This window comes from Antechinus flavipes, chromosome 4 (genome assembly GCF_016432865.1).
Source record: "Antechinus flavipes isolate AdamAnt ecotype Samford, QLD, Australia chromosome 4, AdamAnt_v2, whole genome shotgun sequence".
NCBI classification, from domain to species: domain Eukaryota; kingdom Metazoa; phylum Chordata; class Mammalia; order Dasyuromorphia; family Dasyuridae; genus Antechinus; species Antechinus flavipes.
The window spans coordinates 288,184,220-288,328,398 of record NC_067401.1 but is presented as its reverse complement, the minus strand read 5'-3'; the positions used below and the strand labels follow the sequence as shown (position 1 = coordinate 288,328,398).

General features: G+C 34.8%; 1 protein-coding gene across 1 annotated transcript; it reads left to right on the top strand.

Moving 5' to 3' along the window:
- Nucleotides 1-73,114: 73,114 nt before the first annotated feature.
- SLC22A16 (solute carrier family 22 member 16) lies at nt 73,115-142,121 on the top strand. The gene is made up of 8 exons (XM_051997539.1): nt 73,115-73,245; nt 108,654-109,130; nt 112,651-112,768; nt 118,051-118,600; nt 123,579-123,706; nt 128,668-128,777; nt 131,194-131,293; nt 141,757-142,121. Exons 1-8 carry the CDS (start codon nt 73,193-73,195, stop codon nt 141,967-141,969), a joined length of 1,749 nt encoding a protein of 582 aa, XP_051853499.1. The 5' UTR covers nt 73,115-73,192; the 3' UTR covers nt 141,970-142,121.
- Nucleotides 142,122-144,179: the final 2,058 nt, after the last annotated feature.

Here is a 144,179-nt window from a genome sequence, read left to right as displayed (position 1 = left end):
AAAAATATGCTAGTGATGTGTGAAATGTTATGCTGTGCAAAAAGTGTGCAAAATGTTTAGAAGTATATGCAGGTCCATTATCTGTCTTTACTGCTTGTGTCACACCCATAATTGCAAAATCTTGTCAGCTGTCACAGCTGACAGAATATTCCTGGATTCTGTTGTTTGGAGTCAGAATCTGGGCAACTATCACCAGATTGCCTATTAGGAGTCTGTATCAGTAAACCTGATGCTACTACTTCTCCTGGGTGATAATTCTTGTATTAGTGACTGGGATATTATCTACACATTCCCCAGTTTCCCACATCAGTGTATGGATGGGCACTGTTTTGTATGTACTCTTAGGAGGTGAAATGGTTAAGCCTATTGTGCCTGAAGGCAAGGGATCCATAGGCTCCAGAGGAACAGATTTCATCTCTCCAGGAGATATCTCAGTAGTCCCAGCTGCATACAACTCTATTCTCCCCAATTGTAATCCCTTTCCCCCATCAGATTACTTCTCAGCTGATCATGCCCCAAGTGTTTTTTGCCTGGGGCCCTGGAGCTGAGCCCCGCTCTCCATTTCCCTGAATCAATCTACATTCTGAGGCCCAATGGAAGCCTCTGTTGCATTTTGGACGGGGTTTGGGTCTTGTTCTCCCATCCTGTTTTCTCACTCTGTCTTTATGCCAACATTGAGCTTTCAGATGCCCTACTTTACCACATTAAAAGCTGTGGTGTTCTTTTCTTTTATATAATATGATGGTTCTCTGTGGAGCAGGTTTCTCGGGGGAGTTTTTCTGGAGGCAGCTTTAGTTTCAGTTCAAGGTAATAATCACTCCAAATGCAGCCAGGTGTTAAAGTAATTCTTTATTGTTTCTTCCAAAATAGCCCATTTAGCTTTCTTTGGTTCTGAGAGTTCTTGTTGCTAGCTTCAGTCTCTCTCTGAATCTTGGTTCTGCCCAACTGTGGATTAGTTTCTCAATTTCCCAATCTGAACTCTCACTCTGTCAATCTTCCGAAGTGACTTCTGGCTCTAGCTCAACTCCGACTCGTGGCTTCTTCTGAACTGACTGTGACTGACTGACTGAAGCTCTTTTTATGCTCAGTGTAAAAGGTTGACTCTTCTTCCGAGAGTGGGATTATGGGAGGTGTGAATTCACAAAGTTACAAAGTTAACTTTGTGTATCTCCCCTACTTGTGAACTCCAATGTGTGAGCTGTAATGTGTGATCTCTAATGTGTAAACTCTTAAAGGTGCAAACCCAAGCCCATAAGCATTGCTTCCATCAATTCCTTGTTTCAAGTTCTGGCTCATAACAGAAAGCATTGACAAATCTCTCTGGAAGTCCCTTGCTAAAAAGGACCCTGTCTTCCCATGTTCGGATCTTGGAAAGTCTGCATCATAGCCTGGGTATAAAAGGTATTTGTGTCCACTGTGGCACAATGTCTTATGATCTCCTCTAAAGGAGCATCCTTGTGTAGTCCTGGTATAATTCTTCTACAAACCTCATTAGCATTTTCTTTAGCAAGTTGCCTTATCATAATTTTTGTTGCTGCATTTTCACCAATAGTTCGTATGACAGCTTTCTGCAGATGTTCCATGAAATCAGCAAAAGGTTCATTTGGATTTTGTGCTATTTTCGTGAAGGCTTCCCCTCTATCTTGTCTTCCTGGAAGGGTGCCCCATGCTTTGATAGCAGCAGAAGCAATTTGCTCATATGCTATCAAAGGGTAATTAATCTGTGTTAAAGTGTCTGCATAAGGACCTAAACCTGTTAGTTGATCAAAGGTGACTGGTATATTAAATCCAGGTTGCCTATTTTGTTGGGATTGTATCCTACAGAGTTCACTATATTCAGAAAGACACAAATTTTGTCCAGGTTCTAAACATGCACTTGCTATAGATTTCCAGTCATTAGGGGTTAAAACCAAAAGCCAAATTCTCTAATAACATCTTAACATAAGACAATGTGCAAGTCTTTTTCAGAGCTTTGATAATTTCCAGATTAAAAGGAATATTTCTTCTTCTTTCTTGACCTGAAGAGTCAAACTCTTCAATCACAGGGTATGCTTCTATTCTCAAACCAGATGTATCCTGTCCTTCCTCCTTAGCTTTAATTAATGCTTGTTGTAATGGTGACATGAGGGAGGGCAAAACTGCTGCATGGATGGTGCTGATGGTGTCACTGCCCTTCCCATTCCTCCTCCTCCCTCCACTAAAGAAGGCAAAATTGTGAGAGGATGATTAGGAGATGGAGAAGCCCTAAAGGAGCCTGCTCAGATGTAATTGAGCTGTGAAAGTGAGAAGCACCACACTTTTTAAGCTTATCAGCATTGTACTTAACTCCTTTCTTGTCCAATTCTCCATACTTTTCAGCTGCTTTATCAGTACCATCCCCCTCCTCTTCCTCTTTCTCCTCAACACTTCCTTGTCTGGCTGTCTACATTAAAACTTTTCCTTTTTTTTTTTTTTTTTTTTTTTTAAGAACATGTGGGATTCTTTAAAGCCAATTATATTATATTGTATATAGGGAATGTTTCCTCAGGAATTGAATCAGGATCCTTGGCTTCGTAATATTCAATTAGTTGCTCTCCCACTATTTCCCACATATCTGGCTCTAATTTTTCTTCCTTTGATAGCCCATGAGACGGGCACTCTAATGTATTTAAGAGTCCAGTGATCTGCCTTTCTTGGTAACTCAGGCAAATCTTGCTTCTTTATTAACCTAATTATACATGCTGCATACTCTCTTTGGGGTAGGGGAGACTTTTTTTTTTAGTATTTGCTCCACTTCAACTGAAAAATGAAAGTGACTAGTTTAGCCCTTACCAAAGTTTCCTGCTTGTCTATTTTTATACTCACCCTATTTCCGGGTCACAGGGACTTCTCCACTGAGCTTAGGATCACATCAGTCAAGCTGATTTGTGCCCTGCTTTGCAAGGCTCTGCATTTCTAGGGCCCCACTTTTGGATGCCAAAATATAATGTCCAAAATAGCTCTCTGGAGGACCTCAGGATCAGCCTGATTCCTTGGTCTTTCTGGAGGAGTGAAGGAGGCAGGAGGGCCACAGAAAAGCTGGTTAAAGATGGAGTTTGGAATGTAGAGTCTGGAGCCTGCAGTATTCTCTGTGTCTGTAGCTAAGAGGCTTCATCTGTGTTTGAGACTTCCTTAAAATTTGTAGGTCTAAGCTTACAAATTCCTTTCAGACACCTTGAGAAACCTTCTAAAATCCCCATATATATTTTGGGGTTCAACCTTCACTCCCCAGCAGGAATGCAAAGAAAGGCCTTTGAGGAATTCAAAAATCTGGGGAAAACAATAAGCAAGAAAGTATGTACAAACAAGTTACAGAAGGGATAAATTGGAAATAGTCAACAGAAAGAAGGCATTAGAATTAAGAGATTGGGAAAAGCTTCTTAAAAAAGGTAGGGTTTTAGGTGGGATGATTTCCTTTGTCTTATTTATATAAGTCTAGAACTTGGCATATAGTAGGTAATTCCTGTTAAGTCTGGTGTCCAACTTTTTGTGACCCCATTTGAGGTTTCTTGGTAAAGATATTGGGGTAGTTTGTCATTTTCTTCTAGTGATCATTTTACTGATGAGGAAACTGAGGGTTAAATGATTTGTGCAGGGTTACATAGCTAGTAAGTGTCTATATGGGTCAGCAGTGACCACAAAAAAACAATCAGACTCTCTAGGTAAGAAAAAGCAAAAGGGGATTTATTATGATCTTGAGAAAAAGGGCAATTCCTAACAGACAGGGTATCAGTTGAGGAGTGCAAAGCACAAACTGTAAAACATAATATTAAATAGACCTTGAATGCAGAAGCCCTCCCACCTTTTCTCCCATTGTCTGGGGGAGTCCAGACTTACATTCTAAACACAGAAGCCTATTCCAGAAACAAAAGAATATTAGTAAATAATAAACTCTTAATTTAAATTTCCCCAGAGATATTCTTGGATGAGAGATTTTTGTTACCTGAATTCCCAAAGCCATCATCAACTTTAAAAGAAGTACTTAAATGCCAATTAAAAGGTGGGGAGAGGGAAGGGGAGAGAAAGGGAAATGTTCTAAGACAATGGAACATCTGCCGCTTTTTAGCTGTAGCTCAACCTATTATTGCAAAATCTCAAAGCCATATTCCCATATAAGATCTTCCCTCAGTTTATCCCATACAGTGTCTGAGGCCAGATTTAAACTCATGAAGATGATTTTTCCTTATTCCAAGTCCAGTGCTCTATCCACTGTATCACAAAGTAGGTCCTCAGTAAAGTTTGTTGACAATTCACTTGAAGAAAGTCAGGCAATCTAGAAGATAGAATGAAGAAGGATTGCATTCTTAGCTTTAGAGTCAGCCACTGAAAATGACTGCAGCCAAGGAGAATGTCTTGTTTAAGGAAAAACAAAGAGACTGGTGCCATTGAATCAAAGAATGTGTGTGAGGAGGAAGGTTGTAAGAAGACTGGAAAGGGAATGATGACAGATTATGAATACTAAAGAGTTTATATTTTATACTATGAATAATGGGGAGCTATCAAAGGTTTGTGAGGAGAGTACTGACATGGTCAGATCTAAGCTTTAGAAAAATATTTTTGAAGCTTTGTGGAGAATGGATTAGTGAGGAAAGAATTTTTTAAAAATAGGGAGAACTAGTAGGGAAATAGTTATAATAGTCCAGGCCAGAGTTGATAAGAGCCTGAACCAGGTTAGTGACTGAATGGGAAGAGACAGATGCGATAAATGTATTCAATGAACCAATTAACAAACATTTATTAAGTATATAACTAATTAAAAATACTATGCTAGGTGCTGAAGATATAAATAAATAAGATGTGTAACTGATATGATGTAGTAGAAAAGTCTTGGATTTTGGAATTATTTTGCTTCAGATCTCCACTGTTATTTTCTGTTCTATTTGGAGGTCAGAAATTGCCTGGGGTTGTTGAAGATTCATCAACTACACCTAGCAATTAATTTACTCTAGCCCAGAGGCAAACCAGCCCTCAGGTCCACTAGGATTCCTTCTGTTTGTGGGGGGGAATTTTGAAGATAATGAAAAATCTTATCTTTTTGGACAAAGTTGCAGCCCCAGAGTTTTGATTAACATTCACACTAGTCATTGTTCACCTCCCCAATCCCTTTTACTTTTTCAATGTTGTAATTAAAGAAAAAAAATTAGGATTGATTTTATTTTATTTTATCAAGGGAGAGCCAAATCCCTTTGGTACTCATTAAAACAGAAAGTATAAACTTGACTTTATTGACTAGAAAACATTTTCAAAAGAAATCTACTTTAGAAGAAGGACAGAGAAAAAAGGGTGGGGAAGATAAGTAGAGGGAAAGGATGGGGAAAGGTCACTATTGTCCATTTTTGCAGAATCATGCAGCCATTTTGTCTTTCTGAAATTCATCCAAAGTTTAGCTATTTAAAGCCTTGAATGACTGTCTAATTCTGCCAGTCTAGAGAGGTTGCACCTTTTAAAATTGTCAGAGAAAAAGTGTTTACACCTCATAAAAGGATTGCTAGGTGACTAGAATTTCACAGTTTTAACACCTTGTTACCATATTAAACCTCCATAAACTGTGATTAAATCTTGTGACTACTGAGCTGGGCTAGGGGGAAGAGGAGGAGAATCCAAAATTTCCCCTTCCTTTCTTGCTTATATTTAACTTAGCATAAAACACAAAGTATTCACTTATACTCAAGTCCATAAACAATAAAAACATTTCTTATCCAACCAAATCTTCCAAAGACTTTGATGGCTCACATAGCTCCCTACACCAGCCAAGTGGAAAACCTTCCTCTAGTCTAGACCTTGGTATCTTCTTTTAAGGGATGAATGCACATGATTCCTGCCTCTCCCCTCCCCATCCAATTTATATTGCAAAAATATAACTTGATTTTTTTGTACCTAGGCAAACAGAAAACACTCTCTCAATCAGTCAACAACAAACTAAGCATTTTATTAAGTTGCTGTTTGTCCTTTGTTTTTCAAGAGGTCCCATACATCAGGGAGGTGATGTGTAACATGAAGGTGAATGGTTTTAAGTGAGGGCTGACAAGATCACCAGCCTCATTTTCTCCTCTGGACCCCGTCTGGGTCCAATGGCAAGATATAGATCAGAATGATTGGAGCTAACTCTGGATGCTGAAAGAGAGTAAATATTTACTATGGACTGGAGACATAACTACAAAAGTGACCCAGTCCCTTTTTTCAAGGAGATACCTTCTACTAGGACTTGATTTAGTTGGAACAGAACTGTTATTAGGGAGTCTCTGGTGGACTGGGCCAGGAATGGGTCCAGGGCATGGAGAAGCAATCTTGGGGAACCTCTCTTCCCTCCCAGACGCAGGAAGAGAGAGAGCACTGACCATTTGATAACTTACTATTTTAACTATGTTGTTCAGTTGTATCCAACTCATGGAGACTCCATTTGGGGTTTACTTGGCAAAGACAGTAGGGCAGTTTGCATTTCCTTCTCCAGCTCATTTTACAGAAGAGGAAACTCTGGCAAAGAGGACTAAGTGACTTGCTTAGGTCACACAGCTGGTAATTATCTGAGGCCATATTTGAGCTCAGGAAAATGAATCTTCCTGATTCCAGACCTGGTATTTTGTCTACTGTGCCAATTGGCCAACTATACTTGTTAATTAATAAGTTCATTTGTTTCGTCCTATGTTCAAGTGCTGTCAATACTCATCAATTTTGACTACCCAGGGGAAAATCTCTAGTTGTGTTATCCTAGTTATATCTCTGCTTTCCTTGTGCTTATTCTGTCTGTGACTTTGTGTTTTCTATTCCGTCCACTGTCTTCTACTGGTTGGAATGGGGAAAGGGTATTGTACTCTTTGGCCTATATTGCTGCTTGAAGTGAATACTACTAGTCTCCAAGTTAATTTGATGACCCTCAAAGCAGCCTGTCATTGTCCAGGAAAAATATTTTTCTTGGCCTACCAGGGGTCCTCAAACTTTTTAAATAGGAGGCCAGTTCACTGTCCCTCAGACTGTTGGAGGGTCGGACTATAGTAAAAACAAAAATTTTATTTTGTGGGCCTTTAAATAAAGAAACTTCATAGCCCTGGGTAAGGGGGATAATCATCCTCAGCTGCTGCATCTGGCTCGCAGCTGTAGTTTGAGGACCCCCTGGTCTAGACATTTCTTGTAATAAGTTGTCTCTTCTCTTGAGACAATCTCTTTTAGTCTCATGTCTTTTCCTTGCCCCTTTCCTGAAACCCTCAATAACTGGAATCTTTGTTACTGGAAACTTCCAGCTAATTGGTACTGATATCAGAGGTGGGAAACTAATAGGGATGTACCTGTATAATATCCCACCTGGCCCTTTTCAGTGTCGAGGTTCTAGTTCAGGATGTTTATGGAACTTGGAGTTAACACTCCCTACTTCTACAATATCAGTAGGCAAGCAAGACAGTTGTGGTACTTTCTTGTTTAACTTTGCTAGGAGATGATTAATTTGAAACCCAGCAAGGTAATCCTTTTATTCCTTCATAACTGATTAGTTATCCAACTCCCCACACAAGTTATTCTTTTTTTAAAAAAAAAATTCAATCACATTTTATTTTTCTAAATACATGTAAAGATACTTTTCAACATTTATTCTTGTAAGACTGTGTTCCAATTTTTTCTCCTTCTCTCCTTTACCTCTCCCCTCTCTAAGACAGCAGGCAATCTGATACAGGTCAAGTTCTTTTAAAAAATATTTCTATATTTGTCATGTTGTGCAAGAAAAATCAGATCAAAAGGGAAAAAAAAAACACGAGAAAGAAAAAAACCCCAACAACATGAAAAAGATGAAAATACTTCATCCACATTTAGTGGATTTAGTCTCTATAGTTCTCTCTCTCTGGATGCAATTGATATTTTCCATCCCAAGTCTATTGGAATTACCTTGAATCACCTCATTGTTGAAAAGAATCATATCCATCACACTTGATCATCACATAATCTTGCTGTTACAATATACAATGTTCTCTTAATTCTGCTCATTTCATTCAGCATAAGTTCATGTAAGTCTTTCCAGGTTTTTCTGAAATCTGCTTGCTTATCATTTCTTATAGAATAATAATATTCCATAACATTCATATACCATAACTTATTCAACTATTCCCCAATTGATGGGCATCCACTCAATTTCCCTTGCCACTACAAAAAGGGCTGCTACAAATATTTTTGCACACACCACACAAACTATTCCAATTTTCTCTTCCTTTCTCAAAACTTCCCTCTCTTAACTGACCTTCTCTACTGACCAAATGAGAACCTTGCCTCTTATTTTGCATAAAAAATTGAGGTCATTCACACATGAATTTCCTCTTCTCCTTCCCTTTCTCTTCATCTCAAAAACTTCTTGAGACCATCTCTGTTATTCCTTCTTCCTTTTTTTCAGTCTGACAAAAAGATGCTTCTTTGTCTTGCTAAGGCCAATCTCCTCTACATGTTCACTTGATAAAATCTCATTTCTCCTCATTTTTCTCTCAAGTCTTTACCCTCTCCTTATATACTAGTTTCTTCTGTATTGCCTTCAAACATGCTCAAGTCTGCCCTATTCTTAAAAATAGAACCTTTACTAGACCTTTCCATCCCCTCATATTTCATTCTATATACTTTCCCTATTTCATAGTCAAATTCCTTGAAAAAATTCTCTACAGTTTCTTGCTTACTCCTCAATCCCTTGCAACCCTTTTTCCCTTACCACTTTACTGACACTGTTCTTTCCAAAGTTACCAGTGACTTCTTAACTGCCACATCTGATGCTCTTTTCTCAATCTCTTTCTGCCTTTGACAGCTGGCACTTTCTCCTCCTACGTATTCTCTCTTTTAGGTTTTTGTGATGCTACTCTCTCCTGGTTCTCCATCTACCTGAATGCCCACTTCTCCATCTCATTTGCTTCTTCATGATATATGTCATATCCCTGAATTATGGGTAGACTTCAAGGATCTATCTCAAATCCTCCTTTTTTTTTCTCTCTAGTAATAATCTTACTACATCCCATGGGTTTAATTATCATCTCTATGTAGATGCCTCAGATCTAGATATCTATCTTTAGTTGGGATTGCTAGGTCTGCCCCTACCTTTGGGCTAGCTCTAGCATTTCAGAGTTTCTGATCCTCTTCACCGTTACTCCTTAATATTATTTATTATTACAGGACATAATCATTTCTAAAATCTAATAGACTCTAATCACTTTTCTCTTCCATTCATTTTTGATTCTTGTTTCCATATTTTTATCCTGAAGTCTTTTCTTCCTTTTTGCTTGATCTAAGAGTCTTATAAATTCCTTTTCCAAAGATGACAATGGGTAGAGCAAGTTTGAAAGTCAAATTCTAACTCCTCTCAAAGAAATGATGTACTCGTGAATGTTTTACAACTGACTCCCTGAAACAAATGTCCAACACACTTTTAATTTTAATTTATATTATTAACATTTTCTCAATCACTTTCTTACATCAAGACAATCCACCATATAATAAATTAAGTCCTAATTTGTAGCAACTGAAGTTTTAATAAAAAAATTCTCTTGAACTGCTACAAGTAGGCTCTAACAAACCCTTGTTTCCAAGTTTCTCTGTTCTGAAGGCCTGTTACTGTCATTTAATCTCCCACAACCAAATAATTCATCACTAAGTGGCCAGACCATTTAGCTAAATTGGTACTTAACAAGTAGACATAGGTTGATGCTGGGATTATATTTGAAGACCTTTCAATATCAGACTTTACCTGACATTGTCCTCTGTGGGTAATCTTTTGAGAACACAGGTCACTTCTATTCAGTGATGAGGTATGAAAGATAGACTTTGTGAATGTAAAAACAAAGGGAGGAAAAAACCCTTTAGTAGGCTAAGGTAATTCCTTCGGGTTAAGGTAATTCAAATAGCTTGCTAAAGTCCTACAACTTGTCACTGTCTTAACCCCTTCATTGATTTCATAGATTTCCTAAAATTTAGCACTAAAAAGGTTTTCAGGTATTTGTCTAATCCAAGTTGCTAATTAATAGATAACTAAACTGATGCTTGGAGATTTTGTGATTTACTCTCAATTACATAAATCCAAAGAGTAGAGCCACGATTGAATTTAGGGCTGGTCTTTTGATTCCAAATTCAATGCTTTTCTTTCTGCACATTCATTCATTAAAACTCATTCTTTTATAGATCTTTTTCCCCCCCGTGTAAAAATAAGTTCACAATTTTATAATTGAAATTTATTGGTGAAGGAACCAAACCTTCATTTCATAACTACATTTTCTGAAACAAATCTATCCCATATGCAAGGACCCCACTCTTTTTAGATAGCCCTCTGTCCATATTGATTCTCCTTCCCACATAACTTCCAATTCATTTTTGCTGAGACAATAGTGCCATCTTATGGACAATTCCTGATATTCCATCTGTAAACTACCCACTACTTGATCTTCAATTATTTTAGTCCTGTTCCACTCCTAGTAACCCCATTTAAAGTTTTCTTAGCTAAGATGCTGGATTCATCTGCCATTTCCTTCCCCAGATCATTTTCCAGATGAAGAATTGAGTCACTTGATAATCATAAAGTTACAAAAGTGGAGCTAAAAAGATCGTTAAAGAATTTATCTGAAAAAAATGTTCTTTACTGATAAGCAAAACCCATCTACCACAGTACCAGTATTAACTGCTTCTGGGGAGTCCCTTTCCTTGAGATTTCAACATGTTTTGAAAATAGCAATTATGATTCCCTAGATGCATTTGATTTGTTTAATAAAATTGGGCAATCAGACTTCATCATTTGGGCTCTCTAAGTTAACTTAAGTTTTCAGACATGTACATTTATCGTTGGAAGAGACTGAAAAGACATATACCCCAGATATTATGTCATTTGATAAGGATGATGATAGCTAACATTTATACAATGCTTATTGGGTGCTAGACTTTGTTTCTAAGTGCTTTGAGATTATCTCATTTGATGCATATAGCAATAGTGGAAGGTAAATGCTATTATTAAACCCATTTTATAGATGAAGAAACTGAGGTAGCCAGAGGAGAAGTGATTTTCTTGGAATCATAGAGTAATAAGTGTCAAAAGGCTACATTTGAACTCGTCCTCCTTGTACTTAAAAAAAGACTATTGGATGTTTTTATTTTCAATTTGTTTTTCTTTATATCCATCTATAACTAGGAAATGATTATTATGTAAAGATGACGATCATTTCTAAAGCATGCTAAATATATGTATATATAAATAATTTGAATTTTAGGGCTCAAGAGTTGGAATTTAGAAAGTAAATTTTGAAATGTGACTCCTTGCCCTTTTCCAACTCCTGTATTAAAAAATACAAGTTGACTTAGTATTCAAGAAAGTTTTGTTCCTTAGACTTTCTGTAACAGAAACGTGAATAAAAATGCTTTTAGAGAAAGTACATTGTATATGTAATAGAGGATTGGCCAGTGATATCCCAGACCTTATGAGTAGGTGTGTTATACCATCTGGTACAATGCCTCATCTGTATGTTTAGTAATCCTGCTGCTGAACATGAATTTTGGTTGCTCAGGTGTAGAAGAGGCTCCAGAGAGAAATTCTTTTTCCTTTTCCCTTCTTTATTAATTATGAGTTATAGGGATGATTATCTGAACTCTGGAGGAAGGGAAGAGATCCTATGAACACAACTTCCTGTTTGTATCTTGGTGCAGGTCTTTGTGAGAGCTTGAAAATCTGGGAATGGGAATGCATGCCATAATTTGCCAGTAGCACTAGGAATGATTCTGTCCTATAATGTATTGACCTGACAGCCAGGGTCCTGTAGTAGAGAAAAAATTAGGACACGGTGGAGTGAATGTTTTGTAGCAAAGACTTTAAGTTTGAATCCACTCTCTCCATGATCATATACCTAGTGTGGGAGGATATACTTAATAATTTCTATTCTTGTTTTGTTAAAAAAATTTAGTTGACATTAATTAGGTTGGATGATGAAGATCCAGCTGCAGATGCTAGTTGCAGATCAAGTCACTTACTCTTTCTAGGCTCATTTTTCTTATCTATCTACAGAGGAAAATGACAATTTCCTTCTGAAGTTGTGAAGATCAAATGAAATAATATTTTTAAGGCTTTGCAAAGCTCAAAGTGCCATATAAATGCTAACTATTGTGCTTAATAAATGATGTTGTTTGGTTGTTTTGGTTCTTTGTGACTTCCTTTGGAGTTTTCTTGGCAAAGATACTGAAGTAGTTTGCCATTTCCTTCTCCAGCTTATTTTTACAAATGAAGAAATTGAGGCAAACAGGGCTAATGTGACTTGTCCAGGGTTATACAGTTAGTAAGTGTATGAGACTGGATTTGAACTCAGGTCCACCTGACTCCAGGGTCAGCACTCTACTGTGCCATCTAGCTGCCCCTTAACAAATTATAGTAGAGTATAATTACAGCGTTGAGCAACAATATAGAAGAGATATTAACTGGACATGATTATATGATATTGAAGACACAATTGGCAATTGCTATTGGAGAGAACATAATGGCATGGGATTTAGAGCCAATAACATCAGAACAACCACCATGGAGTTACCTCTGGGATCCAAAAAGGAAAAATATAACTAGGAGCTCTTTACTACATTTCCTTCCTACAACCATTTCAGTGAATGTTACCAGAGCAGAGACCTCCTCCACTGGTGAAAACTACATCTCAGCAGTGCTTCTCATCCTTTGTGTATTGACCTAAATCAATAGACAATTTAATTCTTTTTAAATCAGCAATATAATGTGAGAGCATTAATTCATTATTACAAGAATATGGCAAGCAACTATCACCTAGTAGAATTTCAAGTTGTAGTTAAATTTACAGAGCATAGCCAGAAAGTATGCAATATATACATATCTATCTATCTATGTACACATATCCCTATATATATATATATATTTATAATATATATGTTAGCAATATAGATTAGCATATTAGCATCCACAGCAAAAAAAAAAAAATACAGCAAGAATGCAGATATAACATGGTATGTTTGATGTTAACAAAACCAGTATTCCAATTTGTGCTGGCTAAATTGGTATTAGCTAATCAGATTGATAAGAAAATTCATGCAGTAGTTGAACCTGCATCTTCTGAGCTCTCCTGGAGAACTTGGAGATCAGTGTGAACTTGAGGGGAGTAAGAATATCAGTGGATCTTTGTCAAGATATAGTCTAGGTGATATGTTTCTACCAGCTTTCATGCACAAGCTATAGGTGATAAAGTAGGGATCTGATATAACTAAAAGAATGCTGCAGGATTTGAAGCTAGGCATTGAACTCCTGATATTACTAGCTATGTGAGCTTGGCAGGCTCACAAACTTGACCTCTCTCAGATGGTTTCTTCATCTTTAAAATAGGAATAATAATTCGCATTTACTTCACAGGGTTGTTGTGAGATTCAGTATTTGTAAAGCAAGTGCTATATAAATGTTAACTATTATTAGCATTCTACTAAGTTCTAGCATGGATGTATTCATACATTCAAGGAGCATTTATTTATTTATTCATTCATTTATATATATATATTTATTTTTTAATAATTTTTTATTGATAGAACGCATGCCAGGGTAATTTTTTACAGCATTATCCCTTGCATTCATTTCTGTTCCAATTTTTCCCCTCCCTCCCTCCACCCCTTCCCCCAGATGGCAAGAGTCCTTTACATGTTGAATGGGTTGCAGTATATCCTAGATACAATATATGTGTGCAGAACCAAACAGTTTTCTTGTTGCACAGGGAGAATTGAATTCAGAAGGTATAAATAACCCGGGAGGAAAAACATAAATGCAAGCAGTTTATATTCATTTCCAGTGTTCTTTCTCTGGGTGTAGTTGAAGGAGCATTTATTTTTAAATAATATTTTATTTCCTAGTTATAAGTAAAGATAATTTTTGGAATTTGGTTTTAGAAAATTTTGAATTTCATATTTTCTTTCTCCTTCTTTCACCTTTTTCCCCTCCCTGAGACAGTAAGCAATTTGATGAAGGTTATGTATGTGTAATCATGCAAAACATATTGACATATTAGTCATATTGTGAAAGACAACATAGACCCACAGGGAAAAAAAGCAACAACCACGAAACAAATTATAGAAGGTAAAAAAATAGAATTCTTCAACCTGCATTTAGACTTCATCAGTTCTTTATCTAGAAGTAAATAGTATTTTTCATTATGAGTCCTTTGGAATTGTCTTGGATTATTGTATTGCTGAGAATAATTGATTTACAGTTAATTATTGTACAATATTGCTATTATCCTGTACAATGTTCTCCTGGTTATATTTACTTTATTTGTGTTAATTCATATGTCTTTCCAGATTTTTCTGAAATAAACCTTCTCTTCATTTCTTTACAACACAGTAATATTTCATTACAATCACATACTACTACTTGTTCAGCCATTCCCCAATTGATGGGCATCCCCTCAATTTCCAAATTTTTGCCACTACAAAAAAAGCTGCAACATTATTTTTGTGCAAATAGGTTTTTTCTCTCCCTTCCTCCTTTTAAATATTTTTGGGATACAATATGATAGTGGTATTGTTAGATCAAAAAGTATGCACAGTTTTATAGTCCTTTGGGTTTCATTCTAAATTATTCTCCAGAATAGTTAGATCAACTTACAATTATACCACGAGTGCATTATTGTCCCAATTTGTGCACATCTCTTCCTATACTTATCCTTATTTTTTCTGTAATATTAGCCAGTCTGCTAGGTATAAGGTAGTTCTTTTAATTTGTATTTCTCTAATCAATAATGGTTTAGAACATTTTTTTCCATATAAATAACTTTGATTTCTTTATCTGCAAATTTCCTGTTCATATCTTTTGATCATTTATCAATTAGGGAATGATATATATTCTTATAAATTTGAATCAATTCTCTATATAGTTGAGAAATAAAGCCTTTGTCAGAAACACTTAAGGTAAAAATTGTTTCCCAACTTTCTGCTTTCTTTCTGATTTTGGTTGCATTGGTTTTGTTTGTATAAAACCTCTTAATCAAATTAGCCAATGGCTTATCTTTCTTATTGGTTTCTTCTCATAAAACCAGCTCTTTTTTTTTAAAATAACATTAAAATTCTTTATTTTTATTTTTTTCTGGTTATACATGTACATTCATAAAAAAAAACATTTCCTTATGAATCATGTTAGGAGAGAAAAATCAGAACAAAAGAGAAAAATCATTAGAGGAAAAAAAAAACAGAAGAGAAAGAAAAAAAATGAACGTAGTATGAGTTGATTTACATTCAATCTCCATAGTTCTCTCTCTGGATTTAGATGGTGTTTTTCATCCAAAATTTATTAGGATTGCCTTGGGTCACCCAACCACTGAAAAGAACCGAGTCTTTCATAGTTGGTCAAAGCACAATCATGCTGTTACTGTGTACAATATATTCCTGATTCTCCTTGTTTTGCTCAGCATTAATATGTGTAAATCCTTCCAGGCTTTACTAAAATCAGCTTGTTCATCATTTTTTATCAAACAATAATATTCCATTCCATTTCATATACAATAACTTATTCAGCCATTCCCTAATTGATGGGCATCTATTCATTTCCCCCTTTTTTTTTTTTTTTAACCACCACAAAAAGAGCTGCCACAAACTTTTTTGCACTTGTGGGGCCTTTCTTTCTTTATTAGCACAATTATTTTCTTACTTTCAATTTTTATTAATCTCATTTTTGTTTTTAAGAATGTCCACTTTGGTGCTTAATTGGTGCTTTAATTTGTTCTATTTCTAGATTTATGTAGTTGCATGTCCAATTTATTGATCTGTTCTTTATTTTATTGCTCTAAGAGTTTTGAGAAATAAAATTTCCCCTCACTACTGCTTTGGGTGTCTTCCATAAATTTTGCAATGTTGTCTTATTGTTGTCATACTCTTTAATGAAATTATTGATTCTTTCTATGGTTTGTTTTTTTTTTTTGACACACTCATTCTTTAGAATTAAGGTTATTTAGTTTACAATTAATTTTTAATCTATATTTTCCCATGACTTTATTAAATGTAGTTTTTGTTGCATCATCCTCTGAAAAGAATGCATTTAATATTTCTGCCTTTCTGCATTTGACTGTGAGATTTTTTGGCCCTAATACATGGTCATTTTTTAGTGTAGATGCCATATATTACTGAGAAACAGGTATATTACTTTCTATTCCCATTCAAATTTCTCCATAGGTCTATCATATCTAACTTTTCTAAAATTTTATTCACCTCAACTTCTTTCTTGTTTATTTTATGATTAGAATTTATATAACTCTGAGAGGGGAAAGTTGAGGTCCTCCACTAATATAGTTTTACTATTTCCTTCTGTAACTCATTTAAGTTCTCCTTTAGAAATCTGGATGCTATACCATGTGGAGCATATATATTTAGCGCAGACAGTACTTCATTGTCTATTGTACCTCTTAGCAAAATGTATTAGACTTATTTTTGTTTTTGCATTATCTGACATCAGATTGCTATCCCTGTTTGTTTGTTTTCTACAACTGAAATAAGATAGATTTTGCTCCACTCTTTTACTTTTACTCTATATGTGTCCTTCTGCTTCAAATGTGTTTCTTAAAAACAACATAATTGTAGGATTCTGGTTTTTAATTCTGCTTTACTATTTACTTCTTTCTTATGGATGAGTTTATTTGATTCATATGCACAGTTATGATGAGAGTAACTCGCCATCCTTTTTCCCCCTGTTTATGCTTCTCTCTCTCTTTCTTTCTCTCTCTCCCCATTTTCTTCCTTTCCTTTTTCCCTCCCTCCCTCTTTCCTTCTCTCTCTTTTCATCCTGTTCTTCCTCACAATATTTTGCTTCTGATCTCCACCGCCTCAATCTTCTCTCTCTTTTATCAGCCCTTTTTCTTTGTTTTGTACCCCTCCCCTCCTACTTCTCTATAGGATAAAATGGATTCTTATGCCTGAGTATGTATGTTTTTCTCTCTGTGAGAAAAATCCAATGAGAGTAAGTTTCAAACAATACTCATTCCCCTCCCTTTTTCTTTCAACTTTCATGCTTCTTCATGCAATGTAGTTTTTCCTATTCTATTTCTCCCCTCTCTTTTGCATTTCTCCTTATTATACTTTAATTTTTTAATGTTCTTCCATCAAAATTAACATATATCCACACACTCTATGTATATTCCTTCTGCCATAATAGTGATAAAATCCTTAAGAGTTACAAATATCATCTTCCTACATATGGATGTGAACAGTTTAACCTCATTGAATAACTTATGTTTTCGCTTTCCTGTTTATTTTTTATGCTTCTCTTGAGCATTATACTTGAAAATCATTTTTTTTGTTTAGTTCTGTTTTATTTTTTCATCAGGGATATTTGAAACTCCTCTATTTTTTTTTAAATATCCATTTCCTCCCCTAGAGGATTATGTTTAGTTTCACTGAGTAAGTGATTCTTGGTGATAATCCAAGATTCTTTGCATTATCATATTCCAAGCCTTCCAATCCTTTATTGTGGAAGCTATTAAATCCTGTATAAGCCTGACTGTAGCTCTTCAATATTAGAATAGTTTCTTTTTGACTGCTTGGAGCACTTTTTTCCTTGACTGAATGTTTTGGAATTTAGCTTTAATTTTCATGGGAGTTTTAATTTTGGGATCACTTTCAAGAGGTGGTTAGTGGATTCTTTCAATGACAGGTTCTAACATATCAGGACAATTCATTTCTTGAAAGATGCTATCCAGGGCAGCTAGGTATTGCAGTGGATAGAGCACCAGCTCTGAAGTCAAAGAGGACCTGAGTTCAATATGGCCTCAGACACTTAACACTTCCTAGCTACATTTTCTTCTATTTTTTCATTCTTTTGATTTTGTTTATTCTTGATATCATTAGCTTCCATTTGTCCAGTTCCAGTTTTTAAGGAATTATTTTCTTTAGTTGGCTTTTGTACCTCCTTTTCCATTTGGTCAATTCTACTTTTTTCAAGGAGGTGTCTTCTTCAGTGAATTTATATATATCTTTCCCCATTTTTGTGCTTCCTTTACTTGACCAATTCTATAATGGTTCAATCAATTCACTACTTCACCAACATTTTACTAATGTGCCTAATTTCTCATATCATTTCCAATATTGACTATTCCTATCTTTTTTTCATCTCAGCCAATTAGATGGATGGATGGATGGATGATAGAACCTCAGAGATGCTTTAATTTTTACTTCTCTTATTACCAGTTATTTTAAGTCTTTCATTTGATTTTTGATAGTTTTAATCCTTCAAAAATAGATTTTATTGATTTAAAAAATTTTATATTGCCTAAATTTTCCCCATGTTTCTTCTTGACTCTCTCCCAGAGAGCTGTCATATATAATAAATAATTTTTTTAAAGTAAGAAAAGAAAAAGAAGAGAGAAAACAGCCAGTAAAATTGATCAATACACTGAAAAATCTGAAAAAAGAAAAAAGAGGAAGAGAGAAAACAATCAGTAAAGTTGATCAATACATTGAAAAATTTGAAAATATACGCATCATTTCACACCTGCTCATCTCCCTTCTGAAAAAGAACTAGAAAATATGTCTTTTCATTTCTCCTCTTTCAGGCCATGCTTGTTGTTTGTAATTTTGCAATATTTATTTTTAGATAGTTTTGTGGCAGTTGTTCTTTCCATTTAAATTATGTATTTTGTTTTCTTGGTTCCATTTACTTCATTTTATATCAGTTCATGTAAGCCTTTCTATGCTTCTCTGTATTCATCATGTTCACCATTTCTTAAAGCATAATAATAGTCTATTACATTCATGTACCAGAATATTTTTGGCCATTTCTCCAATGGGTGGACATCTCCTTTCCATGTTTTTATTACCACAAAAAAGTTAGTAGAAGTAAAGATGGTGATGCAAGTCTTGATAGTAAAACAGTGATAGAGAAAACAAATAAAAGGCAATGTGAATTGTGCAGGGGTGGAGAAATAGAATGAAAAAGCCTTATAGACTTGCATGACCAAAAAAACACAAAACACATAGTAGCCCATTATGCTGCCTTAGAAGATAAAGCTATTTCATATAAATTCGGAGTACAGATTGGAACATATTATTTTTACTTTCTTTTTTTAATATCAACCAATTATATTTTATTTTCTTTTACAATGTAACTAATATGAAAATATATTTTGCATGACTTCAACATGTAGTTAATATCATAATTGATTATCATGTTACTTTCCTTCTTAAGGGGAGGGGCAGGGATGAGAAGGGGATTGGAGGGAGAGAATTTGGAACTCAATTTTTTTTTTTTTTTGAGGCAATCAGGGTTAAGTGTTCCCAAAGCCCCCTAGTTAGTAGGAACTCAATTTTTTTTAAAGGGAATGTTAAATTTTTTACATGCAAATGGGAAATATTTAGTGAAATAAGTAAAACTATATTAAAAGATATAAATATTTTACATTGAACAAATATTCCTCCTTTACTGAACTTAGACCTGAACCATTTCATAGATATCTTAGTCCATTATGATATTGTTTTAGTCTTATGACTTTAGGCTATAGATGGTCCTGTACTCTTCTGATTATTTAAGAAAATCTCCCTTTTAAAGGACAATGCCCAACTTCTGAGCTCTGGAACTCTCAAACACAGTATCCTCTTAAGTAACCTCAGGCTCACTGCATCCAATTTCTTATCAGATATGAAAATAGAAAACAGAAGAAGGAAGCTATGACCTTGAGATCCAGGATCTCCCTTCTCAGAGTGCATGCTATAAGTACCTGCCTTTTAAGTCCATATCCTTCTGCTTTAAGCCACCTCTGCTATTCCTTTGGTGATGGTAGGAGACTATAAAAGGAGGAGGAAGGATACATCCTTTTCTTCCCATTTTTCATACTCCAGGCTGAAAATTCAAAGGAGAACAAAGAGAAAAAGGTCCAAGTGATGATCAGGTCCACAGTTCAATTTTAAAGTTCATAGAGAATATAGTTCCTCTGTATGCCTGAGCCTTTATCAACCAATTGTCAGAAGGCAGCCCAAATAGCTTAAGATCAATCAGAGTAGTTCCTTGTGTCTTCTTAGCAAGAGGATATAGTATATGTCTAGCTCCATGGAATATTTCTGACAAAAATCTGTGGTCTATAATTTTAATTAGATTGTCTACAAGAGGGAATTTATCAGATTGATTGGAAGTTCTACTGATCGATTTCATTACACTAATAATAGCTGTTTCAGGGTGTAAAGGGTATCTTTCTAAGAGTATTTTAACTTGGATACTCTCAAAGAGTCCAAAGATAAAATTCAGAGGATCTGGATTTAGGGAAAATGACATTTTTATTTCAACATGATGAGTTTCTCTGTGATTCTATTTTTTAAATAATTAATTTACATTTTAATTGAATTTAATTTCACAAATCTTAAGTACCTTTTATGTACAAGGCATAGGGTTACAGTATCAAGTTACAAAGACAAAGTACTAAGAAATTAATATCCTCAATAACTGATAGAATTCTATTGGGTTTAATATGCAAAGAAGTTGTTTACATCCTCATAATTTTTGTTCTTTTTTTTTTTTTGTTGTTGTTGTTGCTTTTCTTTTTTTTTATTTTCAAACATATGCATGGATAATTTTTCAACATTAACCCTTGCAAAACCTTGTGTTCCAATTTCTCCTCACTTTCTTCTATCCCTTCCCCTAGATGGCATGTAATCCAATATATGTTAAACATGGTAGAAATATATGTTAAATCCAATATCTGCATACACGTTTATATGATTATCTTGCTGCACAAGAAAAATCAAATCAAATAGGAAAAAAATGAAAAAGAAAATAAAATGCAAGCAAACAATAACAAAAAGAGTGAAAAATGCTATGTTGTGAACCATACTTAGTTCCCACTGTAATCTTTTTGGGTGTAGATGGCTCTCTTTCATCACAAGATCAATGGAACTGGTCTGTGTGATTCTATTTGTTTTAATTTATGCATATAAAATATAATTCTGAGGAGGCTCCATAGGATTTACCAGATTGCCAGTGATCTATCACAAGAAAGTCTTAGAATGCTTGATCTAGTGGAAAGAAGACTGGGGTTGGTGTCAAAAGGACCTGAATTTGAGCTCAGACCTTACAATTTGTGTTATCCTGAGGAAATCACTCAGTGTCCTCTGAGTTTCCCCAGTTTCTTCATCTAAAAATATGGGAACAGCAATATTTGTATCTACTTCATAGGGGTTGTTAGATAAATCAAAAGTTATAATGTATGTAAAACACTTGTCATAATTATAAATATGAGCTATTAGCATAAGCATTTGTGGAAATTTTGTGCCACTGTTGTCTTGCTTGATTTGAAGAGCAAATAACTTCATTTTCCTGCTCCTTATTTTCCTCATATCAAAACTTTAGACTAGAGGAATTGTAGGGTTCCTTCCTGCTTTAGTCACCTTTAACAATTCCAATTTCAAAAGTCACACTAAAACATAACACGTGTATTTGGCAGACTCTGCTTCAATGTTGGCAACGACAAAGCAATGAATCACAGAAGGATTGTGCTCCAGATCCTAGTCTGTGGTTATTGTTCTGGCTGGGGTTGGGCTTTGTTCTGTTCCAAGCAGAGCAGTATTAGGCTAAGACACTTGGGAAATGTGTACACGTTTGCACATATGGTGGGGGAGTGGCACACAGCTTTTCAATATTAACTACTCTATAAAGTTTCTCTCTGACTCATTTATGTCCCAGTGCCAATTTCCCAAGATGTATGAATTTTTATTGTTTTTATTGCCAGTTTTCAAATTATTTTACTAATGGTTTTTCAGATCATATACCATTTTAAAGTCAACTAGAGCTAAACTAAACTGGCAGTTAGGTAGTACAGTGAATAAAATACAAAATCTATACTTTACTCAAGTAAAGTTAAAACTGGAGCCTAGAGTTAAAGTCAAAGGTAAACCACTTCAGTATCTTTGCCAAGAACACCCCACCAGAGTCTCGAAGAGTAAGACATGACTGAAAATAATAACTAAACTAAAAGTTTTGGGTGTATGATAGAAGTGGAGAGGGTGAAAAGAGTAGGAGAGCTAATTTTGCATTTATAGATTTAAAATGGATTGGTATTTAAAGGTTCCCTACTCAAAGCAATTCTCAATAAGAAAGCTAAAGGGATATTTGAACAACTTCTCACATTAACTAATTACTAAATGTTTTGACACAACCAATAGTTAAATTTTATTTTCTTGCTCTAATGTGCAACTGTTTTCAGAGTTGGAAGAAAACTTAGAACTTATCTAGTCCGATTTCCTTCTAATGTAGAAGAAGAAATTACAGTCTAGAAAAGTTAAATGATCCTCCCCAGGTCATGTAATAAATTGTGACTAGGTCCTCTGATTCCAAATCCAATATTATTTTGGGTGCTTTTCTGTGTATTTTTCAATGAATGGTTTACTCTTTTAGACTTAAATTTCTAAGTTACATTTCTACATTTTCACATGGAGTTTTAGAAATTAATTGACGCATTGTGATGGACTTGGATCTTTTCCACAATGAGGTGATTCAAAGCAATTCAAATTGACTTGGTCTAGAAAGAGCCATCTGCATCCAGAGAGAAGACTATAGAGACTGAATGTAGATCAAAGCATAGAATTTTCACCTTTGTATGTATGTGGTAGTGGTGTTTGTTTGCTTGCTTGTTTTTTCTTTCTGGTGTTTTTTTTTTTTTCCTCGTGATCTGATTTTTCTTTCACAGTATGATAAATATGAAAATATGTTTAGAAGAAAAAAAAATAATGCTAAGAGGATTCCATCATGCTATTGGCAAGGGTAAGGGAAGGTGAATTGCCACCTTGGTCCAAACCAACCACTAATTTGCATGTTTATTTCAATCTCTTATTTTCTAGAATGTTGCTTTCAGGAGCTAAAATGCCATCATTCCTTAAAGGTAGTTGTATATTTCTAAGCTTGGCAGCTAGGTGGTGCATCAGTATGACTCATCTTTTTGATGTTCTGAGTTTGAATGTAATATATACTAGCTGTGTGTTTTTAAGATATTTCAAGCCTTGGAGAGACTTACATGAACTGATGCTGAGTGAAGTGAGCAGAACCAGGAGAAAGACAAAGAGAAGATCCAATTCAGTTTCCAATTGATCAATGATGGACAAAATCAACTACACCCAGAGAAGGAACACTGGGAAATGAATGTGGATTACTTGCATTTTTGTTTTTCTTCCCAGGTTATTTTTACCTTCTGAATCCAATTTTTCTTGTGCAACAAGAGAACTGTATGGATCTGCACACATATATTGTTTCTAAGATATACTTTAATATGTTTAACATGTATGAGACTGCCTGCTATCTAGGGGAGGGGCTGGAGTGAGGGAAGGGAAAAGTTGGAACAGAAGTTTTTGCAAGGGACAATGTTGTAGAAATTACCCATGCATATGTACTATCAATAAAAACTATAATTAAAAAAAAGATATTTCAAGCCTGTCTTGTTATTCTTCCTTTGCTTTACTTACTTACTTACTTACCCTTAGACATGTAGAAAAATAATTTATGATGATGTTGAAACATGAAGAACTTTAAAAGAGTATTGTAAGGATTATGATAACTAACCAGCTGTTCTCCATCTTCTCTAAAGTTTCCAGAACTGAGCAAGAAAGTGAACCATTTTCTTTTTATAATAATGATTTTTTTATTTTTTAAAATACATGCAAAGACAGTTTTCAACATTCACACTTGCAAAACCTTGTGTAAGGGACCCTAATCTTAAAGCTCTCTACCAATGTCAGTTAATACTTTTGCTTCTATAATACCATCAGGAGGAATAAACTTCCCTCCTCCTCTGTAAAGTTCTGCAGCAATTTGTCCACCAAGAATATTCCTTTCTTTGCCTATTACTTTTTAGTTTGATCCTTTTTGATGGACTATGGAAGTTTATGAATTTGATGAACTATGGAGGATAATAATTTGGTGTAATTTCCCTGCCAGAAACTGGAAACTGAGTAGATGCCCATCAATTGGAGAATGGCTGAATAAATTGTGGTATATGAATATTATGGAATATTATTGTTCGGTAAGAAATGAGCAACAGGATGATTTCAGCAAGGCCTGGAGAGACTTACACGAACTGATGCTGAGTGAAACGAGCAGGGCCAGGAGATCATTATAGACTTCAATAACAATACTATATGAGGATCAATTCTGATGGACCTGGCCATCTTCAGCAATGAGATGGACCAAATCAGTTCCAATGGAGCAGTAATGAACTGAACCAGTTACGCTCAGCGAAACAACTCTGGGAGATGATTAAGAACCATTACATTGAATTTCCAATCCCTATATTTTTGCCTGCCTGCATTTTGGATTTCCTTCACGGGCTAATTGTACAATATTTCAGAGTCCGATTCTTTTTGTATAGCAAAATAATGGTTTGGTCATGTATACTTATTTTGTATTTAATTTATACTTTAATATATTTAACATGTATTGGTCATCCTTCCATCTAGGGGAGGGGGTGGGGGGAAGGAAGGAAAAAATTGGAACAAAAAGTTTGGTAATTGTCAATGCTGTAAAATTACACATGCATATAACTTGTAAATAAAAAGCTATTAAAAAAAAAAAGAAAAGAAATTTCCCTGCCATCTCAAAGGTTACCTCTAATATAATCAAATGGGAAGATGATGACCTGAAGGAGAAAACCTCAAATCCAATTTGCATTCTCTATTCTGTTATTATCGTATAGTTCTTCAGTCATGTTCAATTCTTCATGACCCAATGGACCATAGCATACCAGAATATCTGTCTTCCACTATCTCTCAAAATCTATTCAAGCTCATGTTAACTGCTTCCATGACACTATCTATTCATCTCATCCTCTGTGAGTCCCTTTCTCCTTTTGTCTTCAGTCTTTCTCAATATCAAAGTTTTCCCAATTAGTCTGATTTTCTCATTATGTGACCAGAGTCATCAGGTTTCAACTTTAGTATTTATCCTTCCACTGAATAGTTTGAATTAATTTCTTTAACTATACTCTGGCATTTGTCAAAGTATTTGATTAGCAGTAGCCTCAAAGATATAAGTCTCTCTATAAACCCATATAAAAATAAGTGGGGCTGACTGGCACAATTGTTTAATCTTTACTGCTCAGATAAGCAACACAGAATGTACATTTTAGATATACCTCTAGTGTGAACTCTTTATTCATTCATTCATTTATTTATTTATTTTTTTGCTGAGGTAATTGAGGTTAAGTGACTTGCCCAGGATCACATAGCTGGCAAATGTTAAATGTCTGAGGCCAGATTTGAACTCAGGTCTTCCTGACTTGAGGGCTGGTGCTCTATCCACCTAGCTGCCTCTTAGTGTGAATTCTTTAACATAATTCTATATGCCTTTCATATTCTGTTCCCACTAATGGTTTTAATTCCTTCATGCCTTGGCCAAAATTAATGTCATCAATCTTACTTATTCTCATTTCACACCCTGTTGTAAACTAGAATCTGTCTCCATTGATTTATTACTCTTTCTTCAGTTCCTGGTCTACATTTCAGATGTCTCTTTGGGAGACTCAGTTTATCTACCTGGTTTTATAACCATCTTGTTCTGATAGTTAGGATAGGTACTTACTGTTCCGGTTTGGGATCAGAGAGCCATATCCTGTCTAAGAATAATAGAGACTTATTAGGTTTTTATCTGTCTAACATTAAGGGAAAAAAAAAGGCCAATCAGTGAATAACTATTAAGTGCCTATTATAATCACTGGGGATATAAAAGAAGCAAAATGCAGTCCCTGTCTTCAAGGAACTCACAATCTAATGGGGACCATAGACATATATATACAAACATGCTATATATATATATAGAAAAAATAAGATATAATTAAAAAAAACTGGATACACTGAAATTAAGATAGAACATAGGATTTTAACAGGGACTTAAAGAAAGTCAGAAAGATCAGTAGTTAGCTCAGAGAAGGGAAAGTGTTCCAGGCAGAAAGACAGGCAAGGAGAAGGCCCAGAGCTGCGTGATGGAATGTCTAGTTTTTGGGACCCAGTGTACAAAATCAGTATCAAAAGAGGTTGCAAAACATGTGTAATTTGGAAATGTTTTGCAAAACTAATACTTGTAATGATCTCTATCAAAATGCTTGTTTTCTTAGGAAGGGGGAGTAAGGAAAGAGGGAGGGAGAGAATTTGGAACTCAAAATTAAAAAAAAATGAATGTTAAAAGTTTTTTGTTGACATGTGATTGAAAAAAATAAACAAACATGAAAAAAGATACTGCAAAAATGAAATTGAGAAGTCTTGGCCTTATCTGGACAGAGTTGTCAGACTTCCATTACCCTCAAAAACATTTTCCTCTACATCTAAATTTTGATCTGATCCTCTCATCTAAAAATGACTCTTCAGCGGCAGTTTGTTGGTGGGTCCTTCTTGGAGCTCTTTTCCTCGCCTTTCCACTGTTCTTGTCCTCCAGATTGTAAGTAGTTTGATTTAACAGCCCTAAGTGGCAAGTGATACATTTTTTCTCTCTTGCCTCTGAAACGGTTTTGTAGACTGGCACTTTGCCCAGCCTTTCATTTATTTAGTAAGGGGTGGTTCTCCATCAGTTTGCTAAACTGTGTTTTCCTTAGATACCAAGATTTCAGAGCTGGAACCTTTCCCTTGACTGATGTTACAGACAAATAACGTAAATGTTACACTGTTGCTTGTTCCTCTTTTTTGAGCTGAGGAAATTGCAAGACAGGAGACCTTTTCCAACTGATCTCTAAGAGAGTGACCATGAGTCACCACTTCTCTATCTAGCTCTATGTTTCAGAGTTGCTGAAGAATGGAACAATAGGCAAATGTGGCTTTTCTTCAAACATCAGCAGGAATTGGTTTGCAATAAGGCCTGTGACATTGTTCTCAGAGGCTCTATATGCATGTTACAAGAAAGACCAAGTAACGACCCCAATGGACCTTTTGTGTTGGCCTTGGGATCCCCAACATATTCAGTGAAGCATGATTAAAATGTCCTACATACTCTCTGATCCAGCAGTGTCATTATTGGGTTTGTACCCCAAAGAGATCATAAAAGAAAGGGACCCACATGTGCAGAAATTTTTGTAATATCTCTTTTTGTAGTGGTAAGGAACTGGGCATTGAGGGGATATCCATCAATTGAGGAAATGGATGAATAAGTTATGGTGTATGAATGGAATGGATTATTATTGTCCTATAAGAAATGATGAGCAGGCTGAAAAAAAAGCCTTTAGAAAAGTCAAGAAAGACCTTTATGAACTGATGCTGAGTGAAGTGAGCAGAACTAGGAAGACACTGTACATAGTAACTAACAGCAAAATTATGTGATGATCAATTACTATAGATTTAGCTCTTCTCAGCAATGTAAAACAATTCCAATATATTTTGAATAAAAAATTCCATCTGTACCCAGAGAGAGAACTATAGAGATTAAATGTGGATTGAAGTATAGTATTTTTGTTTTTTCTTTCTTATGTTTTTTTCCCTTTCTGATTTTTTCCTTTTCTGATTTTTCTTTTACAATATGATAAATATGGGAAATATATTTAAAAGTATTGTATAACCTGTTTCAATTGCTTACTGTCTTGGGGAGGACGAAAGTAAGGAAGGGATGGAGAAAAATTTTGGAACATAAAATTTTACAAAGATGAAATGTGATAAACTGCACTAGCACCCTGGATACCTTAGAATCAGCCACAGTCAGGATAAGCAAAAGTCCTTAGTCTTTATTCTTGGTCTTTAGGGGTAGAAGTGAACAGGATGGAAGTAGAATCTCCGTGACCTCCTTCTTCCTCATCTACTGCCAAAGTGACTCTGGCTAGTCTTACTCCACCCCCTAGTCTCTCCTACAATTCTTTATATACACCAATTATTGATCCAGCAAAGGATAGTGGGAAGCCATTCCCCAAGCACATGCCCATAGAGTATTGTCCAATTGGTAATTAGCCCTAAGTGCTTGAACCAACCTCAGTGCAATGACTCAAGAGCTTCAGCCCTCTACAATGTTCAGCCCTTTTTTAATGTTGAAAACTATCTTTATATGTGTTTGAAAAAATAAAATTCTATTGAGGAAAAAAAAAGAGAATTTCTGAAAGTGGATTTTTTTTTAGTCCAAGATAAGGCAACAAGTAGGGAAGTTATAGAGTTCCTGTAGAAGCCTACGGCAGAAGCAGGCATGTGAAATCACCCTCAGCCCCAAGAGAGTTAATAGACAATATTCATGAATTCCAGCCTTTTGTGGGGAAGAGAAGAGCTTTTGATTTCAAGCCCGAGAAGGGAGATTTCTTAGATAACACCAGCCTTGTTTGGATTCCAAATTTCAGAATTGAAGCATTAGCTCTAGAGAGAGGAAGAGATTTCTTAATCCTAGAGCTGGAAGTATAAAGGATTATAAGCCATACTATCTATGGCATAGGAGTGGTACAAGAGATCGGGATCTTGCCACCTCCTACTGTTAGAATTATTTAGACAGTGCAAATCTGATGGCAAGAAAGTTGCTTACCTAGAAACTCTAAAGGATATTCATTGAGTTGGGGAGGGACTTGGTAAAACTGTGTAAAAGACCTGGCGATTCTTTGGAATGTTGAGGTGCTATCTCACCAAAAATGTCAAGTTCATTTCCTTCTGAAGCTAACAATCCCAAATAATTTATGTGACTTTCTGCATCTATAGCCTTCTATGAGTAGTAGGATTATTGGAATCTTTTGAATTTTCTGCCTTGTATTGCCAATATAGTTTTCAGGCTTCTTTCTCTCTACTATCCTAAATAAACCTCAAGATCCTGCCAAATGAGACAACATGTTGTCCAGTCATTTCAATTTATCTGAATTTTTGTGGTCCCATTTAGGATTTTCTTGGCAAAGATACTGGAGTGATTTGCAATTTCCTTTTCCAGCTCATTTCACAGATGAGGAAACTAAGGCAAACAGGGTAAAGTGACTTACCCAAGGTCAGATAGCAAGTAAGTATCTGAAGCTGGATTTGAACTCAGGATTTCCTGACCCCAGACCCAATACTCTATCCATTGCATTGCCTAGCTGTCCCTGCCTCTCTATTCTAAATAAATTTCAAAATATAGTCAAATGGGACTATGTGATATTCCCTAAGTAAACATTGTATCTTTCTGTCTGTTTGTCCTATTCATGCCAGTCTCAGGCTATCTTCAATGCCTTCTTCTTTCTTGTTACTCTTTATCTAGACAATTAGGAACAATATCATCTCATAAAGCAAAAGGAAGGTAAGTGGCAAAATAGCTTAGTTCCTCAAGTGCTTATTGAGTCCACTATTCAGTCAACTAGCATTTTTGTTGATCAAATAACATTTATTAAGGGCCAGATTGTCAGGCAGTGTGCTAAGTGAGGGAAATGAAGAAAAGTGAAAGACAATCCTCTGATCTTTAAGAGCACATAATGTAAGAGGAAAATGCTTCAATTCTTCCAACAGTTCTAATAGCACTGGGCTCTATCTACTGAGCTACTCATTGCCTCCTAATGCCATATAGGGGTCTCTAATTATTAATAAAGTTTGAGATTTGTTTTTTTTTTTTTTTACATTTATGCTATCATCCCTTCTTCCAGATATGTTGTTTATTAGTTCCTTAATGCTTTCACAGTCGTATCATTTCTAGCATGGATTTCTTCTTTGTATATCTGGTCCAATCTAGTCCTTCTCTTCTTTGTTCTATTTAGTGCAATTATCTCCACATTTCAGCAGTTAGATGGTGCATGGTTAGAGTTGGATTTAGGAAAAATTGAATTCAAAATCTACCTCAGACACTTAGCAGGCATGAGATCCTGGAAAAAATTACTTAACCACCTCAGCCTCATTTTCCTCATCTATAAAATGAAGATAATAATAATCCTTAACTCACAGTGTGATATTTTACTAGTGTTACTTTATGGTAGCAAAACACAAGACACAAATGTATAGAGGGCTGAAACTCTTGAGTCGATGCACTGAGATCAAGACAGCTGAGCACTTGAGCCTAACTACCAATTGGACAATACTTTATGGGCATATGCTTGGAAAGTGGCCCTTCCCACTATCCTGTGCTGGCTCAATGATTGGTGTATACAGAGGATTGTAGGAGGGACTAGGGGGTGGAGTAAGACTAGCAGAGTTACCTGTGGACAAGGAAGAAGGCGGTTGGGGAGATCCAACTTCCATCCCCTTCACTTCTACCCCTAAAGACCAAGAATAGAGATTAAGGACTTTTGCTTATTTTGACTCTGGCTGATTCTAAGGTATCCTGGGTGCTAGCGTGGTCGTCACACAAATGCCTTTGAGGAGCAAAGGATGAGTGCCATATAGAAAAGTCACATGGAAGCAGAGAGCTGGTGGTAACATGTAACCAATGATAAACTTCAAAGAGAAACAGAAGTAAAGGATATCATCAAAGAATGATATGACAAGAAGAGAAAATGGGCTTACTACATTTCAAGAATGAGGAATGGCAGCCAGTGGATACCCAGGATGTTCCAGTAAAACTCTTGAAGTGTCAGGAAAAACTAAATAAGCCTTTAAGCACATTGGGTAATTTGCTTGTGGCAAACTTTTATTTTTATTTTTTTAAAATAACTTTTTATTAACAGAACCCATGCTAGGGTAATTTTTTACAGCATTATCCCTTGCACTAACTTCTGTTCCGATTTTTCCCCTCCCTTCCTCCCCCCTCCCCCAGATGACAAGCAGTTGTGGCAAACTTTTAGAAGAACAGTTGGTCAACTAGCATTTGTGTAGCCAAGCAGACATGGTGAAGAAGAGAAGAGTCACCTAGGATGGGCAAACATGCATGGCTTACAACCTGCATCACTGGCAGAAACTCTTGCATTGATGAGATCATATCCACTTGAACATCTTGTTTAGTTTCAAATTCTGATTGGCAGTGCAATTAGGTGGCATAGACTATAACGCTATACCTGGAGATAGGAAGAGCTGAAGCCAAATCCTGCCTTACACATTTACTAGTTGTGTGACTTTTAGTAGGTCACTTAACCTTTGTTTGCCTCAGTTTCTTCATCTGTAAAATAGGGATAATAAAAGAATCTGCCTTTCAGAGTCATTGTGAGGATAAAATGAGAAAATACTTATAGAATGCTTTGCAAACCTTAAAATTATATGTAAAATGCTGACTATTAAGACTATAATGATGATTATTATTCCACAATCTTTCAGATAACCAATCTGGCCCTTAAATTTTGCTGCTCTTGTGTTGTCTCATTACTGCCAATCTGAAAAATTATAATTGTAGCCTCACAGATCTTTATGTTTCTATCATTCTCTTTCCCTCCCTGCCCTACTCTCAATCCATTTTTCATTCCAATGCCAGATAAATCTTCTTTCTTCATAAATTGGCCATGGTACTCCCTTACTCAATAATTTGCAGTGATTTCCTATTGCCCACTGAATAAAGTTCAAACTCCTTGGCTTGGCATTCAAGTTCCCCTATAATCTGATATCATTCTACTTTCCCAGAATCATCTTAAACCATTCCTCTCCATGTACTCTGTGTCTATTCAAACTAGACAGATGTCTGTATTTTGAAATCCCCCACTATTTTGCTATACTAAGTCTTTGCTTGTGATGTTCCTTATCCTTGGTTCTCTTATTATAAGTCATCATACAGAGATGGATAACTATTTGGCAGGCATGTTGCCATGAAATTTCTTCTTTGGGTACAGGGAATAGTAGAAAGCTGCTGAGGTTTCTTTCAACTCTAAAGTCCAGTGATTCTGTGAATGTTCTCTTCCTCTCTCTTTGCCTCTAGATTGCTTATTTGTTTTGTCTCAAAGCCCAGCACAGATACCCCCTTCCTCGTGAAACCTTCTGTTTCTGTAACAATCTTCTGTTCCGTAAATCATACTTGCAATGGTTTTTACTTTTGATGCAATTGTTGTGTTTTCTTTTTACCTATGTTACCATATCCTTCTTAATTAGGTCATCATCTCCATGATGCTAAGGGGCTTGTCTTATTAAAAATTTATATTGTCTTTAGTACTTAAGCACATTGCTTGGCACATAGTTGGTTCTTAATAAATGTAAGGGCTTATTGAATTGGATTAAATTTGAGATTTAACAACAACTGAAGCATGTGTCAACCCCAATATTAGCAGTGATAGTACATTTACCCTTGTATCTCCCTACGCAGGCTTTCTAGTGAAAGAACAGCAAATCCCATTAGAACCAGGTATTTATTCTCTTTAAAGATAGAGCCAAATTACCAGGGACCTACTTCATTCATTCATTTGCTGAATAAGCAGGTATCAATGCTATGCACTGGAAATAAAGAATAAGCTCCTGCCTTCAAGGAGTTTATTCTTTTGAGACCCTGTCTCAAGATAAAATATTCCATTGTCTTGGGAGCCTCCTTAAAAGAGATAGAGAAGGGACAAAGGGAATGTTCTTATCTGAAATTTTGCTGTAGCTAGTATGAATATAATTGTTTATGTATGTCTCCACATACATATACATGTATGTTCATAATCTTATGAAATTTTTTATTGTTTACATAATGTATGCTTATATACCACCTATATATATTCAAATGTACCTATATTTATTTATATATATGTATATATACAAATTGTTTACATATGCATATGTATATATGCATAGTTATAGAGATAAACAATAAATATATTTCATAGGATTTAAAGCTGGAAGGGTTTTTAGAGATCATTTATTTGATCCCCCATTTTATAGATGAGAAAAATGACATCCATGGAAGATAAATGATTTGCTCAAAGTCACATGGTGAATAACTAAGTCAGTACTCACCAATAAGCCTTCTATCTCTGTATCTATTGTTCTTTTTATTACTCTCTCCTGCCTCCCTCCCTTCCTTCCTTCTTTTCTCTTCCTTCCTTCCTTCCTTCCTTCCTTCCTTCCTTCCTTCCTTCCTTCCTTCCTTCCTTCCTTCCTTCCTTCCTTCCTTCCCTCCTTCCTTCCTTCCCTCCTTCCTTCCTACTTTCTTTCCTCCCTCCCTTCTTTGGATACAGATCAGCAAGGCAATTGGGAGGAAGCATGGATGGTATGTGGGATCTGCTAAATCAGATGTACTTTTGTTTCCTCTTTCCCCTCAACTCTTTAGGATGAGAATTCTAAAGCTATCTTGGTTCTGTAGCTTGTCAAAGTCTTTGGAGTTTTGGTTTAGAGGATTTAATAGTAGCAGGATGGCATGGTAAGAATATAGCTAGAATGAAGCATGATGAAGATGAAGATGAAGATAATGATGATAAAGAGGGAGTGGAGAAGAGTGCAAAACACCTTGGTAAAATGTCACATCCAACATGGCTCTGTGACCATGACCTAGTAACTTAGCTTCTTTGAGCCTCAGTTTCCCTGTCTATAAAATGGGACTGATGATACTTGTATCACATATTTCATAGGGTGATTGTGAAAACAGCATTTTGTAAAAATGTGTTTTTATTACAGTAATTGTCTCTAAAGCTGGAAAGCTAGCTGATTAGAACTGAACTTCCCTGAAATTTTGGCCTTTGGAGAAAGAAGGGGCAGATTTCTTTTGGGGTCCATCTTGTGACAGTGAGCTCCCACTAACAAACTTGTGATTGCTATGGTATCCATAAAGCATCTTTGAAGCTTTCCTTCAAGGGCTCCCAGATATGATCAACCCCAAGGCTTGGAAAGCAAAGTGCAGGGTCATAAATCTGAAAACTGATGATAGAGCTGTTTTGGGATTGCAGATTCTCACAAAAATTCAAGTGTCATCCTGAAAAATAGCATAACTATAATAGCAAATGTTGTACCTATTAATGCAATATACAAACATACACATAAAAATATGATCTTGACCCAACAAAAACAGGCTCTATTGGTTTGGGCTAGAATTATTGAATATCAGAATTCCAAGTAATCTAAAGAATCATTTCATAAACATGCACACAAATATTTACATCCTTCTAATTTTATAGAAAAGGAAACTATAAAATCTAATTTTATAGATGCTAGTCACATAAAGGGGGAAAAGCTTGTCTAAGGTCATACAATCAGCTAGTAAGTCAAGACTTGAATCAGGTTTCATGAATATCAGACAAGAACTCTCTCCATCATATTATGCTGCCTTTCTAGGCTTGTTGGAGTTGAATTTCTTGAAAGTCCAAGAAGAAAGCCAGCATATAGGCTAACTGGGAACAAATTTGACATATTAGGTATTACTCCTCCTCCCCCTTTCTTTCCATAAAACACCTGCTAGCTGATGAATCAGAGCTTGTTATCTCGTTAGTAACAAGTTTCTCACAAAGTCCACCCTGATCTATATATAGTGATATTCATACATTCCCACGGTTTCACCCCAGATGAGTCAGGTATTAGGGCCATCTGAAATAGCAGCCTGAGAACACTATACACAAGCTAATAGCTTGTAGGGATTTAAATAGGGAGTTGTTCAATTACCAATTTAGAAATGAAGTAGGGCAGTTGGGTGGCACGCTGACTAGAGCACAGGGCCTGGACTCAGGAAGATGTGAGGTCAACGATGACCATAGATACTTAGAAATGTTCAACTCTGGGTCACTTAACCCTGTTTGCTTCAGTTTCTCATCTAAAAAATTAGCTGGAGAAGGAAATGGCCAACCCTTCCAATGTCTTTGCCAAGAAAACCTCAAATGGGGTCATGAAAAGTCAGACATGACTGAACAACAGCAAAAATAGAAATGAAAAAAGTATTAAAGTATTGCGAAATAAATGCAAAAAGCATTTATTAAGCATTTGCCATGTGTCTAACATTGTGAAGTGGAATCATAAGTCAGTTCTTGATCTCAAGGAATTCACATTGTAATTAGGGGAGATGACAAATAAAAAGGTTTTACTTGGAAGTCAGATGGAAAGATCTAGTGGGATTTAGGATTCTAGGGGCAAACAGGTAGAAAGGCATCTTCTTAGGGTCATTTTTATTAATAAGACAATATAGCAATATTAATTTATATCTGCTTATATCTGAGGAGAGTGTCAGGGTAGTTTGCACACTTGGTTTAAGCTGTTTTCTGTCTCTCTCTCAGGATACCTTTGTCTAGATTGGTTTACCTCAAAAATCAATACTCCCAAATTTCAGAAGGACCCCTTGGGTTAACGTATATTTGATCAAAATAAGAATCCCTGCTACCTATTAGGTGGTCATTAGCTTTTAATCGAAAACTTCCAGTGAGAGTGATCACATCACTTGCTAAAGCAATTCATTCTATTTTTGGAAGTTCTCAGAAAGTTTGTTCTGAGTAACAAGCCTAAATATGCCTCTCTGCAGCTTGGACTTATTTCTCCTAGTTCTACCCTGTGAGATCAAGCAGAATGTCTAACCCATTTAAAATAAATTCTTAATAATAAAAGCTAACTTTTACATAGTGTTTTAAGGTTAACAAAATAATGTACATCTATTGCCTCATTTGATCCTCATAACAATCCTGTGAAATATGAGTGATTTTTTTTTTACCCATTTTATAGATGGGGAAAATGAAATTGAGCTATGTTAAGTGACTTGCTCATGGTTACACTACTAGAAAGTATGTGACATAAGATTTGAATTCAGATCTTACTATCTTCAAGTTCAACACATTAAATACACTTCTCACTTAGCTATCTTATAGGATCCTAAGGTAATAGACTCCAAAAGAGAACTTTTCACCTATATTTATCATTTCTACACCTCAGGGGTAGGGGTGTTGGTTGCCTCCATGATCTGTAAAATCCATGTAAAATTTTTTTGGTCTTCCCTTCATGGCAGAAAAGAAGTCTTAATTATTATGGCATTAAAAAATAAAATATGTTGATGTTATGTAGTGATATACACATATTTTATGCATTTCTGAGTTTTTTAATTTTTTGTGTCATCTACTAGCCTTTGATTATTATCTATGATATTTGCAAAACTCCCTCCAAATTCCCATTAATTTCTTATGCCAACTCTCCATATAGCAAAAGCACAATAGGCAGAGTCCTGAAATGAAAGGGAAAACTATAATTTAATCCTGATGACTGCCCCACCTGAACTGCTAACTGCTTTTCCTCTAACCAAAATGAAAACAAAAAATCCACTTTTCCATATAGACACTTTGAAATGTATATGCTGTCACAATTCAGGAGGACTCATATTCAAATATTCCCCATATCCTGACAGAATGGATTTGTGATGGTCTCAGAATATAGATCAAGACATAGATTTTGGGACTTGGCCAACGTGGGAATTTGTTTTGCTGAACTTGAACAGGGTTTGTAACAGGGTTTTTGTTGTTTTTGTGTTTATAGTTATTTTTATTTTCTTTCCCCTTTCCTCCAAGGAGGGAGGGAAGGAGAGAAGATATATATTTGTTGATGTATTCCCTGATAGAACACAAGTTCCAACCTTTGAACACAGTAAGTACTTTGTAAATGTTTATTGAGTACCTAATATTATGGGAGATTTGATAGGAGAAAGCCCTTGCCTTCTAGCAGTTGTTGGTTCAGATTCTGAGGAACTCATGATTTTTCTCTTATTCCTCTCTGGCACATAAACCTAATGCCTTTCTGATTCTGGTTCTGTTATTATCCAATGAATTTGTGTTTTCCAACAACCTCTTGGCAATGAAAGAGAAAGAAGCTCTTTGTCTGAACAGTCCTTCTTAGCATTTAAGGGCTCATTAAACTACAAAAATGAATACTAAGGAAGGAGCTTGGTTTTTTAGCTGTTAAGAATCATCTTTCATTCTATCTTTGTTCAATAATGAGACAGCCCTTTTGCATTCAGACATTAAGGTACTTGTTTTATCACAGAGATTCCTTGAAAACAGAAAAAAGCAAAGCATAATTCATTAAATTCAACAAGCATTTATTATGTCAACAGGTATTTATTAAATACCTGCTAGGAGCATTAAAATGTAGGTGATACAAAGACAAAAATGAAATAATCCCTTCCCTCAAGGAGTTTATTTTCTTCTGGGGCCAAGAAAGTAGTATGGAGCTGTGTCAGGGATCAGGCCTATTCTGACAAAACAATAATGGCACTTTTTTTCTTGAACATTTTAAAAAGAACATTTTTTTAAACTTTTTAAAAATTCATTGGATAATGTTTTAAAAGAACATTTAAAAATCTCCTTTACGTAGCACTATTTGATTTTTTAAAAAAGAATTTTTCTCACCATACAAGGTAGGTAGTATAAACATAGAGTACCATTGACCCCCTTTCTTACTCTCAACTTGGGATACAATCAGCTATCAAATACAGGGAAGCTTTGGGTAGGTTTCCATCCAGGCATGTGTAGTGCAATGGATATTTTTTTATTATTATAATTTTTTATTGACAGAACATATGCATGGGTAAGTTTTCAACATTGACCCTTGCAATCACTTTTGTTCCAACTTTCCCCTTCTTTCTCTCCACCCCCTCCTCTAGATGGCAGGTAGTCTCATACGTGTTCAACCTGTTAAAGTATATTTTAAATACAATATATGTGTACATATTTATACAGTTCTCTTGTTAGTGCAATGCATATTACAGTTGCAGTGAGACTGAGGTTGAATCCTCCCTCAGAAATTACTGCATGAATTTAGGAAAGTCACTTAATCTCATTGAGCTTCAGTTTCCTCATCTGTAAATTGGGAATAATAATAGTGACTATAGGGTTGTAGTGAGGATCAAATGAGATGATGTGTATAGAGTTTACAAACCTTAAAGTGATTGTTGTTAATAGTTGTTAATAATAATAGTAATAGCACTTAATCCAAACCAGGTATTATGTTAAATATTTTACTATTACTGCTGTTATTATGGCTAATATCATTAATTCTGCTACATTTCTTGGTGTTTCTGTTTTTGAATAATATTTTATTTTTTCTCAATTGTGTGTAAAATAATTTTTAACATTCATCTTTAAAAAATTGAGTTCCAAATTCTATCCCCTTTTCCCTCCCCTTTCTCTCCCTCAGATGGTAAGCAATTTGATATAGGTTATACATGTATAATCATGCACATTTATATATTAGTCATGGTGTAAAAGAAAACACAGACCACACCCTCCCAAATATACAAAGTAGAAAATTGTATGCTTTGATCTGTATTTAGATCCATTCAGTTTTATGGGGTTTGGGGTGCGGAAGTGCTGAACCTCCAACTATATTGAGTTCCAAAAGTCTTCCTATACAGTTCACTAAATATTAGAGCAGGGTTGAACCCCAAAATATATTGGGGTTTTGGGTTGGTGCCATGAAGTATCTTAAAAAATGTTGTAGGCTTAAATCATGGCCAAATCAAGAGGCACAGATTTTATTACACTGCTGACAGTGGGCTAATTTCTCAAAAGGATGTTCCCTAGTGGAACACATTGTTAATAAAAAAGAAGACATCATAAAACAGGGCTAAGTTCCTTGAGAACATATAAGAAACATATAAGAAATTTCCTATCTGTGTTCATTTCAACACATGAGACTTCATGCATCTTTTCTTGGCATGAGTGACTGAGGGATTAGTACTATGGAGTGTTCAATCATCTTTTACCTGGCTAAAGAGTTGGAAGGACTGATGATAGGAAAGGGGCTAAGAAGGAACTGAATAATGAATGTGCATAGGGAAGATCTCAATCACTCTTTCTTTTTAGATTGAGAAAGATTGCTGTGAACTAATAGCTCAGGACAAGGCAACAGCAATGTACACTTCCCCTGATGTGGCCCTCCATGCATCCTTGAACTCCTATCATTTCTGTAACTATTGTGTTTATTCATTCTGTTCTTAGGATAATGGGAATGAGAGACAGATAAATCCCATTTCTGGTATTTGAAAAGTTGGAAAGGCCATCAGAGGTTTCCTCAGCAAGAAGAAGGCATAGCAGAGACTATTGGAGGCAGTTGTAGAAGCAGCTGAATCCACTGAGGAATCACCATAGCAGTCAACTTGATGTAGTTCCCAAAGTAGATCAGCTCATTAGCTAAAACAGAGCATCCTGGAAAATCACTTCAACTGAGCATGGGAACAACTCATACATCAGGATACTACCTTGAAGGTAACTTGATGGGAATTCTGAGTAGAGAGAAAAAGAGTTCTAGGGCTAGGAACTGTAGGGTCCTTGACCCTTCCATGTGTTCCCTCTATGTGTGTCTCATTATTTTTATATTTTAAGTTTGAGTCTATTCTCCTCAAGAACCTCATATATGGAAGAATAGAATTTCCTTATTTTCTGGTCTACCAATATGAGTGGGAATAGAAACTTAAAGTGGAGTTCTACAAGAATAATTATTCTTATTTTATAATGAGGCTCATAAAAGTTAAGTGACTTATGATAGATCACACAATACCAGAGCTGAGATTTTCTGTTTTCAAATCCAATGCTCCTACTACTTTGTCATCATCATTGTTGTCACTGTCATAAATGTCATCATCATCATCATCATCATCATCATCATCATCATCATCTTTGTCTTCAATAATCAATATTTGTTTATCTTTCTTGACCCCTCTGCAGTATTTGGCCATCTTCTTCTTTGGAATATAATATTTTCTTTGGGTTTTTATGATTATTCTTTCTTAGTTCCTCTCACCAGTCTGCTCCTATTTTAGTCTCCTTTGCTGGATCATTAAATATGTCACATCTTCTAATTTTGGGTGCCCTCTTCTTCTCTTTTCTTTCTATATGCTCTCTTTTTTTTTATTTCATCGACTCTTCTATGAGTTCAATTAGCTCTATGCTAATACTTATATATCCAGCCCTTCTCTTCTCTTTCTGTTTTAAAACATAGTATTTTATTTTTTTCATTTACATGTAAAGATAATTTAAAAAATTTATTCAAAAAGTTTTTGAGTTCCAAATTCTCTCCCCCTTTCTTCTGCTCACTCTCTAAGATGATAAGCAATTTGATATAGGTTATATATATGCAATCATATAAAACATATTTCCTTAGTCATGTTGTAAAAAAACCCTCACAAAAATACAAAAGACTCTTTCTTGAGTTCCAGTTCTATACCATTAATTGCCTATTGGACATTTCCAACTAGAAGTCCAATAGTACTTTAAACTTACTATATCTGTATAGATATCTTGCTATGGAATTTCTAAAGTTTATGATACTATAAGCTAGTGGTTCTCAATTTTTTAGTGTAAGGATCCATTTACACTTTTAAAAATTATTGAATACTCCCCAAAGCTTTTGTTTAAATGGTTTATTTCTCTTGATATTTATTGTATTAGAAATGTAAACTGAAAAATTAAAAAAATTTTCAAGTAACAAACCTATTACTTGTTAACATAAATAAAATCTTTTTATGAAAATAACTTTTTCAAATAAAAAACTCAATTGAGAAAATTGGCATTGTTTTACATATTTTTGCAAAGCTTTTTAATTTCTGGCTTAACAGAATTTAGCTGGATTCTCCTATCTGCTTCTGCCTTCAATCTCTTGCAATCTGTTGTTTTGGTTGAAGTATATGAAGAAAATCTGGCCTCACACAGTATAGTTGGAAAAGAGAGAAATATTTTAATAGTCAAATAATGTCTCAAATTATTATAAAAATAGTTTTGATTTCAAAATTCTACTGAAATGGTCTCAAGAGTCCCGAAGGAACTGAGGACCACATTTTGAGAATTGCTGCTACAAGGTAATGGTTCAAAAATGATTCAAGTTTCCATATGTCTATTTGTTGTACTCTAAATTTTTCTATCTTATGCTTTTATATTTTGATTATTTTTGTATTGTCTTAAATACTAGTTCACAAGGTACTGCATATTCCAACCTTCCATAATAAGTATAAATCAAGTTTGGAAAGAATTTTACAAATGATTTCTTCAAGCAAGGTTCTCTCCTTTCCTTGTGCACCAAAGAACTTTTAGAGAAATGTATTAGATAGCACTGAAAGATGAGGTCAAATTCTGGTTCTGAAGGTGAAGAAACAATGCAAAATGCAGTGGAGATGAGAGAGAGGGAATGACAGACTGTACTAATGACTTTTTCAGATGTCCATATAGGACTTACGTAGCTAAGTAAATGAATAGCTATTAGGTTCCTCTCTTTGATATGTCAGCCCACGAAAAATTTCCAAAGTTCTTCTCTCAGCAGATGAAACAGTGAATCTTTAAAAGTCATTGGTTATCCAGGTCAGACTTCAAGGAACACATTATCTTGTATTTCTTTTAGACTATACCTGCACACATACTCACATCTCCTTCCCTCATCTACATATAGATACTATGTATCTGTTGTATAGATATATACTATAGATATTTGCGATATAGCTATGCGATTGCGTAGACATACAATACTCTATATTATTGTGGATTCAACGAAAATTGAAGCCTCTGCTGATGTCACCCAATGATTATTTGCATTGATGTTTTATCCTTTTAGTACACTATAAGCTCCTTGAGGGCAAAGACTATCTTATCTAAATTTTGTATCTAGGATCTAGGTACTGACTACTAGATAACAAGAGTCACTTAATAAGTATGTACTGGATTGGAGTGGATTGATAGCAAAACCCACCAACCAACCAATCAATCAATTAACCCACCCCTAAGCATATCTGACTTGAATCTTATCATTTTCATTTGATTTGAGTAATTGATGGGTTAAATCTAAATGTGAGCTGTGAATCTCTTCTCCTAGCTCAGTTTCTTTTAAAATTTAGGACATAATGGCTGGGTAAATTGTGGTATATGAATGTTATGGAATATTATTGTTCTAAGAAATGACCAGCAGGATGAATAGAGGATTGGCGAGACTTACATGAATTGATGCTAAGTGAAATGAGCAGAACCAGGAGATCATTATATACTTCAACGATATTGTATGAGGATGTATTCTGATGGAAGTGGATTTTTTTGACAAAGAGACCTAACTGAATTTCAATTGATAAATGATGGACAGAAGCAGCCACACCCAAAGAAAGAACACTGGGAAACGAATGTGAACTATCTGCATCTTTGTTTTTCTTCCCGGGTTATTTTTACCTTCTGAATCCAATTCTCCCTGTGCAACAAGAGAACTGTTCGGTTCTGCAAACATATATTGTATCTAGGATATACTGCAATATATTTAACATATATAGGACTGCTTGCCATCTAGGGGAGGGGATGGAGGGAGGGAGGGGAAAAATCAGAACAGAAACGAGTGCAAGGGATAATGTTGTAAAAAAATTACCCTGGCATGGATTCTGTCAATATAAAGTTATTATTAAATAAAATAAAATAAAATATTAAAAAAAATTTAGGACATCATTTTCTGAATGAATTTTTACATTATCATCCTTTTCCTTTCTTTTTCTTCTCTAATTATATTTCTTTTATGATCACATAACTTCTTTTCTCCTGGTTTTGAATACATGTAGACACATGTAATACAGAGAATCCTATATCAGAAATAGTGAAGAGAAAGGATGCTGAGATGCCTTTTGGCCATGATTTTTCAAATTTTTTTTTTTAACATTAGATCTCAGCTTCTCTTTGTATGTATAAAATTGCAAAGGTTTTTTAAAGTTGGAATTAATGATTTTTTAAAAACATATTTTGATTACAATGAGCCATGAGAATTCCAAAGAATTCATGATGAAAAATGCTCTTTTTTCATCTCTAGAGAGAGAGCTGATGAATTCCGAGAGTATACTGAAATGTATTGGTTTTCATTTTCTCTATTTTTTTCTTGTCTTTTTTCTTTCAGTATGACTAATATGGAAATATATTTTCTATGATTTCACATATACAATGTGTATCATGTTGCTGCCTTCCCAATGGATTAGGAAGGGCTGGTGGAAGGGAGAGAATTTGGAACTCACAATTTAAAAAATAAATGTTGATGCTTCAGTCTGGATGGGAACCATCTCTGGTCTGTTCACTCAGAGCTGTCCATGAAGATTAGCTGAGAGAGGACCCAGCCCTCCATCCTTAACCAAAAATAGAGCTTTTGGTTGTGTAAAGGTAGGGGCATAGGCTATGAAAATTTGCTTGGATTTCTGTGTCTCAGTTCGAACCGACTCTATTTTTATTTTTTAAAATTAAAGTAAATTTTTTATTTTCCCAAAAGCTGAAAGATGAAGATGAATTTGGCAATTTTTGGTCTTCCCTTCCTCCAGCTCCTCTACTCCCTACAACTGCTTAGATTCCTACCCTACACAATTTTAGTAACATTAGTTGTCCAGGTTTAATTTAGGAAAATGATTCTCAAGAACAAAACATTAGCATGTCAACTTTAATTATGGATCAAGCAGCACCAAAAACTTTATTTTTTTAAAGTGGCTTTTGTGTGTGATAAGTTTAGGAATTTTCTTTCTTTTTTTTTTAAGTTTAGGTATTTTCAAACTACCATGTTTTTAATAAGCCTTCCCTGCCAAGTTCTCTGTGTTGGTGTCCATACACACACATTCATATCTTCTAACCTTTCTCATTTCTTTTTTATTTTAAAAATAATGTAAAATTTTATTTATTAATGGTATAAAATTCTGAAACTACCATTACAAATTTTTTTAGTGAGAGCAATGTGATTTCATTATTTTAGAAAATATCTTTATATTTTATAATAGCTTTTTATTTTTCCAAATATATACAAAGATAGTTTTCAACATTCATCTTTGCAAAATACTTGTGTCCCAAAATTTTCTCCCGCCTTTCTCTCTTCTCTCCTTTGTTAGGGATGCAATCTGCTAGTGGCTGCTGGGTGTAATGGGAGTCACCTGCTGGTGGCTGCTGGGGATCTGATTCTGACCAGCAGAATAGATCCCTTCATGTGAGAGGATGATAATGATACAAGGAGACTGAGAGGCAATTATATTCTCTGACCTCTCTCCTCTTCCTCTTGCCTCCAATTTATTTCATTCCCAATTCACAAGCAACATCTGCATTAGTAAAGGCTGCTTTGCAATTCCTTCAAGTATGTTATGATTCCTAGGTGTGGGAACTTTCCGGAGAATTGACCTGTCCTTTCACACTTAGGCATGGTCCTTAACACTCCTCCCCTAGACAGCAAATAATCCAATATAAGTTAAACATTTGCAATTCTAAAAATATTTCCATATTTAGCATACTGCACAAGAAAAATCAAATCAAGAGGGAAAAAAGAAAACATGAAAAAGGAAAAAAAAAACCCAAGCAAGCAAACAAAAACAACAACAAAAAAGGTGAAAATACTATATGTTGATCCACATTCAGTCCCTATAGTTCTCTTCTGGAAGCAAATGGCTCTTTCCATCCCAAGTGTATTGGAATAGCCTTGAATCACTCCATTGTTGAATAGAGCTGAGTCCATTACAGATCATCATATAATCTTGTTTCTGTGTACAATATTTTCTTGGTTCTATTCACTTCACTTAGCATCAGTTCATGTAAGTCTTTCCAGGCTTTTCTGAAATCAGCCTGCTCATCACTTCTTATAGAACAATAGTATTCCATTACATTCATGTACCATAACAATTCAGCTATTCCCCAACTCATGGATATCCATTCAATTTCCAGTTCCTTCCCACCACAAAAAGGGCTGCTATGAACATTTTTACATATGTGGATTTCCCCCCCCCCCTTTTTATGGTCTCTTTGTGATACAGATCCAGTAAAGATACTGCTAGATCAAAGGGTATGCAGAGTTTTATAGCCCTTTGGGCATAGTTCCCAAATTGCTCTACAGAATTAACCTTTCTCATTTCTTGGGGACTTCCCTCTTCCATGCCCTAAGATGTTTCTCAGTTGTACTTATGTTCTCAGCAACTGAGATGTGAAGGGCAGTTTCTGGTATGTTTTCTTTAAAAAAAAAAATCTGGATTCTAGCTTTAAAAATTATAAAATGAGATTTTTTTCAATATTTTTACTAATCTTTTTGTAAAATGAAAAGTGTGATGACAGAAGGTTGGTTATGTGGTTGCTCATTCCTCCTCCTCCTCCTCCTCCTCCTCCTTCTCTTCCTTCTTCTCTCTCTCTCTTTCTCTTTCTCTCCCTTCCTCCCTCTTTTCCTCTTTCCTTCCCTCCTTCCCTTCTTCTCCCTTCCCTCTGGTTCTCCTTTTTCTTCCCCTCCTCTCTCTGTCCTTCTCCCTCTTATTTTCTCTTTCTTTCTCTCCCTCAACTGCAACCTGTCACATTCCACAAGTCTCCTGTATATATAGCTGTAACTGACTGATGAGAGTAGATTGAGGGGATTATTAATATTCTTAGTATATATATTTATACTTGAAATCAGTAATTACTAAAAATTAGTACTTGATTTATGGTTTTTTATTTTTAGGTTTAAGAAAGTATTAACAATATAGATTAAACTTGTGTGATTGTGCATTCTCTCACTCCAGCCTTGGTTGTTAAATATTTTCCAGCACACTCCTGTTGCTTTTTAGTCATTTTAATTATGTCCAACTTGTGACCCAATTTGGGGTTTTCTTGGCAGAGATACTGTAGTGATTTGCTGTTCCCTTCACCAGCTCATTTTACAGTTGAGGAAAACTGAGGCAAACAGGGTTAAGTGATTTGCCCAGGATCACACAGCTAGTAAGTGTCTGAGGCCAGATTTTAAACTCAGGAAGATGAGTCACTTTGATTCCTGGCCTGGCTTTCTGGGCATTTTGGCACTCTCTAGCTGTCCATGCTATAGTTAGGATTACAACAGATTTTAGCTTCTTGATGTTGGATTTAGACATACATTTACCTGCATGTCATGTCTTGGCTTTAAGCAGATCTTCTCTTTTTGTTTTTGGCTAGCAGGTTAAAGTACCTTTCATTGCAGTTTTACAAAGGTGACTTGTCATTGATCAATGTACCACTTTCAGTGATTTTTTTTCCCCATTTATTTCATCTTCATTTTCCAAAGAAGTTTCTCTTTGTGGCCAATTCAGAGTCGGGGATTTATATTCCAAGAACTTATACAAATAATTACACAAATAGCATTAAACTAATGTTACATGTAATTTCTAAGTAAAACACAGGAAGCACTAAAATAACTATCTTCACATGCACATGCAGCTTTTATCACCAACAAGCATATTTTGTGATTACAATCAAGTCATTTAAACTTTGTGTCCTTCAGTTTCCTCATGTATACAGTGAGATTGGCTTAGGTGAATTTTAAAATCTCTCCTTTATATAAATAAATATGTGCTCCTATGAAGATTTTTTTTTAAGGTTAGAGAGATTAGTTATATTAAAAATGCTTTAATAAGAATAAATAGTAAAAAACTAAAATGCAGTTGCTACTTATACATTTGTAACTAAATTTACAATCGACACTAATATTGAACAAAAGTTCTATTAATTTTCAAAATAGAAACCGAAAATGAATTGTATTCTGAGTGATGCAGAGGATAGGCTGCTGGACCCGGAGGTAGAAGACCTGAGTTCTTCTCACTCAGGTGAGACACTAGCTATGTAAGTTTGGGAATGTCACTTAATCTCTTTCTGGTTCAGTATTTTCATCTGTAAAATGAGAATAATAATAACACCTATCTTCTAAGGTTGTTATGATGAAAAAAGCATTGTATTTTTCAAATTATAGAACACTATATCTATGCTAGCTCTTACTGTTATCATCACTATTGATGGGAATTACATCTATAAAGTTATTGTTTAAAGAAGCATCATGACATAGTAGAAATAATTTATGACTTACTAGACAGGCAGCTTAAATTCCAATCCTATCCCTGCTGCTAATTTAGATGTGTGACTGCCCAAATTGCTTAACCTCTCTGAGACTCAATTTACTTTTTTGTAAAATGAAAGAATTAGACAAAGTCATCTTTAAGATTCCTCCCAGCTCCAAAATCCTATAATTTATATATGGGGCTGAAAGCCAGAGGAAATTTTTAGTAGCTAATTTACAAATTTCTAATATTTATCCTGTAGTTTTTTTATCTTCAGATTATTCCATTTTTGTTACCAATTATCTATGAAAGGAATTACTAGCAGATCAGAAACAAAGAATCCTTTTGACTTTAATATATTATGATAGATGAAGGAAACACAATTAGTTCCTTATGTTTTTTGTAGAATTTAAGAATGAAAAAATTCTCTGAGGTATATGGCCCAAAATAGTACCCTAGAATTTGTTTATGTTTCATTTGGAATGAATTTAAATTTGTAGGCAGCAAAGTAGAAAAGTGGAAAGAGTGTTTCACCTGCAGTCAGAAGGATCTGAATTTGAATCTTGTCTCAGACATTTATTAGTCATGTAATTCTAGACAAGGCATTTAATCTCTAGCAGCCTCAATTCCATTATCTGTAAAATGAGGATAATATTACCTACAAATAGGACTATTATGAGATAGCATATGTAAAATACTTTGCAAACATTAAAGCCAATATATGACTTAGACATAAGGGATGATGTCTGTCATATATAAACATCTAGTGTATGGAAGAAAGTATCTGCCAGATCTGAGGGAAAGAGTTCATGACCAAACAAGAGATAAACAAGTTCATAGGAGGTAAAATGGATAATTTTGATAATATAAATTTAAAAGTTTTTTTGTAAACAAAGCCAATGCAGCCAAAATTAGAAGGAAAGTAGGCAACTAGGAAGAAAATGTTTGCAGTGTTTTTTTCAAATAGAAGTCTCTCTTCTCAAATATATAGTAAACTCAGTCAGATTTATAAGTATGAGAGCCAATTAATAAATTATTCAGGGATATGAACAAGAATTTGAAGAAGTTAAAGCTATCAATAGTCATATAAAATGCTTTAAATCACTTTAAAGAAATATCTACTAAAACAACACTGAGGTACTACTTCATATCTATTAGATTAGCTAAGATGACAGAAAAGAAAAATGAAAAATGCTAAAAGGGATATAGAATAATAGGAAAAGATATGTTTGGTGGAGGTATGCACTAGTAAACCATTCCGGAAAGTAATTTGTAACTATGTCCCCAAAGCTATGAAACAATGCATACCTCTTGACCCAGTAATGCTGCTACTAGTTCTATAGCCCAAAGATATCAAAGAAAAAGGGAAAGGACCCATATGTCATACAACAGTTCTTTTTCTAGGGGCAAAGAATTAGAAACTTAGAGGGAAGTCCATCAGTTGGGGAATGGATGAACAAAGTATGGTCTTTGAATGTGATAGAATATTATTATGCTGTAAAAAATGATGAAGGGGATGATTTCAGAAAAAATTTGGCAAGAATTATATAAACTTATACAAAGTGAAATTAGCAGAATCATGAGAGCAATTTATATAGTAACAGCAATGCTGTAAAGATAATCAACTATAAAAGCTTTACTAATTGTAACTAAGTAACTAATTGATATAATGATCTACCACAACCCCAAAGTACTCATGATGTAAAATATGCTATCCATCTTCAAATAGAGAACTGATGAACTCAGAGTACACAGTGAAGTAATTTTAAATTTCTTTTTCTTTTGAATATGACTAATATGGACATTCATTTTACATGACTTCAAATTTGTAATTTTGCATTTCATATTTTATATTTCTAGACTTTTCAATGGGTAGGGGAATGAGTGGAAAGAAAGAATTTATATAAAATGAAAATAAAATTCAACAAAAAATTAAAAATAGAAAAATATCCAAAAGAAGGAGAAAGAGAAGCAGCAAAAGCAACATGGCAATAAAGGATTTGGACTTTAACTCCTGGCTGCATTTGGGGTGATAACTGAATTGAAACTAAGGCTGTCTCCAGAAGCCCCTCAAGAAACCTGCTCCCAGAGAAGATTATATTTTTTAGAAAGAATATTACAATGAACTTAGTGCTGCCCCAGACTTTAAGATCCCTAATTAAGCCGCTGCTATGAAGTAGATGTTGTCTATGAGTTTGTTTTACTCTATAACATTATTTGGGGATTCTTGGCATAGGTAATTAAGTAATTGACATTTTCTTCTCCAACTCATATTACAGATGAGGAACTAAGGCAAACAAGGTTAAGTTAATTGACCAGAGTCACACACTTAGCAAGTGTTGGGGGCTGAATTTGAACTCGGGATGATGAATCTTTCTGATTCCAAACTCTGATTCTATTTACAGCACCATCTAATTGTCCCTTTAGAAGTTGAAAGTGAGAATATTATTCTTCCCAGTTCAAAACTAGAGAAACAAACTCATTCATGATTTGTTCACAGTCACAGAGTTAATAGGTTTTGAAGCTAGATATATCAGGCTATGGATGCTAGGTCCAACACTTTTCACCATATCCAGCTGTCCTCTCAAGAATAAATGAGACCAATCATTCAGTTCATGTTTATGAAAACTGTACAAAGCGCTAAGCACTTCACTTGTTACTGTAGAGTGTACTTCAACCTGTTGAAGACATGTACAAATGTCAAAAAAGGCAGGTGTCAAATAGACAAAATAATTCAATAGAACATGAGACAAAGCCCTGAGATAAATGTTGGATATATAATTCGATGTACTTAGTACTTTTAATATCTAAAACAAACAGTTGTTTTAAAGCAACATATGCTCATTTTTTATTTTGCCCATGTATCTTATCATATTTCATTGTAACTTAATCCTTGTGAACTCTAACTTGTTTATACATGGGATTTATTTAAGCACCCATAGCAGCTTAGACCAATACCCTGTCCTCTTTCTTTCACATATATCAAGAATACAGTATCAGGTATTCTTATTTTGAGGGGGGAATCCATTTTGAGGGGGGAAGAGGTTCCCTCCTCAAAGGCAGGTGTTTTTTCTCAATATTATTGTGGTGTAAAAAACATAAACTTATTTATTTAAAAAAGCCCCACAAGATTAACAAAATTATCTAATACAATATAATTATATATTATATTATTTATTATACATAATATAATGTAATAATAATATAATAGTTATTGTTTTTCCACAAGCCACCAAGAAGAAAATATTTTATAAAGCAGATAAATCAGGAAATCAGTGCTAACACTTAAAAAAAATCTCTTCATGATTGGATGATGATAATCTTGTTCTGCTTTTTTTTTCTTTACAAAGGATTCAATTTGTTATATTTTGATTTACATACAATTTTTTTCTGGCATGCATTGCACAAAATGAGATACATTTGTAAAAGTTTAAATATTGTCCTCTATGGAACTTATACTTGGAATCTATTAAGTAGCTCAAATGACCAAATCTGATATCCTTTTAAAATTCTGAATGAAAATTTACTTTCTTGAAGTGCTAAAACATGCCTTGATATTTACAAATGGCTGGAAAAAAGCAAAACTTGAAGTGGCAAAATGAAAGAAATTATATGTAACTCACAATAGTATAGCAATATAACAAACAATAAAAGTTATGATTTAAATAATGCCATATTATATATTATCATGTTAGGCACTGTGCTAATCATTTTAAAATTATCTTATTCAAATAAGACAATAACCTTGGGGAGTTGGTACTATTATTACCCCCATTTTACAGAAAAGGAAACTGAAACAAAAAGGGCTTAAGTAAAATCACTCTGCTAATAAGTGCCTAAGCTAAATTTGAATTCGGGTCTTTCTGACTCCAGAACTGGCATTTTATCCATTGTGCTACAGTCCAGGATTTAAGAGAATATTTTGATTTGGTCCACTAGAAAAATCCCTAGCAATTATCTTGTACTATGAGGTTTGATAAAAAGAAGTTACTGAAAGGGAAGCTTTTCTGTTGCAGTCATGAAATTGATTGGATTCTAATGCCTTTATGAAGATTTTTAAAAATAGCTATTATATGAGATGGAGCAGTTAAGTGGCATAGCAGATAGAGAGCTGATACTGGAGTCAAAAGGTCTTGAATTTAAATCCGGGTTCAGACACTTACTAGCTGTGTCACCCTGAGGAAGTTACTTAACATTGTTTGTTTCAGTTTCCTTATCTGTAAAATGAGCTAGAGAAGGAAATAGCAAACCACTCTAGTATCTTTGCCAAGAAAACTTCAAATGTGATCATAAAGAGTTAGACACGACTGAGAAGTGACTGTACAACAATAACAACAATTATTATCTGAGACATTTAATTCTTCAAAAGACAGGAGTGAACCTGCTAAGGTCCTCTCCTGCTCTGAAATTCCAGGATATTGTGCAGTAATTTCCTTCTAATCTTAATTTACGATCTTGGAATCAAGAAAAAACTTTCAATATGCTTCTAGATAAAGCAATTCTCTGTCTCTGAAGTACAATTATTGTCAATAGAATTTTATTTCCCCAATACATTTAAAGATAGTTTTCAACATTAATTTTGGTAAAACACTTGTGTTCTAAGTTTTTCTCCTTCCCTCTCTTAGCTCCCCTTTCCTCAAGATAGCAAGCAATCTGATATAGGTTAAATGTGTGCAATCCTTTAAAACATATTTCCATATTTGTTGTACAAGAAAAATCATACCAAAAGGAGAAAAAAACACAAGAAAGAAAAAAAACCCAAAAAGATGAAAATAATCTGCTTCAATTTAAATTCAGTTTCCATAGTTCTCTCTCTGGATGCCGATAGCATTTTCTACCCCAAATCTATTGGAATTGCCTTGAATCACCATATTGACGAGAAGAACCAAGTCCTTCATTATTACAAAATCTTGTTGTTACTGTTCTCCTGGTTCTGCTTATGAAGTATAACCATCGTTTCAAAGCTGGCTAAAAATATGCCAGATTGGATACCTCAACAAGCATTTATGAAGTGCCTAATATATGCAAAGTACTAAGCTAGACCCAGGCTAAAACTAAATACTCCATTCAAGGAGCTTAAATTCTAATGGAGTGGAGTGGAGAGAGACAACTGTATAATGTACAGGTAACTCAATACAAATACATACTAAGTCAACACAGACTAATTTCAGCAAAGAGATACCAATAACTTGGTGATAAGAGTCATCAGGAAAGGTAGAACAGTAGATAGGCCAGTTTAACTGGAATACAAAAAGTTCCTGAAAAGGAGTGCTGTGAAATCAGCCTGGTTGAAGAGAGCTTTAAATACCAAATGTAGAAATTTGTATTTTATCTCAGAGGCAATGTATTACATCTTGATATTAAGACATAGATTTAAGAGAGGTAAAGGGAATTTTGTGTGTGTGTCCATTTTATGTATCTCTTGTTAATGTTTCCTGCCATCACTGAGGAGACTACTAATTAGAACTAAGGGGAAAAACCCATCTCTTTTAAAATTAATAGTTCACAAACTTTTTGGGTCAAAAGTTCCTCTTGGTTCATGGAAGACATTTAAGACCTTTCACCCGAATACTTATCCCCATTTTCTTTTTCATGGTGACCCTTGGAGAAGCTGTTAAGTAAAGGAAACTCTACTTACTCAGGTAAGTGAAGTTTTGATTGTGGTTACCTTACACCTGGGTTTCTTATCTTAAAATCAAGAGCCCACTCTTTTCCTTCTAGCAAACTCTTGCACTTGACTGACTGGTTCCCTCTTCTGGTTTCTTACCATCACGACCTCTTTACCATACAGCCCGTGGAAAACTTTGGAGTATTCTTCCTCTGCTTTTATTTAGCTTTGCATATAACTAATTTTAGGTCTTTTCTTCATAAAAGGCATTTACAGCTAAATACTAAGCATTAATTCCTTTCATTAGCAATGCTTTACACAATTTAATGAGAGATTTTGTGGATGGCTTTAAAAATACATTGGGAAGACTTGTGAGGGAGGGTGCCATCCACACCCAGAGAACTATGGAGATTGTATGTGGATCAAAGCATAGTGTTTTCATCTTTGTTGTCATTATTGTGGTTGTTGCTTGTTTGCTTGTTTTGTTTTCTTTCTCATGTTTTTTTCTTTTGATTTGATTTTTCTTGTGTAGCATGACAAATGTGGAAATGTTTAGAAGAATTGCACATGTTTAATCTACATTGGATTGCTTGTCTTGAGGAGAGAAGAAGAGAGTGAAAGAAAAATTTGGAACACAAGGTCATGCAAAGATGAGTATTGAAAACTATCTTTGGATGTATTTGGAAAAATAAAATACTATTAAAAATAAAAATTCATTGAGAGAGGATTCTGAAAAGATGGCAGAGTAGGCTGGAAAATTACAGGCTCTTCAAATGCCCCACCCCCACCTCCGCCAAAAGATAGAATATCACCTCAAAGTGAAGATAGAATAGCAGAAATAAATAAAAGTTGGAGTAAAACAGTTGTCCTCCTAAGAGGTCATGAAATAACCTCTGGAAAGGGAGATCCAGGAGTGGATGGGTTATGTGCAAATACTTTCAGGCAGACTCCTCTGCATCAATAAACAAACCCTGAGACCAGATGGGTCAGGAAGGCATCATCACCTCCCAGACTGTGTGTGGATGTGACAGTTGAGGCAGTAAGGACAAGCTGTGTTGACCAGTTGTAATTTTGACTGTGTCTAAGGACAAGAAGGAGGAGTACATATATTCATTAAGTATGGTGAGATGGGAACCTGCCATTTATAGTAACTTGCAGGAGAGCTGAGGTCCTAGTTTTGGCCAGAAAGAGCTGAAATTTGCAGCCACATTTGGAGGCATCATAGGGAGCAAGAACATTTGTAGGACAGGGTGGGCTGCGGGCCCAAGCCATGGATTGGGGGATATCGAAGAAACAAGTTGGGATGAAGGATTGATAGTGCTGCAATCTTACTCTCATGAGACATGGGTATAATATATGCATCTACAAGGTATAAAAGTTTTCTAAATTTATAAAGAAATAAAAGGGAGAGAAGATAAGATAAGGGAAGTATTTTTACAAAGGTATGTAGATTAAGAATTAGTAGGATGCAGGGAGAGGATAAAGGTGGGACTTTTAGGAGGATGGGTAGATTAAGGAATAGGAGGATAATGTAAGGGTTAGAATTAAATTAAATATATCAGGAGGAATAGGGCAAAAAGGATGAGAAGGGCAAATAGTCTCTGTGTAGAGGGGGAAATAGGAGGGAATAGGAACCAGTAATTATAATTTTAAATTATAAATGGGATGGATTTTCCCATAAAGCAGAAAAGAATAACAGAATGGATTAAAAATCAGAACTCAACAGTATCTTGTTTACAAGAAACACAATTAAAAATGAGACACTCAAAATTAAAGGGTTGGAGTATCTATTATGCTTCAGCCCATCTAAAAAAAATTACAGGTAGCAATCTTGATCTCAGATAAAGCTAAAGCTAAATATATTTAATTAAAGAAAGAAATAGGAAAATTATACTTTGTCATCAATATCATTCAATGTTGTTTTAGAAATGCTAGCAATAGAAATAAGAGAAGAAAACAAAATGAAAGGAAATGAATCAAAAGGAGAAATGAAATAATAAACTTTTTTTTTTTGCAAATGATATAATGATATATTTTGAAAATCATAATGATCCAACTAAAAACTCATTGATAACAATTAGTAATTTTAGCAAAGTGGTAGTATGTAAAATAAATCCATGTAAATCATAAGAATTCCTTTTTTATTTTATTTTATTTATTTTTTATTTTTTAAAATATAAATTTTTTTTTTATTGAACTAAATACAAAATAAGAAAAAACAAAATAGAAAAAGACAGAAAAAGACAAGAAAATATTGTCATGTGCCCAGTAGACCATCAGGGAGGATTCAAAATATATAACATAAATTTCCATTTCAAAAAAGCATATATAATAATAGAAGAGCTTATATTTATATTCATGACTATCCATCTTTCTTTTGCTCCCTTGTATTCTTTTGTTCTCTGCTGCGTACTTTTAACTATCCTTTTTCTCCCCTTTCACCTTCCCCTCATGTAGAGGGCTGAAACTCTTGAGTCAATGCACTGAGGTCAGGACAGCCGAGCACTTGAGCCTGACTACCGATTGGATAATACTCTATGGGCATATGCTTGGAAAATGGCCCTTCCCAATACCCTGTGCTGGCTCGATGATTGGTGCATACAGAGGATTGTAGGAGGGACTAGGGGGTGGAGTAAGACTAGAAGAGTCACTTTGGCCATGAAAGAGGAAGAAGGTGGTTGTGGAGATCCTGCTTTCATTCCCTTCACTTCTATCCCTAAAGACCAAGAATAAAGACTAAGGACTTTTGCTTATCCTGACTCTGGTTGATTCTAAGGTATCCTGGGTGCTAGGGTGGTCGTCACACCCTCATTCCCTCCAAGCAGGTTACAGTTAAACACAGATACACACACACACACACACACATATATGTATTTCACACTTACCACCCATCTACATATATCTACATATACACATACATATATTTAACATGCCCACTTTTGCTCAGCCACATATACACACACACACACACGCACACATATGCATCTACCCATATGTAAACATGCATCTAAAACAATATTATGATAGCTGACATATAACGTAGATGTCTTTCTTGATTGAATATTTAAATTTGACTTAAGATCAATGATTACTAGCCTTACTTTTTTTTCTAATAAATTCTACTCCTGATTCTTGTGTATATCTTATTTTCTATATCTGCTAACTCTTTTACTTTAATTCTGCTCCTTAACTAGCCTTGCTATTGGTTAACTTCTCCTCCCCCATACATCTCTCCCTTATCTTCTTCCCACCTTTTAATTCCCTCTTTATTCCATTCTCATTAATCTATACACTTTTTCCTACTCCTGTTAATCTAAACACCATTCTGTATCCCACTATACCACCCTCACCTACCCCATCCTTTATCCCTTTCCCATCAATTTATATACTTTACCCCATTACCATAATTCCACACACTCTTCTATTACTCCACTTTATCCTTTATCCCTTGTCCATTAATCTATATACCTTGTCTCACTGCCATAGATCTATACATCCTTCTATATCCTACTTTATCCTATTCCCTTCCATCTTATTTTTTAATAGATTTTAGAGGGCATTAGCATTTTTACATATTATCAACAAAACCGTGCAAGAAGAGATGGTAAGAGATATTTCATTTAAAATACCTATAGATAGTATGAAATATCTGCCAAAACAGACACAGGAACTACCTTTATAATAATTATACATAGGGGCATCTAGGTGACATTGGAGTCAAGAGGAAGTGAATTCAAATCTCTCCTCAGATACTTACTAGCTGTGTGACCTTGGGCAAGTTAATTTATCCTAATTGCTTTGTCAAGAAAAAAAATTAAAAAATACATGGTGGGGCAGCTAGGTGGTACAATGGATAGAGCACCAGCCCTGAAGTCAGGAGGACCTGAGTTCAAACCTGCCTTCAGTCACTTAACTCTTCCTAGCTGTGTGACCCTGGGCAAGTCACTTAACCCCAATTGTCTCAGCAAAACAACAGAAAACCATAGTTAAGCAAAACAAATAGCTACATTGATCATATCTAAAAAAATGTATGCCTCGCTGTGCACTCTGAACCTATCACTTCTCTATTAGGTACATTTTATAATTGGAATAGTAGTTAGTGATTGTGTTGATCAGAATTCTTAAGCATTTCAGAACTGTTTGTCTTTATTGTTGTTATTACTGTAAATTGTTCTCCTGTTTCTTCTACTTTTCATTAGTTCATACAAATCTTTCCAAGTTTCTCCAAAATCATCTCTTTTATAATTTTTCAAAGCACAATGATATTACATTATATTAATATGCGGTAATTGTTTAGCTATTATGTAATTAATGAACACGTCCCCTTAGATTTTGTTTTTTTTGCCACCACACAGAAAAGCTGCTATAATTATTTTTGTGTATATGAATCATTTTCTTCTTTATTTGAATTCTTTGGGATAAAGGCACACCTGTGGTATTGTGGAGTCCAAGAACATGTTCGATTAAGTACCTTTTTGGAGAATAGTTCAAATTGCTTTGAAGAATGACTGGACCATTTTGAAACTCTACCAGTAGTGCATCAATGTACCTTTTCCCCCCATGATCTATCAAGGACTTCTGCCAGAAATAAAGTTTCATCTTTTTAATACCTATACTTTTTTTGGTGATATTCTGAGTGTAAAATCTCCCTCTTCCCTCTGCCCTTCACTTGGAGAGCAATGGTTTACTCACAAGATCACAGTTTTGGAGATAATTTAGTTTAAACCCTTCATTTTACAGATGAGGAAACTAAGACTCAAAGACTTAAAGTGATTTCTCTAAGATTAAACAAGTAGGTAAGTGGTTGAGATAGGATTTGATCCTGCACCCTCTGACTTCAAATCCAGAAGATGATCCATTGCATAACGTAGCTTTTGAGTGGCATACACTACTTTCTCCAAAGAATTGGAGTTAAAGACAACCCAACGGGCCATGAAGAAGTATGTGATACATGTGGATAAAATGCAACACTAAAAAACCCAAAGATTTATAGGAGCAGTAGGGTCATCAGAGAAATGAAATGAAAAAAGACAATGGGTTGGTCAAATACTGTGAGTGAGGAATAACAGATATTAATGTGTGTGCTCCATTAGTATTCTCATAACTTCAGGAAAAACTGAGGAAGATTGTAAGCATTTTGGATTGATTTTCTATGGAATTCTTATGGAAGGACATGGATGATGCAATGAGTGGGCAGTCATGGATAGGTTATGATGTGTATCATCAGAAGGAATATACACATAGAGAACACAGGTCCATTAAAGTATGTGCAAAGTATTATTGTCAGGGCAGAAGATGCTCTGGTGACTTTGTGATCTCACTGATGCAGGTTCCAACTCTGGGATAATTTCAGTTACCTCTAGGTTCCCTTACAATTCTTTGATTCTATTATTTTTTAACTCAATCTTCTGTCAGGTCCCTAAAGGACACCTATAGGAGAAAAAAAGGAAAACTTCTTTTATCTCTCTCCCCTCAACTCCCCCAAGCAGGCTGCAGCTAAGCATGGAGACACACACACATACACACACACACAAGTTAGCATACCCCCCCACACATATGTACATATTTACACATATGTAAATATAGATCTAAAACAATAATAATATGGCTTACACATAACATAGATTTCTTTCTTGATTGAATTTTAAAGTTTGACTTTGAGATCAATGATTACTAGCTCTACATTTTTTCCTAATAAATTCTACTTCTGATTCTTATTATAGTATTTGTGTATATCTATTTCCTATCCCTGCTAAGTCTTCTACTTTAATTCTACCACTTAACTTGCGTTGCTATTATTTAACCTCCTTCCACTCATGGATCTCTCCCTTATTTTCTCCTCCAACACTTTCCTTCTCTCTTTATGCCATTCCCATTAATGTACAGACCTTATCCCACTCCTGTTAAACTAAACATTCCTTCTGTTCCCCACTCTATTTTATCTCCCTCTTTATCTCCTTCCCATTAATCTACACACCTTGTCTCTCTGCAATAAATCTATACCCTACCGTAGCCTATTCCTTCCTCTCTTATTTCTTTATAGATTTTGAAGAGTGCTATACTCTTCATGGTATGTATTGTTCCCTATTTAACCATTTCCAATGTGACTGGGTTTTCAGAACTACCACTTCTCTTTCCCCCATCTAATGTCTCTGTGTTAGCTCTTCCTCTACATCTCATTTGTACATCTCTACATCTCAATCTCATAATTACTATTTTTATCTTTTTCTAGATAGTTTTGATTTTTAGAGTCAGATCATATTCAACTCTGCTCCAGTCTTGCTTTTGAACTACCAATTACTGATATCAATCTTACACATATGATGTACATTTTATTATAAAAAATATAAACAATTTATCTTGTTGAGGTCTTTGAAGTTAATATTTTATATGTTAAATTTTCTATTGAGTTTACATTTGGTTCTGACAAAGTTCTGAAAATCTGCAAGGATGCTGAATGTCCATCTTTTTTCATTCAATGTTATGGTTAGTTTTATTGAATATGACATTTTTGGCCCCTGGTTCTTTTGATTGTTGATATATCTTATTCCAGGACCTGTGATCTTTTATTGTAGTTGCTCATAAATCCTGTACAATTCTAATTATACCTCCAGCATATTTGAATTGGTTTTTGTTGTTGTTTCTTATGAAATTTTCTTTTTGATATTTTTTTTTTGAAATTTGGCAATAACATTCCTATGTGTTTTCCATAGAGTTCTCTTTGAAGTGATGATTGGTGGATTTATTGTGTCAAGGTTCTTTTTTTGGTCACAGCTTTTTGGTAGTACAATTATTTTTATTTTCTCTTCTTAATCTGTTCTCCAAATCTGTTTTTGTAAATAAGATGTTTCACATTCTGTTCTATTTTTTCATTCTTTATATTTTTTTTATAGCTTCACTGGCTTCCCCTTGACCAATTCTAATTTTCAAAGAGTTATTTTCATCTGTAAAAACTCTATATCTCTTTTTCCAGTTGGTTAACTTTTCCCTCATAATCTTCTTGTTTTTCTTGGATGGTCCATATTTACTGTTTAGTTTTTTTCTCAATCTTTCATCTGATTTTTGAAATCTTTTTTGAGTTCTACAAATTCTTACTAGGCAGGTAGCAATTTAACACTCTTTGGGATAGGAGAGGCTTTAAAAAAAAACCTTCACTGTCCTTCTCTGAAGACAAACCCCTGACTTCCCTATTTCTATAGTAAGTTTCTATGGTTGGGTTCTTTTTTCTTTGCCTGATTTTTTTTTTAATGAGAACTATTACTGAAGCATCTTTAATCCTGGAGGGGTGAGCATGGTGCCTTTACATCAGTTCTCTCCTCTGACCTAGAACCCCAAACCAAAAGTGCCTGCAGCCAGGTATGTCCCTACTCCACTGCTTCTGCACTCACCAAGTGTGCTAGTTCCATTTCACCCAGGGTCCTATTTCTGTAGTATAGCTGGGCCTGGAATTCCTACTCAAAAGAGGTTCCCTCAGTCTTCTTGGATTTGGACCCCTGTCTCCTCACCTGGAAATTTGGGCTGAGACTTACTCCAAACTAGTTAGTCCCAGAGCTCCCTATTTGCCCTTTCAGTGGAGTGTTATACTTAGACTCCAGGACCAGAGTTTAATTGGTTCATTCTTCCAGTTTTCTTAGGTTGTCTCAGGAGGACCTCTGTTCTGCCTCAAGTCTTTTTTCTTTTTTAAGCAGTCTTTTTCATACTGAGGTGCATGCAGCTTTGCTCTATTTGTGGGGGAAATCTGTAGAACTTGAAATTTTCTGATCTACTCTGCCATCTCCCCCAAATCCTGGAAATATAACTGGCTTATTAATAAATTCTACTGATGGAAAAGCTGAATGTTATGTTTCCTTAATTGTACCTTGACTTAGTTCCTTCTTTCAGATCTTATCCTTTTTTTTTTTTTTTTAATAGCATTTTACTTCTAGGTTGTGTCCTTCATTAGGGACTAAAATAAATACCCCTTCCTTGTTCCATTCCCCAGCCCTCAGACCTATAAAGAACAGTTCAGACTTCTGGATGAAACAATAGGACTTTGACCTCTTTCTAGAAGATTTCTGACAATCCCACCCCATTTCAGGGAGGAACTCGAGAATGCCTTTTAAACTTCTTCATATAGTGCTTGCCTTTCTCCACTTTCAGAGATATCCTCAAGGAACTCAGAATCCCTGTACTTCTCCAAAGCTCTCCAGTGGATGGAGGAAACCACCTATAAACTATTTCACACTACCACGTTTAGTTAAATTTGTTACTCCTATTTGAACATCTATATTTTAAAATATGATGCCTTTTAAGAAGGCTATGAAATAAATCTTTTGAGCATAGAATTTCAGAGATATGACTTAGGTAGATATCTAAGGATATGAAGGGGAACAGTGTCTTTTTTCATAGTATCATATGGAAAAAACCCAGATCTTCAAATGGGAAAAGATTTTGAGTTCCAATCCTACTCATTCATTTTACATGTAGGAAAACCTAGTTTCAGAGGGTTTAAAAGATTACAGAGAAGCAAGGAAAGTGTGAATTTAAACCCAGATCCTCTAACTCTAAATCTAGTGCTTTCCCCCATGTTACATCTTCTGTTGGAGACCACAAACTAGTTTATCAAATTGAAGTTCTGCTCTCTTCATCATTAAGGGGCATGGAATCAGAAGATTGGTATCAAAGCCCTAACTATGGCCCTGAAGCTTTACATAATTCACTTGCTTTCTCTAAGAAGGCAATATCTAAAATGGAGGGATGGTATAAATTATCTCTAAAGTCCTTTCCAGCTCTAAAATTCCATAATTTACTTCACTTCTGTATCTTATTAAAGTTTGGATTAGTAGCCAAGAAATCTGTGTGCTTAGTGTTTTGAAACAAGCTAGGTCTGAATTTAAATAATTTCTTTGGCCTCACTATTCTCATCTGTAAAATAATAATATTGGTAGTCACTCACATTTGATAGCCATTTACAGATGCCAACACTCTTTACTCACAACAAGAGTGAAATTTGTAATACAGATATTATGCTTATATTATAGATGACAAAACAGAACCAATAAACTTGCACTTTCCAAGGTTAGAACCAGGTCTCCTAACTCCAAATTTTGGTCTAGAAAGTTTGCCTTAGGCACGTCTTTCAGCTCTATTTTTTTGAGATTTCATAATCTAACTAAGTGGCACAATGGATAGAGTTCTAGTCCTGAAGTCAGGAAGACATAAATTCAAACTCAACCTCAGAGTTTGAGAGGGTGACCCTGAGCAAGTCATTTAATCTCTGCCTCCCTAGATTTCTTCATTTGTAAATTGAGTATAATAATAGGATCTAGTTCCTAAGGTTGTAGTAGGTACTTAATAAATATTTGTTTCCTTCTTCCACTAACTTTATCTTGTATTTCCTTATGTTTATATTGAAATTTCTTCTAGTATCTTTGCTTCAGGCTGATGTTTACCCAAAATAGTAATGTTTCCAGACCCTTTTTATTTCTTGTTTCTCTTTTTCCCTTTCCATTAAGGAGCTGACTATACTTTGCCTTTGGGAAAAACCAATTGAACAAACATATTATATAATTGGCACTGTGCCGGCACTGGGATACAAAAATGAAACAAAAATATATCTTGTCCTTAAATTATTGAAAATTTAGTAGGTATAATAAGATTTATACTCTGCTATTATCATAATACAAATATGTATTATAAACAAACTTACAGTAGGTATGTACAGGGTGCTATGAGATTATATTAACAACAATACTTCTGGCAAGGAGTTTATTTTTTTTTTAATTTTATTTTTCTAATTTTATTTTATTTTTATTTTATAATAACTTTTTATTGACAGAACCCATGCCAGGGTAATTTTTTTTTACAACATTATCCCTTGCACTCGCTTCTGTTCCGATTTTTCCCTTCCCTCCCTCCATCCCCTCCCCTAGATGGCAAGCAGTCCTATATATGTTAAATATGTTGCGGTATATCCTAGATACAATATATGTGTGCAGAACCAAACAGTTCTCTTGTTGCACAGGGAGAATTGGATTCAGAAGGTAAAGATAACCCGGGAAGAAAAACAAAAATGCAAATAGTTTACATTCATTTCCCAGTGTTCTTTCTTTGGGTGTAGCTGCTTCTGTTCATCATTTATCAATTGAAACGGAGTTAGGTCTCTTTGTCAAAGAAATCCACTTCCATCAGAATACATCCTCATACTGTATCGTTGTTGAAGTGTATAATGATCTCCTGGTTCTGCTCATTTCACTTATCATCAGTTCATGTAAGTCTCTCCAAGCCTCGCTGTATTCATCCTGGCAAGGAGTTTAAAAAGATCATTTATCTCTCTCTATCCTTTGTCTTCCAGTGAACTCATCTTTTTTCATGTTGGGTTCAGTTATCATCACTACGCACACTCCTAAATCTATATATCTATCCCTAATTTACCTCCTGAACTCCACTTCAATATTATCAATTGTCTACTAGATTTCTCCATTTGGATGTCAGTAGGCATATCAAATTCAACTTGTCCAAAAAAGGATGATATATTTTCCCCCAAATACATTTTTTCCTTAAATTTCCCTATTTCTGTTTCTGGCACCACCATCTCTTCTTCTGCTCCCGTAGGTTCATAACCCTAAAGTTGTTCTCTTCCTCATTCTTCAAGCCCAATTTGTTGCCAGTCCTGTCAATCTTACCTTCACATTTTTCCCCCTGGAATCTGTTCCCTCTTTTCTTTTCAAATAGCATCTACTCTAATTCAAGTCATTATCATCTTTCTCTTGGACACTGCAATGGTCTCCAAATTAGCTTTTCATTTCTAAAATATATAGAGAATTGACATAAATTTATAAGAATATAAAACATTCTCCAATTAGCAAATGGTCAAAGGATATGAACATACAATTTTCAGATGAAGAAATTAAAGCCATTTCTAGTTATATGAAATAATGCTCTAAATCACTATTGATTAGAGAAATGCAAATTCAAACAACTCTTAGGTACTACTTCATATCTCAAAGTTTGGCTAGGATGACAGGAAAAGATAATGATAGGTATTCGAGGGAATGTGGGAAAATCAGGACACTAAAGCATTGTTGGTGGAGTTGTGAAATGATCCAACCATTCTGGAGAGAAATTTGGAACTATTCACAAAGGGTTATCTCAAAGTGTGTACACTCTTTGATCCAGCAGTCTCATTACTGGGTGTCTATCCCAAAGAAATCATAAAAGAGGGAAAGGAATTCATATTTGCACAAATGTTTGTAGTAGCCCTTATTATAGTGTCAAGGAACTGGAAATTGAATGGACGCTATTCTTTAGAGAAATGGCTGATTAAGCTATGATGTATGAATGTAATGGAATATTATTCACATAAAGAAATGATAAACAGGCTGATTTCAGAAAAGCCTGGGAAAATGTGAACTGATTTTGAGTGAAGTGAGCAAAACCAAAAGAATATTGTACACAGCAACAAGAAGATTATGTGATAACCAACTGTGATAGACATATCTTTTCAGCAATGAGGTGATTCAAGGCAGTTTCAGTAGACTTGAGAAGGAAAGGGCCATTCACAACCAGACAGAGAGCTATAAAGACTGAATATGCATCAAAGCTTTGTATTTTCACCTTTTTTGGAGGAATTATTATTTGTTTGCTTGTTTTTTCTTTCTTGTTTTTTTTCTCTTTTGATCTGATTTTTCTTATGTGCCATAATAAATATGTAAATATGTTTACCAGAATTGCACAGGTTTAATCTATGTTGAATTGCTTGTTGTCTTGGGGAAGAAGGTAGGGGGAAAAGGGAGAAAAATGTGTTACACAAGGTGAATGTTGCAAAGGTGACTGTTGAAAACTATCTTTTCATGTATTTGGAAAAATCAAATACTATTAATAATAAAAAAATAGATTAAACTATGTGCATATATGATGTGCTCTGAGTTTTGGAAAAAAACCCCCAACATAACAAATTGGTCTTGCAGTCTCCAGGCTCTCCCATCTTCAATCTTTCCTTTACATGGCTGTTAAATCCATATTTCTAAACACAGCTACCCAAACATGTTGCATTCTCCTTCCATGTGTATTCAATAATTTCTCTACCTTTAGAATGGAGAACAAATTCCTCACCCCAGCAGTTAAAGTCCTTCATAATCTAGAATACATCTACTTTTCATTATTATTTCATATTATTCACCTTTAAAGACTGCCCTGCTCCAGGTGAACTGGTTGCTATTATTTTCCCTCAGGAAACACTCAATCTCTGGCTTCAATACTTCCATAAACTCTAACTCCCCCATGCCCAAATATGAAATATGTATCCTCTTACTTCTGTTTTCTAGAACTTCTAATTTCCTTTAATTCTTTGGTATCAGCTTCTATATCAGGGCCATTCTTATCTTCTAGTAGTTAGCGAATTCTCACTCTTAAAATTATTTTGTATTTCTTTATACAATATATATTTCGTACTTATTTATTTATGTACATATAATTTTATTATAGTCTGCCTCTGCTTTCCACCACCACATTTCCTTGTATATTATAAGCTCCTAATAACGGTTTGTTTAATTGAAGGGAGGGAAGATTAGGAAAAATTCATGGAGAAGATGACATTTGGGCTTTGAAGAAAAGGTGGGTTGCCAATAGATGAAGATTCAGTTCAAGGAGAAAGTTTTGTTGCCCTGTGGTGATTTGGAGTCACAGAATCACAGAATTTGAAAGATGAAAGGGACCTCAGTGGTCATCTAACGTGACCCATATGTGAAAGGAATCATCACTATAACATATCCAACAAGTAGTTTTTCAGTCTACTTGAAGACCTCTAAGGAGAAGGAGCCCAATACCTCTTGCAGCAAGTCATCTCATTTTTGCACAGCTTTGATTGTTGGAACATTTTTCTTGATATCAAGCTTGAATTTACCTGCAACTTCTCTTCATTATTCCTGGATCTGCCTTTTAGAGCCAAAAAGAATGAGTCTCATACCTTTGAATTATAAGCCTTTAAATATTTGAATACAGCTCTCATGCTTCTTATAGATCTTTTTCCCTGCCTCCAGGCTACACCTTCTCAATTCCTTCAACCAAGTTTGTTCTTGGTTCTGAAATCAAGGCCTTTCAGTAACTTGTTTGCATCTCTCCGGACACTCTATAACTTATTAATGTCCTTAAATCAGGTTGTTCATGAACTGAATACAATAGCATAGATGAAATCTGAGTTCAGTAAAACTAATTGCCTCTTTATTTATGGAAGCTATTCCCCTCTTAAAGCAGCCTAAGATGACATTTGCTTTTGTAGGTACCACATTACATTGCCAATTCATATTAAACTTGTACTTTACTAAAGCCCCCAATTTTTCAGAATACTTGCTACCTATACCTCTTTGATTTTATATTTGTGGGTTTTTTTGGGGCATCCAAGTGAAAGACTTTAAATTTATACCTATTGAGTTTCACCTTTTAAGATTTAGTTTAACACTCTAGTCTGTCAAATCCTTTTGGATTCTCACTACCATTCATTTCCAACTTTGTGTCATCTGCAAATATGACATATCATTTATATCTCTCCAAGTCATTAATAAAAGTATTAGCACAATGCCAAAAATGTATGCCTGTTATATTCTGTTAGAGACCTCTTGCCATGATGACAATGAACCATTAACATTTATTTGAGTTTGGTCATCCAATGGTTCATGTGATTGTATTATTGTCTAATTTATGTTTTTCTATATTCTTCACAAGAGTAATATAAGGTTTAAATAAAAAGCTTTGCTAAAATCTATGTAAATTATATTTTTAGCATTAAATTTTAGCATATAAATTATATGCTTAGCATATGTTTTCTTCTACTCATTTAATAATCTTGTAAATCTTGTAAATGAGGTTAGCTTGACATGATCTTTTATTGATAGCAATAATATGATATTGACTCTTTGTAATCACTGATTTCCTATCTAGGTATTTGCCAACCATCTCTTTAGTGATCCAAACTAGATTTTTTTTATAAGAATCCATGAGAAATTACTGGCTTACAGAAACTCTATTTTCTTCCATTTTTTGGAATTTGAAGGCATTTCCCCTTCTTGAATCTTGTGGTACCTTCCTTCATTTTCTATAATGTGAATATCCTGAGTGAGTGGTTCAGCTATCAAATCTGCCAATTCTTTTCAGATCTGGGATGCAGTTCATCTTGGCCAGCTCACTTAAATTTATCAAGGATAGCCAGGTGCTCCTTGTTAGTCATTTTTGTTCTATCATTTTCAATGTAAAGAACATTCACCTTTGAACAAAATAAATATTGAGCTACTCTACTTTCTCTCTCTTGTTACGGATCTTTGCATCACCCATCCTAAGTGGATGTCTTCATTAATCATCCATTTCCTTCCAATATAAGTAAAAAGATCCTTTTTTAATGGTTATCTTTAGGTTCTTTCATCAGTCTCAGCACATTTTCAACTTTATTATTTCTCATATTCTTTTTATAGGACCATACCACAATTTTATTCATTCTTTACTACCTGGCCTTGCTTCCAACTTTCTTAGATTTCTTTCTTAAATCTGAATTGGTTGGTCAGTATCCTGTGAATCTACATCTATCTCTTCAGATGAATCCCATTTTTTTCTCTTCCTTGGAACTAGTTATCTTAGTCACATTTGAATTTTTTTCTTAAGCATCTCCCATGCTTTTTGAACTGATTCCTCTTAAAACATAATAGTCTTTGTCATCATATCTACCTTTCCCCTGAACCCACTGAAATTTCCCTCCTCTAGATCTAGATTACATATCAGATTGTGTTCATTTCTCCTGTCAGGATATATGGGTTACTTCTTCACAAGGTTCTCTTCATTTCAGTGCCAGCTCCATTTGTGACAATAAGATGCAGAATGGAATTTCTCCTTGTTGATTTCTTCACCTTTTGAAAGATAGAATTATCAATAAGACTGATAAAGAAATCATTAACTGCTTTGCTTTTGGCAGAGGAGAAAGAGCTTCAGCAAATATGAAGTTCTCCATAACTGCCATATCATGCTTCTGTTCCAGATTTGTGATATTTCCCAAATTCTTCATTTATTTCTTCTTTTTATCTAGGGTCTCTGTGACAGACAGATTCCTTCTATTTTGTCTACTTTAGCCAGATACCATCCATTCATGTGCCCCTCCTCTGACTCCTGGATTTCCTCACTTAAGTATAACTTCTTAATAACAATCTTAATAACTCTTTCCTCCTTTCCCTCCCTGAATCTAATTTTTCTTTTAAATAAGGCAAATCCCTCCAGAGATATGATCAAGTTATGGCATTCACCTCAGCAAGTCTCAGCAATACCCATGATATCAAATTCGCCTTGAGAATGTTTGTTCCTCTTGGTTGTTGCCTAAACTTTGAGTAAAGAGTCTTGATGCTATGAATTGTATGTAACATTGATTCTCTTCTTAGGTTTTACCTCCTGTGGGTATTCCATTTGCTAATCTTCTTTCTTTGACATTATAGTATCTGTCAAAATATTTTAGAGATACACTGTTTCCCAGAGGTAAAGCCCAGCAAGCAGGCTGTGTCCTAAGCTTGGTATAACAATATCCTTTGCTCTTAGGATTTTACCCACTGTCAAAAATTATTGCTTGAACTAGCAATACCAGGATCAGATGTTCACTGAGGGATTTAGCTTCCCTTATTTCCCAAGGACATTCATCACATGTTTACAATTCCTGTTTCTTGTCATTGACAGGTACTGCTCTACTGTTCCCATCACAGACCTTCACAGGGTGGCCACAACCCTGCAAACAAGAGAATGGCTGTTCCCACGGAACCTAAGAACACCTGTATTGTTCCAAGAAATGCTAACCATGAGAACTATCTAAAGATCTATGAATGATTGTATTGTAGATAGGCCCTTTTAAAACATATAAGTGACTCCAGTATCCAGAAGGACTTAAGTCCTTCTTAAAAGGGCCACCTATAGGTGTCACTTTCCTTAGGCTGAAGTTAATTAAACTTTTATTTGAGTCCTGACTCTCTGTCTCCAGACTGTTCTGTTTTGGCTGTAGTCACCCACAAGTTAGAGGCTGGTACCAGTCTGGTTGATGTATCTGACTCTAGGAATATAAACAAGCAGTCCTCTCCTTTAACCACCCTTTTTAAGTTCAAATCCCTTTTAGTTAAACTTTCAAGACACAGTAAATACATTTTTAAAAACTTAAAAAATATTATCAAGGACTTATTTTTTAAATAGTTTAAAAAAATTTTTCCAAATACATTCAAAGACAGTTTTCAATATTTGCCTTTGCAAAACCTTGTGTTTTTTTCCCTCCTTCTCCCCCTTCTCTCCTTCCCAAGACACCAAGCAATCCAATATAGGTTAAACATGTGCAGTTCTTCTAACCATATTTCCATATTCGTCATGCTATGCAAGAAAAATCAGATCAAAAGAAGAAAAAAACACAAGAAAGAAAAAAAAACCCAAGCAAACAAACAATAAAAAGGTGAAAATATTATGCTTTGATCCACATTCAGTTTCCATAATGATGACACTTTAAATCACATCTATTGGAATTGCCTTGAATCACCTCATTACTGAAAAGAGTCACATCCATCACAGTTGATCATCACATAATCTTTTTGATACTGTGTACAATGTTCTCTTGGGTCTGCTCACTTAGCATCAGTTCGTGTTAAGTCTTTTCAGGCTTTTCTGAAATCAGCCTGCTCATCATTTCTTATAGAACAATATTTCATTACATTCATATGTCATAACTTATTCAGCTGTTCCCCAACTAATGAGCATCCACTCAGTTTCTAGTTCCTTGACTTTGCAAAAAGGGCTGTTACAAATATTTTTGCACATGTAAGTCTTTTCCCCTTTTTAATGATCTCTTTGGGATACGGACCCAAGAGAGACACTGCTGGATCAAAGAGTAAGTATAGTTTTATAGCCCTTTGGTTATAATTCCAAATTGCTGTCCAGAATGGTTGGATCATTTTACAACTCTATCAACAATGCATGGGTATACCAGTTTTCCTACATCCTCTGACATTAATCATTATCTTTTCATTAAGGAGTTATTTTTTCCTCCCTCCCAACTGCTCTTCTCCCTCACTCAACCACTGGAAAAGAAAAAAGGAAATGAATATTTTATAACAAATATACATGGTCAAGTGAAATAATTCCCAACATTGTTTGACTTATTCTGCATTTTAAGTCCATCGCTTCTCTGTCAGGAGGAAGGTAGCATACTTTATCATGCGTCTTAATTGGTCACTGCAGTGAACAGAATTAAGTCTTTTAAAACTGTCTTCATGTTTATGGTTATTGTATAAATTGTTCTCCTGGGTTTGCTTACTTTACTGTACTTCAGTTCATGCACATCTTCCTAGGTTTCTCGGAAACAATATCTTTCATATTACACAATTATTATTGTATAATAAACACAATAATATTACATTATATTAATATCCTGTCATTTGTTCAGCAAGTCTCCCATTTTTTTGTGTGAGGTAGTTGGGGTTAAGTAACTTGCCCAGGGTCACATAGCTAGTAAGTGTTAAATATTTGAGGTTGTATGTGAACTCAGGTCTTCCTGATTTCAGGGTTGGTGCTCTATACACTGTGCCCCATTGATGGACATATTTTTAGTTTCTCTTTTTTTGTTACCACAAAAAGAGCAGCTATAAATGTTTTTATATATAAGGGTACTTTTATCCTTTTTTTGATCTCTTTGGAGTTTAAGCATAGTAGTAGTATTTTTAAAATTTAATTTTTTCAGTTAATAAAAAATTATTTTCTCTACCTTTTACTTTCTTCACCTTTTTGGGAAAAGGAAAAGAATAATAACCTTTGTGACAAATATGAATAGTTAGACAAAATTTGTGGTCATACCCATATAACAGATGCATTTACCTACACTTTAAATCTTCTTATCATCTCTTTGTCAGAAGTGTGTAACATGTTTTAACAGGGATCTTCTGAAATTGCAATTGGTCATTTTGTTGATCTGAATTCTTAAGTGTTTCAAAGTTGTTATGTCTTTACAATGCTGTTGTTATTCTACACATTGTTCCTTTGGTTCTGCTTATTTCACCCTGCATCACTTCATACAAGTCTTTCTAGATTTGTCTGAAAATATCCCTTCCATCATTTCTTATGGTACAATAATATTCTTTTATATTCTTAAGACCCTTTAATTTCCACTTCTTTGTCACCACAAAAAAGGTGCTATGAATATTTTTGTGTATACAAGTTGTTTTCCTCCTTTCATTTTTTTAGGAATATAGACTTAATAGCAGTGTTGCTGGTTCAAAGGGAATGCACAATTTAGTGCCTTTTGAGTCCTGGTTGATGGCTGAACCATTTTTCACAGATACAATAACAATGCATTAATGCATTTGTTTTCCCTTATTTCCTTAATCATTTGCCAGTTTCCTTTTTTGGGTCATCTTTGCCAAACTGATGAATAGCTTTAAAATGCATTTCTTTGATGATGATGGTGATGATGATGATGCAATTGGTGTTAAATGACTTCCTCAGATCACATAGGTTACAAACATAGTGTTACAAACCCTTATGTTCAAATTTTCCCCTTCCTTTTCTCTACCCCCTCCTCTAGATGGCAAGTAATCCAATATATGTTAAACATGGTAAAAAATATATGTTAAATCCAATATATGCATACATATTTATACAATTATCTTGCTGCACAAAAAAGTCAGATCAAAAAGGGAAAAAAATAAGAGAGAAAATAAAATGTAAGAAAAGAATGAAAATGCTATTTTGTGATCTACATTCAGTTCCCACAGTCCTTTCTCTAGGTGCAGATGGATCTCTTCATTGCAAGATCATTGGAACTGGCCTGGATCATCTCATTGTTGAAAAGAATCACGTCCATCAGAATTGACCATCATATAATCTTCTTGTCATGTGCAATGATCTCCCATTTCTGCTCATTTCACTTAGCATCTGTTCATGCAAATCTCTCTAGGCCTCTCTGAAATCATCCTCATGATCATTTCTTATAGAATAATAATATTCCATAACATTCATAAACCATAACTTATTCAGCTGTTTTCCAACTGACGGGCATCCATTCAGCCTTCAGCTTCTTGCCACTATAAAAAGGGCTGCCACAAACATTTTTGTGTATGTGGGCCCTTTTCCCTCCTTTAAGATCTCTTTAGTATATAAGCCCAGTAGAAACACTGCTGGATCAAAGGGTATGCACATTTTAATAGCACTTTGGACACTATTCCAAATTGCTCTCCAGAATAGTTGGATCACTATACAACTCCACCAACAACGTATTAGGGTCCCAGTTTTCCCACATCCCCTCCAACATTCATCATTATCTTTTCCTGTCATCTTAGCCAGTCTGAGAGGTGTGTAGTGGTACTTCAGAGTTGTCTTAATTCTCATCTCTCTGATCAATAGTGATTTAGAGCATCTTTTCATATGATTAGAAATGGCTTCAATTTCTTCATCTGAAAATTGCCTGTTCATATCCTTTGACCATTTATCAGTTGGAGAATGGCTTGAATTCTTATATCAATTCGCTATATATTTTAGAAGTGAGGCCTTTTTAAATTTCTTTCTTTCTTGGAAGGCAATTGGGGTTAAGTGACTTGCCCAGGTTTACATGGCTAGTAAATGTCTGAGGTTGAATTTGAATCTGGGTCTTGACTCCAGTGCCTATCCATCCCTGCTATCTAGTGTCCTACCCATTGTACCATTTAGCTGCCCCTGCTTAGATTACTTACTGGGGATTGGATTTTATTCTTATAAATTTGAATCACTACCTTATGTAACTTGGAATTATAACATTTACCAGAGAAACTTGTTGCAAAATTTTATTCCAGTTAACTTTTCCCCTTCTAATTTAACTTCATTGATTTCATTTGTATAATTTTTTTTTCAGTTTTATGTAATCAAAACCGTCCAGCAAATACATTCCTAGGTGTCCTCCATTTCTGTCTACGGTTCTGTCAGCACTATATTTTAAGTCACAATCCAGAAATCCAAAGCATCATTCTCAGGTACCATCTTCTTAGCCAGCTGTTCACATCCCAAATTAATTTTTTTCTTTGGCATCCCTGGCTTCCAGTAATCAACAGAAAGGACACAATCTTTCCCTTGTAGTCTTCCTTTTTTTGCCCAATGCTTTTTAAATCATTGACAATATGTTTTAGGTTTCACATTTATATCCTTATGGATCATTTAAAATGGGTAGTTGTCATCTATTTTGCTAAGAATTGGGATGTTTTCTGCTATGTCTTGGATTTGTACTTTGGGAAGAAAACAAACATCTTTTATCAAGTCGACAAATAGCTTCCTCAGTTCCCCAGAGAAGTAAATCATTACTATTCTCTTCTTGCTCTGCACCTTACTGGAAGTTTGCAAACACTTTATATAATTATCTCATTTGATGCTCCTGACAACCCGTTTTATTGATGAGTTTAATGGGAAGCCGGGAAAGGTTAATGACTTGCCCCAGGATCACTTAGCTAATATATGTCTGAGGCTGAATTTGAACTCAGATCATGCTCTACATCCGGCAGTAAATTTATTGCCCCACCTAGCAGCTAGGCAGCGTGGTGGGATGCGGGAGGGTGCATGGAGGTGCAACTGAGGGAGACAGGGAGGCGCTGGAAAGGCACAGTAGGGAGACCACAGAAAATAGCCACCACAGAGCAAGAGGGAAACAAAAAATAGTTGGGTAGATGGAGGCGGCAGCCAGAAATACTAGAGGGGAGAATCCTTGCCTTAAGCCAGTTTACCCAACCCTAGTTTCCCAGGTGCAAAAGGATGATAGTCACTCCCCATGCTCTCCTCACAACACACACACACACACACACACACACACACACACACACACACACACGTGTCACGCAGCTGGCCTCACAACTTGGGAAGAGGCGGGCACTCAGATCAAGCGCCCGGGTCACTAGGGAGAGGGGGAAGGGTATAATCCTAGGGCATGACGAGCGGACTAGGGTGCCAGTTTGTCAATATGTCTGCATGCCCAAAGGCTTATCCTCGGAGCTGGGCGGGAGGTTTGGGGGTGGTCTCTAAGGGCTACGCCCTAGGCTGGGCTGGGCTGGGTTGGATAAGGAGGGAAGGCTGCGGACCAGTGCTCGTCTAGCTGTTTGTCTTTGGGGCATTCAATCTCTGGGAGCCGGCAACCGGGCGAGATGAGTTCCGGCAACTTCGAGCTGATCTTCGACCAAGTCGGACACTTTGGCAGGTACAGGGATGGTGCGATAGTTCCTGCCTTGTCACCAAGATCCTCTTCCTCGCAGTGGCTTCCTCTCCTTTTCTATAACTTCTTTCCTCTCTTAGGAAAGGGGGAGAGAAAAAAGAAGAAAGGGACCTGCGCTCCATCCCCTTTGATCTTTTATCTTCTTCCCCTCCCCCTTCTCTCTTTCCCTCCTCCTTTTCTTTCTCCCTTTCTTCTCCTTCCATTACCCTCCTCCAGTCACCTTCCCTCCTCTCTTCCTGTTCTCTTCAACTTCTCATCCATCTTTCCTTCCTTCCTTCCTTTTTCTCTTTTACCTTTCCCTCCTTCTGTTTCCTTCACATCTCCCCTTCCCATTTCTTGTAACTGCTTCCTTCCTTCATCTCCCATCCTATTCCTCCTTTCCCTTTCCTTCTTTCCGTATTCTCGTCCATTATTTTCTTCAACGGAAAAAGAAAAAAAATGGGTCAGAGAGTATAGGAAGTTTCCCCTTTTTTTGTCCCCGAAAGTGCGTGGTGTGTTGGAACTGTGCGTGCACAGTCTGGTACCCTATCAGACTTGCTGCTGCGGACGTTGGCTTGGAACATTTCTACCTCTCCCGGGGAGTCAGCACCCCGGATTCCCTTCCAAGGTTCTAAGCGGGTGTTGTCCTCACTTGACTTTTGATCTTGGTGTAGGACTGGAGAAAAATAGGAAAAAAAAAACAAACCCTTACAGATGTTGGGGCAGGAAAAGAATGCCTCTTCTCTAACCCTCAGGTCAAGGATGAATTCCAGGAAAGCAATACATTTGGTTAGGCCTTGGCAGTAGAACTTTTAAAAAAATGCCCCGATTCAGAGTAGATGGGTTACAGGTGTGACTTTCCGCTGCTCTCTGCATAGCTCAAATATTTAAGACAGTCGATGCTGTCTCTTTTCTTTCACGTGCCCTAACAAATGCTGCATTTTCAAAGTCTTGTTAACTCTTCGGATTTCTAGGGTCTCCCACAATGCCTTTTCTTGAGTAGGGACTCACTAAATATATGTTGAATGAATGACTTTAAACTGTGAGGTTAATTTCCATACTGTTGCTTTTCTTATAAATATATGTCGTTGAATGAATGATTGAAATGAAGACAAAGGTATCTGTTTTAAAGTAGGTGCTCTATGACTATGCAGACGTGAGAAAAAGGACCTGACCAATTCTTCTGTTAGAAACCTTAAATCTTTTGAAGTGCTAAGGAGGGGCAGGAAGAACATCTCCTTTGCTGGGGCAATTCAGAGAATTAGTCACTTTATGACAGCAGGATCTGTTTTATTTAATGTTTGTATCTTTTCCCCAAGCCATATTCTGGTTATTTTGTTTTGTTTGTGAGATTCTGTTGAAGAGAGATCAGAGAAAATAGAGCGATGTGGCTTGAACTTGATCAGCCAGCAAAGAAGGGGAAATCAAGAATCCTTAGTGACTCAACAAAAATGTGTTAATGGTTTATCTAACACCTGAATATTTATGCCCATTTCTCTCACTTATGTTCTTTCCTTGCCTAATAAAAGATTTCTTCTGGACACCTGCCCCCATTCTCATGATAATGCCAAACAAACTTGGGAAAACAGGTGGGATGTACAGGTGGGATACAGTCAAGATTTCATCTTAATATGATTTAAGATTTAGTATCTGGGAATATATTTGTTTTAAAAACAACAGGATTCATATGTCCTAGGGCTCAAAGTGAAATGAATTGCTGTCCAAAGAAACATCTGGAGTAGAAATCAATTTAATCTAGTAACTTATAATAATTACAGTCATTTGCAAATCTTTAAAGTTTGCAAAGTCCTTATCTTCCTTTATTTCACTTAAGTTTTACAACAACCCAATGAAGTAGGAAAATAGGTTTATTTATCTCCATTTTATAGAAGAGAAATTGGAGCTCTGAGTGATTTAGTGACTTGAAATGGAAAGAAGGAGAAGTTACTGCGAGGAAGAGTTAGAAGTGTGATTTGAACTCTAGACTAGTTGACTTATCATCCATATCTATATATCCATTCCTTGACTTGCTCCTGAGTTCTAGTCCCACATCACACCCTCTCTATTGGACATTGCCCTCACTGGATGTCCTGTTTTTGTTGTTCAGTCATTTCAGTCATGTCTGACTTTGTGACCCTATTTTTTTTTTTTTGGCAGAGATACTGGAACGATTTGCCAAATTCACTATCATCAAAGTTCCTTATGTTTTCCACCAAACCCATGCTTCTTTCAAACTTCCTATTTCTATGGTGGGTGAAAACATCTTTTGAAACCAATATTCTATCACCTTCACCTGCATTCATGATCAACTTCTTGCCATGATTCTAAGTCTGCAACATATCTTTCTTCATATTCTTTTTAACTCAACTATTGTTTCTCATCATATATTATCCTGACCCTTACAATAGTTTTCTTATTGTTCTCTCCCTCAAATCTTTCTCATCTCCACAAAGCAATTAGTGATATTCCTAAAGCACAATCTGAATGTGTCACTTCTCTGTTTGAAAAACTCTGGTGATGTCTTACTGTCTTTAGTAAAATACTAACTTTCCTGTATGCATTTAAAAGTCCTTCATAGTTTGACTCCAATTCTTCCTCTTTTTTCAAAATTAATTTAATTTTAAGTTTCAATTTTTAAAAATGAAATCCATTTTATCTCTTTTACAACTTCCTCATAGGAAAAAAAAGAACAACTTGAACAGTTAGGTATACATAGTCAAACAAAAACAATTTTTCCCCATTTATCATGTCCAATATATATATATTTCTTATTTTACACATTTAACACTCCAATTCCTCATGGAATTTTTTCCCCTCATCACCTTGCTGCCAGGAGGGAACCAAGGAGGTCACAAGCTCCTAATATGTATCAGGCACTGTGCTAAATGCTTAACAAATATTATTTCATTTGACTTTATAATAATCCTGTTGCTTGTGGTTATCTCCATTTTACAGATAGACAGAGATTAAATCATTTACCCAGATTCACATAAGTGTCTAAGGCTGAATTTGAATATTCAAATCTATTAATTCTAGGCCAGGAATTTACCACCTCTCCTAGCTTTCTCAGGATCATGCTTTATCAGTGGTCCTCTTGAATAGAGGTTCAACCTATCTTTCCAGACTTAATAATAATGTGTAAATGTTATTCTACTTCATTGAAGCTACATTTCCCCCAAACTGCCTGACTTGCTATCTTTCACACATCTTTAATTCTAAATCTTGCAGAGATTATTTTCTTTTCAGATCCACCTGCTAGAAGACCTTCTTTTCTAACATTCTATACGAAGCCTTTCCTTATTACTACCTTCTCCTGAAGCAATTAGTGCCTCCTAGACACCAAATGGCCTTGTATTATATTTACATATTTGTTTTAACCTCCTAACCCCTACCCCTATCTTAGTGCTTAGCACAATGTCTGGGCACATTGAATTATTGACAGAATACCACAACCTTGAGAACAAGGATTCTTTCATTTTTATCTTTATATTTCTGATGACTTTCATGTAGTATTTTGTTCTGTAGAACTGCATATTATACTCTTGTTTCATGGAATATTTTTTTGTGAGGGAGGTGGGCTGGGAAAATCCTTCCATAGCAGATTGCAGTCAGGCATACTCTTGGTTGCTGCTGGCTGCTGTATTTATTTATGTTTCCTTTTAAGATATCTTTTTATATCATTGACAAGAATGGGTGATTTCTGTTGATTTGGTGCACTGGAGGGGGTAGTAGGATGATGGAAAGAAGACCCCACTGAGGGAAAACAAGGAATGTAACATTGGGAGAGAGGTCATAAGAGAACCACAGAGATGATTAAAGAGTTGGAAAAGAGAATCTTTGGGAAGAGGTTAAAGGACTTAGTTTTGTTTGTTGTGGAAGTTTGAGGACTAAATATTTTCCCAAGCATATGAAGCGTTTTCACAAAATGGTGGTGGTTAACTTTGGTTCCTTTTTAAAAGAACCAGTAGAAATACGTATAACATAATATGAGGTATTTATATTATATAAAAATAACTTCTTTTACAGAGTGATGATTCGAAAGCTAGACTGAGGAAAGTAAGGAGTAACTTTATGGTAACTATAAAAAAGAATGAAAGAAAAAAGATGGTTTAGAAATAGCTTCATCTATAGGTAAAGAATTTGAGTAAATAATGTGAAAAACAACAAATCTTTTCATCTAGCAAGTACTACTTAATTTAATTGATTAAACATTGTTTAAGTCAAGAATTCCAAACATTTTTCCAATCCTCTTGCCCTTGGCTTTTAATTAACTTCCCATAGCCTTTAATTTATATGTAAGGAAATAAATTCTAGAATATAATAGAGGAGAATATATTAGCTGCTGGGAGGATCAAGAAAGGCTTCTTGGAGGAGATGATGCTTGAGCCGAGTCTTAAAAGAATTCAGAGATTCTAAGAGTTGGAGTGAGAAGGGAGAACATTCTGGTTATGAGTGTGTGAACTCAAATGGTGGCAAAATATATGTGGACAAATGTGAGAGAAGCTATGGAGGTATGGACAAGTTTTGACAATTGAGGAGATATGTGGAGTAAAGAAGAGAGTCCTGTCTCCTCTGTGTGGGGATATCTCGGGGTACTACTGTCCTGGGCCCCCTGCGGCCAGCTGGGAATCTCTACTTGGATCTTCTACAAGTATTTCAAACACATGTTCAAAATGAAAGGTACTAGCTTCCTCAGTTATCATCTGTTCTTATAAGTTCTCTATTTCAGTTGAAGACATCATTATTCTTTCAGTCATCCAGCTTTACAACCTTGGAGTCATTTTGGACACCATATTCTTCCTTCCTCCCTCCCTCCCTCTTAAATCAACTCTACTTTTGCTTCTGGAAAGGGTATACCAATTACTTTTCTATGCCTCCATCTCTTATCCCTGTAAGAGAAAAAAGATTTATAAGACGATAAAATCCTGCCCTGGGTATCACCTCTCCTGAATACCTTATCTCCCTCTATCAGAATGTATGTTTCTTGAGGACCAGGACCATTTTTATTTTGTTTTTTGTGCTAGACTTAGCTCAGTACTTGGTAAGTGATGATTAGATTTTTTTTTATTCCTTATCCATTTCCAAAATCAATTCTCTTGTCACTACATCTATCCCCTTTCTTTCCATTAACAATTCAGGCTATCACTTCTGACCTTCATCCAGTCTGGTAATATTAAGATCTTGTTAGTTAATTGATCGATTGGACAATTGGATCCCCAAATACAAGGCTTCTTAAACTGTGGGTCACAACCCCATATGGAGTTGCATAACTGAATGTGGGGATTGCAAAAAATTTGACGACAGTAAAAAGGTTTCTGAAAATAGTGATAAAAAATTAATTCAAAATCAAATGTGGAGTGAATCAGAAGTATTTCTGGCAGCATTTGCCTGTGTTATATTGTGCGATTTTACTGCAGCATTGGTCATGAATATATAACATGCATTTTGCAATATGCATACAAAAATACTACTAGAAACACTTTGATTCAGATTTGAGACATTGTGGAGGAAAAATTTCTTGGGCAAAATGGATTGCAAGTGGAAAAAAGTTTAAGAAACCCTGTCCTAGTAGAACACAAGTTTCTTAAGAACATGAATTATTTTGTTGTTTTTGCTATCTTGAGTTTAGCACTATACCTGGCCTATACCTCTATGGAATTTGTGATTGTTGAACAATTCAATCCAGGATTCATCTCCAGTCATCTTGATCTACATCTTGCCACTGGACCCAGATGACTCTGGAATAGAAACTGAGGCAGGTGACTTTGCACAGCTCTCCCTTACTTAAATCCAATTCATTTGCATGTCATAGCATCTTTAATGCCATAGTCCTCTTCAAAGGACAAAAAAATTGTATCTTATTTACTAGACTTGTAAGTTGTAGCAGGGCAGAAGTCACATCTGATTTTAAGTCCAGCTTGGTTTCCATTGCCCTATATATCAAGAATATTTCATTTCCATCTGCCATCAAAAAAAGTATACAAGAATGAGATACTGGGATTTAAATATGAACTGTAATTAATAGTAAATTCATTTATTTTGTGCCAAGCCCTTTTTCTTTCACTTTGCTCTCCTCCATTCATTCACTTTATGATACAGCTTTGGGACAGTGTTTTGACTTTTTTTTTTTTGGCACATAGCATGATGCTTAGCACAAAAGAAGTGTTCAGTAAATGTTGCCTAACTAATAGTACTGTTGGATGAAGGAAAACATGATATGGTCAAAAGGACATTGGACTTGTAGGCAGATTAGAGTTTGAGTTGGGCTTTGAAATGTTGTAGAAGTGTAACCATGCGCAAGTCACTTAGCCTGAATCTATTTATTCAGCTGTTAATTAGGGATCATATCATCTATGATGGACTTAGCTCTTCTCAACAACTCAGTGATTCAAGGGAATTCCAATAGACTGGGGAAATGGGAAAATGCCATTTGCATCCAGAGAGAGAACTATGGATAATTAATGTGGATCAAAGCACAGTCACCTTCACCTTTTTTGGTTTATTTTGTTTGCTTTTTTTTTTTTAATCATTTTTTTTCTCTTTTGGTCTGACTTTTCTTGAACAACATGACAAAAATGGGGAAAAACAGGTGTCATGCTGTAAGTATCAACTTTACAGGATTGCTGTGAGGAAGGGATTTTATGACTCTTTAAGAGTGCTCGAGAAAGGTGAAGAATCTTTTTGGTGTTTTCAGAAGAACAGTCTCTGCCTTGCTTTTTTCCTCACTTTTCTTTTTGCCTTCCCACTTTTTCCACTTAAAAAATTTAATTCCTGTCTACTTATCCTCTTCTCTCTCTTATCCCTATTTCTGTTAGATAGTGCAACAGTTTTTGAAGTGTGTAGTCAGCGGTATCTTGGCTATATTTATTTTTGCATCATAATTAATGGTCAGAATAAAGATAAAGTTGGAGAAAAAAGAATCAGTCTCAAAAGTTAGCTTTCTCAATGCCTGCATAGTATACTCCTACTGTCCAATTCAAAGGGTTCTAAATTCTTAGTAGGGAAAGAAGACTAGACCTGGGTTCACCAAACCTCTGTGTCATCATCTATGTACTGGAAAGATATGTGCATCCATTTCACAAGATGGTTAGAAAAAACTTATGTTGTTGAAAAATGGGAATTTTCTTATTCAAGCATTCTTGTGAGATTAGCAGGAGACATGTATTTTCTCAGTTTGGAAAACAGCATATTAGATGAAAGGAATTTGCCCAAAGGCACATCATTTATAGAATTTGAAGTTTTAGGTAAAAATAGATTGAGATTCCCCAGTTTTTTCCTCTATGACAATGGAAACTTCATACTTCCTTTTCCTCCACAACCAGATTCTCTCTCTGTAGTTGTTACCATAACTGAAATATAGGCAATATTCAATTCATTGTTTTAGATAATAACTGCTACAACTCATTTTATCATATTATTCAAATACATTTTTGTTAATTTAAAAAATAAACAAACAAATCATCCAATGATTTGAATGCTGCATGGTATGAAAAAACATGGAAAAGGGAGGCAGATTGTTGTGTGTGAGGGATAGCTGGGCCAAGTTAGCCTAATTAAATGGGATTAATGTACAATAACACTGGAAAGGTGGATTGTAAAGGATTTTAAATGCCAAATAGAGAAATTTTATCTAATCTTAGAGGTAATAGGAATTTATTGATCTGGAAAGTGTCCCAATTAGACCTGTCATTTAGTAATAGTACTTTGGCTATAAACTATATGGAAGATGGTCTTTTAGCCTAGTCTTGCTTTAATTAGGCAAATCTCATCTCTTTTTCCTTTTAGTTGGTTCCTCATTTTGGTCCTGGGGATTACCCTTTTTAGAAAAAATATTTTTATTTTTTCCCATTTAAAACATGGGAGGGAGGGAGAAGGAGAAGAAGGAGAAGGAGAAGGAGAGAGATAGAAAGAGGAGGGAGGGAGAAAGAGGAAGAAGGAAAGGGAGGGAGGGAGAAAGAGGGAGAGGGAAAGGGAGAGAATGTTTCAATTGTATTCAAACACAATTAGTTTTTTCTCTGAGTATGGATAGGATTTTTCATCATAAGTCCTTCAGAATAGTCATAGATCATCATTTTGCTGAGAATAGCAAAGTCAATCACAGCTGATCATCCCAAATTACTTTGTACATAGTATATTTCACTTTGCTTAAATTTATGAAAGACTTTACAGATTTTTCTAAGAGCATCTTGCTTATCGTTTCCCATAGAAAAATAATATTCCAATGTAACCACATACTACAATTTATTTAGCATTTCCCCAATTGCTAGACATCCCCTTAGTTTCTAATTTTTTGCACTGAGAAGAGAGCTTCTATAGATATTTTTGTACCTATAGGCTTTTTCTTTTTTTTTTTTAAATCTCTTTTGGAATTCATTCCTTATAGTGGTATTGTTAGGTCAAAGGATATGCATGATGCTATAGTCCTTTGGGCATAGTTCATATCTTTTAATCATTTATCAATTAGGGCATGGCTCTTATATTTTAAAAATAAATTTGATACACTTCCCTATACTTGAGAAATGAGGCCTTCATAAGAGAAACTTGTTTGAAAATTCTTTTTACAAATACTGTTGGTAACTGTATTTCTCTCCATTTATTCTATTCTCTTTCTCCTTTCTCCCTGATCTTCCTCAACAGTGTTTTGCAACTGATCATACCTTCTCCCAATATTCCCTTTCTTCTTCAACTTACCCATTTCCCCTTCCTTTTCCCCTCCCCCCTTCTATTTTCCTTCAGGGTAAGATAGATTTCTATACCCATACTGAATTTGTATATTATTTCCTCTTTGTACCAATTCTGATGAGAGTAAGATTCATTTATTCCCCTTTATTCCTCTTCTTCTCCTCCTCTGTAAAAGTTTTTCTTGCCTTTTTTTATAGCAGATAATTTATACCATTCTACTTCTCCCTTTTCCTTTCTCTCAATTCATTAGTTTTTCACCCCTTAATTTAATTTTTTTAGTGGTAATTGTTCTTAATTACCTGGAGTGACCTCTCCTCTGTTCTTCTCTCTATCCCCACATTTCCTTAGCTCTGAACAATGGTAAGATGTTACAGAGAGGCAAATTTAGGCCTGATTTTTAGGAAAACTTCCCAGCAATGAGGGTTTTTCAAAGGTGAAATGGGATGCCTAGAGAGATAATGGAATCTATTCTTGGAGGTCTTCTGTCAGACACTATGGGTTAGGTCTTTTGTAAGGGATTTCTTTTGAATATGGGATAGACAAGAATGCTACTGAGATTCCTTCTAGTTCTAACATTTTGTATTCTGTTTTATTTATTTAATTCCTAGATATTAATTCATCTCTTTCCTTGCCTCTCAAATTTGTTCTTTCCAATTGATTGTATGGCAATTGCTTCATTAGTAGTTGTCATCATCATTTATCATCCCATAGTATGTAGTACTGTCTTAGTTTTGAAGCTTTCAGATGCAAATACCTTTTTATCATGGAGAAGTGGAGGGATAGAGAGGGTGAAGTCACTTCATCTTAGAGTCTTCATTTTGTTTTCTGTAAAATGATAGGGGGAAGGAGGATAGGGATGGAGGTTGGATTAAATATATTTTGAAATCTCCCAGAGCTAGTTATCTGTGATTCTCCATGATGTGATAAAGAACATTTGGCCTAGATTTTCCAGCTGAAATATTTTTCTTTTATTTCAGATGAATAGGTCAGAAAAAATCTGAGGAATAGAGCAAAATGCTAGTATGATTCATTAGTAACTTCTCATCCAGTGCAATTCTCATGCCCTTCCACAAATTATAGAGTATATATATCTGTTGGAGTATTAGAGGACTTTCACTGAGTTTTTTTTAATATTTCATGGATAACAGTGTAACACTCAAGTTGTCCATTTGTCATTTTTTGCTCTTGATAGGCAGGTAAATGTTGCAATAGATTGAACATGGAACCTGGAGTTAGGAAGACTTGAATTCAACTCTAGCCTTAGACACTAACTGCATGACTCTGGGCAAATCATTTCAATTTTTTTGCCTTAATTTCCTCATCTTTAAAAATGGCTATAATAATAGATTCTACCTACTAGGGCTGTTGTAAATATCAATGATGAGATAATATTTGTAAAATGCTTTTCAAGCCTTAAAAGCATCATATAAATGCTAGCTATTATTCACTAGTTAACTATTGAATGTGACTGGTCCACCTCCATTTCTGGTTATGTGGGTACCTAATAATGTCTTTTACATCCCTTATCACATGCAAGTTATTATTTGATACATGCTCTAATGTATTTATATCCAATATCTCTTCCATAAAACTTGTATTCTGATGACATTTGTGAAAAGGATAACCTTCCATAAAAACTGTCTTTTTTTTTTAAATTTTTTTAAAAATTTTTTATTTAATAATTACATTATATTGACACTCGTTTCTGTTCCGATTTTTTTCCCCCTCCCTCCCTCCACCCCCTCCCCTTGATGGCAAGCAGTCCTTTATATGTTGGATATGTTGCAGTATATCCTAGATACAATATATGTTTGCAGAACCGAACAGTTCTCTTGTTGCGTAGGGAGAATTGGATTCAGAAGGTATAAATAATCCGGGAAGAAAAACAAAAATGCAGATAGTTTACAGTCGTTTCCCAGTGTTCTTTCTTTGGGTGTGGCTGCTTTTGTCCGTCATTTATCAATTGAAACTCAGGTCTCTTTGTCAAAGAAATCCACTTCCATCAAAATATGTCCTCATACAATATCGTTGTCGAAGTGTATAATGATCTCCTGGTTCTGCTCATTTCACTTAGCATCAGTTCATGTAAGTCTCGCCAGTCCTCTCTGTATTCATCCTGCTGGTCATTTCTTACAGAACAATAATATTCCATAACATTCATATACCACAATTTACCCAGCCATTCTCCAATTGATGGGCATCCATTCATTTTCCAGTTTCTAGCCACTACAAACAGGGCTGCTACAAACATTTTGGCACATACAGGTCCCTTTCCCTTCTTTAGTATTTCTTTGGGATATAAGCCAATAGAAACACTGCTGGATCAAAGGGTATGCACAATTTGATAATTTTTTGGGCATAATTCCAGATTGCTCTCCAGAATGGTTGGATTCGTTCACAACTCCACCAACAATGCATTAGTGTCCCAGTTTTCCCGCATCCCTCCAACATTCATCATTATTTCATAAAAACTGTCTTTTTTCTCGAAGAGTGTGAAAATGATGTATCCCTTTTTTGTTGCCCAAAGGGAGAGGAATGACTTTTAACTATATTTCAGCTTCTGTTTGAAAGGAGGAATAGAGTCTGGTGAGAAAAGAATATTTAGATGTCCTTCTTCCAGTTACCTTAGAAAGGTTTCTGGGGACTTCCCCAAACCAATCAAAGTTAATAAAAAAAGTTTTCTCTCCCCAAATGGTAGGTTTTTTCTTACAACATGACATAGGAATAAAAGTCCTTACTCTATCTTTATTCCACAGTGCTGTTTTATAAGGAATAGAATTGGATACATTGAAGACACTTCCTTTTGACATATAATACCCTTCTTCACTCCAGTCTCTGATGAGGAGATGGCTCTTCTTGACAAGACTAACCTATTTACATCTATCCTTGATCCCATCTTTCCTATTTTATCTAAGAAATTGATCCCTATGTTCATCCCTTTTCTCAACAATTGTCAATCTCTTTCCATCTTCTGACTTATTTTTGGCTGCCTACAAATACTTCTCTGTCTCTTTTACCCCTGAAAGATCATCACTAGATTCTATCATTTTGTTGTTCAGTTATGCTTGATTCTTCATGTCTCCATGGACCATAATTTCCATGGGATTTTCTTGATAAAAATATGGGAGTGGTTGCCATTTCCTTCTCCTGATCATTTTACAAATGAGGAAACTGAGATAAACAGGATTAAGGAGTAAGTGTCTGAGGCTGGATTTAAATTTAGGTCTTCCTGAATCTAGGCACAGTGCTCTATTCACTGAACTACTTAGCCGCATCAGATTCTCTCATCCTTATTAGCTATTGTCCTATATCTTACCTCCCCTTTACAGCTAAACTCTTTGAAAAATCTGGCTTCTCTTGATGCTTCCACTTCTTCTGAAACTCATATATTCTGCAATCAAACTTCAGATCTCATCATTAAATTTAATCTTTTATCTCCAAAATCATCTGTGATTTTGTAATAGCTAAATCTAATGACTTTTTCTGAATCTGCATTTAAAAAAATATCTCTTCAGCAATTGACACATGTGATTATCATTGCTCTTGGTTTTTTTCCTATCTATCTGACTGACTGCTCTTTACACTCCTTTGCTTAGTCTTTCTCACCGTCAATGTATGTCAAAATTCTGTTCTGGGTTCTCTTCTCTCTGTCACTCTCTCCTGTCTCTCTTTCTTTCTCTCCCACTCTTTCTCTCTCTGTCTCTCCCTCTCTTTCTCTCTTAAAAAAAAAAAACCCAACAACTATATCATGCTATTTCCTCAACAGCTCCAATGTAATTCAGTTATTATCTCTGCAGATAATTCCCTTCCATTCCTGGACTCTTTCCTGAGCTTAGTCACATTCTAAAAGTTGCCATTTAGACATTTCAACCTGAGTTCCCTGTAGGCATCTTAAATTTTTCATGTACAAAATTGAACTCATTATCTTTCTCCTTTAAATTCACCTCTTTTATGAACTTCTTTACCTATATTCTTTGCCTACATTCTTCCAGTAAGTTTTAAGATCTAAATGTTATCCTCAATTCTTCACTTTCATTTACTCCATAAATACAATCTGTTCCAAATATTGTTTCTACTTCTACATCTCTTGAATCCTTTTTCATCTCTGTGATCATACAAATACTATCTTTATTCAGGCTTTCATAACCTTTCATCTGGACTATTTCAAAAGCCTTTTAAAAGGGTTTTCCACAGCTGCTAAAATGATTTTCCTAAAGCACCAGTATAATCACATCACACTTCTTTGAAATTCAATAAACTTTAGAAATTTCCTGTTATCTTTGGGATCAAATATATCGTTCTCTGGTTGGAATTTAGAACTCTTATAACCTCACCCTGTCCTATATTTCTTTATTGTTTTTTTGATATATTAATCCCCTCAGTAGAATCTATGATCCAGTCATACTGGCCTCTTTGTTTTTCCTTGAGGATACTTTCCATCTCTTCTTTTCTTTCTTTGCTTCTTAAAATCCCTTGTTTCTGTCAAGCGCACATACTACCTTCTGTAGCAGGTCTGGTCTCACCAGCTACTAGTGCCTTTCTTCTCTTCTGCATTTATCTTTTATAAGCCTATTTATATCCATCATTTCCCTCATTAGAATGTAAGCTCCTTGGAGTTTGAGAATTGTTTTTTTTTTTTTATTGGTATTTCTAGAACCTAGCACAGTAAAGGTTTAATAAATGCTTCTTAATCGATTGCTAGTGATAACACTTTGAAAAGTACAAAACCCAATACTGAAATAAAGCTTTTTTATACACACATAAATATAAGAATCTCTCTCTCTCTCTCTCTCTCTCTCTTTCGCTCTCTCTCTTTCTCTGTGTGTTTGTGTTTGTGTGTGGGTAATATGTATTCCATCTCTTTTCTTAATCAAAAATAACTCGAGTGATGAAACATTTACTTCAGTGCATCTGGAATCTCCTCTGTATAATTTCTTCCTCCATTAGCGTATCCCTTCTTTGTTTTTTCATCCCTTGGAATTTTTTTTCCTATTCTCTCAAAGACTCATCACAGAACATCTACCCAAATGTGTGATTGTTTTGATGTTGTATGGTCAGGATGTCTCATTTGTTGAAGAACTGAAATCATAGTCAACCAAAGGAAAACAGACAAAAGTCCTAGGATATATGTATGTGTGTGTGTGCATGTGCACACATGCAAGAGTGATATGCACAGTGTGCATTGTGATTTCCCCACCATATGCTAATGTCTGAAAAATATTTATTTCACTACTGTGTCTCATTATTAAAATGTGTATTTTAAGTAAAGTTAATTTTAAAAATTAAGTTTTGGTTTCTTTAGTTTGATAAATAAAAATGTCTATTATAATTAGTCAATAAATGTTCTCCTTAAAAAGTATAAATTCTCTAGGTGCATACTTTAATGAAACATGTTATGCAAGCATGGTGGGCTCAAGTAGATTGCATAGGTCATCCTTAGAAATATGTTGTATTTTCCAGAAGTGCTGAAAAGAATACCATTGTGCTGCTGATATAATAGAATGAGGGATTACAAATAGTAAATGTTTAACATGTGTTACACAGCTATCCATTAAGTCTTAAAAAAACTCTGGAAATCTAAACTTACATAAGAAAGACAGTCTCTTCTCATGTATATTTAGCTTTGTTTTCCAGTCACCCTCTAAGGGTACTTAGTCAGGGTCATATATTTTTTATCTATCTCCTTGCATTGTTGGGCAATGTTTTATACACAATGGTCACTCAGAAGATATTTGTGACCAACTTTTGAAAAGTCATTTAAAAAACATACATATACATACACATATAGATTTTTGCTATATCGAGTACTTTTTCTTGTTCTTCTGTATTTCTCCATTTTTGCAAATATTTTCCTGTCTCCCTCCCTGGGTAAAATTCCAAAATGGTAGAACAGTTCAGGAAAGTGTTTGTCAAATTGAAACTAATAATATCCATTGTACAGAATTAGCTTTCTCAGAATTATATAGATTTATTTAAAAGTCCTGATACTCATTTCATTTTACATATTAATAATTTTTGGGGAGGTACAATCACTTCCCAATAAATTGCTCCTTTCCAAACTCCCTTTAAACACACACACACACACACACACACACACACACACACACACACTCTGAAGCAATTTTTCCCAGGCTTGCCAGGATGGGGAAAATGAGTTCATATAAATGTGGAAACTTCCATCATTGGTATAAATAAGCAATTCCTTTGTAATTTGTAGTGTTGGACGGTTGACTGGGACAAGAGTTTGTTTTTGTGTGTGTGTGGTGTATGTGTGTGTGTGTGTGTGTGTGTATGTGTGTGGCAGGACTTTAAGCCTTTTATATAGTTCACTATTCCTTAAGAAAAAGAAAACAATGTTTTAACTTTAGTTAATAGTACTTACATTGGTTATTGTATTTGATTTGAATTTTGAGTTATTTTTGTGTTGTTTTTGGTTATCTTATTATAACCATTATATACTTTGTTGATCTGTACAAATTCATGCCCGTCTTTCCACATTTCTCTGAATTCCCATATTTCTCTGAATTCTTCGTATTCATCCTTTATGCTGTAATAGTGTTCCATTACACTTATAGGCCACAGTCACTTCATCCATTTCCCAAATATTGGGCATATAATCTTGCTTCCTGCTTTTTGCTATTACATACAGTGCTTATATGACTATTTTGTTATATAATGGGATGGGTTCTTTCTGTTATTAACCTTCTTGAGTATAAATGAATTGTTGAATGATGAAACAAGTCTTCTTTCTTGCTTATATACTAATCTAAAATAGTAATCATTTAAAAATAAGCTGTGACTTACTTATCTGTATTGTTACTTGACTAAGAAAATGGTGCCATAACTGAATCAGATTGGAAGCATTATTCTTTGCAATTAGAATATACTTTCCAAATGGATTAGACATTTGTACTTAGGGTGCCCTCTAAACTCCATAGTGACCACTATCTTTCATCAGTGTGCTTTTTAGCTGCAGGATTATAAGAGAGATTTGTGTAATAATGATATTAGCTATAATTAAAATGGTACTTTGAGATTTTGAAGCACTTTTAAAGCCATTACCCCATTTTCATGATAAATACTCTATAAAGCTCTACTACTTTCCTTTGTGTGTCACCACTTTCTTTACTAAGTTATCAGTACAAGAGAAAGAAGTTTAAGGAACAAAAATGAATTAAGGGTCTCCTTGGCAACTTAGAAGATGAATCATTCTTTTCTTTTTTTTTTAAATTATTTTAAACAAAAACAAAATAGGAAAATAAAAAAATTACCATGTGCACAGATGAAAATATGCAAAAATGTAAAACAATAAATTTCCATTTCAAAAAAGCTTATATGATAAATACTACACATTATATTCAGAGCTGTCCATCTTTTCTTTCCTTCCTTGTAGTTTTCTTTTATTCTCTGTTGTGTACTTTTTACTTTATTCTTTTTTTCCTCCCTTTCTTTTCCCTTCCCCTAAGAAAGCTATAATTAAGCCCACATATATATCTATATCCATCTATTTTTCTTCATAATCATGCATCTATACACAAACATTTAAAATGCATATAGATATACACATACATATATATGTCTAAAATCATACATACACATATATATATTTATATGCAGCTATGTACAACCATATTATGCTTATTTGTCCTCTATTTCTCTGAAGGTAGATAACATCATCCTTTATAAGTCCAAGTCTTTTTTTCTAATTTCACCACTCATCATTTCCTAGACCACAACAATATTCCAACATTATTAAGCCTAGTTATTTTAAATAACCTAAAACAGTATTGATTAACATAACTAACAGTGTAGTTTAACTATTTTTCTCTTTTGATTAAATCTATTTTAGTTTTAAATTTGATGTCATAATTACTATCCTTGCTTTTTTTACGTAGTAAATTTTACTTCTTATTTTTATTTTGTGTAGATATAGTTCTTATTTCCTATCCCACCTAAGTCTTCTGCTTTACTTCTACTCTACTACCTTGCTCTCCTATTACATAATCTACCCTTTGTCAAGGATTCCTCCCTTATCCGCTCCCTCCACCCTTTATCCTTGCCCTCTTGTTTCTATCTGAATTTAGAAAACTATTATAATCTTCCAAGAGCATGAGCACACACAGGTGCACACACATGTATATGCGTGTATGTAGTGTTTCCTCTTTATCCCATCCCCTTTAATCTATACACACTTCTATGTCCCTCCCTAGCTTATTCCTTCACCTTCTTCTTTCTTTCTTTCTTTCTTTCTTTGGGCAATTGGGGTTAAGTGTCTTGCTCAGGGTCACACAGCCAGGATGTGTTAAATGTCTGAGGCCAGATTGTAAGTCAGTTTTCCTGACTTCAGGGCTGTTGTTTTATTCACTGTGCCACCTAGCTGCCCCTATCCTCTTATTTCTTAATAAATTTAGAAGATTTTTATTCCCTTCTAAATTAACATTATTTTCTCTTTAACCATGATCTGGTGTGAGCAGGGTTCCCTCTAAAAATCCCTTTCTTACCCTTTCCCCTATCCCTATTCAGTTAGCCTCATTTCTTTCTGAATTTAGAAGACTTTTACATTCTTTTGTATATAATTGTTCCTATTCTATTGATAGTACAATTCCAGAACTATCAGCCCTTCTCTCTCATCTAATCCTTCTGTGTCAGTTCTTCCTCTTGCACTTCATTCATATAACATAATTACTATTTTTATCTTTTCCTACATGGTTTTGCTTTTTAAAATCACATCATATTCAGCTCTACCACAATCTTTCTTTAGAACTACCCAGTTACTAATGACAATCTTAAACATACAATTTCCATTTCCATGTATAAAAACATAAACAGTTTGTCTTTATTGAGTCCTTTGCAGTTAGTCTTTGCTGTTCATCTTGTATTTCTCTTGGATCTTGCATGTCAAATTTTCTATTAACTTCAGGTCTTTTTGCAACAAAATCTTGCAGCCTGCCAATTCATTGAATGTAAATTTTTTTCTATTCAGTATTATGCTTAACTTTGCTGGCTAAGATAATTTTGACTGCAGACCCAGTTCTTCTTCCCCTTCCTCCTCCTTCCTTTCTCCTTTCCCTTTCCCCCTTCTTTTCCCCTCCTTCCTTCTTTCCCCTTTCTCACTTCCTTCTTTCCTTTTTCCCCCTTTCTTTTCCCCTTCCCCCTTCTTCCTTCATTCTTCTTCTTTATCCTTCTCCTTTTTTTCCGATTACATGTAAAAACTGTTTTTTGTTAGCCTTGTACATTCATTTTTTACATATTTGCATATATATCATGTTAGGAGAGAAAAAATCAGAACAAAGGGGGAAAACCATGAGAGGAAAAATTTTTTTCATAGAACATTAATAGTCTATTATTTTCATATACCATACCTTATTCAGCCATCCCCCAATTGATAAGTATCTATTCTCCAATTCCTTGCCACCACAAAAAGAGCTGCTACAGGCATTTTTACACAAGTGAGTACTTTTCCCTGTTTTGTGATTTCTTTGGGATACAGAGTATCCTAGTAGAGACACTGCTGGACCAAAGGATATGCACAATTTGATAGCCCTTTGTGCATAGTTCCAAATTACTCTCCAGAATGGTTGGATCATTTCACAACTTTATTACCAATGCATCAATGTTTCAATTTTTCCCACACCTCCAAAATTTATAATTATATTTTTCTGTCATCTTAGCCAATCTGAGAAGTATGAGGTAGTAGGTCTCAAAGTTGTTTAAATTTACATTTCTGTAATCCATTATTAGTTAGAGCATTTTTTTTTGTATGACTACAAATGGCTTTAATTTCTTCATCTGAAAATTGTCTGTTCATATCCTTTGACTATTTATCAATTGGGGAATGGCATGTATTATTACAAGTTTTAATTAATTCTTCATATATTTTAAAAATGAGGCCTTTATCAGAAATATTGGTTGTAAAATTTCCCCCCAGTTTTCTGCTTTCCTTCTAATCTTGGCTGCATTGGTTTTGTTTGTATAAAACCTTTTAAATTTAATGTAATCAGAATTATTAGTTTGCATTTTTTAATGTTCTCTAGTTCTTCTTTGGCTATAAATTCCTCCCTTCTTCAAAGATCTGTTATGAAAACGATCCCTTACTTTCCTAATTTGCTTTCCCTTATGCCTAAATCATATACCCATTTTGGCCTTATTTTGGTATAGGTGTGAAACAAAGTTTCTGACATTATTTTCCAGTGTTCACAGCAATTTTTGTCAAATAGTAGGTTCTTATCCCAGACACTGGAATCTTTGGGTTTATTAAATAATAGATTACTATAGTCATTTATTATTATGTCATGTATATCTAATCTATTCCACTCTCCTACCACTCTAATAGAGTTTTAGATCCAGTAACTCTAGGCCACCTTCCTTTGCATTTTTTTTTTCAGTAATTCCCTTGATATTCTTGATTTTCTTTGTCCAGGTGGGTTTTATTATTTTTTCTAGCTTTATAAATTTTTTTTGATGGTTTGATTGGTATGGCACTAGTACTTGATAAATAGACTAATTTAGGTAGAATTGTCATTTTTGTTATATTAGCTTAGGCTAGTGAGCAATTAATATTTTTCCATTTGTTTAGATCTGACTTCATTTGTATGAAAAGGGGTTTTTAATTGTGTTTATATAGTTCCTGTGAACCTTGTTCTGCTGTTCGTTGATAAAGTATTCTAAGACCGGCAGTTTTTTAATCTAGCTACTGATAGGTCTTGTGTAATTCTAATTGTGGCTGCACTGTATTTGAATTATTTTTTTCTTGTTCATAATATTTTCTCCTTGACCTCAGAGTTTTGGAATTTGGCTATAATATTCCTGTAGATTTCTTTGTAGGATCTCTTTAGGTAGCAATAATTGGATTTTTTTTTTCTATTTCTACTTTCCTCTGTTGGTCTAACATTTCAGGACAATTTCCTTTAATGATTTTCTTATATTATCGTGTCAAGATTCTTCTTTTGATTATAGTTTCAGGTAATCCAATTATTCTTGTGTTTTCTTTTCTTGATATGTTCTCCAGGTCAGTTGTTTTTCTTATGAAATGACTCACATTCTCTTTTATTTTTTCGTTCTTTATATTCTGTTATATTGCTTCTCATCTCTTGTAACTTCACTGACTTTTCCTTGCCCAATTCTAGTTTTCAGAGAGTCATTTTCTTTATAAGATTCTACATTTCCTTTTCTAGTTTGATCTTTTTTTCTTAATTTTATTTTTCCTGGATTGTTCTTTTTTTAAAAATTTTTCTCTCATTCTCTTTCACTTGATTTTTAAAGTCTTTTTGAGTTCTTCATGAATTCTTTTGGGGTAGGTGACTATTTGATATTACTCTTTGAGGTAAGAGATGCTTTTTTTTTTTTTTTGCTACAATATTCTTCTCTGAAGATGACCCCATCTTCTCTATTCCCATAGTACTTTCTATGGTTGTATTTTTTTTTCTTTTGCCTGCTTTTTGTTTTTTTTGTTTTGTTTTTAATCAGCTTCTTACTTTTAATCTTCTTTGCTTTACACCAATTATTAGGGATTATGCTTCTGTTCTTAGATCATCCTTCAATTCTTCCCTTTGGCCTGGAATACCAAACCAAGTACTCCATCCTTTTATAAGTACCCACTGACTGCAGTATCTCTTCCCCATAGCTTCTGCACTCATCTGGTATGTGCTGGTTTCTTCTTGCCCAGGGTTCTGTCTGAACAGCACAGATAGGCTGGGCTTTCCTTATCTGATACACTTTCTTCACTCTTCCCTGACTCTTACTCCAGACTCTCCACACTGCCTAGGAGGTAAAAATTCATGTGGCTTGGGCTAGGGCTGGGCAGAGGTACTTCCCTACCCAGCTAGGTACAAATTTGGCCCTTTCTGTTTCAGAAGAGATAGCCTGGAGGTATTTCCACTTAGCAGGGGCCACATCTCCATTCTGATATCTTTCTTTGTATTTTTCCAATTATTCCAGGACCACCACCACTATTCTACCTGAACACTTATTGTTCTATATTCTGCCTGAGGCATTTTTCTGATTTGTGGGAGAGACTGGAGAGCTAGAAATTTTCTGACACACACCACCTCTTCCTGAAATAACTGGCATCATTATTTTCATATCAGATTCTGTAAAATAAAATATGAGAGCTTTTAAATTCTCAGCTTTTCAGACCTAGTATCTCTCCATTGGCTTAGTTTAAAAATAGATGACAAGGTCAATCAAGATGAAGAGTCCCTTAATTCTTTAGATGGTGGTTGATTATTCTAGTCACTTTGTGCAAAGTGCTATATATCTTCACTAAAGGTCTGTTTCTGAAAGTTCAAAGTATTCCTTATACACTTTAATAAGAACTTTAAAATTTTCATTCTCAGCTGGATTTGGAGAGAAAGTGTGGCATTTTAGGGAAGAGCTGGAATGTTTTCCTTTTTTAAAGAGTATTTAATTCCTCTGCCCTCCCAGTTATAGTTCAAGAAAAAATTGAGCATTTATATTTTTACAAGATTTAAAATTCCATATTTTTCTTCCTTCCTTCCTTTCCTTCCCCTTTTACAAACATGGTAGGCATTTTGGTATAATTTGTACACATCCTAATATTTAAAACTTTTCTATATTAATCACAATTTTAAAATAAGAAACAGATCAAAAGGAAAAAAAACACAAGAAAGAATATAGTAAGTGAAAAAAATATGCTTCAACCTGTATTCAGAATCCATTAATTCTTTGTATGGTTATGAATTGCATTTTCCTTTTTGTGAATCCTTTGTACTTGTCTTGGATCATTGTATTGAAGTTTGTATCTCCTTGATTCTCAGTGGTGATGAGGTTAGTTGCAATAAGAGAGTTGTTAAAATCCTCCTTTCAGTCCTCTGAAGGTTTATAGTGAAAGAATTCACTTATCCCAAATTATTAATTGCAAAATGAAAGTTTATTATTGGATAGAAACTAGTTTGCTAAGAGACTGACTTCTATAGTAGCAAAGTCCCATTAGGGAAATGCAATCTTGCACTGAGAAGAGAATGCCTTCTCAATGGGCAGGGTCCTAGCAAATTGCTTGGGCCTCTACAAAGAATCAGTGCAGATATTGCCTTTTTTAAGGAGTCTTGAGGCTTCAGAAGCCAAAGTTCCCAGGCTTAGCTGCTTATCAGTTTCCAGCCCAAATCTCCTAATGGAATTAACACTTCAAAGAGGTGCTTTTGGACCAGGATTTCTAATTGAATCAAAGGCTCTGGCATCCCGGAAAGATAACTTATTTGGGGGTATATGCCTTCCCCAGGAGGGGCTAAGACACTGAAAGAAATCACAGATCAAAAGGAAATACAATTTCAGAATGATGATGAAGGGGGAGGGGAACTGTTCCCTTTAAGATTATCACTCTGAGATTGTGTCCCCTTTTCTGATCTCAAAGATCAGCATCTCCCAGGCTCCAAGGATTCGAGACAGAGCCCAAACCTTTCAGGATAAGAGAAGCAATACTATTCAGGGTCAAATCAACTCTCATAGAAATTCTCATTCAATTGAAGAATCCTAATCTGATCATCTTGGGCTATCCCAGCCCCCATCAAGATACCCAATGTAACAGCCTCTTCAACTAAAGTCTTTGCAGATGGCCCTAGGTAGCTTACTTAGCTGCCAGGACCCTTCTGCCCACATTCTCAGTGCCCAAACTCCATTTCCTTAATAGATTTTTGTCACTACAAAAGACAGTCCCTCAGCAAACTGATTTCTATCCAACAATAAACTTTCATTTTGCAACTAATAATTTGGGAATGAGTGAATTCTTTTACTACTAAACCTGAAGCCAATCTAAGGGGGATATCTTAATAGTTCTCTTATTGCCACTAACCTCTAGGCCACCAGGAATTGAGAGCATTCAAACAGCATCAATAATCTTAAAGGGAACACAGTTAATACAGTTTCAGAGCGATAATCTTAAAGGGAACACAGCTTCAGTAAAGGGAACAGTTTCCCCTTCAGTATTGCTGAGAAGAGCTGAATCAAACATACAGATCAAACACAATGATTCTGATGTGTACAGTATTTTCTGTGATTCTGTGTACATTATTTTTCTGATTCTTTCATTTCACTTTACATCAGTTTGATGAAGTTTAGATTTAGGGAACCAAAATGAAATTAGGGTTTCTGGTGGTCAGGGAGTTAAATGATAAGGTCTAGTGGTAGGCTCAGGGTTCAGGGAACCAAATGGAGAGGTTTGGCTCCCCAGTAACCCCTTGGGATTCAGTGCAAGGATAGGGAATTTTGGAGACTCCTTTCTGGTGGCATGGAGTTCTCTGTAAAAGAATTTATAGACCCGAAAACCTAGTTTGATAAAAGGATTTATTATGGGGATTGGAAGTAAGGTTAGAAATCCTGACAGAGAGGCATAAAGTCTGGTTAGGGAAATAGGTGAGAGTAAAGAGAGTATGGCACTGGAAATAATATTCCAGTGGACAGAGGCCCTTGGCATCCCAAACATGGCATAACTAGCATGTTTGGAACCTCTGCAAAGAGAGGGTTTTAGTTTGGCTCTTTTATAATAGGGGCTTTGGCTACAAGCTGAAGGGGGCTCATGGGTGGAGTCCTAAGTTGGCTCCTGGCTGGGTTTCAGCTTGAGCTGGAATTTGAATTGAATTCAATGAGTTTCAGGACTAAGCTGACCCCACCCAGATAACAAGGATGAAACTTTGTCTCTCGGGTCAGGGTTCCTCACTGAGGCACAGTTGAAGGAGATTTTCTCCTTTAAGGATTTTTAGAGTTTTGGGGTCCCCTCTTCAAGTTCATATATCTTCCCAGGTTTTTCTGAATCTGCCTATTCATCATTATTTGTTGCAAAATAGTATTCCATTACATTTGTGTACCACTGTTTATTCAGCCATTCCCCAGTTGATAGGTTTCCATCAGTTTCCAATATTTTGCTGTCATAAAAGGGCTGCTATAAATAGTTTTGCACATGTAGGTCCTTTTTCCTTTTTTTGGATCCCTTTGGGATATAGACCTTAATATTGATATTGCTGGATCAAGGTGTATGCTTAGTTTGGTTACCCTTTTATCATAGTTCCAAATTGCTTTCCAGAATGTTGAATATGTTCACAATTTCACCAATAATGGTATTGGTGTCCCAATCTTCCCACATCCTCTCCAAAACTTATTACTGTTCTTTTTTGTTATATTGTTATAGTGGCCCATATGGTAGATATGAGGTGATATCTCAGTTTTAGTTCACGTTTCCCTAATCAAAAGTGACTTAGAGCACTTTTTCATATGCTTATAGATTAGCTTTGATTTTTTTTGTCTGAAACTTCCCTGTTCATATCCTTTGACCATTTACCAATTGGGAAATGGCTTGTATTTTTACAAATTTGACTTAGTTCTCTATATATTTGCAAAATGAAGCCTTTATGAGAGATACTTGCTGTAAACATTGTTTCCCCACTTTCTACTTTTCTTCTAATCTTTTTTGCATCGGTTTTGTTTGTACAAACCCTTTTGAATTTAATATAAAAATTTTTTTTTTATTTTGTATTTTATAACTATCTCTTGTGTAAGGAACAAAATATCTTGCCAAGAACTCTACTGACTCACTGATAAATACAGGAAAGATTTATTTTAGATTCTTGCAAGAAGGGATGCCTAGATAATATCTGGAATTGCAAAGGCAGTGTTTTATTTCTTATCCTGAAACACGTTCCTCCCCTAATTCTCCTTTAATTGGGTGTTATAGAAATTGCAGAATGTAAATCTCCACCTCTCCTTACATAACCAATTTCTGCTCCAATGAACTTACATTCTTAAGGGTGAAGATAACTTAAGGAGGCAAAATTTAGAGGGCTCTTGTTCAAATCTGAAACCTCCATCTCTGATTACATTCTTTTGTGAGTTTTAATTTTCTAATTTAAATGTTCATTTCTTCAATTTTTCATAACTCTGTGGAAACTAAAAAATCCCCATCTATTTCTGACACTTCTTTGGTCATGAATTTTTCTTCTTTCCATAAATCTTATGGCTAGATTGGGAAATTTGCTTATTCTTATTCTTTCTTATTCTAAATTGCTTATGTTGGCTAATATTCTTTTTACCTCCTTAGTTTTTCTTCTATTTTTTATTGTTGTTGGATTTGTCAAGTTCTGTGAGGAGACAGTTGAACTCCCTCACTAGTATAGTTTTGCCGTCTATTTCTTCTTTAACTCACTTAACTTTTCCTTTAAGAATCTGGTTGTTGTTTTATTTTTAAAAATTTAAAAATTTATTTTAAAATCTAATTAATTAATTAATTGATTGATTTTTACACATTGAAGGTTTGTGGCAACACTGCATCAAACAAGTCTTTTGGTGCCATTTTTTCTTTTTCTTTTTTTTTTAAATAACTTTTTATTGATAGAACCCATGCCAGGGTAATTTTTTACAGCATTATCCCTTGTACTCACTTCTGTTCTGATTTTTCCCCTCCCTCCCTTCACCCCCTCCCCCAGATGGGTGCCATTTTTTCAACAACATAGGTTCACATCATGTCTCTGTGTAATATTTTGGTAATTCTTTCTTTCTTTCTTTCTTTCTTTCTTTCTTTCTTTCTTTCTTTCTTTCTTTCTTTCTTTCTTTGGCAATTGGGGTTAAGTGATTTGCCTAGAGTCACACAGCTAGAAAGTATTAAGTGTCTGAGACCAAATTTGAACTCAGGTCCTGCTGACTTCAGGGCTGATGCTCTATCCACTGTGCCACCTAGTTGCCCCTATTTGAGTAATTCTTGTAGTATTTCAAACTTTTTCATCCTTTTCATCAATCACATCTGTTGAAGTTATTATTGTAATTGTTTGAGGGAACCATTAGTGGCTCCTGTATAAGACAGTGAACTTCCTCATTAAATTTGTGTATTCTGACTGCTCCACTGACTGAACATTCTGTTCCCTATCTTTCTTCCTCTTCTTGGGCTACCTTATTCTCCTAGACACAACAGTAATGAAATTAGACCAGTTAATAACTCTACAATGGCCTCTAAATGTTCAAGTGAAAGGAAGAGTCCATTGATGTGACAAACTTCATTATTGTCTTTTTTTAAAAAATTAATTCATTTCAAACTTAAAAAAACACACAAGAAAAACAAATACTTTTATGGACACAGTAGAACAATAAATAAAGGATCCAATATAAAACCATAAATTTCTATTTCATACTGTTTACTTTTTTTTGGAAAAACTAATAAATACTACATATTGTTTTCAAAGGTACCCAGTTTTTCAATTCTTCTTTCTAAGTTTTTGTTGTTGTTATTGTTGTTATCTGCTATATACTTACTTTTTCTCCTTCCTTCCACACTCTGCCCTAGATGGAAGACTCCAATTAAACATAAATACACACAAATATGTGTGTATGCACACATACATACATAAGTAAAACCGTACAATACATACTTCTGTTTTTGAGTTCTTTTTCTCTGGAGGTAGATATCCCCTTTCCTTTCTGTTTTTCTAAAATCAATTAGCTCATTTCCAATAACACAGTAGTACTCCATCATACTTATATACCATGACTTATTTAGCCATTCCTCAGCTGAAGGGTGTCAATCTTTTTTAACAATCTGATAGGTGTAAGATGATATCTCAAAATTACTTTAATTTGTATTTCTTTCATTAATATTTAGCTGCCCCCATAACTTGATTGTTTGTTGAATCAAGGAAGTCTGCCTGTAGGTGTTTGCATTTCATTCCTCAGCCACTGAAAGTAGGGTCTTTCTTGAAGTCCTTTCACGTAGTCTTAGAAGGACTACTTTAATACTGAATTTTACTTATTTCATCTGCTCTATGTTCACTTTGAGACAATGTTCTTTTTTTTTGTGAGGGAAATTTGAAAAGCCTGGAATTTTCTGATCTATTCTGTTATCTTCCCAGAATCTTCTCCATTGCTGTCTTATTTTAAGAAATTGCCAAAGCCACCCCAGCCTTCAGCAATCACTACCCTAATAAGTCAGCAGCCATTGACAAAAACATTATAATTTGCTGTAGTTAGCACATTTTAGCAATAAAATATTTCAAATGAAGGCATATAATTTTTTAAAGACATAATACTGTTGCATACTTAATAGATCTCTTGGTGTTGTTTAGTCATTTTTCAGTTGTGTCTTACTTTTTATGACCCCATTTGGGAATTTCTTGGCAAAAATCCTTGAGTGGTTTTCTATTTCCTATTTCAGCCCATTTTATAGATGAGAAAACTAAGACAAAAAAGGTTAATCTAAGCTACATAAGTAGCTTGCCCAAAGTTATGAAATTAGTAAGTGTCTGAGGCCAGATTTGAACTCGAGAAGATGAGTTTTCTTGACTCAGGTCTGGCACTCTATCCATTGAATTACCTAGCTCTCCTTAATAGAGTATAGTATAGTGAAAATATAATATTTATATGTACTAGAAAACTAAAATATTTGTGTGACTACTATAATATTTACTTTTATTGTTGTGGTCTGGAGCTCAACCTACAATATCTTTGAGTTATGCCTATAATTTCTAAGTAGTGTCTTTGAGTTGAAAAATCAGACAGACAAAAGCCAGGGAGGAAAAAATAGATGAAATATGATCCAAGAAAAAATTCAGCAAATTAGCTGGAATATTTGTGTCTTGAAATCTTAATCTTAACAGGAAGAAATCATCATCTCAAAAGACAACAAATAATAAACAGTTGCCAGGCCCAATGTTGCATCAGTTTGAGTGGATTATTCTTTTCTTCATTTTGTTTTCTTTGGCTGGCCTCTTTACTCGAGACCTCTCTACTTAAACCCATTATTTTCCCTGCTGAACTTAAAAAATGCATGAAGGAAATAATAGCTTTTTTATGGGAGCATCCTGAATTTAGTGGGAGACCAGAACCTCATAGTCTTAATTTCCATCCTGTACAAATATCTGTGGTCTAGGGGAAGAGGATGATTTTATCAACTTTCAGAATTGGATGCAAATTGAAGGAGACAAAAATCTTAATTTAATTTCAGCATAAATTTCATATTTTTCCTCTCATTTCAATAATCTTGCTTCTTTTTCCTGTAAAACATGACACTGAGAAAATTTATAGCTGCATTTCCTTCAGTCTTTTATAAACTTATAGAATCTCAGGGTTAAAAGCAATGTTTGAGGCCATCTGGTTTAACTTTTATCTAAAATAGATGTAATGTTTACAATCTCCTTGATGAGTAGACACCCAATGCTGCTAGAAAACTCTGGTTGAGGAGGGAGTTCACTATCTACAAAAGGAAATCTAGTCTACTTTTGTGTTGCTCTTCTAGTTAGAAAGATTTTTCTTGTAGTGAACCAAAATCTGCACTTCTGTAACTTCTAGCCATTCCTTCTTCCTCTTCCTTTTGTAACCTTTGATAAATTTGATTCTATTTCTATATGAAGTCTTTCAAAGACTTGAAGATAGTTATCATCCACCACTACTAATACCTATACTCACAAACTTTAGGGAATTAGTAATGTATAGTGGAGTGGATAGTAATTTTGGCATCACCTGGGACCTGAATTCAAGTTACAAGTTACTGAACAAAAGAAAATTAAGATCATTCGTGATTGTAAAAATATGATCTTGTAAATTTTCTATTCTTAAGGTCTGAGTTCACATCTCTCCTCAGATATTAGCTTCTTGACCCTGAGGAATTCTTTTGGTTTCCTCATCTGTAAAATGATGCTCATAATGAGCCCTTCCTTGCACCAAATTTGGCATTAATTAAATTAACAAAAACCATATGATCATCTCAATAGATGCAGAAAAAGCATTTGATAAAATCCAGTATCCATTCCTAATAAAAACACTTGAAAGTATAGGAATAAATGGACTTTTCCTTAAAATAGTCAGGAGCATCTATTTAAAACTGTCAGTAAGCATCATATGTAATGGGGATAAACTGGAACCATTCCCAGTAAGAACAGGAGCGAAACAAGGTTGCCCACTATCCCCATTATTATTCAATATTGTATTAAATGGTCATAGCAACAAGTAGATTTTTGTGGGTTTTAGAAAGATGAGCCACAGATTGTTGTCTGGATATGCCTTAACAATGTACACCCAATTCAATATCTAACATGTGTCTATTTGTTATGCACTCAAATACATTTTGACACTTCAGATTAAGAATTTTATTTGAGTGGCCCTTCCAGGATTTTTATTCTCTTTCTTTCTTTTGTTCATCTTTTCAAAAACTCACCATTTCTCTCCAAAAAAAAAAAAAGAAAGAAAGAAATGCTGTAGGTATCCCCAGATTTCTTTTAATATTTCATATATACTAATTTATCATTCAGACTCTAGGGAACATTTTAATAAAATATAATCCTTTATCCCAAATCTTTTTTTAATAACCAGAACCTAATATTAATGGATTCTTTAGGCATTAATGAAAAGATAAGAAAGATACTGTTCATCAATTCACAGATTTAGAACTGGAAAGGAACTTTAGCTGTCATCTAATCCAACCCTCTAACTCTACAGATGAAGAAACTGAGGCCTGGAGAGACATTTAAATCCACCTCTAACACATAATGGTTCTATGATCTTGGGCAAGTCATTCAATGTCAGTACCACAGACTTCTCTCTGAGACCATTAGTGACAGAATAGTTAGACACACACACACACACACACACACACACACACACACACACAATCAGAGAAGGCCAGATGAGTAGAATGAAGCTGTCTGAAGGTATCCAAATAATCATACATTCATTTGTTTTGTTTTCATTATTTTGGACAAGTGATTTGACTTATTTTTCAAATTGGCAAATTATATTTGTGCTGTGTAGACAGAGTCTCATTGTAAAGTAAAATAAAAGTCAGAGAGAAAGTATTTTATTTGAAGTGAGAAGACACTGGGTCTGATCTCAGTTCTGGCACTTCTTCCCTGTTTGACCTTGGGCAAACACTCTTGGCCTTACTTATCTGTAAAGTGAAAGAGGTTGAATTAGTGTCCCCAAAGATATTATTACCAGTTTTGGTATTAGTACCAAATATTACCAGTTTTTGACTCATAAACCTAATTCATAAAGCAGCAAAACAGAAATGAAGTTGAAATTATAATGGGTTATCATTTTGGGAATTTTCTTAAAAGGTTCATTTTCTGTTTTTTAAAATGGTTTAACATAGTCATTATTTTGGGCAACAGAAGTGAAAATAACTGTGCTTAACCCTGCTGGGACTGAACAAGTATCATTTCTTTCATTTCTATGAAGTTTCATCCAAGAAACAGGTTAGCTTACGGAAAATGAGTTCAGGAAAGAAAATATAAAAATAATGGATAATGTACCTTTGACTTAAATGAAGTAACTTTCAGTAGTATAATTAGAGTGGGGTAATCAGAGCTCTGTTCCAGGGTGCTAACCTTTAGAGGGAATGCAAATTTAAAACAATGATTTAAAAAGAGTATCTAATTTAAACTTTTGCTAAATTTACATTTTAAAAAATGTCTCATTGAAGTTCTTTTAGAAAGCACACTGTCATTTTCCAGAAACTCAGATAATCTTCCCACCCTGCCTTTAATAGAACTTTCCTTCATAAAAAAGAAATATAAGCAAAGCATTGAGCAGACTATATTTGAAAAGGTCTGCCTCATTCTGCACCTATAGCCCACCGTCTCTGCTGAAAGGCAGATGGCATGGTGAAGTTATAACTTTCGATTTTTAAAAATATAAAATAGTTGTGGTCATCATTTAAGTTGTTCTCCTGGTTATGATTATTTTGCTCTGTATTGTTTATGATTTCAAATTGGTTTTCAGAATTTTTGCATCAGTTCACAGCTCTAGTGATAATACATAGTTTTCCCATACCCTCTATGACACTGGCCATTTTGATCCTTTGTCATCTTTCTCAGTCTAATGGATGTGAGAGTAATTTGTAATTCTTTTATTAGTGATTTAAAACACTGAATTAACAGCATTTATCTATTGTGAAATAGTTCTTATTTTAATATTGTGAAAAAATGCCAACATTTCTGATAAACCTTTGAAATCTTATATGGGTTTATAACTACAATATAACTATATATTTTATTATATAATGTTATTTGATACAAATACTTTTCTCAATTAATTATTTCTTTTCCAATTGTAGCTTTACTAATTTTGCATAAAAATTTACATTTAATTTTATAATAATAAAATGTAAATTTATTATATTTATATTTTGATTAAACATGCATTTTGGAGCCTCTATTTCCTAGATGGAATGGCATAGGTTCTTGTGTACCACTGAATTGAATTTTGTCATGTTTTTTTTTCTTTTTTTTTCACATCATGAATTATAAAGTTGATGTCTTTGGGCTAACGGTACAAGAACTTTAGCTAGCAGTTGAAAGCTAGGGCAAGTTGAATAAAGAAAATACCATCATGGCAACTTTATAATTCATGATATGCTTTTCCATTTTTTCTGAGAGCTTGTCATTTCTTATATCACAGTAATATTCCATTACATTCCTATATCATAAACTTGTTCAGTCATCCCCCAATCTATGGGCATCCTTCCAATTTCCAATTCTTTGCTACCAGAAAAGAGTGGCTATATTTGTGTACATAAAGATGTTTTTCCTTTTTTAAAAAAATATATCTTTTTGGGATACAGACCTAGTAGTGTCATTTCTGGATCAAGGGATATATACAGTTTTGTAACTCTTTGGTCATAGTTCCTCATTGCTCTTCTGAATGATTGAATCAGTTCACAACTATGCCAACAACACATTAATATCTCATTTTAGAATCCCAGTTTTTCCATATCCCTCTCCAACATTTGTCATTCTTTTCTGTCATATTAGCTAATCTGATGGTGTGAAGTAGTACCTCAGAGTTGTTTTAATGTATATTTATTTAATCAATAGTGACTTAGAACATTTTTATGACTCCAGATAATGTTGATACCTTCATTTGAAAACTGCCTGTTCATATCCTTTGGTATGATCATTTATCAATTGGGAAATGACTTGTATTCTTATAAATTTGGCTGGTTCTCTATATATGAGAGATAAGGTCTTTATCGCAAGATTTTGCTGTAAATTTCCCCTACCTCCCAATTTTCTATTTTCTTTTAAATCTTGACTGCATTAGTTTTGTTAATACAAAATCTAATTTAATGTAATAAAAATTATCAATTTTACATAATCTAATGCTCTCTATTTCTTATTTGGTCATAAATTCTTCCCTTATCCATTGATCTGATAGGTGAACTATTTTGTGCTCCCCTAATTTGCTTATGGTGTCTAAATCATTTACCCAATTTGACCTTATCTTGGTATTTGGTTGAAATATTGATCTATTAATAGTTCCTGCCAATCTGGTTTCCAATTTTCCCAGGATTTTTGTCAAAAAATAAATTATTGTCCCAAAATCTTGGATCTTTGGATTCATCAAATAATAGATTACTATAGTCATTTACTACAGTGTATTGTGAACTTTACACATTAGCCATACTGTTAAACAAACAAGTAAGGACAAAAAATATGCCCCAATCTGTCCTGTTTAGAACTTTTCAGTTCAGTTCAGTAAACACATATGATAAAATCCATCTCTCAGTTTTATGTAATAGCTAGGAAGTACAGTGAGTGTTGGACTTGAATTCAGGAAGACCTGGATTCTTCAGGAATTTACTAGTTGTGTGATCCTGGGCAAGTCACTTAAACTCTTTCACATTAAAATTTTTAATTGTAAAATGGGGATAATTTTATTACTATCATGGGGTTATTGTGAATATGTAAAGCACTTGGCTTAAAGTGCTAATATAATCTTAACATGTTATATAAATGCTAGCTATTGTTGTAGTATGATGAGGATGATGTCTAGGTAAGGAAGAGAGAGAAAGAGAGGCTGAAGGGAGGAAAAGGGCGGGGGCAAAGAGACTGAGAAGCTTGGAGAAATTGCCCTGGAAGGGGAAAAAAATAAAAAAGGAATCAGAGAGAAAAAGAAAAAAAAAAGACTCAAGGGGAAAGTATGTAAAGGAGGGGAGGAAAAGAGAGACACATAGGAAGAGTTACAGAATCCCATGAGAAAGAAGGGGGTACTAGGAACTTAATGGAAGGCAATATGGTAAAGAGGAGAGCCCTGAGTTGGGAGTCAGAGAACCTAAATCAAAACTGGATTTTGCCTTTCATACCTATATAAACTTAAGAAAATCATTTCACTTCTCTTGTTCTCAATTTCCTCATCTGTAAAATCAAGGATTTTAAAGTTTTATTTCACCCTTAAATCTGTGATTTTATGAGCTGGAAATGAAATGGCTCTGAGTGAGAAAAGTCAAAAATAAAATGTTGATGACAAGAATTGTCATATATATCAATACAAAGAGTATAGATGGAGGAGACAACATGTTAAAGATGAGTTTTGCCTCCTCAATAATTCTGGCTAAAGCTACCTGATAGAGAAGATGTCTTCTATTTCCTTTAATAATATTGTTTGAAGAACAACAGTGAAAGGTTCCTCCCTGACTGCCATAGATTAAAGACTGATCTTCTCCATGGAATAAATTAGATTTTGCAAAACAGAGGTATCAGTCTCTAATTTGGAATATGTGTGTTTCAGTGGGAAGTTTTTTTTTAATTATAGTTTTTTATTTACAAGACATAAGCATGGCTAATTTTTCAGCATTGACCCTTGCAAAATCTTCTGTTCCAACTTTTCCCCTTCTTCCCCCCCCCCACTTCCCTAGATGGCAAGTAGATCAATATATGTTAAATATGTTAAAGTATATATTAAATACAATATATGTATACTGAAATACTATATATATACTTATCTTGCTGCACAAGAAAAATTGGATTTAGAAATAAGGTAAAAATAACCTGAGAAAGAAAACAAAAATGCAAGCGGACAAAAACAGGAGTGGAAATGCTATGTTGTAGTCCACACCCATTTCCTACATTTCTTTCATTGGGTATAGCTAGTTCTCTTCATTACTGAACAATTGGAACTGAATCTCATTGTTGAAGAGAGCCACAGCCATCAGAATTGATCATCATATAGTATTGTTGTTGACGTGTATAATGATCTCATGGTTCTGCTCATTTCACTTAGCATCAGTTCATCTAAGTCTCTCTAGGCCTTTCTGAAATTATTCTGCTGGTCATTTCTTACATAAAACATTACATAATATTCCATAACACTCATATACCACAACTTATTCAGCCATTCTCCAATTGATGGACATCTATTCAATTTCCAATTTCTAGCCACTACGAAAAGGGCTGCCATAAACATTTTACCACATACAAGTCCCTTTCCCTTCTTTAATATCTCTTTGGGGTACAAACCCAGTAGAAACACTGCTGGATCAAAGGTTATGCACAGTTTGATAACTTTTTGAGCATAGTTCCAAATTGTTCTTCAGAATAGTTGGATGCATTCACAATTCTCCCAACAATGTATCAGTGTCCCAGTTTTCCCACATCCCCTCCAACATTCATCATTATCTTTTCCTGTCATCCTAACCAATGTGAGAGGTGTGTAGTGGTATCTCAGAGTTGTCTTAATTTGCATTTCTCTGATCAATAGTGATTTGGAACATCTTTTCATATGGCTAGAAATAGTTTCCATTTCTTTATTCGAAAATTGTTCATATCCTTTGACCATTTACAATTGGAGATGGTTTGATTTCTTATAAATTAGAGTCAATTCTCTATATATTTTGGAAATGAGGACTTTATTAGAATCTTTGACTGTAAAAATGTTTTCTCAGTTTATTGCTTCCCTTCTAATCTTGTCTGCATTAGTTTTGTACAGAAACTTTTTAATTTGATATAATCAAAATTTTCTATTTTGTGCTCAATAATGATCTCTACTTCTTCTTTGGTCACAAATTCCACAAGTCTGAGAGGTAAACTATCCTATGTTCTTCTAATTTATTTATAATCTCATTCTTTAGGCCTAGATCATGAACCCATTTTGACCTTATCTTGGTGTATAAGTGTTAAGTGTGGGTCAGTGTTTAACTTTTGCCATACTAATTTCCAATTTTCCCAGCAGTTTTTGGTAAACAGTGAATTCTTATCCCAAAAGCTGAGGTCTTTGGGTTTGTCAAACACTAGATTATTATAGTTATTGACTATTTTGTTTTGTGAACCTAACCTATTCTACTGATCAACTAACAATTAGCTATTTCTTAGCTAATACCAAATGGTTTTGGTGACCACTGCTTTATAATATAGTTTTAGATCTGGTATAGCTAGGCCACCTTCATTTGATTTTTTTTTCCATTAGTTCCCTTGAAATTCTTGACCTTTTGTTCTGCCATATGAATTTTGTTGTTATTTTTTCTAGGTAAGGAAAATGGTTTCTTGGGAGTCTGATTCGTATAGAACTAAATAAATAGATTAGTTTAGGTAGTATTGTCATCTTTTTTATATTCACTCGACCTATCCAAGAGCCCTTAATTTTTTCCAATTGGTTAGATATGACTTTATTTGCATGGAAAGTGTTTTGTAGTTTTGCTCATATACTTCCTGACTTTCCCTTGGCAGATAAATTCCCAAATATTTTATACAATCGGCAGTTATTTTATTTATTTATTTTAAAAAATTTTTTCAAATTATTTATAATCTCTCCTTCTAATGTTCAAGTTTGAAACAAATTCATTGTCTCAGGAGAATAAGAAAAATAATCTGCAATGATTTCAGCAGTTATTTTAAATGGAATTTCTCTTTGTATCTCTAGCTGTTGGATTTTGTTAGTGATGTATAAGAGTGCTGATGATTTATGTGGATTTATTTTGTATTCTGCAACTTTGGGGAGGGTTTTTTTTTTAACAATCTTTTCTTTTCTTGCAGATTCCAGGCATTTGTCTACTTTGCATCAGTTTTCCAAACTATCTCTTGTGGCATCCATTACTTGGCTTCTGTGTTCATGGCTGTCACCCCCAAGTTTTCCTGTGGAGTCCTGGGGAACATAAGTCAGGTCCTCTTTTATAATTCATCTGTCTTGAAGATAGAAGATGCCTGGCCACTGTTCACACCAGGCCAAGAGGATTACTTGGTAGTGCAGTTGCAGAATGGAGATGTTTGGGAACTTGCTCAGTGCAGTAGGTCCAAAAGAGAAGATCCTTATTTTGAGTACCAATATGATGGTAACAAATCTGACTTTCCTTGCACTGATGGCTACTTTTATGATCATACCAAGTGGAAGAGTACTGTGGTGACTGAATGGGATCTGGTCTGTCACCGGGATTGGTTTGCAAAATCCATCCAACCTACTTTCATGCTTGGAGTCCTTCTGGGAGCAGTAATTTTTGGTTACCTTTCAGATAGGTAAAGTATAGATATTATGTCTTTGCAAAACAATACTGTACAACCTTGTAGAACCCCTTTTAGTGTGTTCTCAAATGTTTTTCCTAATGATTTCTTTCACCAAGTTTGTCATCCAGATATATCTACTAAGATCTATGATTTGGGATTATTTAAACTTTTTAACACTACTAAAGTAGTCACTAGTGCATTTCCTGGTCCCATCTTCCTCAATGTCTTATTATATGACATCTAAAAGAACAGTGTTAAATGTGAGATCCTATGTAATAATTTTTACTTTAATACATCCATGGATTTGTCATCTCATCAATGTGGATACATCCTTTCTTATCCAAAGTGGCACATTTTATGTTCAAAATCAAACTGGAAGGTCAGTGTAAGTAGAAGTGAAATTGCATTTCTCTAAGTTATATAGGAAAGAAATTATTTGAATTTAGTTCTTTCTGATTCCAGGTCTAGTGTCCAAGTGCACCAACTCCACCGGGCCACTTGGGATAAGAAAGTATATACTCTTGGACTATAACACACATTGAAGAAAATGTTAAAGTAAAAACTATTAAAATTAAGTAGGTTCTCATATTTATGTAAAATGCCTCTGAAATAACTATATCAATTCAGAAAGCATTTATTATGTTCCTACATTATGGAGATTAAAATTGTCTCACTTATAATAAAGAAACCGAGGCAGAGCCTTGTGTCAATGGCACTTTGTTAAAGGGTCCACAGTCCCCTGTAATGAAGTGGATCTCAGATCTTCTTAATGGCCTGAGATCCCTCCTCCTTCTAGGATCCTATTTTTATAAAGCTAGATGTCCAGTAATTCCAGAACAACAATACCAAATACAGAATAATTCCATTGATTGGCACATGATACATAAGCTAAAATAAGCAAAATAATATATCAGCAGGGTCACAAATTGGGTAAAGTAAGGAATATTTTCAGATAAGGTAGACAGGCTTCTCCTTAGTTTGGGCTACAGAAATAATTCAAACTCTCACAAGCACTCAAAAATGATCATAAGATGGTCATCTGCTCCCATTGACTGGAGATACAGTCAATATTTTGGGGGACTTTCCATGTAGTTGTGATCTCTGCCACACTGGGCTTGGTCACCCTCACAAGACAAAACAAGAGTGGAAGGTTTTTAGTTAACTTCCTGTAAGTAAGCCAGTTAACTTAGAATCTGTAGCTAATAGATCTGGGGTCTTATATTCAGAACTTTGATATAATTCTATCAAGTTGATTAATATTGATTGGAATAGATTAGTGGTCCAAATGAATTATTTCTCTCAGTGACATGCTAAACTATATGCTAAGTGATAGCTAGACCAAAATTAAACAGAAAGTTCCTCAGGGAGCTTACATTCTAATAGAGAAAACAACATGCATATAACAAGATATCATTAGAGTAGATGGAAAGTAATCTCACAGAGGAAGACTCTGGCAGCTTTAGGGTTGGAGAAAGTGAGATTTGAGCTGAATCTTGAAGGAAGCTACAAAAGCTAAAATGCTGAGGTAAAAAGGGAGAACAATCGAGGTATGGAGGACAGTCAGTGTAAAGGTGGGAGATGGAGTATTGTGTACAAAAAATAGAAAGTAGGCTAGTGTAGGTAGATCATGAAGTATGTGGATGGGAGTAAATTGTAGAGAAATTAGAAAGATTAGAAGGTTAAGAAAAGCTTTAAATGTCAAACTGTGGGCTATATCCTGAAGATGATAGTGAACCATTAGAGATTATTGAATAGAAGAAGATGGGTCAGTGTGGGCAAGTTGATGTGATCATTCTTACAATTGAGAAAAAACCATTTTGTAAATTCAGTAGAGAATAGATTAGAGTTTATTCTTGAGATGGGAAATTGGATTAGAAGGTTAACATACAGGTGAGAGGTGATGTTGAGGACTTGAATTAGGGTTGCGGTTGTATGAGAAAAGAGGAGATGTAGATAAAAATTGTCACAAAGAGAATAATGACAAGACCTGGCAGAGGTTTAGATTGTGAGATAGGTGAAGATGAGTACTTGAGGGTGACAATAACAGTCCAGAGATAGGAAAGGCTTTATATAGAATTGAATTTTCAAGAAAACTAGGGATTTTGAGATGTGAAGGTTAAGAGAAAGTGTGTTCCATATTTGGGGAACAGCCTGCAAACACAAAGGCACAAAGATGGATAGAGTGTCTTGTGAAAGGAACAAAAAAGGCCAGTTTGGCTGGATTATAGAACGTATTAAGAGCAGGAATATAGAAGGCTGCAAGGGAGATTGGAGTCAGATTGTGAAAGATTTTACAAACCAAATAGACAAGTTTGTACTTGATTCTAGAACCATTAGGGAATAGCTGCAGTTTAGCAGGGAAACAATATCATGATGATGATGATGATGATGATAACAACAACAGTAATAATGATGATGATGATAATAACAATGATAGTAAAGAAGATAATGAAAATAACAATAATAGTAATAGTAATGATGATGATAACAGTAATAGTGATGCTGCTGACAATGATAACAATAACAAAAATTAACATGTATAATACTTTACTGTTTGCTAAATACTTTGTCATTTCAATTGAATCTCATTACAACTCAGAAGCAGGAGCTATTATTATCCCATTTTATAGATGAGGATACTGTAACTGAGAGAGGTTAAATGACTTGTTTATTTAACCTAGGAAAGTTAGGAAGCTAGGAAGCTTCCGAGGAGGATTTCAATCAGCTACTTCCTGATTTAGTTCTGTGTCTACTATGTAAGTTTACCTTTGTGGCCTATATTTTGGGAAGAATTTTTTTTTCCAGTTGTGTGGCTGATGCATTGGAAAGTATGGAGGATTGAAGTTGAGATAGCAATTGGGAAGTTATTGGAATAAATGGATACCTGCTACAGGCCTCATCTAGCATGGTGGAATTAATTGAGATAAGAGAGGCTGTGGAAACAGAACAAAGAACAGTTGGCAATTAACTATATATGTAGATGAGGAAGGGAGCAAAGGAACTGTAAGAGAAATAGATAGAAAGATACAGAGACAGAGAGAGACAGAAAGAGAAAGACAGAAGGACACACACAGCGAAACAAGAAAGACAGGGAAACAGAGAGAGATTGGGAGACACAGAGAGAGACAGAGAGAGACAAAGGGACAGATACAGAGAGAGAGACAGGGAAAGACACAGAGAGAAAAAGACGGAGAAACAGAGAAACACAGAGTCAAAGAGAGAGAGACAGAATGAGAGAGAGAGACAGAGAGATAGAAAGAGAGAGAAAAGGAAAGAAATTGAGAGAGAGAGAGAGAGAGAAGGGGAAGGAGAGAGAATGTGTTTGTTGTACTCTATGTGTACATTATTTTATTAGGCAATGTTTTCTTAGAAATTAGAAGGTAAGCCTGCTTTAGAAGCAAAGAAGTACCAGCTCTATCTTCTCAGAGGCTTATGATTAACATATGGTGTGACATTTGTCCATGACAAATGGAGTTGGTATTTAATGTGGTTGTATACCAATGCTTTATTTCTTCCATTATGTAATTCTCAGGTTAGGAAGGCGGTTTGTAATATGGTCCACAAGCACTGGGCAGTTCTTCCTGGGAGTTGCAGTGGCTTTTACATTTGACTATTACAGTTTCATAGCTGTACGCATTCTTCTTGCTATGGTGAGTGTCTGGAAAAAAACACAACTTTTTGATTCTGGCATGTTTCTTAAATTAAGTTCTAGGTGATAGAAAATCAGAAAATTGACACCTGTACAGTACAAAAAACCTCTTGTTTCTTAAACCTCTGCTTTTTCCCTTTTTCTCTAAAGCTGCCACTTTATGTAGAGTAATAAAAGTATTGATGCAGTGTTTTGAGGTTTGCAAAGTGCTTTACTTAAGTAAAGTATAATTTCATTTGATCTTCTACAACAAGACTGTAAGGTAAGTTTTACTTCTCTTTCCATTTTATAATTGAAAAAATTGAGGATAAGAGCAAATTAAGTGGCTTGCCCAGAGTCACAGAATTAGCATAGTATAAAGCACATTTCATTTAGGTGCATGTTAAAGGAATTTTATTGTTTTAAGGTGAATATTTATTAAATATTCAATAATAAAGAATATTATTTTCATTTATCAAAGGAGAGAAACTAAAACAATTAAATGATAAAATTAACTACTAAATTTTACTTAATTAACTCTACAAAAATTTTTTTTTGACAACATTAAGGTATGCCTAGGCAAATAAGTTACAAACTAGTAAGTACCTAGGGCAAATGTTGAAACCCAGTCTTCCTGATTCCTTGTCTAGAACTCTACCCATGATGCCATCCTGCTTCTTATCTATCTTTTATGGTTTCCTTGAGGATTAGGTATCCCCTCCGTAGAATGTTAAAATTCTCAAGCCCAGGAATTATTTCGTTGGTTTTTGTCTACCTATCCCTAGGACTAAACACAGTAACTTACACACAGTGGCACTTCATAAATTTTAAATTGAATTCCATATACTTTACTAAAAATAAACTCTTGGGAATTACCCTCCTCTTCTGCTGTTAGTAGATCAAGATAGGACAGTTCCTCTAAAATTACACTGTAACTGACTTAGTAATGGAAAGATTTGAAAGTAAAGAATTGGGGCCTCTGAAGTCCCATTCATCATCAACATTAATCAAAGGTGTCATGTGACTTATTGTATATCCTTAAGAATTTTCTATAAGAGTTTAATATAAAAATTGGACTTAAAAAAACTCCTCACTAAAACATCACATGTTATATGTGCAAATTTACAGATTATTTAAGATTCAAGGTCCAAATATCTTGTGGGACAATGGAAAGAATGCTGGATTTACAATCAACAGACCTATATTTCAATACTTCCCATTTTTTCCACTTACCACCTGTGTAACCTTGGGCAAAATAATTCATCTCTCTGGATCCCAGTTTGTTTATCTGTAAAATGAGGGTGTTGGACAAGATGGTCTTCAAATCCTTTCAGTATAAATCTCTCCTGATCTTTGTCACTGTAAGGTACACCAAACTCTTTCTGTATTTTTTTCCACAACTTTTTCCACCAGACTCTTTTGGTCTATGACAAATAAACTGAAAATAATCTTTGTTTTCCTTGTAGCAAAATATTGTTCTGTTTGTTCCTATTAGAAGATAGAATTCATTAAAGTGAAAAATTGTTACTGAATATGCTGACATTGTTTCTGTCTGATGATTAAAGAGTTGATATATACAGCTAGTGAAGACAGTTTAAACAAATTAAGTATTAAACCTTAGAGAAAAGATTTGGGAATGATTTAATAATTTTTGATCTTTTTTATTCAAAGGATAGATTTTTATTATTCTCCCAATGCCACTAAATATGAAAGAAAAGAAAAATGTTCCTAAGCTGCAGGATGAGGAGGATGTAATAATAATAAAAATTGGTACTACAAATTTTGCAAAGGTTTCCTCATAGCAGCTTGGTGTAAGTTTAATTTCTTCATTATAAAGAAAAAGAAACATTTAGATATTAATGGACTTGCCTGCACTCACAGCAATTATAAGGCAAAATTAAAATCTTAGTCTGACTTACATTCTTATCCTTTTTAGAAGCAGGTGATACAGTGGCTAGAGTGTTGGCCCAGGAGTCAGGATTCAAATCCAGTCTCAGACTCTTAATAGCAGTGTGACTTTGGGCAAGTCCCTATTTTAGTTTCCTCAACTGTAAATTGGGTCTCATAATAGTCCTTACTTCCTAGCTTGGTTGTGAGCATTATATAAGATATTTGTAAAACACTTAACATGGCACTTGAAAATTAGTAGGCACTTAACAAATGTTTCTTTTTCTTCTTTTCCTCTTTCTCCTGTTTTTTTTTTTTTTTTAATTCTCATGGGACTTTTTGTTTATGTAGGATACATAGATGATTCAATTTTTTAAGCCTAGAGAAAGAGACAGTCAGTAGGAGGGAGGAGACATTTGATGTAATGAAGAAGAGGTAGCTAATAGGAAATGTGAATGGTAATGCCTTATGGGCTAGTCCATAGGATAATAAATTGCTAGCAGAGGGAAGATTAAGGCAATGTGTCCATTAGTTTTTCTCCTTATTATTCCTCTGAGCAACTAACTGGTGCAGTGGAATCAGGAAGACCTGAGTTCAAATCTAATCTCAGTCAGTTACTAGCTATGTGTCCCTGGACAAGTCACTTAATCCTGTTTGCCTTAGTTTTTCATCTGTAAAAAGAGCTAGAAAAGAAAATGGCAAACTACTTCAGTAGCTTTGCCAAGAAAATCCCGAATGGGATCACAAAGAGTCAGATGCAACTGAAATGACTGAAGGAAAAATTATCATTCTTACAAGCAAACTTTTATTGAAAGTCATTTGTGGAGAGACAGAAAAATAGTGAAGACATTAATGTGAATAATAATTAATAAGAACCTAGCTAAAACAAATTCTAAACCATTTTGTTTAAAAGCAAAAGATAAATGTCTTCTAACATTTCTTTACCAAAAATGTATTATATCTTTTTGCTATTTTGTGGTTCTCTGATTACTTTCAGTGAACTGATGGAGGGAGGACAATAGTATATAAATGAATGAATGAAAAAAACATTTGTTAAATACTGCTAATGAATGAAAAAATATTAAGTGCTTATTTTTAATCCTTTTCTGTCTACTGGTTGCTTGCCTACAAATGTACATCTCCCCATCATTAAAAAATTCTAATTTGATCTGTCCATCTTCACTAACCATCATCCTATATCTTTCTTCACTTTTGTAGCTTAACTTGGGAAGGCTGATAACAACTGATACATCCACTGTCTTTCCTATATTAGAAAAGTGGACTTATACAAGGTAGATAGTGGAGGTAGAATAATTTGGAAACAAGTTGGATATGGGGAATAAAAATGACTGATATTCTTCCAAGATGATTGCTAGGTTCATAAGTAAGGATGGAAGTATCCTCACAGTAGTAGGGAAATTAGGAAGAAGGGAAGGTTGTGGAGGAGAATGAGTTCTGTTTTGGATATCCTAAATTTAAGATCTCTATGGGACTTCTACTTTGAGATATCCAATAGTCAACTGAATATTTAAGATTACTGAATATTGCCTGCTTCTTGAAGATTTCTACCACCTTGCTCTTAGTCCTCATCTCTTTACACTTCAAATACTGCAATATTCTAGTTTGCTAGATGATCTCCTTGCCTTGGGTCTCTTCTCACTCTATTCAACTGTCAAATGATCTTCTTAAAGGGCAAGTATGTGCCAGAAAGTGCATGCTACTATCTCATTCAGTAAATTATTTATTACCTCCAGAATTAAATAAAACATAAATGTTTGTATTGGTATTTCCCTTTTAAAAATCTTGATTCCTTCCTACCTTTCTAGTCGTAGGTCTTTTATTGGTCAGTCATATCAGATTCTTCATGATCTCATTTGGGGTTTTCTTGGCAAGGATAGTGGAATGGTTTGATGTTTTCTTCTCTAGCTTAGAATACAAATGAGGACACTGAGGCAAAAAAGTTAAGTAACTTTTAGGGTCACACAGCTAGAAAGTGTTTGAGAACAGATTTTAATTTAAGAAGATAAATCTTCCTGATTTCAAGCCCAGTATTCTATCCACTGTGCCACTTACCTGTTATCCAATCTGATTAGTTGACACTGGCCTTCTTGCTGTTCCTTGTAGTAGATATTTCATTTCCTTTTCCCTTATATTTATTGGGTATCCCCATGCTTGGAATACTCTTCTTCCTCATATCTGCCTCCTGACTATATGTAAAGGGCTGAAACTCTGAGTAGGTGCACTGGAATCAGGCAAATGAGCACTTAAAGCTAATTACTTATTGGACAATATTCTATTAGCATATGCTTGGAAAATGGCCCTTCCCACTATTCTGTGCTGGCTTGATCTTTTGGTGTATATAGATAAGCGTAGGAGGAATTAGGGGGTGGAGTGAGACAAGCCAGAGTCACTTTTGCAGTGGATGAGGAGAAGGGAGGTAGTAGAGAGCTTGTGTCCATTCCCTTCACTTTCCCCTCTCTCCCCTAAAGACCAAGAATAAAGATTAAAAAAAAAGATATTTTTGCTTATCCTGTCTGGCTGATTCTAAGGCACCCAGGGTGCTAACCCAGACCTCACAACTTTAGCCTAGTTTTCTGTCTCTCAGCAAAAATCCTACCTTCTTCAAACTCAATGCCTTCCTTTGGAGCTTATTTCTAATTTATCCAGCCTCTATCTTGTTTGTACACAGTTGTTAAAACTACGTTAGATTTTAAAAGCAGAAATTGCTGTTTGCCTCTCTTTGTATCTAGTGCCTAGCAAAGTGCCTTGCACATAGTAGACACTTAATAAATTAATTTACCTTATTAGTGGCTCTATATACTGCATGTTTGGCAGCTAAGTAGTACAATGGATGGAGTGCTGGGCCTTGAGTCAGGAAGATTCATTTTCTCCAGTTCAAATCTGGCCTCAGATATTAGCTGTGTGATTCTGGGCAAGTCATTTAATCCAGTTTGCCTCAATTTCCTCATTTGTAAAATGAACTGAAAAAGGAAATAGCAAACCCCTCTAGTATTTTTGCCAAGAAAACCCCAAATGGGGGCATGGAGAATTGGCCATGATTGAAACAACTGAATAACAGTGCATGTCTGCAAAGAGAATTACTAAGTAAACATAAGGGAAGGATTTAGAGAGAATAGATGAGAGGATAATTGTGTAAAAAAGCATAATACAGATAATTAAGGAGAAAGAAGAAACTTGAGTGTTATTTGCAAGTAATTTAGGAGAAAGAGGATTGAATACTATTTGAAAATTTAAAAAAAATTTGTTGTCATATTATCTTTTATCCCTACATAATACACCATGTGACTGTCATTTGCAAATGGATGTTCTCCATTGCTAGAGTAAAAGAGTCTTGGCAATCCTTTCTTTATTAAGCTGTGTCAGGTGAACTAATTTCTCTTTCTTTTCCCCATCCAGGCTGCCAGCGGGTATCTGGTGGTGGTATTTGTTTATGTGACAGAATTCATTGGTACTAAAGTGCGGACATGGGCATCTATGCACGTCCATGCCTTTTTTGCGGTTGGCATTATGGTAGTGGCTCTGACAGGATATTTGGTTCGAACTTGGTGGCTCTATCAGATTATTCTTTCTGTGACAACTCTTCCCTTTGTCTTATGCTGCTGGGCTTTGCCTGAAACACCGTTTTGGCTTCTCTCAGAAGGAAAATATGAAGAAGCACAGAAAGTAATTGATATGATGGCAAAATGGAATGGAAGAAGCCCTTATAATGTGTCTGACCTGCTTTCAGTAGAACATGACAATGGAAATAACATTGGTACCACCACTGGAAATATTGTGTCTGGAACAAAAAGTCGTAATATTCTTCATCTATTTTATAACTGGAATATTACAAGAAGGACCCTCACAGTCTGGCTCATTTGGTTTACTGGCAGTTTGGGATACTATGTATTTTCTTTGAGTTCTGTTAACCTGGGAGGCAATGAATATTTAAACCTCTTCCTCATAGGTAAATACTGAACTATTTTATAGTGATGGTTATCTGACTAGTAAACACTTGGGAATTTCAACAGATATGTGTAGTACAGTATTATTATCCTTTTATTCAGGAACATGACTGCTAACCACATTATTGTGACATCTATCTGCTCTTGGAAATACTATTTATTTTTACTTTAGCCATTTAGCTAGTAAAATGACATTTCCAGTTTTCACTGCCAAAGTGCAGTAGATAAAATTATATGTTATCATGTTATTGAATATGTGGCACATTTTATTTCATTGTAACAGCATGGTAGAATTGGTTCCAAAGTTACTATTAGAGCCTTCAGCATAAAAGTCCCAATTGAGACAAAATTACATATTTGTAAATCATTGAAAATTTAGCAATCCTAGTTTTCTGCCTAGGCTATGATGCATTCTTGACTGTGAAAGTTTATTTGTATTGTGGATTTTCCATGGACAATCTTGAACCCCAATTATTATTTTATTCTTGGTTTATTAGGTTGTTTATTTTTTTTTAACAATAGCTTTTTATTTTCAGAATATGTGCAAAGGTAGTTTTTAGCATTCACCCTTGCAAAACCTTGTGTTCCAAATTTTTTCCCTCCTTTCCCCATCCCTCTCCTGGACAACAAGTAAGCCAGCATATATTAAACATGTGCAGCTCTTTTATATATATTCCACATTTATCATGCTGCACAAGAAAAATCAGATCAAAAAGGGAAAAAAATGAGAAAGAAAAAAGCAAGCAAGTAACAACAAAAAGGTGAAAATACTATGTTGTGATCCACATTCAATCCTCATAGTCTTTTTTTTTGAATGCAGATAGCTCTCTTCTTCACAAGTTATTAGGTTGTTTATTGTCATAAATGTGATTGTTTGCTGTATGAGGAACTAGACAGCCTTTTAAGATAAAATAATTACTGGATTCCTTTGTGCAAGAAATGGATGAACCAGCAAATTTGTAAGAGATGGCCCATCTATGCTTCAGAATTCATTTGGGAAGTGCTACAGAGACTTGTGTTGGATCCCAGCTCAGACACTGAACTCTATGACTGTGACCAATTTAATCATCCTCTCAGAACCTCAGTTTCTTTTATAACCTGATAACAGAAGTGTTTCATGGTGTTATCACCAGGAAAGCCCTATCCAGCTTTCAAAGTCAAAGAATAGGGGCAGCTAGGTGACACAGTTGATAGAGCAGCAGCCCTGGAGTCAGGAAGACCTGAATTATGTGACCCTGGGCAATTTACTTAACCCTAGTTGCCTCATAGACCCCCCCAAAAAAACAAACAAACAAACAAACTCTTGAAACCAAAAAAAGTCAAGGAATAGGAAGAAAAGAAGAAGATAAGAGAGACCTCTGCTATATTGGTTAGTGGCATAAATTCCCAGAAGATCAACCATTTCCCATGTAATCACCAAAATTCTTTTATTTATTTCTTTTATTTTTTTTCAAAATTCTTAAAAAACTGAATATAAATTATTTTATTTTATATATTTTCTTATATCATCCAATGTTTATGCCATTCATACATATTGTTGAACAAGGATTGTAATCAATATTGTTTTCCCTAATTTATTCATAATATATAAACCTTTGAAATTATAGATTAGAAATTCATTTTTCTGAAATTGCTTAAATATGGAGGACTAGAGAATCACAACCATTCGTATTTTATTTTTCCTTCAATAATATTTTATTTTTTCTCCAATAATATTTTATTTTTCAAATGCATGTAAAGATAGTTTTTAACATTCATTTTTGTAGAACTTTGCATTACAAAATTTTTTTCCCTCTCCCTTCCTTACCTCTCCCATTTCCCAAGACAGCAAGCAATCTGACATAGGTTAAATGTGTGTAATCCTTTAAACATATTTCCATATTTGTAATACTCTACCAAAAAAAGACCAAAAGAAAAAGGAAAAAGAAAACAGACAAAAAGGGTGAAAATACTGTGCTTTGATTCACATTGAGTCTCCAGAGTTTTCTTTCTCAATGCAATTGGCACTTTCCATCTTAAGTTCCCTGAAATTTGAACCCAGTATCTTTGATATCTTTGATAATCTCAGGATGTGCTGTGATATATTCCCATTTTTCAGAGTAAAATGATTAATCTCCTTTCACAAAAGCTGCAAATTTGTGGAAATTATTGAAAATGTTGTCAGGGTTCAAAACCCTAAGTGGAAAGACCAAATTGACAAATACATGCAGACAGTGTCTCTACACCACAATTAACTAAAACCACCAAGGCATATTGCTAACTTCTCTTAAGCTATTTAACATTCATTACTTTCATTTCTCCTGCTTTCAGCTTCACATGAACCAGAGTGATTATCAGTGCTTTAACCCATTTTTTTTTTGTATCTTTAAATGAAAGGATCTTAGAAGGTATTTTTTTTAAAACTAAAAAAAATTGAAGGGCACCTTCCAATATTTTCTTTTTTTATTAATGGATTTTATTTTTATATCACATTTGTTTCTGAATATATTCTTCTGGGCAATTATGCAGCACAGTGATACAGCTTGGAGTCGGGAAGAACTGTGTTCAGACCCACCCCCAGATGCTTACTACCTGCATGAGTCTGGGCAAGTCCCTTAATCTTTGTCTACCTCAGTTTCTTCAGTTGAAAAATGAAAATTGTAATGGTACTTACTTCCCAGGGTTGTTGTGAGGATAATATGAGATAATATTTATAAAGTACTCAACATAGTGCTCGGTATGTAATAGGTGTTTAATAAATGCTTTTCTCTCTCCCTTCTCTACTTAACAAAAAGTAAAGGGTTGGTCTTCAGTATTTGTTTAGGACCCCCAGAATATTAAACTTTTGCTGCTAAGACAGGTTTTTTTTGGGAACAAATTCTTTAGAGTGATAAATAATTCTATTTTTATTTATTCAGCTAATATCATTTAGTAATCATTAGTCACTATGGCTTTTGGCCTTTAGTTTGGCTTTCTAGTATGAGGACTAAGATCTGTGCACAAATAATTACAATATAAGGCAGCCATGGTTATATTATCTAAAATCTCCTCTTCTCTACCCTCTCCCTTTTTTCCCCTTTCCCTCTCACATTGCCTTTATTAACACACACACACACACACACACACACACACACACGCGCGCGCGCGCGCGCGCGCGCACACGCGCACACACACACACATACACACATACACACAACTCCAAAACTTATGTTTTGAAATACAGATAGTATAAAAACATATCTCTTTCAGTTTAGTGGCACAGTGAATGGAGCACTGGGCCTCTTGGAGTTAAGACGACCTAAATTCAAATCCAGCCTCAGGTACTTATTAGCTAGATGACCCTGGGTCAATCACTTAATCTGTCTCAGCCTCAGTTTCCTCTTAGGTAAAATGAAGGTAATAGAACATATCTTCCCAATAATCCTGGGAGCTAAAGTAAGGTGCTTATTTAAGTGCTTTGCTAACCTTAAAATACTATATGAATACTAGCTATTTTTATTAATGGAAGACCATTGAAGAAAGAGTCTCAGCAACTACCTCTGGCTAAGTATTCTGGTGTTTGGCTATCTTTGTTATCCAGAAATTCTTGAATTTCTTTTATTTAATAATCTCAATCCCTTTGGTAAAACGTCTCTTTCTTTGATTTAGTATCAGGGAGGTAAAGAGGTCTGGACTAGGATTCAGAAAGGCTGAATCTGAGTCCTCATTTCCTGAATGTATGACCCTAAATGAATCACAGTCTCCAAATTAATTCTCTGTAAAATGGGAGCTCCTAGCTTATGATTCCATGATGCTATAAAATTTATTCTTGTTATTTTTCACTTGTGTCTGACTCTTTGTGACTCCATTTGGGATTTTCTTGGCAAAGATACTGGAGTGGTTTGCCATTTCCTTCTCCCAGTTCATTTTATGGATGAGGAAACTGAGGCAAACAAGATTAAGTGACTTACCCCGGAATTATATAGCTAGTCTGAGGTCAAATTTGCACTCAGGAAGATGAGTTTTCCTGTCTCCAGATTTCATATTTACTGCACTACCAAAGTTGTTTTAAAGAAACATTTATAAGTTAACTCCCAGCTAAAATAAATTGCTTAAAGGGTTTACTTCCTGTGGCATGCCAGTAAAGATTTTTTTTTTTCCATTGTGGTATTGGGCAGGAGAGATGAGGGTGAGAGGAGTCCTTTTGGAAAGATTCATTTGGATATCCTAGGATTGAAGGGTTTGTTTTGTAGTCAGAATTTATTTTCCCACGAAAATGCTATCCTTATTTATAACCTTTGTTAAATTATAGGCAGGGCATCTGTAAGTCTAGGGGATGTCTTTTTTAAGGATATGATTATTATTCCAGAATCAATGTTTGCAAAAAGGTCAAAAAGACAATGGGACTGTAGCCAGTGGCCTACATAAAAGTGAATCCAGTTAAAAATAGATTCAGAATGGTTCTTCATTTTATGGCAGTCACAGAGCTGGGAAGAATCCTCAGATTTATCAAAATTCACCCATTCACTTTACAAATGGGGAAAGTGAAGTCCAGAGAGATTGACTTATTCAAGGTTGACAGAGAAAGTAGTAAAATTAGGCAATGGCATATAGTAAAATTTGAATCCTGATGCTTTGATGCCAAATCTAGAATTCTTCCAACTATACCACCTTTCTTCTACATGGATAGAAACCTCAGCTTCTTTTCTCTTTTTGACAAATAAAAGCCTACCTTCTTGTCCTTATTGTTTAGTTATTTCACATGTGTCTGGCTCTGTTTGACCCCATTTAAAGTTTTCTTCAGAAAGATCCTGAATTGATTTGCCATTTCCTTCTTCAGTTCATTTTACAGATGAAGAAACTGAGGCAAATTGGGTAGATGACTTGCCCGGAGTCATAGACCTAGGAAGTATCTGAGATTAGATTTGAATTTAAGGCTTGCTGACTCTAGACCTGGCACTCTACTGTGCCATGTAGCTGCCTTCATCTTACATGACAGTTTGCTAAATTTCCCACTGACAGGTGCTGTGGAACTTCCTGCTTATGTTATTGCTTGTCTTGGAATGGACAGAATTGGAAGAAAAAATACTCTCACACCATTTCTTATCTGTAGTGCCCTGATTTGTGCCATGATTATGCTGATCCCCCAGGTGAGTTGGTTGCTATCCTAAATCAGTGGTTCTCTAACTTTTCTTGGTTCAATGCCCAGAATTCTTTGCTGGGAGGATGCATGTTTAAATTGGAACTACAGGAGAAGTGAGTGATTGCCACAGCCACAATTCCCTTTCTGTGACAGCAGAGTTCTTTGTTAATTCAAGGTCTGGTGTATTTCGAGGTGAATGCATACATATATTAGATGTGTTTTGTTTATATAAAAACCCCCCATAATACTTAGACTATGCTAAGTAAATTTCACATTAAATTATTTATGAATTTTCTTTCATACGAAGTAGCATAACATCCAGAATTTCTTGGCTCAACGAAGGAAACATATATTGTACTTGGAGAACCACCATCTTAAATTTATTTTCCAGAAAATGTATATCATTTGGAGAAAGTGCCAGGTGTAGAATTAGAAAGACCTAAATTCAAATCTAGACTTAGATACTTACTAGCTTTTGATCCCAGGCAAATCATTTGACACGTTTGCCTTGGTTATTTTTTTAATTAAAGCCTTTTATTTTTAAAACATATGCATGGATAAGTTTTCAACATTGACCCTTGCAAAACCTTGTATTCCAAATTTCTTCCCCTTTCCTTCACACCCTCTCCTAAATGGCAAGTAATACAATATATGTTAAACATATTAAAATATATGTTAAATTGAATAAATATGTATATACAATTATCTTGCTGCAAAAGAAAAATCAGATCAAAAAGGAAAAAAATGAGAAAGAAAACAAAATGCAAGCAAATAACAAAAAGAGTCAAAATGGTTTTTTTTTTGTTGTTGTTTTGTTTTTTTTTTTTGTGATCCACACTCAGTTCCCACAGTACTCTCTCTGGGTGTAGATGGTTTTGTTCTTCACAAAATCATTGGAACTTTGCCTTGGTTTCTTTAGCTATAAAATAGCGTAATAATAACACCTACCTCACAGGGTTGTTGTGAAAATCAATTGAATAATATTATATTAGCACCACTTAGCATGGTGCCTGGTATCCAGCAGGTACTATATAAATGCTTATTTTTTTAGTTGTGTATATTGAGAAAGTAAGTGGGTTTATAAGCATGAGCTTTCTTTCCATATTCAATAATAGATATTATCAAGGGATTGGGAATATTTTAGAGATAGCTGCTGTGCTTATCAAGAAATAGAGTCAGCAGTTAGTAGACATTAGAAATACATGACCTAATATCATGATCTAATAGTTCTGGAATGATTCTGGAATTTTTTGGAAGCTAAATTACTTGAGATTAAAATATAACACATTGATAGCAGGATTGAAGTTCATTCATTTAAAAATATTTATGAAGTGCCAGGCATTGGAAAGACAAAGATAAAATTGAAATAGTTCTTGCTCTCAAGAAACTTTTAGTCTGTTGACTAGAACATGTACATAGATAAATACAAGAAAATCTGTTCAGTGAAAAACAAAACTAATTCTGGGGAAACAGAAAAGAAGTGATTCTTGTATTGAACTTTGAAGGAAGAAGAGGTTTCAGAGAGGCAAATATGAAGGACTCAATTTGTTGTAGGTGGAAGTTATAGCAGAGGTGAGAAATGAAATATCCACAGAAGAATGGGTAGTAGCCCAGTTTGACTAGACTATAGAGCACATGAGAGGGAACAATATCAAATAGACTAAGAAGAGAAATTGAGAGGGCTAGAGGGTCTTATATGCCCTAGAGAAATGAATATTTTATTTTGAAGGCAATAGGGAGTTAAAGAAGGCTTTATCCTTCAATATCGAGAAATATATGTTCTCTTTGATTGTTTCCCCTATAAAATGAGTGTTATTCCATATCTACAATGAAATTGTCCAAATCTAGGAAGTTCCACAGAGCTACTAAAGGGATTTTTCATTAGCCCAAGTCTGACCCTATTATTCCTCTACTCAATCAACTGCAATGACTCCCTATTGTCTTTAGGGTAAACTATAAACTCTGTTTCCCTTTTAAAGTACATCACAACAAATGCCCAATCTATCTTTTCCAGCTCACTGTGTATTCTTCAGCCTTTTTGACTCTACAATCCAATCAAACTGATCAATACTCCTCAAACACAACAATCCATCTCCTTTGCACTGACTTTTCCTGATGTCCTTATCTACTACCTCCCTCCTTTCCAAACTACACTCTATTTAACTCCTTTATTTATTTGGTATCTACTTTTTTGTTTTATTTTGTTTTTGGTCAGGCAATTGAAGTTAAGTGACTGCAGCAACTCACATAGTTCCTAGCATACAGTAGGCACTTAATTAGTGCTTGTTGATTGATTGATTGATAGGAACTACTATCAGGAATTTTTCTTCTGGGGATAGAATCATACTTACTGATGATCCAGATATAGTTGTAATGTTTTAATATGAGACTTTTAGACTGTTCATTATACTTGAATTCCAATAGGTGATATTTTCTTCCAAGTTCTCAAAACTTTGTCTCCCTAGGAAATAACTTATATAGGGTTATGCTTTTTAGCACTTACTTTGTGACACTTTGGTAGCTCTAGTTGTCTCAAGCAGTGTTGTGATGCTTTCACTTTCTCAAAAGAAAACACATCCTAGTTTAATTCACTATATTTTAGGGGAAAGATAGATGCCTTGAAATACTTGTAAACATAATAATAATAATGATACATACAGTTTTTAAGCTATACATACGTATAGCATATATATAGCTTACAAAGCATTTTATGAATAATATTTTACTTTATCATCACAACAATCCTGGAATGTAGATGCTATTATTGTATCTTTTATAGAGGAGGTAACTGAAGCAGACAGAAGTGAAGTGACTTATGTAGGATCACACAATTAAGGACTGTCTGAGATTGTATTTGAACTCAGTTCTTTCTGATTCCAAGTCCAAGGCCCACCTACTGTGCCACCTAAGTGTATTGTTGCTGCTGTTTCACAAATGGGGAATGAATGAATTGCCCCAAATTTATATTGTGGTGGGCCTGGGACTCTGTGGGCTTTTTAGAGTCCTTTTAGATCAGTGAAAATAGGATAGACTGCAGTGCAAATGCCTTCATATTTGAAAGAACAAATGCACCTCCCAGATTACCTAAATACATCCAAGGACGTATTTTGGTTCCCTATTGAATCAAAAATTATGTACATGTGCTTACTATGTGTGGATGTGAGAAATACAAAGAGTGATAGCAACACAAACTGCTTACAATGACTTTATATTCTGATAGGACGAATTGTTTTTCAGTTTTTTCCAGGTTATTTTAATGAAAATAATGGAATGATTTGCCATTTCCTTTTCTTACTCTTGGGTGACCCCATTTGCACTTTTCTTAGCAAAGAAACTGGAGTGGTTTGTATTTTCCTTTTCTTGTTCATTTTCCAGATAAGGAAACTGACACAAACAGAATTAAGTGACCTGTCCAGGATCACATAGGTAGTAAGTGACCAGATTTGGATTTGGGAAAATGAACTTTCCTAATTCCAGGTCTGGTGTTCTATCTACTGTGCCATCTAGCAGCCTGAGGAGGAACACACCATATAAACAAATAAGTATAATCCTGGATAGAGTGTATTAGAGGCAAAGAAGTGAGCCAGACTTTCCAAGACTTATGATGGAAAGTGCCATCCACATCGAGAGAGAGAACTGAATGTGGATCAAAGCATAGTATTTTCACCTTTTTGTTGTTGTTGTTGTTTGTTTGCTTGTCTTTTTTTCCCATTTCTCACGGTTTCCTTCTAGTTTAATCTGATTTCTCTTATGCAGCATGGCAAGTATGGAAATATGTTTAGAAGAATTGTACTTATTTAACCTATATTGGATTGCTTAATGTCTTAGGGAGGAGAGAGGGAAGGAGAAAAAATTGAAACATAAGGTTTTATAAAGGTGAATGTTGAAAATTATCTTTATATCTATTGGAAAATAAAATACTATTAAAATTAAAAGAAAGAAACAAAGGAGAGAGCCAGAGTGCTCTAAGAAAATTTGAATGCTAAGAAAATGCATTTAGGAGAACAAGAAGAACTGGTATGTTTGATAGTCCTTAAATGAGGAATACTGGTAGGTGAGCTGGAGGAATGAGGAAAGAGAATATTTTGAGTCAGAGAGAATTTATTACATTAATAAAATGTTATTTGACCAGTGGGAGCATGCTGAATGAGAACAGGATCTAGTTTCTCTGGAATGTAGTTCTTGAGAAAAGGAATAAAGCTGGAAATGTATCTTAAAGCTCCTTTGAGTCTAACATGCCCATCTGAGTTGATATAGTTTCTTAAAGTTAGTAGGAAGCCACTGAGGATTTTTGAGGAGGGGAGGTATATAGAGCTATTCATTAGGAAAATCATTTCAAAGTGGTGCAAAAGAGGCACTGGAGAAAGGGAAAAAGGGAAATTAGCTTTTACAATAGTCTAGAAGAGAAGTAATGATGCAAGTTTGCACGGGGGGAGGGAAAGAGTAAACATTTATTAAGTGCCTGCTATGTGCTAGGCACTGTGCTAAGTGCTTTACACATATCATCTCATTTGATGTACACAATAAGTCTGTGAAGTAGGAGCATTATTAGTCTCATTTTACAGATAAGAAAATTGAGGAAAACAGTTTTAAGTGACTTGTCATTAGGCTAGTAAGTACTTGAGGCAAGATGTGAAATGAAGTTTTTTTTGCCTTCTGATATGGTGCTCTATCCATTTCACCATTTAGCTGCCTCCAGACTACAGGTACCACTGGGGTGGTGACAGTATGAATAAAGACAGAGACAAGCATATTGGGGGTTAGGAGATCCTTGGGCTAGAATTCCTGCTCTTAATACTTGTTAGTTATAATGTGAATTGGGTTATCTGTCAGTTTCTTCATCTGTAAAATGGAGGACCAATACCTGTAGTACTCATCTTTCAGAATTATCATGAGCTTCAAAGAAGATAATGAGTCCAAAGTACATTGCAAATCCCTTAGAATGACATATTTGTCTTGTTTCCACAGCATTGCAATGTTTTGAATGTTTTAGCAAATATGGCAGGAAAATTTGCCATTGGCATTGCATTTGGTCTCATTTACCTGTATACTGCAGAGCTTTATCCAACATTCATAAGGTAAGAATTGGCAATTTATCTTCCTGTTTTCCTGTCACTGTTGAATGTACATCCTTTGATACTTCAAGGATGTATAATTTGTTTGTGGGTACTGCTTTCCCTATTGCAGAAAGCAACTGTCCTCTGTGCCTCAGGAAGTGAATTATTGTGACTAAAAATTTGTTGTTCCCCCTGACTAACCTGGAGATGAGCTTTTCTGAATTTCACTTGGCTTGTCGCCAAATGATGGCAGATGACAGCCATCCAGTAGTCAGACCTAGCATCCCAACCTTTTCAGTTAATAAATCACTCAATAGGGCATTACAGAATGCTCACCTCCACTCCACAGGATATCGGAAGAGGATGTTAGTAGACATCACAGTTAGGTACCATTTGTTTAATTGGCTACTCAATACACGGAAGTTCCAGTTATCTTCTTTATAGAAGGAGAGCCTAAGGTAAAAGAAATTCTGTTATATTGAAACTCTGAGATTGTGGTTATTGATCAACCAGTAAACATTTATTAAGTACTTATTGTGTGCCAGACACTATGCTAAGTGCCAATTACAGTTCATTGGTGTTGAAAAACTAAGAAAAGATATTTTGAAACATATCACTTTTTGAAGGTGTGCACAATCCTAAAGAATTCTTTAAGATTCAATTGTCTTGGACCTCTTTTAGTTTTAAATCCCAATATCCTATGACTGCTTATGTTTCATATACCATAAGTTTATTTTCTCATGATATATCACTACTGTTCTATGACCTTAAATGTAGGAGCCTTTTTTTTTTTTTATGTGGGCTGTACAAAAACCAGTAGGGTACAGTTGGCTAATCCTTTATCTAAATAAAAGCAGATGCCAATAATGCTAGAACTCCTTATATTTAGAGGTCCTTAGGCATCATTTGTTAACCCAGATATGAGTCTGGGCAGGAAAGGGGGTGGGAGAGATCTAAGTAGGAGAGCTAAAGTATATGGAAACTCACTGACCTTTTTTGTTGTTGTTTTGGCAAGGCAATTGGGGTTAAGTGACTTGTCCAGGGTCATATGGTTAGTAAGTATAAAGTGTTTGAATCTGATTTGATCTCAGTTCCTTCTTATTCCAGTGTTAGTGCTTTATTTACTGGGCCATCTAGCTGTTTCCCATTCACCTTTAATGAGAAAAGACCTAATTCTGGGACCAGAGGTAGATACTTACAAATTACAAAAATTCTTTTTGTGGGTACTTTCTATAATCCAGGGAAGGGAAGAATTCAAACAATCTCCATTGGCTGAGGAGAAAAGAGATTGCCCTAAACCACAGGTGCGGATGTGTGTTACTCATAGTTGTGATGTGTGGCCATAGAAGACTGTGTGCTGAAATTAAATACAGGAAGAAAAGTTGTTTAATTTCTGCCCTGACACATAACTAGATACTTGATCATGGGCAAATCACTTCATTTCTCTCTTCAAGCCTCAGTTTTTTCATCTATGAAATGGGAATAGTGAGAGTAGCCTTTTCAGAATTATTATGAAGTCAACTTGGGACATGCTTTGCAAATTTCAAAGCATCATGCCCACCAGTATTTATAAAGTGTTTATTAAAATGGCAGCTAGTATGAATTTTAGAAAAGTAGGCAGTCTCTTTTCAATTAGAAGTACATCCCACTTCAAGAAAAAGTCAATGTGAGAACACTTGAATTTGTAAAACGTTCTATTTATTAGGCCGTGATATAACTTTAAAAGAAGTTCTTTTTGCTTTACAGAAAAAAACTTACTAAGGTTTTTCTTAGATGATGATCACACATTTTAATACTGTTTGACATGAAAAAAAATCAAATTTATATACAACTTTTCAGTTACCTATCATTTGTATAAAATGAGGCATAATACTACCTCTGACTCCTGCAGTTGTAAAACCTCATGCATTGACTTTGTTTCATATCAATATTCTTGAAAACATCTTATTTTAAAATTCCTTCTGGATTAAAGCAATCTAATATTTTTATCGTGTTCTTTCTTCCACTAAAGTCTTCCTCTTTCCAGCCTGTGGAAGGTTCTTTGGGGGCTCAATGAGGTGACGCTAATGGTGTATGAGTTCTGGCCATCCCTATCAAACCAGAGGCACTTTAATCATGGGCCCATTGTGACTATAAAGGCCATGGTTCAGGCTAGCTGAGTTTTTAGTGGCTCATTGTCAGAAAGCTGGCTATCAGGTGATAAATATTTCTGACCACAGCAACTACTAAATAACCGCTTTTGAAAGTGTCGAGTGGCCCATTAACAGTGTGAGTTGAGGGAAATCTATATATCAATGTAGTTTGGCCTGTATTCTATTTCCACTTATGAAATTCAGCCATGTTTAAATATTCTTCCATAAATATTCAGTGTTCTGTATTTTATCTACTACTTACTTTCTGTGCTCTTGTTTTCTTTAACATTTCTTGAAACTTTTAGGTCTCTCGCGGTAGGAAGTGGTAGCATGATGTGCCGTATTGGAAGCGTGATTGCACCTTTCTGTGTTTATCTCACAAGTGTGTGGATCTTCATGCCACAGGTATCAAATGACAGCATTTTATTGATAATACTTACTTAAAATTTAAAAATAGTAGTCAATGAGATAACTAACTAGTTGATGGTTTTTTTTAAAAAACTTGTTTTTTAATGATTCTCTTTTTTTACTCCTTTAATAATCATGTCTTTTTCTTTTTTAAAAAACTTTTATTAGTGTCTTGTTTTTATATCACAATAATTTTCATATGTAGGCAGTTCTCCCTACCCCTACCTCCTTCCTTTATATTCCTATGAAATTAAATCTTCCCTTGTAACAAAAATAGATGAGCTAAAGTGAGACAATTATTATTTCTGAAAGCGTATTGTAGCATGCTGTCACCATAGTCCCTCAAGCTGCTAAGAGGAGGCAGGTAGCTTTCATTATCTATTCTCTTGAGTAAAAATTGGTTTTACAACCATTTGATTTTGAATTACTTTTAGAATTCTTTTGTTATGATCATGTGTGACATGGTGAAATGGATAGAATGCCAGGCATGGAATCAGGAAATCCAACCTCAGACACTTACTAGCTATGTGACCTGAGCAAGTCACTTAACCTATTTGACTCAGTTTCCTTATCTGTAAAATGAATTGGAGAATGGCAAGTCACTCCAGTGTCTTTGTGAAGAAAATCCCAAATGGAGGTATATGGAGTAGAATATGACTGAAATAATTTTAAAACAATAACAAATCATTGTGTATTTTATTGAACTGATCATTTCCTTATCCCTTCATTAGATTTGGAATCAAAATCTTTGTTCTTTCTCACTTCCTCCTCTCCATTGTCTTTCTCATCTTTTGTTCCATCATGGCCAGAACAAATTCTTCTGTGGTCAGATACCTTCATGCTTTCCTTTTACCTTCCAAGATTGTGTATACTTGGCCTTTTTCATTGAAACCAACCTGTTCTATGGCTAAGCCTTTCAGAATCCAAATTCTCAACTATTATTATATGATAAAGAAACAATTTCATGGCCTAATGTGCCAGGAGGAGAGATGGTTTCACTAAAGTAACAGGTATTTATTTTAATTGTAGTTTTCCAGAGATAACTTTTCTGCTATTGTCTAGCCCAGCAGAGTCAAGGTGGTAGGGATTTTAGGCTTATAATGAAGAAATTTTGAAGCAGGTCAGATTTTCAGTGTCTCTCAAATGGTATTTTTTGTAGGTAGCTACAGGCAGAAAGGAATTGAAATTAAAATTAAAGTATACTTTTAAAAGAGAGAAATAAGAACATACCTAAGAGAACTCAAAATAGTGAGACAGCTAACAACAGGTTTATCATTGTATAAAACACAATTGTGGAATCTACAGAACAGTTGGACAACAAGCCCATAAAATGATCAAATTATTAAAAGAACTTCAAAATATCAAATTCAAGTGATTAAAGTTAACTGATTAAGACTTTAGAATTACTGACATCTTTCTCCCACCCAAATTTAGAAAATCAAAATAATAATAATAATTTAAATAATTATATATGTATATATATATACATAATATATATATGTATATGTATATAATAATAAGAGTCTGAGGCCAGATTTGGACTCAGGAAGATGAGCCTTCTTGACTTCAGACATACTAGCATGCTGTGCATTATGGCATCACTTATCTGTCCTGACAAAGAAAATGGTAAGATTCTTTCAAGACAATATTATAATTTATTTAAAACTAGAAAAAAGCCCCAGAAGTTATTCAGTTCAATGTCTTCTCACCCTTGCCCCCATTTCTTGTACTGTTTTATACATGACAAAACTCAGAAAATTAAATGACTTGACCAATATCATATAAATATAAAGTGGAGAAGCCAGGGTTTGAATCCAGTTTATAGTTAAATTTTAACACTATATTAAAAAAAAAGAAAAAATCATGTAAGTTACCAAAAAATAACCATACCAATGAACATCAATTTTGGAATTCTCAAGAAAGATGTGGGTTGATTAGAAATATATATATACAAAATTAAAATGTATCGGGGAATTGAATTTATAGACTTATTTGTACAGATTCAAAGACTTCAGTGGAGTAAAGTCTTTAAATAATCAAGCCTCCAAAGGCAAAACATAAAAATTTTAAATAATTAATACTTTTCAAATTAAGAAGAAAAAGATGTTAGTGAAAATGTGACTTTTATATAAATGAAGAAAAAAAAGAAAAAATAAGATTCATACAAAAGTATGTGAGAGAATAATTCCCAGGTAATAAGAAAACTTCTGTCCTTGATAAAGAAGTCTAAGTTAAAGAATAAAATAGGAATTTTAATTTCAGTGTTTTTAACTGGGTTTAGATTATTAATAACAAAATGTTGAATTATTATTTTTTTATATTATTCAATTTATGACAAGGAAAGAGGAAAATAAAAGAAAGAGCTAACAATTTTAATACTAAATATAAACTGAATTATTTAGCAAAAAGAATGAATTCTGGAATGGCATAATATAGAATCTGACAATATGTTATTTTCCATTTAAAAAACTTTGTATTTAAGATGATTATTGCAAATAATAAGAGTGGAAAATATGGAAAATGGAAAATATCAAAATCAAATTTTAACCAGAAATATTAGAAAAGATAATCAAAGATATCATGTTATGCTAAAAGGTTCTATTTAAATATAGAAAATCAATTTAAAATATGGATGTATCTGATAATTCTGCAGTAAAATTCATAAAAACAAAACTGAGGGTATTACAAGAAGAAATAGCAAAAAAAGAAATCAATAATAGTGAGAGATTTCAATACCCCACTATCAGAATAGGGCAAATCTAAAGAGAGGACAAACATAAAAGAAAATATATAGCTCAACAGAGCACTAAATAAGCTATAAAGGGGTGGAACCAAGATGGCAGAATACAAGCAACAATCCAGCAAAAGTCTTCCAACATTCCCCTCCAAATAACTTTAAAATAACTTCCCAAATCAAATTTTGGAGTGGCAGAGCCAAGAAAAAAGTCAAAATGACACATTTTTTTCTAGTCTTAAGACAACTTAGGAAGTCAAAAGGAGAGAACTGAGATATTGAGGTGAGCACAAGTCCAGAGTACAGCAATACTGCCTTGGAGCTCACTGTGAAAGCAGCAGCAGCAGCAGCAACTTTCAGTCAATAAGAGGTCAGACAACTGGTCAGAAGGAGATTACAGGAGTGCCTTTGTTAACACTAGATACAATTGACACTTACTGGTGACTTTCTTGCTCTTAATGCAATTCTAGGTCATAGACTCAGGACAAAGAAGAGTGTTTCTGGTTGGTGCTGGGGCTGTGTTCTTAGTTCCAAGGCAGAAAGGAGCACTTGTGTTTGCAGCTACAATGGTGTGGGAGAACCAAGAGAGAATAGCGATCAAACCTCTCCCCAAATTACATCACTTTAGAAGCACTGAAAATTTGCAGACTCAGAACTACCTCTGAAAATGGTAGTATAAAAGCTTGAAGCTTGAGACAGTATATTTCCACTCTAAAGTAAGCAACTTTAGTATTAAAAAGTCAAGAAATAGGTTGGAAAAAATAAGCAAATAAAAACAACAAAAAGAACTTGACCATTAAAATGCTGCTATGGTAGCAGGGAAGACTAAGACATAAACTTAGAAGACAACAATGTGAAAACAGCTACAAATAAAGCCTCAAAGAAAAATGCAGAATTGACCAAATGGAAAAATTAGGAGCAGGAAAACCATTTACAAAATAATCATAATACTATAAAGGAAAATAACATGGAATTTTAATCAAGGCAGGGATCATAACTACAGAGAAATTAATGGTAAAGCATACTTCCCACCAAATAGGTATGGAAGGAGACATACATTTTTAGACATAGCTAACATATTCATTTGTTTTACTTGATGGTTCTTATTTGTTAGAAGACAGAATTCTACTATGGACTACAGGGAAGAGTAAACCATTGGGAAATTAAATTGATGTTTTAAAAAATGAGCATCAGAAAAACTTTTTTTTAAAAGGAAGGTTCAATGAGGAGAGTGAAAAGGGATATAGTGGGCAATGAACAGAATATAAAAACAAAAGATATTACAAAATTTATTTTTTCAATAAAGGAAGGCTCTTTGTAAACTGTTAAAAAAAACTGTTAAAAAAAAACCCAACCCAAACAAACCATGTAATTATTATATGTAAAGAGGATGGGGAGAAAAAAAGAGTATAGATTTTTTCTAAGAGCAAATGGAATATCCAGAAACATTGAAATTATACTGAGTATGTTGAGGTAGATATAGAAAAGAAGAGATTGTATGCATTATGTTTATAGGACTGAATACAATAAAGTTAATGCCAAATAATTATATAATGCATAAAAGAAGTAAGTTCATATGTAACCACAATAATTTTATTAAATATTAGTAATATAAAATTTAAAAATACATAATATAAAATATAAATATTGACTTTCCTAAGCAAAAGAAAGTATAAGAATAATAGCATCATTACACAAAAGATTATTCCAATACAAACATGACATTTCAAAATCCCATAGGATGAAGCCAAAACAGTACTCAGAGGCAAATTTAAAGCATGAATGCCAAGATCAAAAAGTTGAATCTGTACTTTAAAAACCCCCTAGGAAATGAACAAATCAATTCAGTAGCAGGAAAAGAAAAATAATTAAAATAGAACAGAATTTAACCAGTTCAAATAAACTAATTCAAATGATATATCCAAAAACTTTGTAAAAAAAAAAGATATAAAATACAAATATCAGCAAAACAAGAAGTGGAAAATATAAATGGATATATCTGAGTAGAAACTAGTATAATGTTGTTCTGTAGAAAAAGACATGGAGTTCAGTAAGATTCACATGAAAATTTCACCAAATTCTTTAAAAAAATAAGTAATTCCTATACTCTAGCATAGAGACTCTTTCAGTATGAGAGAAAGATGGTAGACTAGCAATTTTTCTTCTGCAAGGCAAATATGGTTTTGGTCACTAAGCCTGAAAAGACAAAGCTGAGGGACAATGATGGACCACTCTGATTGATGAATATTAATGCAAAGACATTGAAATACCACACAATAGAATATAGCAGTACATAAAAAATTAAACAGCATGACCAAGAAGTATTTATAACTGGAATGAAAGAATGGCTTACTAGTAAGGGATTCATATAAGAAATCTTATCAGCAAGAGAAAAATAAGACCAATATGTAATTTTATCATTAGATTCAGAAAAAGCTTTTCATAAAATATAATGAGGAGAGGGAGGAAAGTAATTAGGAAAAGCTTCTTGAAGAAAGTGAGATTTTAATTGGGCCTTGAAAGAAACCTGGGAGGCAGGAAATGGGGATGAGAAGGAAGTATGTTCTAGGTAAGGAGAATGCTCTGAGGGAGGTGATGTTCTGTGGAAGAAACAACAAGGCCAGTGTCTTTGGACAGAATATTTAGTGAAGGAGAGTAATATATTAGAAGACCAGAAAAATAGGAGGGATTATAAAGGGCAACTTATTAAACAGAGGATTTGCCCAAAATCTCATTGCAGTTTTATGTTTTCCAACCCTGCCACCCCTTTTGAGGTTTTCTTAGAAAAGATACTAGAGTGGATTGCCATTTCCTTCTCCAGCTCATTTTACAGATGGGGAACTGAAGCAAACAAGATAAAGTGATGTGCCATGTCCAGTGTCACAAAGCTAGTGTATGAGGGGAGATTTGAATTCAGGTCTTCTTAACTCCAAGGACGACATTCTAATTGCTGTACCATCTAGCTACCTAAGCTTTAATTAATCCTTGAAGTAATAGGAAGCCAAAAAACTGGAGTTTTTTGAATAGGAGGTGGGATCATATGGTTGGAACCAGTGCTTTAGGAAGATCACTTTGGCAGCTGAATGGTTGAAATGGGTAGAGACTTGAGATAGGGAGATCAGACATGACATCAAGAGAGCTTTGACCTGTGTAGTACCTGCATCAGAATCTCCTCTGAGAAACAAAGGAATTTATTTATACAAGGATATTGCAAAGATGGTAGACTTGGCAACCGATCAGACATGGAAGGGAGGGGTGAGAAAGAGTGAGAAGGATGAGCCTAGATAACTGGGCGGATGGTGGTGCTCTTAACATTAATAAGGGGTGGGAGGAAAGAAGATAATGAATTTAGTTTTGTGTGTGTGTTGAATTTAAAAATGTCAGTGTAACATCCAGTTTAAGAGGTTGAATAAGAAATTGGGAATATGAGATTGGAAGTTAGGGCCACATTAAACCTGAGGATCATCTGTATAGAAATAATCATTGAATTCATGGGAGGATTTGACCTCACCAGATGAAACAGTATAGAGGGAAAAGAGGAAAGGGTCCAAGACAGAGCTTTGGGGAACACCCATGGTTGTTGGTAAAATGATCTGTATAAAAATCCAGCAAAGAAGTCTTAGAACAATTGGGTAGGTTGAGGGAAAAAAAACAAACAGGAAAGAGCAGTACTATGAAAACCTAGAGAGAAGAGAGAATCAACAAGAAGAGTATAATTGATATCATGCCTGTTTTCCCAAAGCCTCTCCCACATTTGCCATTTTTCTCTTTTGTCATCTTTGTCAGTCTGATGGGCATGAAGTAGGATCTCAAAGTTGCATTGTGTTTCTATAATTATTAGTGATTTGTAATAGATTTAGATTAGATACAATTTAGTTGTATAGTTTAATATATACATTTAGTTAGATACAATGAGTTAGTGAGTGCCAGAAGGTTAGGTTGAAGTTATGGTGACTAGAGAGGAGCAATTTAATGCCTTTAGCCTTTTAGAAGACAGGGAGTGGACTGCCCCAGGGATGAGATGTTTGCCCAGAATTAGGAAATTTCAACCAGAGGAGAGTGGGGAATAGGAGAAGCTAGGCAAGGAAGGTACTTGAAGGTCCATTTCTTCCTGGATATGCATCTACTTCCCTTGTCCCTTTCATTTGAAGCTTTGTTCTCCTAAATTGTTTAAACTTTCCCACAAGAAAGAAAAGCAAGAATTTTCCTCCCAGGATGTGGCGGGAAGGATTGAAGGACCCTCTCAGTGTTTACCTGCTTGTCATTTTTCTTTAGACTAATCACTGCAGTATTGAAAGTCAATTTGCTGTGCCTTCAAGGTGACTGTATATTATGAACCTCACTAAAGGAGCAGGATTGGGAGTCAGAAGTCCTGAGTACCAGTCCTTGCTTCTAAGTCTGTTTACTTTTTTGTAAAATGAGGGAGATGGTCCAAATGTTCTTGGAGTTCTCTTCCAATTCTAATAATCTGAGGGCAACAAGGTGGCACAACAGATAGAGAGCTAGCCCTAGAGTCAGGAGGATCTGAGTTCAAATTCAACCCCAGACACTTGACACTGTGTGACCTCTGCAAATCACTTAATCCTGTTTGCCTCAGTTTCCTCATCTGTAAAATGAATTGCAGATGGAAATGGGAAATCACTCTAGTATTTTTGCCAAGAAAGTCCCAAATTGAAGTCATGAATAGTCAGGACATGACTGAAACAGCTGAACAAGAAGTATTCAAGAAAAATGTTGGCTATTTCACAGTTTGGCTTAGGGCCAGCCCTTCAGAAGGAACAACTTGGCATTTGTTTTCCCTCATTGTTAAGACTTGCCTGAAACTCCTGAAAGGTACTTCAGGGTGAAAATGCAGATTACAAGGTAGTGAAATTCTCTGCCTCTTTCTGGTTGGCATGGAAGGAGGCAAAAATAGTGCCTTGATTGTCCAGTTGTAAAAACTTTTAAAAGTGATTTGTACTCTATTCATTGTGCCATCTAGGTGCCTCAGTTGCTTCTTCAATAGAGCTAAATACCCTGGATTTTTTTTTTTTCATGTGGTATAAACTCTGCAAAACCTCACTATAGGAAAGCAGAAGGCAAGAAACTCTAGTGTGATCTTGCAGATGTCACCAGATTGGAAATGGGGTGTGGGGTGTGGAAACTACAAGACATAACAAGACATGTGATAGAGAATCAAGTCATTTGGAAGATTCTTATTTAAACAAAATATTCTTGATAACCAGGTGCTAACTCCAGTTGCTTTAACTTGGAACACCTGGCATCAGAGAAACCTAATAGCTGTGTGTTGGGTTTTATGTGGGAGGATATTTTGCAAGTTTCTTAAATTTAAATGCAACCTTTATTAAAAGTGATGCCCTATTAATTGAAATATAAGCTTCATCCCCTCCCTCCCCACTACAATTGGCTTGTTTTAAAAACTATGTAGTTTATAAGCAATTATTTTTCAGTACCAACAAGAATAAAAACTGCAGAGAAAATCCTGACCTTCATTGTTGGAGGTAATTTCCTGATGTAAAAGTCCTCTGTATCACTGAAATCACAAATCCAATCCCTCTCCTTTTTTATACATATACACAATAGACATATAAATTTCCCCACCTTCCAATCAGATATTATTCTAAGGTTAGTCTATATTTGGATAAAGGAGGTTTAGAAGGGGAGGAGGATCTCAATTTAAGATCCATCCTTCCTTCCTTCCTTCCTTCCTTCCTTCTTTCCTTCCTTCCTTCCTTCCTTCCTCCTTCCTTCCTTCCTTCCTTCCTTCCTTCCTTCCTTCCTTCCTTCCTTCCTTCCTTCCTTCCTTCCTTCCTTCCTTCCTACCTTCCTACATATACACATACATCTGTACATAATATTTTATTTTTTCCAATCATATGTAAAGATAATTTTCAGCATTCATTTTTAAAATAAGACTTTGAGTTCCATTTTTTTTATTCCTCTTTCCCTCCCCACTCCCCTTCCCAAGAGGATAAGTAATCTGATATAATCAACCTAATGTATTTTTTTAAAATTTAATTTTATTTAATAATAACTTTGTATGTGTGAAATTTATGTGTGGTTACCATAATACCCAAGAAAACAATAGTTTCTTTTTTAAGGGCTGGGAAGAAATGCACTTCCATTCTATTGATAGGGAATGGGAGATCACTATATTGGAGTAAGGGAGAGATTGTATTAAATGACTTTTGGGTTCCTTCAAGCTGAAAATCAATGATCTCTAAGCATCTCTAAATGTCAAAAATGTCTCCTTATCTGAGCATTGTACCCATAGAAAGGGTTCTGATAAATGAACATTGATTCTGGATTCAGAAGAACTGGATCACAACCTATATCTAATGCTAGTTGTCTGTGATCTTAGATAAGTCCTGAGCCTCACTCTCTCCAATTGTGGGAGTTGGTCCCCAATTATGGAAGTTGGCCTATATGACTCCCAGGTCCTATCCATTCTAGGGGATAGGGGAAGAACATAAACACTGACCAAAAAGAGAGCAGATTAAGGAGATAAGTGCTGTATTTCCCATGAAAAAAGTTTCATGTTAGGGCCCAATATATTTTAATTAATTAACAATAATAAATATAGAAAGTAGCATGACTTTAGTGGATGTAGAACTGATCTTAGAGCTAGGATAGATCTGGGATCCTGCCTGTGATACACATGCCTGTGTGATCCTGGTTAATTCACTTAACTTCTCAGTGCTCTTGAACAGAGATGTTAAATATGCAGCCTGTAACACTCCTGGATATGTTAAAATGTAATTGGGAAATATTTAATGAAATAAAAATACAGTACAACAGAGATATATTTTAATTTGTGGGTTGTCTAACATATGCTTTCTGGAATCTGTTTTTATTTGAAAAGGATATCACTCCTTTAGATAACTCTGTAACTCAATTGACTGATCTGCATAGATAGAGGGAGCTTTCTTTAAGGGAGTTTTTTGTGCCAATACAATCACAGGTGCAGCCCTATTTTCTAATAATAAAAAAGAACAAACCTTCACATCCTAGTAAATACACTACTCTACACATTGCGGCTGCTCAGTGTAGACTGACTGATCCTTTTTCCTATTGTTGAGAAGTACATCTCATAATTCAGTTCCATCTTTATCCTTTTAATTTAAGTCATCCAGGTCATTAAAAAATGTTTCATTCTTAGGAATTAAAGAATCCTGTCTCCCTCTCTCCTTTAATCATTATATAATGTTCCTGTCTTTTATTAAATGTATCAGTTCTTTTTCAAATTTGAAATCAGGGATATTGGAAGGATGAAAAATGTTAAAATACTATATTAATGTAAATTATTAATGTATGAGGTCAGATTTGTAAATGTTCACCTTGAGTTGGAAAGTTAAAATCCATACTCAACGATTTGTAAGGAAATGGTTCCACACTGCCCCCTAGTGTTTTCCTCTGTGGTAAACAGCAGGGATCCCAAGAGCTTCTAAATCCTTATTGTGTCACCTACCCAGAAATACAGTGGATTTGAAGTAAACAAATTTTCTCACAGTTGTAAAAAACATAGCAAAATAGGATAGCATCTTCACTTGCTTTTGAAATAAATTCCAAAAACTCTTTTTCTCCCTTCTTGGAAAGACCTATTTATTTTTTATTTTATTTTTAATCTTTTTTTTTTTTTTTAAGTGCTTAGCACAATGTCTGATGCATGGTAGACATTTATTCCTTTTGATTTGTTATGACCTGCTAATTAATTTTATTTTTCTAGTTGCTGGTTGGTATTATGGCCTTTCTGACTGGAATGTTAACACTGATGCTCCCTGAAACTCTTGGGAAACCTTTAACTAACACTTGGAAGGAAGCTGAAAAACTAGGAGAGAAGAAAACCATTTTTTCTGCTGACTCACCTCCTACAACAAATAATATGAACTCAGGAAAAATAGAGATGGTTCATCAAGGGGCAGCTGGTGCTCATGGATAAGAGAGTAATATTTGGCTATCATTTGAAAAATCATTAATCATTAATGCCATCTTACTAGAACTCCTCTTCCATGTATTTGTATTCATGCTTTTTAATTTTATATGGAGTTTTGGACACTATTTTCTATGAATAAAGAAATTTTATAAAAACAATGTCCTGCTTGCTAATCAATTAAACATATGCATAACCAACTTATTGCTAATAGGAAGGTCATATATTTTCCTTTGTAATTTTTTTCTCCATTTCTCCTACTTTACTTTTTGAGCTTTAAGATTTTATTTTCTTAAAAGCTTTCTCAGATAATAGATTCATTTTGACCATGAATTTAAAGCCACAATGATAATGTAATACTACTAGCTAACATTTAAATAGCACTTTGTAAAAATGCTTTATAAATACTATCTCATTTTTATCCTCATAACAACTCTGGGAAGTAAGGTTCTATTACCACCCTCATTTTTCAAATAAGAAAGCTGAGGCCAAGAAAAGTTAAATAACATGGCCAGGAGTGACATAGGCAACTTGGTGTCAAAATAGATAGAATGGCAGGGTTGAAGTCAGAAAGGCTTATCTTTCTAAATTAAAATCTGACCTCAGACACTTATTAGTTGTATGATCCTGGGAAAGTCACTTAATCCTGTTTACCTCAGTTTCCTAATTGGTAAAGTAACCAGGAAAAGGAAATGGCACAATGTTCCAAGATCTTTACCAAGAAAACCCCAAATGGAATCACGAAGAGTCTGAAGACTGAACTAATGTCAATTTGAATATTTCTAAGGGCTTTTGTTCTTAGCAGTTTGAAGATATCCTTCCTTTTTCATGACCATTTTTTTTTCACTTTCCTCAATTCTGGATGCTTTTTAAAACTTACATTACCATCCTAGCCCTTTCAATTCCATAATTACCATCATTGCATTTTAATCCTTTTTACTGGGATTGAGATGAACATTTTCTCCCAGGTATAATTGTTGGTGATTTTCTTGATCATTAGGAACTGACTCTTATCTCAAAACTTTAAGTGATTGAATAGAGAGATAAAACTGTTGGATATATTTTTAAGTGAAGCAGAGTGTTGAAAAGCTATGCAAGTCATTTGGCTGTCTGGGAATTTCAGATGTTCAGGGTGAGAAAAAAATGGTAGCTTTTTAAAAAACTTCATCAGCACTGACTTATTCATACATGAACACAGTTTTATAAACATAAAAGTTCATGTTTAATTACTGCTTTCCCCTAAGCATCCCTGTATCATATTTACTACAAATATTATTATTTTTGTTTTTGTAGATGGAAAAACTGAGGTTTAGGTAGATTAAGTGATTTGTCCAGTTTTATACTGAAAGCACTGTTACTAGGGCTCAAGTTTAGGTATTCTGATACTAATACCAGTGTTGTTTTTAAATAATGATTTGTTTTTCTGGGTAAATGCTGAATTCTCCATTTCTCCATTTCATTTACACTTTAAAAAAATTAGTTTCTCCCACCATTAATGCAAATTAAGAAGATAAGTTTTCTTGCTGGAGTTCTCCTAGTTCTATTTAAAAAAATTTTTTTTAAAATTTTTTTCTTCATTATCAGTCTACTTTTGATTTTTGCTGTTCTGTGTCCTTTGCCAGTCTTACTACCCTGACAAGAAACATCTCATCATTGGTCATCTTCCACCATCTCAATGACTTCCATTTAACCTGAAGCAAGAGGCTGGAAAAAGAACAACTGAAAAACTGTCTACTCTTTGGGTGGGGATCTGCCATTATTTTTCAGTGATCTGGTTTAATTAGATACTTTTAAGGGCACAAAGGTATATTTCTAAATGCTCTAAGAACATCCTGATTTGACAGGGTAACTCCCTTTGGTACTAGTAACTTTGGACTGGTCCCAAAGTCAGAACTATAATGGCCAGGAAAATTAGGGTTGAGATGGGAGGAGGTATTGTTAGCTGGACATTTTTATTCATGGTGTGATCAACATTTTGTTGCTCACTCATCCTTTATTTGACACTTTGATACTAAATTCATTGGATAGAAACATGAAGAGATGGTATAGTGAATAAACTGCTCATATACATGGAATCAGGAGTACATGAGTGTAAGTCCCAACTCTTGACATTTTAAAACTAGAAGAGCCAGGGAAAGATACTTAATCTCAAAAGATCTCACACAACTCTCTGAAACAGTAAGTTGTAGATGAATTGAGTTCTTCATAGATGCAGATCC

What these genes read in the sequence shown, in the direction of transcription:
- SLC22A16 (XM_051997539.1), top strand. Translation starts at nt 73,193, where the DNA reads ATGAGTTCCGGCAACTTCGAGCTGATCTTCGACCAAGTCGGACACTTT. An exon ending in TACGCATTCTTCTTGCTATG is followed by an intron (nt 112,769 to 118,050) that starts GTGAGTGTCTGG and finishes TTCCCCATCCAG; the next exon opens with GCTGCCAGCGGGTATCTGGT. An exon ending in TTTAAACCTCTTCCTCATAG is followed by an intron (nt 118,601 to 123,578) that starts GTAAATACTGAA and finishes TCCCACTGACAG; the next exon opens with GTGCTGTGGAACTTCCTGCT.